Source organism: Sebastes umbrosus, chromosome 15, assembly GCF_015220745.1.
Source record: "Sebastes umbrosus isolate fSebUmb1 chromosome 15, fSebUmb1.pri, whole genome shotgun sequence".
Taxonomy (NCBI): Eukaryota; Metazoa; Chordata; class Actinopteri; order Perciformes; family Sebastidae; genus Sebastes; species Sebastes umbrosus.
In genome coordinates, this window is record NC_051283.1 from 8,680,023 (window position 1) to 8,796,181 (window position 116,159).

Below are 116,159 nucleotides of genomic sequence, written 5' to 3' on the forward strand. Positions count from 1 at the left end.
TAAATGCATGTAATATCTGTATGAAAAGGTGCTCTAGGCTCTGAGACTCTTATCAATGCACTCAGGTTTCTTTCAGGAGATCCATGTGCTTTAATGAATTGAACAAAGTCAATGTTGTGAAAAGGAAGTGAGGTCTTTACTTTGGATTACTCTGTCTCTTTTTGCCAAAAGAGGTCTTGATCTCAGTGAGACTTCCTGGATAAATAAAGTTTGACTAAGTGAAACCACATCAAGAGAGCGGCGGCGGCAGCCTTTGAAAACGTAGCCGGTGCCACATTTAGACTGGTTTGTTTTTACGGATGCTATTTTGCCTCGCCATTGAGGACTACAATGGAAAAAAATGTTTCAAAACTTTATTATGCCGTCTCCTGGGGATGTTTTGCGCCTCCCAAATTAACATTGGTTCACTAGAAGCACGTCAGACATGCGTAGCAACCTCTCCGACTGATTGCTCTTAAAAGTGAATGGAGCTTCTGCCACAAATTCAATTCAGAGACAATATTCACTGCGATGAAATGAGAACTCTCTACGCTATCTGTATGTATCAAACAGACTGTTCATATTCTCCACTCTACTGTGAATATATATGTAAATATCAACATGTGTGATCCAGGCACAAAGACAGGAATGCAACATCGGGGTGAGATGTCAATCAATGCACGGATGGAAAACATGGCTGTGCATTCAATAAGCAGCGTTCTTCACAGAGCTGTGTGTGTGTGTGTGTGTTGCATCCATGTGTAAATATCAAAAAGCATCAGCAGAACACACCGCATGTCATTTCTTAGACGCATCAAATTGTCTCGGTGCAGATGAAGTGCGAGCCAAATGAAAAAAATTCAGGACTTTATTTACTGCCGCCTCGACCACGTACGAGGCCAATCATAAATAAATCCACAGCAAACGTCTTACGAAGATTTAATGTACATTTATTCTTAACACGTGGAACATATAGTATAAAGATTTCATACTGAATAAATGATATTCATTAAGCCAAAAAAAGGAAAAAAAGAGGAATTTACATCAAGTTTTTAGCTACATCATCTGAAATACAAATATGCAGAATCCGCATCACTGGAAAAAAAAACAAAAAAATAAACAAAATAAACAAAATTAAAATGGTTTTCTTCATCAAAGGTCTAGTTTGTCATTTTATGAAGGAGCTCAAATGGAACCGCAGACATGATTTTTGTTATATTCTCTACACCCAGACCGGAGACAAACTGAAACTTGAAGTTGTGTTTGTTGGGGGTGGCGTTGGACAGCAGCTAAACACCCCCAGGAGCGCGATACGAGCAGGGTGAGGCGCCTAAGTAACGGAGAGGGTAAAGGGAGGGTGGGTAGGGGGGGGCGTCAAGTAATCACATGGCGTACTTGATGCGGGGCGGGGGAGGGGGGGGGGGGACTTGTAATCGTCAAAGATTAAAAATGGTGAAGAGCAACAGAAGTTTGAGAAAGAGAGAGAGAAGTGTAATGTACAACATCATATATACACTGCAGCTTGGACTGCATCTAGAGTTGAGGACCAGTCCTAAAGAGGTGACTTTTTAATATAAGGGTCAAGTCATACAATCAAGGGACAAAGAGAAGAGGTCGGGGTGTTGTAGGTTCACCATACTTTGGGGGGAAAGCCGTTTTCTCTCTCGACATTAACTAAAACTGTTTTTAAAAACTACAGTTTGCTGCCAAGCCAGCGTATCTCAGTGTGAAACAGTATTATTACAGTATGTTTACAGTTTTTAAGGTGTACAGTACAGAAAAAAAGTCCTACAATCTACTGCACAGGCCTCCCATGACAGATGTCTGTTCACAGCCAATAATGTGGTTCCTGTGGGGCTGAGTATATAGCATCCAAAGTTACAGCAATTATACCACACCACAGTCCGTGAGTCTATGTAGCCTCCAAACATGAACCATAATATTGTTTAGTCCGTGCCCCTCGTCCCCCTGCCGACCCCCCCCTGGGGAGAAAGCGAGCACATGTATCCCCCAAACTCACTGTAAACGAGACAGCAACTTTGGTTACAGTTTCTTCTTTTTTTTTTCTGGAGATTTTTTTTCTTTTCATTAAAAAACAAGTCCTTTTTCCGCAGGGCGGCAGCGCACTCTGTCCTATGCCTGGGTCCCAATCTGCTCTTCTGTCAGTATCTTTCCAATTTCAGACGTTTTTAAAATCCACGGCTACTTCATGATATTCCTTCCTTTAGTGAGAAGCAGGGGTAGAAAGACAGTGGAATCCGAGGTGATTTTGCATAAATAAAAAAAAAAAAAGGACAGTCAGTTTTTGCTCTTTTTCACTCACACGCAACAGACACACGCACACAAAAAAAAAAAAGAGGGGAGGGTGACGGGGAACGGAAAGAGGCGGAGCTGAAACCTCCCCACGGCTGTCATGACTGGCCGATCAGAAAGAGTACGTCACAGATCACCTGGGACACCAGAGAGTTCATAAGTGGGGACACCGAGATGTCCAGTAGCCGCGACTCGTACAAAGTGAACTCGGAGTGGTTTTCCTCCACCTTCGCCAGGGCGTGCAGGGCGCGGGCCGCCCGCCGCATCATGTCCACGCTGGTGGGCTCAAACTGAGGTCCCCCCTGCATCTGTAGCAGGGAGCTCTGGCTCTGCTGGTACTGCGTGGCAGCTAGGCTGTCCTCCAGGAAGCCCAGCAGGTTACCCACGCTGCCTTTCTGCACGGCGATGGACCGCGCCGCTAGGCTGTCGCCCTGGGCCAAGTTGGCCAACAGGACGACCGCCATTTCTCGGCAAACGGCCACCTTGCGTTCGCCGACCAAGCGCACCAGCGAGCCGTACAGCTTCTCCAAGCGGCTGAACGGCGGCGTTGCCAGAATGAGGTCGACGTTGTTGTCCTGGATGCTGAGCTTGCTGAGGGTCTCGAGGACCAGTCTCTGGGGGGAAAGTGAGCCGTGGGGCCCCAGCGTGGGGAAAGGGTCCAGGGCCTCCGCTGACGGGCAGACGGCCCAGTGGAGCAGGCCATCCAGCAGCGGCAGGCATATACTCTCTGGATAGATAGAAAGGTCCAGCTGGCCTGAGATGTTCGCCAGAGTGACCAGGCAGTTCTCCCGTAACACCTCGAGGCAGTCCCACCACCACTCGTCTCTCTCGCAGCTCACGCCTTCGTCCTCCTCCTCCTCCTTCTCGTAGGTGACGGGGGCCTGCTTGCGTTCGGGGTGCCTGTGGTGGAGCAGCACCAGGCGGCCCAACAGCAGCAGGAGGCCCGGGTGTTTCGACATCTCCAGGTCGTTCCCGGGAACGAAGGAGAGGCTGCGCACGATGTTGGAGACGCAGATGCAGCGCCGGGCTAGCGAGTCCTGCCAGTCCGACAGAGTGCTGAGCGGCGTTTCGTCCTTGCTGTGAGGCTCGTCCTCCAGGATCTTGATGTTGCGTCTGCTCTGGAGGTCGGGGTTTATGCTGAACAGGTACTTGCCGTTCTCTTTCTGCTCTTCCGCGCCGCCGCGGACCACTTCCTCCGTGACCGACCCCGGGCGGGCGGATAGCACGTCGTCGATGGTGGCAGTGACTGGTGCGCCGATGGGAAGAGGAGGAGGGGCCTTCTCCGGCGGAGACTTCTGAGGTTCAGAGGACTGCTGCCGAGGCTTCTCCTCCCCGTTGGACTTGGATTTCTCCGAGTTTTCCGTCACAGTCTCGGTCGCCTGGACCTTCTTGCGGCTCTCGGTGGCGGTCGGCTTGCGTTTCCGCTGCTTGAGAAGGTCCATCCGGCTCTCAAAGTGGGTCTGGATGTGTTCGGTAGTGTCGCCGCCGCCGATGCTCCAGTGTGTCAGGCCGCTATCGAAGCTCTGCCGCTGACCGAGCTTGGACGAGTGGTTCAACAGGAAAGGATTCTTCTTCCTCACCACCTTGATGGGGAGTTTATCGAACTTACTAGCCTGCTTGGGCTTCTCCGAGTGGAGGTTGGGGTCCTGGGAGGACCCTGAGGTAGAGGGTTCCTTGATAGAAGACTCCCTTTCCTTCTCCTCTTCCTCGTCCTCTGAAGACGTGTGTTTGTGTGAGCCGTCCTCCTCCTGTTTCACCTGGACGAGTGGAGGGGCGTCGGGATTGGCCTTCGTCTCCTCTACCTCCTCATCCTCCTCGTCCTCTTCGTCCACGTCCATGCCCTCGCCCTCAGGCATGGGGATTTCATCCTCGATATCCTCAGCAGCGTTGGGGTCTATGAGGGTGCGCTGGCCGGGGTCTCCTACTTCGTACTCCTTTAAGATGCCAAAGATCTCGATGAGGCAGCGTCTGAAGTACTCCACCACCAGCTCCAGGAATCCAGGCAGCTGGGAAACCAAAGAAGAAAAGTCACCAAAACAATCCTGTAGACTCTGAAGTCACGTTGTTCTGTTAACGCAAATTGAACAGCTGTGTGTTTGAGGAACTCACCTGGCATAAGTTAAAAGTAGAAATGCTATTGTCGTCATACAGTAAAATGTTAATGGTGTCCAAGGCCCAGGTGCTTTCAGCTAGTAAGCCTGACTTTAGTGACATCATCACTCTCCAAGCCTCAGGGGTTCCTGTAAAAAAGACAAAAACTGAATGAATACGAGCCATCTTGATCATGATCACTATGATTATTACAGCTGTCAATGACAAAGGAAGAGGTTCTGGGGTCATTCATTTAAAGATAATGGTCAAACACAGCTCTTTTCTGCTCGGTTTATCTGCCACACTGTTCTCAATAAGCAGTTTTTTGGGTCCGTAACATTTTAAGACATCGGATGGGAGGAACTTTTTCATAGTTCCAAGAACCCCCCTTTTTATTGTATCCACACCGCAAGAATTACGAACGATTGTAGTTCTTAGAACGCCGTTTTTTTAGGGACTTTTTCATCTCTTATTTCAGAGTAGGTACTCTCCCAGCACAAGAGGAACCGTGAGTGACGTGAGTTTAACGGTGATTGGTCAAACACATGAGCCAATGCAGCACTGGCAACCCCCATTTAAAAAACAGACAACACAAGACGCAGACAACAGCTCGTAACGAAATAAATGGAGTGAAGTCCGGAAGTTAACTCGTTCATGAGCACATAGCTAGAGAAACGAGCCAAAGAACGAATGAGAACCGCAGCAGCACAAAGCACAACCACTGAGCCGAAGAACGATAGCAGATTCTAACTGAAATCGCAAACGGTACGGTTTCGTTTCGTGACGGCTATTTTGCTTGTGTGGCATGTAACAGAGCTGTTTATTTATTCTAATGTTACTAAAAAAGCCAAGAGAGCTGGTAATAGCAATATAGCCGCTTGCCGATGTGAGCATGCGGCGCCGGTCGGCATACGCCACTCTAGCGCTCTTAATGGCGGTGCGAATGCAAGCAGAAAAAAGCCCTTGTTCTCGGGGAGCTCCCCAGTGGGCAGTTCCTCTCAGTGAGTCCCCAGAGCTGTTTGGTCAAAACACTTCACGTCTTCTAGTGCATGTTATGCTGCAAACATTTTTACCACAGTTGCTAATTCCACTTTGTTCAGTGCATTTGCATGTCTTGAAAATACTGAGCGAGAGACATGGAATAAAGGTAGTGTACCAATTTCTTTCACGGTGAGCCGCCTGCGTGGCTTCAGATGGGGTTGGGAGGCCTCCACAGAGCCAGGAGGGAAGGCCACATCTCGCCTGATCATGGGTTGCTGCACAGGGGCCTGGCCAATGTGGGAGGCCGGTACCGGCGGTCCAGCTTTCTGCACCTTGATGCCCGGATGCATGTAGGGGGACTTGCTTGGCGACGTCCTGCTCTCCATGGGCCGGGCCATCGGTGTCGGGCTCGACACCTGAGGAATGTGGTTCTGGGAGGTCTGGTAGGTGGATGGCAGGGGTCTGGTCATGGGAGGTCCAGAACCGCCGGGGCCGAACGGCGGCTGCCGCTGGTTGACGTGGCCGGGCCACTGGCCCTCGTGGTTCATGCGCTGGTCCGATGGCATCATCTCCTCGGAGCGGTTCATGCCGTGGTAGCCGGGGCCCTGGCCCGGTACGGGAGGTCCCTGTCGGTTGGGATAGTTGGGGTAGCCCATCTCGTTGCGGCCCTGCCACATTGGGCCCTGGGGTCCATCGGGACCCGAAGGCATGGCGCTCGCCATCATCTGGGGAGGCATTGGAGACTGGGAGTTGGGGCCTGCAGATGGCGGTACTCGGTCCCGGCCGAAAGGGAAGGGGAACTGGTTCTGTGGGCCTGGTGGTCTTCGGTCCCCTCCGGGGTATGCATTATACTGGTTATACATGTCCTGTTGGCCCTGGGGCCCCGAGGACTGGGGTCCCGGCTGCTGCTGACCACTGTAGGGGACGTTGTACATTTCTCCCTCATGGCGCTTGGCCGGAGGGCCGTACCCTCCGTCTACCGGACGCTTGTAGTTCTGTCAGAAGACAACATTCAGCATTTGAGTATCCTTATACAATAATACAAGATTTATGGCTTGTATCTGTTCAATAGGATGCCAGCACAGATAGGTAAGTGTACATTTAACACATATATAGTAATAATTAATAAGGAAACCAAGTTGCAATAAGAGCACTGCAAGAGACGAACAAAATGTTCTCACCGGTTGCTGCTGTGGATACATTCCTGGCTGCTGATTTGGGTATGGGCCACCAGGGGGAGCTCCTTGGCCAGGGTACTGATTGGTGTAGGATTCATGCCTGAAAACAATAACAAAAGTTCCCACCATGACAGTTTTAGTATGAAACTCCCAACACTGCTAATCCTCCAGGCTTTTGAAGTGATCAAACTGGCAAAATGCCGTGAAACAACCATATTTCTTCTTTGATACGGATCAATCTGAGCTCTGGTTGGTACTGACCGTTGCTGCGGTGGAGGGCGGCTGGGCGAGTACATCCCCGTGTCGGCTCCTGAAGGCATCATGTTGGGCTGAGGAGCTCCTGGTCCCATGCTGCCGTCAGGGCCCATGCCCGGCTCCGGTCTGTAAACACAACAAACAACACTCATTGGTTAATTGGACTTAACTGCATATTCAAAAGGACAATCTTGTCAAGCTCTTTGTAACCCCTTGTATAAAACCATGCCGACCACTGGGAGAATAAAGCTGTTTGTTTACCTCCTGTCATATCCATAAGGGTACTGTTGCCTCTGGCCCATCTGCATGTTGCCCATAGGACCTGGTGGACCTCGGTTATACTGTTCTCCCATCCCGCTGTTGGGGCCCGGTTGCATGAACTGCTCTCCAGCTTCAAAAAGAAAACACAGATAGTTGTTAGTTTTAGCTCTAACAGAACTACTACAGCATCTGATTTGCTTTTTCTTTTTTGCTGTCGCTCACCTTTCCTCATGCCACCGAAGGGGTCCTGTTTGGACTCGTAGGGACCCATTCGAGCGATCATCTCCGGGCCGCCCATCCCAGGCTGGTAGCCCTGCGAGTTGGGAGTCAGGGCGTTCCTTCTGGAAAACGCTGGGTCTCCGCCGTCGGCAAAGGGGTCCTGCAGATTAACGCTACTCCTATAGGAGGACAAGAGGCTTGTTACTGAAATATATGATTTTATATTATTGTCCATAGTTGATCATGATCAATCGCAAACTAATCACACATTTTGTATCTGTTCAAAATGGACCTTTAAAGGGAGATTTGTCAAGTATTTAATACTCTTATCAACATGGGAGTGGGCAAATATGCTTGCTTTATGCAAATGTATGTATATATATGACAAATATTGTCCATAAACCCTCACAGGTACTGCATTTAGCATAACAATATGTGCTCAAATTTATTATCATGTTAACTTTGACAGCCCTAATTACAAGTTTAAGAAATGAGAGACAACAGGAGTCTCAAACCGTAGAAACTGTATTGCATTATTAATATCAGACATGACAGTATTTTCAAAGCCATCCAGAGATTTCAAGACATTCAAAACAGCGTGGGGAATATCTGCTGTATTTTATCTGCATGTTTTTTTAAAAGGACATTCATATTACTGTACTTTATATTGCATAAAGTGTTTACTGCAGTCAGTAAATTCAAACTAACCAAAGTCACAAAATGACACAAACAAACTAACCGATCGAGGCAGCGGTAGACCAGCAACTCCTGTGAGGTAAAATGTTTTCTACAATAGAGTCTGGTTGCTTTGGCGAGACAATAGACTGTATAGTTGTCTGACGGCAAAGTAAAGTGGTGAAACAATTCTAAATATAGCGTACACTTAAACTGATATTGATTTGATGAGGTGAGACTTTCTTTTAGGTGGCTAAAGCGGTAACTCCTGTCTGCTTCTCTAATCTACTGTAGATCACAGGTTGTCAAACTTTATGGAGTAAGGGATCCCTTTACAGGGAAGGACACCCTCATAATCGTAACACAGATTAAGTCTAATGCTTACTACCATTTGTACTCTTAGACGTCATTGGAACTATTTCTGTTCTTAAACTTTTCAACCTAAATACTTCAGAAAGAAACATTTCTATTTGAATCATGTGAATACCACTTGGTTTTGCCCTGATAATCTGGGTGCTTTATAATTAGATGTCGCTTTAGCTTGGCCGGTTTCATGGCTTCGCTGACGCCTGATATAACTGTTGTCATATTTTCTCAGTTTAGCTAGTTTGGTCTTAGCGTCACTTGAAGATATGGACTGACTGAAAATATTTCTCCATGCTCACCAGCTAGCTGGCTAATAAGCTAAGCTAAGCAGATACAGGAAAGCTAAGGAAAAGTTAGGAAAAGCTAACGTGGTTGGCAGTAATGGACACAATATGCTTTTTTTTATTGGTGCAACTGGTCCCCATATAGAGATATGTACTTCTTAATGATACAGCACAATTATATAATTTGTAGTAGGGCTGTCAAAGTGGCAACGTGATCATAATGCGTTAATGCAAATTCATTTTAACGCCACTAATTTTTTTAATGCAATCAATCTTCTGGAGGTTGTAGCGGGCTCAGTTTTAAAGCTAGAGTGAAGATACAGGCATCATAAGAAATAAGAAAAGTTAACGGATCTATTGGTACCAACTATGTCATACTAGCTTTCGTGAAGGAGGATAAGTAACGCTCCAAACTTACGCTATATCTTGGCAAGGAAAAAGGGTCCCTTGACCTCTGACCTCAAGATATGTGAATGAAAATGGGTTCTATGGGTACCCACGAGTCTCCTCTTTACAGACATGCCCACTTTATGATAATCACATGCTGTTTTTTGGGGCAAGTCATAGTCAAGTCAGCACACTGACACACTGACAGCTGTTGTTGCCTGTTGGGCTGCAGTTTGACATGTTATGATTTCAGCATATTTCTTATGCTAAATGCAGTACCTGTGAGGGTTTCTGGACAATATTCGTCATTGTTTTGTGTTGTTAATTTATTTCCGTTAATAAATATAAACATATATTTTTATAAAGCAGCATATTTGTCCTCTCCCATGTTGATAAGAGTATTCAATATTTGGCAAATCTCACTTTTAGGTACATTTTGAACAGATAACAAATGTGTGATTAATTTGCGAACTATGGACAATCAGGCGATTTATCACGATTAAATATTTTAATCGATTGACAGCCCTAATTCATGGCAAATAATTTCGCGGAGCCCACTTTGAGAATCACTGCTGTAGCACTGACTATGGATAAGTACCTCATACAACCCCCCACTTCAAAACGCCAAAACTATCCCTTTAACACTTGTGTACATCTTAACATCACCTACCATTACATAACTTTTTCCTGATTGTTGTTTTCTATTTTCCTGCTGCAAACGATCCAGCTCCGCCACCAATCTGATTTTTACTGTGATGACTCCTGATACTGTTAACATCATAGAAACATGATATTGTTGCTTCGTACCTGACGCCAGGCATTGGAGGCATTTGCGTGTGCGGGGTGGAGGCTGGGGTGGGGGGCTTCAGGTCTCCCCCCTCTGCCATCGAACTACTGGTGGACTGAGGGGTCTGGGGTCCTTGCAGGGATCCAGATCCAGCTGCAAAACAAGGACATACACACACACTGAGGGATTTGTACAGGACAAGTTTGAAAAATTCAGAGAATTTAAAGAACATCATCGCCCCCCTCCTCCTCCTCCTATCACTCCAGGAATAAAGGCGAGAGTTGATAGTGAGGCGGGATGGTCTTGTGGATAGGCTGAGCAATGCTGGGGGCTTTCAGGAACACATGCTGCTTTTGGCAATCCTAAATCCCATTAAGAAATTCCTGAGCGCTGCACAGAGGAACACAGTTTGTGTCAAGCTGACTGGCTTTTCAGTGCACAGCCAGCGAAAATGTTGAATCTTCCAGCTCATCACAGCATGCCAACCCCCCCCCCTCCCCCTCCACCTCCACCCCTCCACTTCCATCACCCTCCTCCTCCTCCTCCTCCTCCTCCTCAACCACCGCCGGGCTCTTCTCGGAGTCACCAGGAAGCAACGATCTAAACCCTGACAGATTACTGCCTGACCTGCACAGACAGGAAGTCGTGCACGTGTGCACCAGAGTGTTTGTTTGTGTTGTGCGCGTGTGACATAGTAGCGCTCATCCTTAAACTTCAGCTCAGGACTTCTCACTATTAGCACGCCAGTCTGATGACTCACAGGTTCCCATTCATTAAACTGGCGCACACACACACACACACACACACACACACACACACACATAACGGCGGGGTCACTGGCAGGTCACATTTATTCACATTTTCTCACATCGCCTCGCTCGCTCTCACACATACACACACACATTAACCGGCTCCCCCACCCCCTCCTCCTCCTCCTTCTCCTCCTCCCTCTGGGCAGGGATTTCCCTCTGCTAAAGATGAAGGGAGGAAAGGGGAGGAGGGGAGGGGGAGGATCTCGTGAGGATGGAAAAAAAATAGCGTGGTAGAAACAGAGGGAGAGAGAGAGAGAATTGCATGACTTTTACGCACACACATACACACACATTCAAGCCTCTTCCCCCCATTCATCATTTCTGGCTCAGCACTAATCTCCAGGGAGTGTTGCCTTGCCTCTGTAGCCCTGGGCCAGGCACCAGGCAGCGAGGACACGCCACTGACGGGGCATCACTATCGCCAAATCACCTCCCGCCCCACTCCGCCGCCTCCCCCCCCCACTCCCTCCCTCCCTCCACAGCTCTTCCTTCATACTAACTAGAGGGCTGATGCCAGCTGACAAGCACCCTGATGTCTCCTGTAACAACACCCCGGCGCTGACTCAGTGCCCCGTGTCTGACAGCGTGGGTCTCGGCCAGACTGAAGCAGCACGTGGTCGCTCCTGGTGTGGCTGCTCCTGGCAGCTAAAACCGGAGTCCCTCCAAAACAAACAGCTTCCAGGCGACACGTCGTCCCGTGACCTCCCCCCCCCCCACCGCCCCCCTTAACCTCTGACTGACTGCCAGTTCACACACTGACTTTTACCCAGCACTCAGAGTTCATTGACAGATTTGGCATGCTGGTGGAATCGCTGCTCTCGCACAAAAAAAACAACGAAAGGCTGTCGTCATGTCCTGTGCAAATGCCAACGAGTATTCCCCAAAGAGATGTGTTCAAACTGTCCAGAGGCTGCGGCGCACTTCTGTGACTTGCAGCTACACCGCCGGCATTTACAACTCCTCCAATACACGCCAAAATAGCAGTGATTTATGGGGGATGGCAGCCCCGTACAGAAGATGACAAACGACGGTCTAAGATCGGCTTTTAACAATTAATAGAATACGATAAAATACAATAGTTTATAGGGCAGATGATGGGAGGCAAATAGAGCAATAAAGGATGTGATGAATAGTGTGGAAACCACAGGGAGAGAGAGAGCGAGAGAAATATTAAAATAAGCTTTCATTCCAGTGTTCATTTCGTTAACGAAAACTATGACGAAATATGTTCGTCAAAGACGTTTATTTCCCAAGACTAAGACGAGACGAGACGCACCGACAGTGACGATATCAAACATGCAATATCATTGACGAAAAAAGACTAAAATTCAGTTTAAAAAATAAAATCTCTTTATTTTTGAACACACACACACATGTCGCGCTGTGGCGGTGACGCTCATTTCGCTCGCTCTGTCCTTCCTGTCTCAAGACTTCAGTCCTGACAATTGTGCTACTATAATACAAAAAGTTGGCGGTTTGCGGGTCGGGTCGGGTCCGGGGGGTGGATTAACGTATATTTTTGCATGTTGGGCAGGCGGGTTGGGTCTCATAACGGACGGTGTGGGTGCGACTGACCCGCGCATCAATGATGAGCGCAGTCGGGAAGACTCGAACTAACTGCGGAGCTGCAGTCTTAATCATTCAACCTGTGTTTTTCATCAAATCTTATGTGAAATAAGTTTGACTAAAATGATTTGTTTGGCTAGACTAGAGTGATTGAAATATTCATTCATTCATTCGTGTGATTTAACTCAAGAGGGCGGGGGGGACAAACAGTGACAGTGGTGTAGAAGGACGCTCACCTGGGCTGGGAGGCTGGATCTTCGGCTGGTTCTTTTTGGTGTCCGTGTTGAAGAAGTCCGGGGGCGGGTCCTCGCCGCGCTCGATCTTGCACTCGAAGGCGTACAAACACTGGATGTACTGTTTCTTGAGCGAACTGGCCGCGCTGCTCGACGTGCCCACGTTCAGGTTGGTGGCCAGCTCCCTCCACTTCTTGTTCTTGTTCACCTGGTGGGCGACAGAGGAAGGAGTAGGCTCAGAAAGCTGCACACACACACACAGCCTCATAGGAACCACAACGCTGTCTGCTGTAATCTGTGATTACCTGGGTAAGGCCACCGATCTCTTTGACGGACACGTAGAGCCTGAAGAGATCGAGAGGCTTGCGTCCCACTGCGGGCAGGTTGTTCATGCCCATGGCCTTCTCCTCAGCGAAGGCCAGGAATCGATCCACCCACATCTTCCTCTCTGGCTCCGGGCCCAGCTCGTACAGACGAGTGATCTTCTCGTTAGTGATGGTGGAAGAGCTCGACTTCTACAGGACACATGATGGGAGGAAATTGTGAGATCGGGGGGGGAAAAAAAGCTCTTATGAGCAACAAGATTTTCTTTCGTGGGGATTTAGAGCTTCTACCTTTTTGGATTCAGGCTTGGGAGTCCCCTCCACTTTGTTGTTTATCTTCTGGGTGGGGTTCATTTTTTCCATGCCAAACTCCGTGGTGGGAGCCATTCCTGTGTTCAGGGGTAACAAGAGGAGGGGGAAAATGAAAGATTACCAATCTGTACCAGCCTTCTACGGACACAGTAGTACCAACAAAGAGTATAGAAGCAAAGAGATGAAACTCTGGGGCATTTTTGACAACAGCAGCTAGACGGCGCTGCGGTAGCACTAACGTAGTGCTGCTGCCATCTTGGACTGAAAACGCCAGTGAGTCTGCAGCTGTGGATTTATAAAGAGACGTCTATAAATCAGAGGATCATTTTTTTTTAGGTAAATCAACTTCCCAGTACGAACACTTAAATAGCCCTCATTTAAATCGTTATGTCCTAAAAGTTGTAAAATTAACTAATCACTGAATCCAGAGTTATTTTCCTCGGCATAATAAACGTGCATCAGACCCACGGGACTGCAACGCCCAGCACGCTTATATGAGACATCAGGTTCTGCCGGCTTCCTGCTAGCTGTATGCGGCTGTAATAATGGATATATTGGCTGTAATTCATCACTTTTATTATCTTATAATACACCCATGGGCTGTATATTGTAAGCCTGTACCGTGGTGGATGTATTAACGCGTCTGTTCCCAAACAACCGGCTATCAGCCAGTAGCTAGTAGCGCTAGTAGCAAAGAATTTACACTGATTGTAGGCTATTTACTAATACATCCATGGTCTGGGGTCTATTGTACATCTATTTTGGAGGTCTTTGACATGAAAAAGTTTGAGATTGCTCTCAAAATATGTCCATCGCTCACTTTATGCTCCTCTGGGAAGCAGCCGGGAAAGAAGTTTATTAAATAAATAAATAAGTAACTAAATAGTTATAATAGTATGCATATTTATAATAGATTTATTGTTCAACACAGGTCATTTCGGTAGAGACATTCAAATTATGACAATAGAATAATAATAATTTTGTTTTACTTTTGCACAGCACTTTGTAGGTGGACGTTTTACTGGCATCTGATAGTCGCTTTCAGTCCAAAATGGCGGAAGCGTAGCTTGAGCGCTGATGTTGCAATGGAACAACCAATTGACTTTCACTTCTTATCAATAGATGTTCTTTGGTACCAATACCACTTGATGATTCATTGCAGCTTTTACTCACCAGGAGTGTTGTTGGCAATGTTGGCTGCCATTGGGTACGGCCCCGGCCCCGGCCCTCCCTGGTTCATCATACCGTGCATGCTGTTCATGCCAGGGCCGTATGGAGAGCCAGTTCCCATCATGCCCTGGGACATGTTAGGGTAGCCAGGTGGCCTAGAGAGAAGAGAACGCTCGTTTAGAAGAGAATGCTGACCCAAAGAAATATCACAATAATCATCCTTTCATGCCATTTCTGTTTGATTCTGTAACAAATCTCCTCATCTTGTTTGCTGCGTTTAGCTTATTCTCTAGGAAACATCAATTTACGTCATATGACTCTGGTAACTGCCAAACCCACGAGTGCGTCTCTGTAGGCTGAGCTGGCATCCTTGCTGGGGAAAGATGTGATTCACTGATCTCTCTCGGAGACCATCTCCTGCTTTCTCACTTTCTCCTCTTTCTCCCTTCTTTCTCTCATAGATAAGTATCTGGTCTACTGCCATCTACTCTGCGGCACCAAAACACACAACAGACCGGCTTGCACGTGGGAAGAACCAATCATTTTTCATGGTCACACAACCGGCATATACAAGGAAAGGACACACGCATTCAGCTACAAGATGGAAAAAAAGAAAATCTTCAGGCACGAGAGCCAATGCGTCATAATGACCCTTGACAGTTAAAGTAGGGTTGGGAATAGGGGGGAAGGAGGGGATCTATATTTTGTGCGGCAATATTGTATCGATACACGGACGTCAAGTAACATAAACTATTAACCTCTTAACAATCAGACGGCCAAGGAATCATCATGTTGGCTTGTCGGGAAGAACGCTAAATAACGCTCCAAAGTTACGCTAAATTTTGGCGCAGGATAAACTGGCATGGCCATTTTCAAAGGGGTCCCTTGACCTCTGACCTCAAGATATGTGAAGGAACACTCTGACATGAACAGAGTGACAACTGTATTTTATTAGATAAAACAGATGTTGACAAACTGCATAATTTGCAGTTGAAAAAAGGTAATAAATCGCAATATAACTTATTGCAATATTCCGCATATCGCAAAATGTTTAAAATCGTATCGTGGGGCCTCTGGTGATTCCCACCCCTAGTTGGGAATGTTGAGGAACTAGCAAGAGTACGCTAGATTCTAAAAATGATCCCACCTAAAAACCCGGCCCAGTGTGCCAACTCTTTTCCAATGAAAGTAGCTAGCAGCACTAGCTCCAAAAGTCGCTAAATCGAGCGAGAAAGTCGCCAAGTCGGCAACACTGATAGTCCGTCCCTTCAGGCCTCCCTCCAAAGCAACCTCAACCTGGATCCTATTTCGCCATATTTTTGTGTCTAACTGACTAAAAGGGACAACTATTTTTGAAATGTGTCCAGTACTGAGGGATACCGCTTTAACCAGCAGCAGCGAAATGAGCTGCGAGGGCAAGTAAGCAGCGTCAATGTAACGTAACGTTCACTAAAAGTGCTTGTTTTTTTCACTGACAGGCTCAGATTGTTATTATAAGTGTGTGAAAACATTATGAAAGGACCCTACAGAGAAATATACAATTCTTTCTTTACTTTACGCTTGGTCCATTCTGTTTTTTTATTGTGTCCAAGTCCCGCTCAAGGAGAAGTCTCGTTGTGAAATCTGAATATCCGTATACTCTGGCTCAAATAAATACGGGAGGCTATGGAATTCAAAGACCTCGTCCACATTGTTGAAATCATCTAAATATTCAGCCATGACATTGAAAATCGTTTAGATAACACTAAGCTACGCTTTCTGTACTCCAACACAACAAACACTCTCGTTTCCACCGTGGATGTATTCCACCAATCCTCCGTTGTCTTCCGGCAACACGTCACCTCGCCAGATGTCAGAATGAGACTTTTCCTTGAGCGACACTCTTTCCATAACGTTGTCAGACTCTTATAAGAACAATCAGAGCCTCTCATGGCAAAAATAAGCACTTTTAGTGGACGTAAATGACGGTGCCAGCTTGCCCCAATAGGATTACATTGCAGCCCGTGAGCAGCTGTCGTCTACAGTGCTCTCCCTCGATACTGGACCAGTTTCAGAAATTGTTGTCCCTACTAGTCAATTAGACACAAAAACATGGGAAAATAAGTTTCAGGTTGAAAAATACTGAGGTTACCCTTTAACTTCACCCCTGTCTCACTGAGACACTAGCTGTGAGCACCCACCTGTTGTGTACGGAGTTTGTGGGTCCATGGTGCATGGCGGGGACGCCGTCCTTCCTGGTCATGACTGGAGGGGGACACATCCCGGACGCCACCTGAGGAGGCATGCCGGCCATGTTCGCGGCGACCATCGCAGGACCAAAGGGCCGTGCACCCATCTGCCCCGGGCCTATCCTGCCGGGCGGGATGTTTCCATACGGAGCCCCGCTGCCCTGACCGGGCATGGGGTTCATGGAGCCGCTCATGCCGGGACCTGTGGGGTAGTTGGCATTGGGCATCCCTGTGTAGCCAGGCTGCCGGGGGTAACCTGGAAGGGTCACAGGAAAGTAGATTTTAGCAAGGTATCTCTCCATGCCGTCCTGCTGTGTTTATGAGCTGTGAGGACTTCTACTCATCTCCCCCTGACGAGATAAAGAGTTTCAGCGGTCCAGCTCTAAATTTACCTCTGTGCTGCGTGCTCTGACAAGCAGCCTGATGAAGCGGGCTTTATCTGGCCCTCGCTGTTCGCCGCTATGACTCATAGCAGAACTTCTTCAAAGCCCACAGAAACCATCCCAGACTTCAAAGTGAAAGTGATATAATTTCATAAATATATGAAGCGAGAGGAAACTTCAAAGTCTTTTTTTAAAAAATCTGGGCTATCTACGAAACCGTGATGGTCGCAGGACGACAACTGTAAACTCATTCATAATATTTTTCAGGGTTTGAAAAACGTCAGTGAAGAGGGCCTTTTAAATGAACACAATTCTTCTCTTCTGCCTCGAGGCCTCACCTTGTGGACCGTACTGGGCCCCCTGAGGCCCGTAGTTCCCCATCGAGTTGTTCTGGGGATATGGTCCCATCCCAGTATGCATCTGGCCTCCCGAAGACTGGCGTGGAGATAAGGCGGAGCCAGGTTGTCCAGGGGACCCGTAAGGAATCTGAGGGTTACGCATGTACACTGGAGAGGATTGGGACATCGTTAGGTCTCAGAAATATGTCTTTACATATACAGTACCAGATATATGGCTGGAGAACTGTGTAGGAATTAGGGATGCAAACCCTAACCATAAAAAAACGAACCGTTCAATGACGTTCAATCCGAACCGTGGGCTTGTTGATGCTATGGCGTCATATAATATAGAATTATAATTCATTACCATCAATCAATCTTTCTATTTTGGAGTTCAAACCCATTGGAAATGTGTTTTTTTTTTCTTCTCCCCAATGTGCAAAACAAACTGAACTGAAACCGTGACCCAAAAAACGCAATACAAACCAAACCGTGGGCTTATTGAACCGCTGCACCACTAGTAGTAATGGCCACAATGTTTAATGCTTTATTGTCGTGCTACTTTAGAGAAGCAATTGCGGCATCCCCTGGAATGTCAAGTCTGTTTAATTTCTCTCAGGAGAGTTGACAGAAATTCATTTTTATCAGTTGTAATATATTATAGCTAAAAAAAAACTAAACCTAAAATCAATTTACGCTCATTTTCTTTACGCTTTTTATTATTATTTTTTTAACCAGGCAATATCGTTTCAGTTTTTCTTTAAAGGATAACATTTTTTATTTAGTTTCAGTTTATGACAAAATATTTTTCACTGCTTATTTTCCTTTTAGTTTACTGTAGTAACCCTGGCTCAAACACACGGTTACATAACACATCATGTCCCCGTGTGAAGAACTAGCTCTTCGCTTCCTCACAGACACACAGAGGTACAGTACTGAGTGTGTCTGTCTGTTCTTCCCCTCATCTGACCTGGCAAGTAGACGACAAGCACATTCTCATTTAAAGATGCAGCCTGGGGGAGTGTTTACAGGAGGACAGAACGCATACGAATGCAAACAAACAATCACACCGACAAGCTGCCGAGGACGTGGCACACATTCTTGCACTGTTGATTCCCTGAGCAGAGGAGGGCTTAGGTACATTTTTTTTTTAAAACGGGCTTGTTCAAAAACCTCTCGGACCGTGTCTCAACACTCACCCCTGTCCTGGCCCATGGCTGACTGGTTCATGGAAGAGTGCATGATGGTATCTGACTGGACGCTGGGCGGCCGGGGAGGCATCTGATTACCTGCAGGACGGCAACAAGACGAGAGCTCAGAAAACTCCAAAAAATAACTTCTTTGTTATCTTCAGTCTTTGCCTTAAACTTTGAAATATTGTCCATCAAAAGGACCATAAGCCAATCAAATACACTAAAACAAAAACAAAAAGGAAGATGACAGTTGACATGTTGGCCGCCTGTTAAATTGCTCTCCACAATGAGTAGTTGGTAGCATCGTAACTTCTGTTTCTCTGCCGTCTGGATGGTTTACTAGCATCATGTTAGGAGAAAATGTTCCCATCTGGCAAGCCGCTTCATGAATTACAAATGGGATCCGCTGTATCTGTGAGTGAGCAAGTGTTGAATTAAAACTCTAAATCTGTCTGCTGTTGGTTCGCTGGATGCTCCACACGGCAGCCAACTCTCTATATGAACAATGTGTTTTAATATTTATTTTTACGTTTAGCACCCTTTAACAGGTGAAACAATATTATTGTTATTATTATGCAGTTATTTCAGACTGCATGTTGCTTACTTTTGGTATATTCAATTGTGGTTGGTTGTGTTCATTTTTTTTTTCTTAGTGGTTAGATTTAATTTAATCTGATTAGATTAAATAATCTCAGTATGATACATGTTTGTGTTTGAAAAGTCATCTTTTGGTTCTGCATGAATATAATAATAATAATAATAATAATAATAATAATAAACTTTATTTCTATAGCACCTTTCAAAACCAGAGTTACAAGGTATTTTACAGAAAAGAAAATTATATACACAGAAAATGCAATAAAAACAGGGATTTTAAGAAGTCGTCAAACATAGAGAGATAAAAAAATATATAAAAGAACGACAATAAAAACATTTTTAAATTCCAGTCTGTATATAAGACTGTCCTTCCTCCATGTTAGTTATATTGCATTAAGAAAGAGATTTTGAAACTTCAATGCAATTGCACATTGTACTTGTGATACTGCTGTGAAGTCCTTTAAGACATGAGTAAAAATATCATATATAAAAATGTGGATATTTCAAATACCAGCTTAGTATTTGTTCTTTACCTGGCACAGCAGCAGGGGACAGAGGGCCGGTGCGGGAGGGGGTGACGCTGGCGGGGGAACCCACAGGTGATGGCGAGGGCCCGCGTATGCCCGGCAGGTGGGGCGAAGTGTGCGGAGAGAAGGGCGACTGGGCGGGGTTGCTCTGCTCGCCCTGACTGCTGGATACCCCTGAGGTGCTGACGCCCGGGCTCAGGGCCCCCTCCGTACCGGTGGGCAGGTCGTCGATGGAGCCCGAAAGATCCTGAAACAAGAGGAGCTATACGTTAGGTTAATAATCGTCTTTACAGGAGCATGAAGTTAGTCTCATCTTTGGACACAGTTTGGGTTTCTATCAGAGGACTTCAAAAAAGAAAAATGGAAGTGATATTATTTGATTTCCTATGTATTTTAAAGAAGGTGGAACAAAGCTTTGTAAATCTATTTTGGCTGATAAACGGCATGATAAATAGCAAGAAAACGGGCTTAGTTCAAGTTCCAATCTGTTGTTTATTCAGAACAACAGATTGGACACTCTTACTTTCTGATAACATCTCTATTTCTTCTTTGTGTAAAACCATGAAATAAGGCAAACATTAGCTGAAGCCAAGGACTTTCCATTTGTTTTATGGATTATGTTTTCAAGCGAGTGAATTAAATGAATAAAATGCAACTAATGGCAACTAATTAAAATGTTATTTTATGCACCATTTCAACAGTTTCTAATGGGATGGGTTAGATGGGATCGTTTATAAGAAATAAATGTTTCCGAGACAAAAACTGTCAATCAAACAAATCAATCCTCTGCAGCTTTGAGGAAACTGAGATTATGATGGAGTAGTAAGAGACATTAGTGGGAAAGCCGATGCACAGTATCAGAGACGTGCGCGTCAGTGTGTGTAAGCAGAGATGTAAATAAAGCCCAGTTTGACTCTTAAAGGTCTTATTGATAAAATATTTTTATTAGGGCTGTCAATCGATTAAAATATTTAATTGCGATTAATCTCATGATTGTCCATGTGATAAACAGAAAATTAATCGCACATTTTTTATCTGTTCAAAATGGACCGTAAAGGGAGATTTGTCAAGTATTTAATACTCTTATCAACATGGGAGTGGGCAAATATGCTGCTTTATGAAAACGTATGTATAGATTTACTACTGGAAATCAACTAACAACACAAAACAATGACAAATATTGTCCAGAAACCCTCACAGGTACTGCATTTAGCATAAAAATATGCTCAAATCATAACTGGAAAACAAAATGTTTTCTAGTTTCATATGATGATGATGAAGTATCTTCACTCTAGTTTTAAAACTGAGCCCACTACAACATCCGAAAAAATCAATTGCGTTAATGCGTTACAGAAATTAGCGGCGTTAAAACAAATTTGCGTTTACCCAAAAAAATGATTATGATTGTGAATTAATTACTTAAAAAATGTTGGTGGTTCCAAAATTAATTTTTAGTTTATCTCTGTGGAAGATAGCTGACGCTTTGTTCCCACTTCTAACAAGACTTGTGAGCCAATAGTAAAACAACGTTGGTATCACGTGGTATCTCCGGGTCGTCAGTTAGTGTGGAAAAACAGATTAACGGCTGAGATTGACACTAAGTGCCTGGTAACAACTTGTTGTGAAGTGAATGCGATGGAACGGGGGAGGGAAAATGCAACATCTAGCGGTTGAATGTTATCAATAGCGCCTTTAAAGCTGGAGAAGAAAACTGCTGCATTTGGGGGAATCAGTGACTCATATTCAGGTTTTTTTTCCTGCACATACTTGAATGACGATGGTGAGAGCGTTTTATTTCAGAGTCATGTCAAAGTCAAAGTCAAGTGAAGTCAAATCAAGTGAGTGGAAATCCAAATGCCCACTGATGCATTACAGCAATCTTTGCCTTCACTAGGGTGTGCGTCTGTTATTCTCTCATACTCTCAAGACTGCCAGCGCTATTATGGTGCAAACACACAATCAGGTACAATGACTCCTTTCTCCAACCTCTTTAAAAATACTCCACATCACTCCCATAATGCTGATAATGATCCATCTTGGCAAGGAGAACTCTGTTTGTGTGGCTTGCAAAGAGAAAGTGGGGGGAGAAAAAAAAAATTTATATTTGAAGCAAGTCATCTCGGGAGGCAGTTGAAATAATTGGTGCTGGGCACCGGCTCTGGTGCCATGTGGTGTTGTTATTGAGCCTCGCTGGCTGTGACACAAAGACAGCCAGGCAGGAAAGAAGGTAGGAAGGCAGCCGGCGATGATTATGTTTGTGGGAAGGTGAATGTTTACACACTGGCCACTCACGTGGAGCCCATGTGCTCGCTCAGAAATGCAAGCTCATCTGCCAGTCACATCGGAGGAGGGAAAAAAAATGGGAGGGAGGAGGAGGAGGAGGAGGAGGGAGGGAAAAAAAGCACTCTTTGGAAGGTGGCCAACTATTCCCATAGAAATCTCACACTCGCAGGCTGGCTGCAGCCCCGAAGCCGGCGGTTTTGCACTTGAAACGGCGCCCGTTGCTATTTTTGGGACGTGACCTGATGGAGGAACCCCAGAGGGAGTGACAGGAGGAGAACGCTGATTCAGAATCCACCTCCCCCCCCTTCAATCCACCCCCACCCTGTTCCCTCTGCCCTCCCTCCATCTCTTCGGTGACTGCACAAACCCAGGCCTTTCTGACCTGCATAGGAGACGCAGCAGCTACAAAACCATGCGAAGCTCAGCATGAGAATCACACTCCAAGTGTTTCATTTGGCTGATACCCAATTAATGCTCGCACATGTAAAAACAGGTCAGAAGGAGGCAGAGAGACGCTGTGTGAAAGCAGTGAAATCTGAATGCTCTGGAGTAGAGAGCAGAGATCAAACAGCATGACATTCCTTGCTTAAACAACCATGGCGGGATGCTTTTCCCAGCAGCCAGCATCGTCAGATGACCTACATCCCCCCTCCCCCTAACCCTCTTCCCAACCAGCACCACCCCACATCCACTCAGACATCACAAGATCGGTCATCTGACAAGAGGGCTCAGTGTGCCAGCCGCCACGATGACCACCGCCATACTCAAAGCTTCAAGAGATCGCTGCACAGAGTCGCATCTCTGTGACAAAAAAAACCCTCCAACACCAACCGCTCCCTGACCTGACCCAGACCACAGGGCAACAAAGGTCAGGGGTCAGTTCCTGGGGTTGTGCCCGGGAGTCGCACCTCGGCAGGAGGTCACGGCGGACGGCTGCACCAGACACACACTTCAGTCTCACACACGCTTCAGTCACGAGACAGAAAGAGGGACCAAGAAAGTCTTTAAAGGCGGGAAAACAACGGCCTTTAAAAGTGGGATTCAGGGTACTACGGGGGTCCTTGGGGCTTTTAGGCAGAATATATATTGTATACGCTGTACATACGGTATATAGTCATCTTGTAATCATCTATTACATACTGCACATAATCATCCAGTCCATATATATCCATCCAGTATTGATTTCTTTGCACTATTTTGTATTGTTTACAACTTAAAGACCACTTGACTTGTGTGATGGAATAATTGATATACAAGTTATCTTTGGAAGGAAGAGGTCCGGAGCTGATGATGTCTTACAAAAGAAGGTTTATTGAAGCTTGGCCAAGGAGAATTGACAGGTCTCCACAATAGATGCTCTCTGCGTGAAGGCCTCACAACTCTGCCCTTCCTCCCCGGTGCTCAGTGTCTTACCCCTTATCATGTTATGACTTACTTCATTCCTCTGGCATCTCTGACCCTGGTTGCCCTAGCGACTGGCTCTACGGTCTCCACTACAGGCACAGCTGTACAGATAACGGTGGCTCCTCTAGACAGGACTCCAACCCAAGAATGTCAACAGAGGGACACTCTGACAAACACTTTGACCTTTCTACCAACAAGAGAGGAATTGATGGAAAATTCCATCACAACTTGTATATAGCGATAATTTCTTATTTTATTGTTGGTCATTGATGCTTTTTATATGTATTTATATATGCACCTAGTTTTTTCACATACCTGTGTACCTAACAGTCCTGTCTAACCTTTACCTTTATTGTCCTGCTGTGTTGCCCTTGTTCCCAGCTGTTATTTCTATTTTTCTGTAAGTACATTGAGAGAGATGCAAAAGTTAAATTCCCCGCATGTGCACACATAACTGGCAAATAAATCAGCAAAAATCTACCAGAAATGAGAAAAAGTGGAGAAGCAACAGTCTTCACACCTCCACTATTACCTCATATAGTGTAGACTGTGGCTGGGCAAAGTTTTTTTGGCACCAAGGTCAACTGTCAAGCATCACAAACTGTCGAATGCTGAAGACTGGCATTCAACACTTCCCCCAAATTTGTAATCATGTTTTACTTATTCTTTGTCGACACAGCTTCTGATTTGAATCAGTTGTGAACTGTATTGATTTACATTGAGGACAAGTTTTTATATCCATCATATGTTTTAAATCAACACACCTGTCTACAACAGCGGGGTGGCGTCTTGTGTGTTACTCAAGAGTCCCTAAAAATATTCGATGAGGGATTCGAAAGGATTTAGATTTGATAAGTGGATTCAGAATCAATTGACAGTTTAGTAAAGTGCCTGTTCATATAACGTTTGAGAAGTATGGCTTATTTTATAGCTGCAAAGATTAATTGATTATTCGATTAGTTTTCAACTATTAAATTAATCGCCAACTATTTTGATAATCGATAAATCGGTTTAAAAGTAAAAATTAAATGTGAATATTTTATGATTCCTTTACTCCTCTATGATAGTAAACTGAATATCTCTGAGTTGTGGACAAAACAAGACATTTGAGAACGTCATCTTGGGATTTTGGGAAACGCTGATCGACATTTTTCACCATATTCTGACATTTCATAGACCAAATAACTATAATTAATCGATTAATCGAGAAAAATAATCGACAGATTGATCCACAATAAAAATAATCGGTAATTTAAGTGAAGATTCTAAAGTATTTGGATTGGATAAACGGATTCGGAACTGGATTCAGAATCAATTGACAGCATAATTAAGTGCCTGTTCATATAATGTTATTTTACTCTTTAACATTTGGGAAGTCTGGCCTATAAAAATGTTGCATGTTCATATCCCTCAAAGTATTTAAAAAAAAAAAAAAAAGTATGGTTTTGGCATCATTGGCACTATAAACTGTAGACAGTTGTACAATTCAACATTAAACCAACAATAACAAAAATATTCCTGAATGACAAAAACTCATCAAACGTTTATTGCAGCTAATGCAAATGCTCTAAAACATTCACGTATACACCTGCCGTGCAGTATAGAGGGAGAGCTCTTTACCATTCTGTAAATATCTGACAACTGACAGCTCTGATCCCTCAGCCTGCATGTACACACACACACACACACACACACACACACACACTCGCTCCTACCTACTCCCACTCTGCAGTCATTGATTTTTCCCGGCTCAATACTGCACAGCACCAGCCTGTTCTGCTGACTGCACAAGCCGGACAGCGAGAGCAGAGAGGAGAGGAAGGAGGAGGAGGAGGAGGAGGGGGAGGTTGGTGATACTGATGCTGTGTGGCTCTGCTATTCAACACGCTCATTATTAGAAGGCAAATGATGAAGAGGACAAGGATCAGGCATGAGGAGGAGTTGAGGGACGGGTGGGTTGTCTAAGTTGGAGTGTGATGTTTTTAAGAGCATCGGAGGAAGATCGCAGCAGTTATCATCCATGATGGTTTAGAATAACACGAGATATATAAAAAGATATTTTTTATATATGCAATAAACAAAAGGGGGGATAGATATGTGAGCTGTGTTGTGGTAGAGAAGGGAGAGAGCTGCAGCTTTCTGTGGAGCTTCTAGCTCCTCTCTATGGCAGCCATTTTGTGTTTTTCCCAGCACTGCCTAACATGGAACTTCAGAGCTGCAGAACAGTGTTCGCAATGTTTGAGGGCTGAAGAGAGGCAAAAAAGACAGATAAATACAAAGTGGAGGGATGAAAATGCAATAAAAAAATCCTAAAAAATGCACAGAACATTCCTCCTGATGTGATTATTGTTGTATTATTGTTCATGAATGTGGAAAACGTCTCTTTACTATTGCCATTATTCTCATATTCTCCACTGCTCCTCTTTGCCTGTGCTGTCTGAGTCATCTGCTCTGCTCTTCTCTCCTCTCCTCTCCGCCGTCCTAATGTATTCCATTTGCAGATTACTTCACTGAATCAATCAAGCCCAACCAGAGCCATTAGTCTGCCAAGCCAGCCGATTTCTTCTTCTCTTTTTCTTTTTTTTTTTTTTTGTAGGTTATGAGAAACAGAAAGTGGAGAGAGAGAGAGAAGGGAGGTTGCGTAGCGGCTCTGAGATAATGAAACGGATCTGGAATGTGTGACCCTGGCCAGTAGTGTAACTGGATCTGGTGGTGGTGGTGGTGGTGAGGAGGGAGAGGAGGTGTGGGTGAGTTCATCCCTCAGTCACACACTCTCCCTGACCCACTCTCCTCTCTGTCATTCTCAGACCTCAACCGCCTGGCTGGCAGGCTTCCTGATTCTCAGGCCTCCAGATGCTAAACACAATATACAAAAAAAGAAAAAAGAAAAAGCTCCAGACTGGGCTCGCTCACACATCCTCTGTGGCGAGGTGATAGCTGAGGAAGAGAGAGTAAGAAGGGGGTGGAGGTGGCGGGGGGAAGGGATGGGGAGGGGAGATAGAGGAAGGGGAAAAAAAAAAAATGGCTGCATCTCGAGGGCTGCCATGGTTACTGTGATCCACGTGGTTGACACATTAGAGCCGACACAGTCCCTCCCCCCTGTTGCTGCTGCTGCCATCCCTCTGTCTGTCTCTCTCTCTCTCTCTCGGCGGCCTCCCTGCGTGCCTGGCAGGGTCACGGTGCAGTCAGCTACTACAAAAGAAGCAGCCCGTCATTGTTACAGGAAACGCAGACGCACCAAAGCCGTGTTCCTCCCTCCCTCCTTCCCCCCTCTGCTCCTGCTCCACCACCGCTTTAATTACACACTCAGCCTCCAGGCCGTATGCACTGAGGAGCACACGGAGAGAGAGAGTGGACAAACAGCAAAATCTTGAACTTCTTTTTGCCGTCGTTTCCTGATGTTTGTGTTTACATGCTGACGGCCCCTCGTCGGCCGAGACCGCTCCGGCGCAGCATATTCGCCGCTCGTTCGGGGCTTTTGATACACACTGAACAGGGTCGTGGGAAAAGTTAGCTCTTCCCTTTTTAAAGCGTTAAGATCAAGTGAAATTTTCTCCGCACAGTTTCTAAAAGGGGGTTTTTCTCTCTTCTCTTTCTCCCAGCTCAGCCTCTGAACGTGCTGACTTGACTTAACTGTACTATCAGAGCGCTTCTATCTGCACACACACAGGTGACAGAAAAAAGACTGCGGGCGCTCAGACAAAATAACATTTCAGGGGCCGTCAAAACCACCTGTAATGACTCCACTGCTGCAGCACCGTGAGGATGACAGCAGGAAATGTGGAACGAGAAGACGGACAGGTGGCGGAGGGTCCCACCTGCGTCCAGGGGGGCCGCGCAGAGCCGCGAGGAGCTTCTGGGAAGTCCACCGGTGGCTCGGAGAGAGGCAGCTCCGGCCCCAGCTCCAGGTTTGCAGGGCTGAGCTCAACCATAAGGGGGCACTCCCATCCCACTATGAGGGAAGAACTGGAGAAAGGAGGAGAAGCAAGGCAGGCCCCTGCCTCATACAGCAGCAGCAGCAGCCATTACAGGGCTTCACATAGAGCACAGGCTGACGAGAAACTCTCCATACACAGTTATAGGTGCGCCATGCTACTCTGACCCGATCCACACGATGATAAAGATGTGAGCCGTTGAGCCAAAACTACTCAGTTGGATGAAATGAAAACATCTGAGTTGTGTTATCTCATTTCTCCAAGATGTAGGCAAACAACAAACGTGGATAGTGAACAGTAGGGTGACACGAGCCTGGGAGCACCCTGCTGGGGTTACATATCTCATCTGGAGTATCAGTGCCACAGACACAATGTCTCCTACCTCCACAGCCGAGCTCCCCAGAGATCACCATTACACTGCTACTTCATCACCAGCAGCCACGTGGGAAGGATAATAACAGAGACCCAAAAAAAAAAAGTACAAGATGAAAGAGTGAAACAGCATAATTCAGAAAAAGAGTCTCGTACCGCTACGGCATTAAAAAAAAAAAAAAAGCAATTCATTTGACACTGATCAATACTGTTCTGCTTTCTGTGTGATGCAGGCTTGCAGTCAAAAAAAAAAAGAAAATAAAGGCCAACTATGAATCTTAATCAATACGTAGGGAGTTCTTTTTTAAACGCTCCACATTTGCCTAATTGAGCTTCTCTGTGGGGGTAACAAAAAAAAAAGGGGGGGTAGTGCAAGGCACACAAACACTGCAGCAGCCTGTGTGTAGCTAACACAGAGTAGATGAAGGGGAGGGGGAGGGGGAGGGCGGTCTGATTGCTGTGAATAATGGGGGAGATGGTGTGTGCGTGGGGGGCCTTTTGTAGAGATCACAATAGTAGCGGGGAGTCCCAGGGCAGCGCACAGATGCCCAAGTGAGGCAGGCAGCTGCCCAGCCCGAGGTGAGGGGTGCTGGGATACGGAGGGCGAGGGGGCTGGGTGAGGTGGGGGGTTGTGGTGAGGAGTCTCCAGACCCCTACAGCCAGTCTGCTTGCTTTCCAGAGCAGCAACGCCCCTCCTACTGTCACACATAGCGCGTCTAGGGGGCGCTACCAAAGCAACCACTAGTGAATTAACTGGGGAGAGAGGTGGGGGTGGGGGGGGAGAGAGGTGGGGGTGGGTGGGGAGAAAAAATAATATAGAGGTTATTTCATAGAGTGAGAGTTAATTTCATTGTGAGGCCGGTTTCCATCCATCCAGGCTCAGCAGCTCGTTCCAGCGAGAGCGGGAGAAAAGCAGAGGACAGACAGTGCTGCAGTCAGCCACAGTCTTTGTGCTGCAAAACTAGCTCAGCCCAGCAGAAATGGAGGCAGAGGGGAGGGGCGATGGGAGAGTGCGAGAGTGTGTGAGTGAGCAGAGAGAGCAAAAAAGGGAGAGGGAGAGTGTTCGGCGTGCGAGTGTGTGTGCGTGCGAGCTCACAAGAGCAAAACAGGCTGAGAAACAATTCACTGAAGCAAATGCAAAACAACACACTTTGTCAGCAGATTGAATTTTCTCAAGTACATTAATTAAAAATCACATAGAGGAAAGAAAAGGGGGTGAGAGCAAGGGGAGAGAAACAGACGAGATGGGAGGAGGGAGGGGAGTGAGAGCGAGTGAGAGGCGCCCTGGAATCTGAATAAGACATGCGCGCACAGGAAGCAAGGGCCCCAGAATAGCAACAGGAAACTGGCCCCGGACTCTGAATGCTGTCAGCGTCAGAGCCTCGCAAAACAAGGCTGCGCTGCACAGCGTTATGAAAGCTGATTTACTGAGAGAAGAGAGAGAACGAGGAAGGGAAGAGGAGGAGGAGGAGGTGGAGGAGGAGGAGGGGAGGAGGGTGCAGGCGAGGGAAAACGAGAATATAGACAGAAAGAGGAACGAGAGAGAGGCAGAGAGTGAAATATATAAATATAAAAACAGAAAGAAAGAGAGAAATGCAGCAAAAAAACAGAGTGTAATATTGAGAAAGGCACGGAGGGGGTTGGGCTGGGTAGGAGAGGAAAAAAAGTGGGCCGGCCTTGTCAGGCTGATTGCTCCAGAGCTATGTCGCAAAAACAAGCTTAGCTGCAGCAGGAGAGCAGAGCTGGGCTGGGCTGAGCAGGGAACGGGGATTGCAGGAGGAGGAGGAGGAGGAGGGTGTGTGTGTGTGTGTGTGTGTGGGGTAGGGAGGGGGGTGGGGGGGGGGACTCAGAGTTGATCAGCACCGAGACTGGAAGATCCCTCGGTTCCAGATCAGGAGGCTTGGCACATAACATTAAAGGTCATTAAGGAGGGGGGGCTGTTGTTGTGATGTGGGTGGTCCCTGAGCTTCACAAATGCACTGGATTAGACCGAATACATGCGAGGGTGGGGTCCTGATGGGCACAGATGTAGTGAGAAATGTAAAAGGTGAGAAAATAGGACCTCCAGATGTTAAAGCAAGACTACCACCAAATTAAGAAAACAAAAGTCAACTCATAGAAAAGCAAGAATGTATGTCGTTCATCTAGGGCTGCCTACTCGTAGTCAATTTGTCGACTAAAAATCGGTCGTTTTGGTGTTAGTCCACTAAGATTTTTTTAGTTGATAAGTCGTTTTTTTATGCTTTTTCATTCTGAATGACTGGTGTTTTTGTGTGATTCTTTGTGGAAAAACTCACAGATCTGTCGATTAAATCAACTAATTGATTAGTCTACAACAGTGTCCATTTCGTTAACGAAAACTATGATGAAATATGTTCGTCAACGGCCTTTTTTTCCACAACTTTTTTCCGATAACGAGACAGCACCGACGTCATTAAACACTAACAGTGACGATATCAAACATGCAATATTGTTGACGAAAAAAGACGAGACTAAAATGTAGTTTAAAAACATAAAAACTTTACCAAAATCTCTCTTTATTTTTGTCACCTTGTCTCACACCTCAATCCTGACAATTGTGCTACTGTAAAGCATAAAGTTGGCAATTTGCGGGTTAGGTTCGGGTGGTTGAGTAACGTATATTTTTACATGCTGGGCGGGCAGACTGGCTCTCGTAACGGACCGGTGGGTGCGACTGAACTGCACATCATTAATGACTAAAATGTGACTAAAACTAAATGAGCATTTTCGTCTTAAGACTAAGACTAAATATAAAATAGCGGCAAAAATTAACACTGGTCTATAAAATCGTATGAGTTTTAGTAGACTAAGAATTTCTTTTGTCGAAGACAGCCCTACTTTCATCATTAAAAATACTCAACATAGAGGCCTCTTTTCTACCAAATACTATACTTGAGTTATTAATTTAAAGTGCTTAAAGGCAAATATACATCCGTGACAAACCAGTGGCCCTTCCTCAAAAGATAAAACCTCTCCAGATGAAGCCTCTTATTCAGAAAGGCGAGATGAACAGGAGGATATAGGACAGAAAAACAAACTCCGGCAGCGTGAGTGTGTGACCAACATGTGACCTTCCTCTCAAGTCTGGAGCACATTCAGACACATCAGAAAAGAGGAGCATCACAACCGGTGGGCGGTTCTGAGTGGGATTAGCCCCACAGTGGTGAAAGGGTGTACAAAAGACCTGGGAAAGGGATTTTTTTTTTTTTTTTTAAAGAGAGAAGGGGAAAGGTGGGAGGGAGGGAAGTTGGTGGTGGTCTGGTAGTTATTCCCATTGACGTGGAGAGGAAGTGTCACTTCCAGGGAGTGTGAAAGCAGGACGGTGACAGCAAAGACTCAGGCCTGCTGGAGCCACGATGTAGGAGGTAAGTTGTGTTAGCTGCATGGAGCTTTTATGCAATAAAGAATATTATAATTCTCTTTCCTGAATAAAAGTCACTGGATATCAATTTGTAGACTGGGCCATAAAGCATTGGTGCACTGAATGTGAATAGCTAGTTTGGTCATTAAAGGGTTACTCAAGCGATTTAGTATTGCACTTCCATAAAGTTGTGTGACTTGTGAGGGACAGTTTAAAAAAAGAATGGTGAAAATTGAAGCAACGGGGGCTCAGATACTCTGACAATGGCCCCCCTCATTCTAAAAGCTACAGCGAAGATACTGGTTATCATGAAAATATGAAACATCAAGAATTGATTAGTACTGTGTCATGTTAGCTTGTCGGGAAGAACGCAAAATAACGCTCCAAAGTTAAGCAAAATATTGGCGCATAAAAAACTGGCATGGCCATTTTCAAAGGGGTCCCTTGAACTCTCGGCTCAAGATATGTGAATGAAAACTCTGAAATGAGAAGAGTGAAAACTGTATCTTTTTAGATAAAACAGATGACAGTTGACAAACTGCATAATTTGCAGTTGAAAAAAGGTAATAAATTGTAATATATCTCATCACAAAACTCAGCAAAATGTTTCAAATAGGATCCCGGTTTGGGCCTCTGCCTGCGCAATTCTATTCAAACCTTTTATTGAAAAAGTGTTGCAACTGTCACAAATTTGCATTGCAGCCGGTATGAATAGTTATGATGTAAAATATTCGCAGGTGAGTTAGTATGCATTTTTTGTGACGTTTATTCGTCACGCCCCCGGTGTGTAAAGACCTCAACGCAGGCTTTATCCTAAAAATCTCAAATTTCAAACTGAGATTACTCTGATGACATCATCGAGGTTTTTTCCAAACCTCTGAAAGCTCTCTCCAGAGTCACAGACAACACTATATATTCGCTTTCACAAGCTGTGTAGTACTCCTCGTGAAGGGTAAAATAGTTAATGTGCCCCTTTAATCAGCAACTATGGTTATTCATTATAGACTAAGTCAATAATGTGACGACTTTGATAGAGAAAAGTATTAAAAAAGTCTCTTTCTTTCCTTCCTCTTTGCTCTTAATTTATTTCCATTCCTAGAAATGACACTATTAGTCATTATTTTAAGAACACACAAACTTTCCAGTTGTATTGCATCAGCTACATGACTACTATGGAAAGGTGGTTTCCATGAAGACAACAGCAGCTCCGGGGAACAGTCTGTGTGGTAAATACTCAACAGTTAAACTGTGCATTTGTGTCCTGGAGCCAGGAACCAGCTCAACCTGCTCAGCTAGTTCCACTATGGCTGCCTGTTGCTCCACCCTCCCTCCTCCTCCTCCTCCTCCAACCTATTATCCACAGCCCTTTTCTCAAGCTGACTGTTGCTTTCCTACCTGCGCCTTCCAGCAGGCGCTGAGCCTCCTGTACTCCCTTTATTCCCACCTCAACGGCGGCCTAACAGACGCTGGGTTTTTAGCACCTGGCTCAAACAGACCCATCTGTGCTCTGGATGAGGTGATGTCTGGCTGGCTCTGTGCGAAAGCTACTAAAGTAGCTAAATGGCGCTTACCTCCCAGCCGCTGTTGGATTGGGATTCAAACGTGTTCGGAGGCAGATTAAAACAAATGCATCTGAATAAATCGCTGCAGGTGTTACAAAAACAAACACCTTTTTCTCCATCAAATCAAACCTGGAGATTTGTCTCACACATCCTGTCATGTGTACATTCAAATTTGGAAAACATACTTCTTTGATTAACAAAGTTAGTTGATTTAAGATTAGACTACCCAACACTTCCTTTATAAGCAGAGGTGCACAAATACGTGAGTACTGATTAACTGTTCTGAATCAATCACAGCAATAACTGCATCTATTGTGTTTATCAATCTACCAATGAATGAAAAATAAAGTAATATACAAAATATGATACCTAATGGCAGTCTTTATTATCACATCTAAAAGGTTTATACTATCACTTTACACCCATAGCAATCCGTTGCAATCTGTTCATATTAACTTTGATTATATATTTTGATTGTGATTATTTAATGCTTACTAATGTCCAGAGTAAGGAATCAACAGAGGACTTATCTAGCTATGAATGACGAGTAAACGCAAGAAAAAAAAGGTCCTTTCTGTGGCTCCTCTCCGAAGCCAATTTTTTTAATATTTTTTTGTAAGCCTGCTAAAGCAATAACAAAATCCACCTGTTCTCTAGTAGCTGATGAGCTGCTACAATAGTTGGCTAGCTACCTTCAATGTGCATGAAAAATGCTCCCTTTTCCATTTTGGCGACCGTGTCGGTTAATCTCGCGCTGGTCCGGTTTGCTGCGCTCCGTGTCCGGTGTGAGATGCCAGGTGAAAACAAACAAATATGACGACGGGACCGTTTGGTTTTTCAAATGTTAAACGATTTTTGGTTTACATGAGTGATTGTGTAGATGAAACACCAGCAGATTATGTTGAAAAATCTGGCATTTCTTTCAAGGAGTATATTCAAATTCATGAATATTCCTCACCTTGAAAACACAACGGTTCAAATCAAACTTTCAAGACTTTGTAGGAACTCTGTGATAGGATAGACACTGAGGTTGATTGTTTTGTGATGCACTTGTTTGCTAATGACACAATGAGCTTGCTGGGGAGCTAAAATCTGATAATCAGGGCTGGGTACCATTTGATTTGTTTTTTTAAATACCAGTGCCAAAACAATATCTGAGTGTACCAATAGCAATGTGACGCCCTAGTTTGAATTATATAGCATTTTCTATTTAACTTTATTCAACAAAATAAGCAAAACTTCTCAAATGCATGAGTTTAATTTTGCTTTAAAACAAAAATGTCCTGCACAATCTTTGCCAAATAAAAATATAAAATGATTGATTTATTTATACTTAACAAGACTAAAGGAAGCAGATTGACAAATGTGACATTCCACGTTTACTTCATGACATGTGACTTGCCAGTTTTGCACTACATCCCCTCATAGTGAAGCGAAGTCAGAGTCAAGTGTGTCTTGAATGGAAAGATGCCTCAGTAGCGCCTTAGCACCGACGATGTCTTGCGTTTGTGTTTTACGATTTATATTTATAAAAGTTTTCATAGTTTTTAACACAGTACAGGAACAATTGAGGTATGGCATTGAGGAGTTTGGCGTTTTGCCGGTAACACTCGTTGACTTCTTGCTTCTTCACAGAATATTTTTATTTGTACGCCCTCTTTGGCGTTTTGGAGAATACCGCAACGAACAAGGCGTGCTCGTGACTCGCGTGCCATCTGTAGAGACCTGCGCCACGGTGCCTCGCGCGAATGTAAACAAAACTTTAGGCTTAAATGAAGCTTTCAAAGCCATGGATCCTCTTCTCATCTATACCTTTCTATGAATTATCTACGCAAATAGCAACTCAGTCTATCAGCAACTTTTTTCTCTGCAGAGTTTGTGTCGTGCAAGTGTGGTTATCAAAATAGCTTATTTTCCAGGCACAACAGATGCTACTGGTGCGTGTCTACTCATAACACCTGTAGGAGTCAGCTGTTTTGACACAGGCTGTCAGGGTTATACTCGCAGCCAGCACAATCTAATGTGTCATGTGCACTCCAGCAGGGAGGGAAGAAGGGGAAGAGGAGGAGGAGATCAGTTCATCGCTACCTTAGCCAGATTAATGACTCTCGCAGCCAATCACAAAGCACCAATAGGGAATCCCCGAGAAGTCGGCGGGAAATAAATAAAAATAGCCCCGGCCTGGCCTGCTCGGCCAATGGCTGAGCCCACAGAGAGATGTATAAATAAATAAGAGAAATAAATAAAAGAGGAGGGAAACACATCCTGAGGGCATCCCCTGCTGGCATAGACAGCGCTGCCTCTCATCACACCCTCCCTCCCTCCCTCGCAGCATCTCCCACTCCAACCAATCACTCACACTATTTGAAGTTATTTGCTTGCACTCCCTCAATCCAGCAACCCCCCCCCCCCCGCAGTCCCCCTCCACCCTTCGCCGCCGACTCCGCTCTCTCACTTTCATTCTCTCTCATTAATGATCTCATTTCTCACTCTCCTTCCCTGAGGCCCAGAATGAGGTTAGCTCCGCAGTCTGACCTATAAACACTGCCATGGAAACTGCAACGTGTTACAGCGAGACACCTCTTTAACAGGGAGGATGGGGGGGTGGGGACGACGGGGGTTCTCTCACCTTTATCTTAGCCAGAGGGCTATCAGACGCCAGATTTACTTCACTTTCAACAATCCTTTTCCTGGCAGAAATGGGGTTTTTTTTCCCACGTCAGAATTTTTTTCCCTATCAAGTCAGTAGAAACCTGCACCGCTTGAACATGCTTTACTCACTCTTGGCTTGTTGTTGTGTGCACGTTGGAGTCAACATTTAAAAGATCCACTCACACACACACAAAATTAAGTCATTAATATCCAGATACCGGGTCAAAAACGTTGCTATATGCCAAACTGAGGAAAAAATATTTATCTTAGGATAATTTGGAATTTTATGCAGTGAGTCCCAGCATGTCAGTGATTTAGCAAGGCATGTCAACAGAAACAGTAAACAATGCTGGGAATCCACCAGCGTACACAGTCCAAATTACTGACCCTTCTCTAGTAAAGCATGCAATCCCCACAGTCGTTATGGCTCTTAAAAAGCATCAAATGTCCATCACATTGCTCTGAATAGGTGCTGCAGCTGAATTCAACTGTTTGGTAGTCAATCGACTGCACATTTGGCCCAGAACTCCAATATTTACCCCATATTTCTACATATTTTCTTCTCTCTGGTCACACTAGAAAATGTTGTGACTGTGCCTACTACTATGGCGTAACTCTTACTGATGTAGGGTGATAATTGCGGCATTATAGTACAAAGCCAGGTGATGTTGGTTACACAGCAACAACAGTTGTGAGAAATTAACAATTTATTCTTTTTTTTTTTTTAAAGCCAGCTACGTTTACTAGTTTGGGAGACGGGTGAAAAACATTGATTCACACAAACGCTGGCTGGACACGGCACCTGTAAGAGGACAACAGGTGCCGTGCTGTTCAGCTCTATGTCTCACATCTGGGATGAGACGAGAAATAGACTGAGCTGCAACATATGCTTATCTTTATAAAGAAAAACATGCATCTTACTAAGAACTAGGCTCTTCTTTTTATCATTAATATTTGGAAGACACGGCCCACTGTAGGTGAAGGCTCTTCCTAAGAGGACAATTTTTGCTTTGAAAAGAGGTGCATGCTCCAGCCTACTGTAAGTTTGTGCTTAATTGAAAAACACAAGAACGTTGTAATATGTAAAAACCAAATAGTGAACTAACTGGCTAACTGTAGCCCAAAAGGCTCATGTATGGCTGCAGCTAATTCAAGTTCATGTTTATCATTACAGGCCCACAAGTTTACAAAGAAAACAGACGGCAGTTCACATAGAGTTGCCGCTACACAACGGCATCAGGATCACAATGATGATTGGGATGATGTTTGAAATGAATGACTAGTACTCGTACACGTTACCTTATGAAGCGCTTGCATATGCCTGAGCTCGTCTGGTGGGAAGGGCTTAGGACAGAGAGGCGAGCGCTGCGGGATGAGGGATGTATTTTCAAATTCTGGCATTCTTTTTATGCCTATCACAGCTTAAAGTCCCTTGTTCACTTTCAATAAAGAAGCTGCATGCAGTGCAACATTACTGTCTTTTGCCATGGCTGAAGGAGAGCATGATTAGCAACTTATCAAGATTAAAAGATTTCTCATTGTAGATTTTCGTGGGAATTTTTTTGCATTGTCTGAAGGCTATAAAATACACATTAACAGGGCACCCTGTGGGGACCAGTGGATGAAAATCCATCTACAATGAGTCAGAAGTTAAGATAGATGAAGAGATGGAGAACTCACCGGCAGACTGGACGGCCGGGTCTGCATGCTGTCTTCTTGACTGCTCTTGTTGGAAGTCATGGGCTGGTTGGAAGGAGGAGCGCTGGACTGGGAGCTGAAGGAATCCTGGGAGAGTTCCTGATTAAGGGGACAAGAAGAAGATAACGCAATGGATTCCACACACGGAGAAAACACTGTTTACTGCTTACTGGCTCTTTGCAACGTACAGCAACATAACAGATCTCCACTGGGCTGGATAGATGTGTGTGTGTGTGTGTCGTGCCATGACCAACTATGATTTGAATACTTCCTGTTGGCATGTCTGTGTCGCCATAGGAGAGACGGGGAAAAGTCACCGCTTACTTTACAGCTACTTGCCTGAGCAAGCTCACTTGTGGCTTCATCCTCATTTTATTTGAGTGTTTTTCACCACTGTGAACTAATGTGTAACGAACTGAACTGAACTGCTTGGAAGAAATGTGCCAATAAAAAGGTATGTGTCAGCTCAGGTATCTCTTGCTACAAAAAGGTAAATGGAAAGACGGAGGGGCCCGCCACATCACGCTATAGCTAAAGCATGCTAACGGAGTTGTGTGCGGTGTTATTACCTGTGGAGGAGGTGGGAACCTCTGATATGGTGACTGTTGCTGTTGTTGGGGCGGTTGCTGCAAGGGGGGCGTCTGGGAGTAAGGTGATGGCTGACCCTGCTGGCCATGACCTGGAGGCTGCTGGGCTTGAGGAGATGGTCCTCCTGGTTGTTGCTGTTGTTGCTGCTGCTGCTGCTGCTGTTGTTGTTGTTGTTGTTGTTGTTGTTGCTGTTGTTGTTGTTGTTGCTGCTGCTGTTGTTGTTGCTGCTGCTGCTGCTGTTGCTGCTGCTGTTGTTGTTGTTGTTGCTGTTGTTGTTGTTGTTGCAGTTGTTGTTGTTGTTGTTGTGGTGTTTGTTGTTGTTGTGGGGGCCCTTGCTGCTGCTGCGGCGGGGTTTGCTGCTGCAGTGGCTGCCCTTGTCCGGGGGGTTGTTGGTAGCCAGGCTGGCCCTGAGGGCCCTGCTGACTTTGGGGACCTGGTCCCTGCTGCTGTTGAGGCTGCTGCTGGGGAGAGACGTAGGGTGGCTGTCCTGGCTGGGACTGCGGGGGCTGGCTATATGGGGGCTGACCTGCAGGAGGGCCGTGGGGACCTTGGGATTGTTGGTAGGGGGCTCCAGGCTGCCCGTGTTGGCCGGAAGGCTGCGAAGGGTGGCCCTGCTGGGGGTAGGGAGCTCCAGAGCTGCCCTGGGGTTGACCAGCGTACGGAGGCTGCTGCTGCTGCTGGCCAGCGTGAGGGGGGGTGCCGTGCTGACCGTAATAGCCCTGGCTCTGCTGGCTGTAGCCACCAGGCCCCTGTTGGCCATACGCTGTCATCTAGACGTGAAAACAGAAAGATCAGGATCAACAACAGCTCACCTTAAAAAGGGGAAGAACAGATATGTGGGTAAATATAACCCAGCACAGATTTTACTACAGGTTTACTATCCTGAGCCTCTCTGTGGAATATCAATCACTACCTGAAAACAGTCGGCACACTGACAGGATCCTTTTCTAAAGCTGTAAAAAAATATATAAAAATAACCCCCTATCCAAGTCACCTCTTTGATTTTGTTACCATTCATTCTCAGCGGAGCAATCACAGCGTCTCTTCATCTCACTCACAGATTAAAAAGGGAGAGACAAGCGAGTGTGTTCCTCGCTGTAAACTGATCAGTCGGAGTGCGTAAGGAAAAACCATCCAAGTGTTGGAATTCATCCGTGTATCGCTTTAAATTACAGCTGTGAAAAATAAAAATTGAGTTTTGACTTCATCTCCTTGAACTTCAATATGAGGCTTTTCATATTCCACCCGATCCTGCGCGCGGAAAGCCTTTCAATACAGCGATTTTGTTTCATTACCCTCAAGGAGCGTGGAAGGAGAAAGCGCTGACCTTGTGGAGGAAACACGGTAATAAAAAAAAGAAGAGGGAAAGAAAAGCCACGTGTTATTTTGGGAGGGTTCTCAGCTACTCAAGAATTCAAAGGGGAAGACGAGATAGTAAAGAATTGCCACACATTTTAAAACAACGTGAAGTGGCTGTATTGTATCTGTCTGACAAAGGGAGGGGAGCCGTTTTCTTCTCTGCAGGGCACTTATCGAGTCCACGGTCAGACACCAGGCAGGCCGGTATGAGATAATCACACCACACAATGGGCACAAGACCACAGACAGCGAACGTGGAAGAAAAGGCTTCACTCTACGGGATTCCCTGCATGCATTTGTCTGTTAAGACGGACTGCCTGGCTGAGAGAGTTCAAGAAGGGTCTTATTCCTCGCTATGAGAAAGTAGCTACAGCAAACTGGATGTTTGCTGTTTTCAATTGGACGACGCTGTCGGAAAGTGCTGTCCACTGTGCCCGAACACGCAACATGAATTTTTCCACAACTTTTGCTTTCGAGCATGAAAATAAAACCAGACAGAGAAAAATTGATGGCTTGCTCTCTTCGAGTCTGTTCCTCTAAGAGCTTTTCTTCAGTTGTTTTTTTTGGTTCCAGGTGAGAAAGATGCTACATTTTGGTTTTGTTGGGCTCTCGTTTGGATCATTTTCTCATCTGACTCTTGGCAAGAAATTAATAAGTGTGTTTCCCAAAATGTCTACTGTTATGGCTTAAGGGCAAATCAGACCTGCGATCGCTTATAACTCGACATGTTGTAAAATGTATTTTGTCTTTTCTACTTGTGTGTATTGTATGTTTGTATCTGTATATTGTTACCTGCCTAGGGACCGGATGGATTGAAAGGATGAAAATTAGCATTCCTTCTAACCGCATGTTTACATCCTGCATTTTATACTGATGTTCATTAACGTGCTGTCCCTATCAATTACACAAATAAATAAATGAAATGAACTGCTTCAAGTACAGCTCCATCCATCAGCTCCACCTCTAGCTAAAAGCCTTAATGTGCCTTTATAGAACCAACCCTACCTTTTCACACTGGACTGATTACACCTCAACATATCCGGATCATGACTACTCACTATGAACAAGTACCTGTTCATCAATGAGTCCGCTCAATACAGTCACTTTATCTACTGAATGCTACCGTTTATTTCCACCAGTCAAGTCACAGACCAAACAAACGCTCTGCTGCCTCAACCAACAGGAATGCAAAAATACTTATTAACTTGTGGTCCGGACTTCAAACCATGCCCTGCATCATGACTAAGTACCACAGACGCTCAACAGAATGGCTCTGTTAAATGTCCTCTCCTACGGCAGGAGGTCTTTAATCCTTAATAACTTATTGGTTTCACCTGGTTTAGACTTTTTTTTTAACCAACAGAAATGTGGCTTAGGTCTGGTGATACAAGTGCATCATTTCCTCAGCTCACCCAGCAGCACCACATGTTGACGAATCCCAATTTTCAAAATATGCTTCCCTTAGAGATGTTCCTATACCATTTTTTCCTTCCCGAAACCGATTCCGATACCTGAACTTGGAATATGGGCAGATATCGAGTACGGATCTGATACTAGCGTGATAAAAAAAATATATATAGTTATTATTATTATTATTATTATTATTATTATTATTAAACAGCTTGTTGGATTTACCACCTTAAAATATTGCCAAATGCCTGTCATTTTCCTCGCTCTGACTACCGTTACCCTCTCCACTAGCACCGCACTGTTGTTGTTTGCTATCGTCAAGTGACAAACTACCTGCAATCAGTTCTTCTTCGCTGCTCTAAAACAGTAGTTGCCAGTAGGCAGCCATGATACATCGAGGGCGACAGCACAGTGAAGGCTACTGTTTTGGAGAAGCGAAGAAGAATTGATATCCAGTTAAACAAGTAGATTCCTTTCTGGGTTAATAAATAATGGTATCAGATCGGTGCATAGACTGGCGTACTCGCCGATACCGAATTTTGGGCGGTATCGGACTCATTTCCGATAGTTGTCAACTATTAAATATATCGGCAACTAATTCGATAATCAATTAATCAGTTTGAATACTTTTTTTTTTAAATAAAAAAGAGTAAATTCTCTGATTGCAGCTTCTTAAATGTGAATATTTTCTGGTTTCTTTACTCCTCTATGACAGTAAACTGAATATCTTTGAGCTGTGGGCAAAACAAGACATTTGAGGACGTCATCTTGGGCTTTGGGAAACACTGATCAACATTTTTCTGACATTTTATAGACCAAACAACTAAACGATTAATCGAGAAAAATCATCGACAGATTAATCGACAATGAAAATAACTGTCGCAGCCCTGACCATATATCGTCCAGCAAAAGTAGTCTTTGTAACAGGCCTATTGGTCCAAGACATAACCTTTTAACTTTCATTTTACTCCATTTTGCTGTCATTATAAATGCATTGTCCTAAATATTGATTCTATTTAAGGTGGAACAAAGACTGGAGGAAATCACTGGGTCTTCAATCAAACCCTTTTAAGGTCAATCTGTAAGCGTAAAGAGAGGTTGTTTAAGGTTCATATGACAATGCAGGGAAGGTTATTTAAATCAATAATTACTGACCTGCTGTCCATACTGTATGCCGCCCATAGCGCCAGGTGTTCGGTTCTGCATCCCCATCGGATACCTCTGAGGGCCCGGAGGTCCGTAGCCCTGCCCTGGGTAAGAGCCTCCCTGCTGGGGTCCAGGCCCTGTTGGAGGGCCTTGCTGCGGCTGGGTGTAGGGGTTGGGTCCTCCATATGGCTGGCCACGCATCTTCCCCACCTGGTCCATTGGGCTTGGAGGCTGGAGGACACACGAGAGAGAATTTGTTTCAATGAGCTAAAACAGTGGATGGATGGACTGTCTTTAAAACTACATGGAAAAGGTTTAGAGGTAATTGTCACTGGTTTTGAGGTTGATGGTTATGGTGTCTATAACCTTTATTAGACTGTGCAGTCACACACCCAAACAAAGCTATAACAAGCTCTATAATGATGCAATGCATTATTGTTCAGAATCCAGTGATGTGACAAGCAAAACATGAGTTATTTTGGATCCTTTTTGTAGTGGGTTTTCTTGAAAAAGCATTACTCAGCAACGAACACAAACGATGACTCCACAATTGCAATGCGTCGCGCACGCATCATCTCATAAACCAGTCAGTATAATCAAGCAAATATGGAACAAAAAGCAAGAAGGGGGAGGGAGAAAAAACAGTGTAGTGGATTTACTTTCCTACTAGAAAGGGAAAAAATTGGCCATGAATGAATGAATGAGCCCACTATATCCGCCAGGAGCGTTTCCCTGCCCAGGAGATCATTGTGCCAGTGGGTGGATACTGTTACGGCGGAGACGTCGGGGAGGGTTTCTGCAAAAATAAGCTTAAGGAAGTGGAAGTGTCTGCGGTGGCTGGAGCTGGCCCACCCCCTCAGCTGGAGCCACGTCAGGACGGAGGCCGGGGTTGGCGGCGGGGGCTGACCTTGGCCCGACTTGGACTCGGGGAGATCCACATGGCAATGTTACTGGGCCAGACAGCATTTCTGGCTGGAGAGCCGGGGAGGGAAACAGAGGAAGAGAAGCAGGGGTGGTGTTCGTAATGAGGTAGCCTCGCCTGTCAACAGCTGGAGCCAAGGTCATAAAGTGTCTGATGCTGTGTGTGTGTACATAAGAGATGAGCTTGGTGGAATCCCCCCCAAACAAAACACTCCTCCAGTGTAACAAAAAATAAATATAATAAATTAACAAACTGGTCATCCCCTGGAAATATAAAAAAAAGAAAAAGAAAAATTCAAGCCAGGGATGTGTGTCTGCCTGGTTGGCGCAATGTGATGCCATCAACTCATCACACCGCTGGCAGCCTATGTGTTCCCATCAAACCCGCCGCAGCGGCGTCTGAAAGTACGAGCCACAATGGGGGCTTTGAAGTAGCAACACCTCCTGGCCTGCTGACCTCGGGCAGCAGACACAAAGCTTTCATTGCTTCCCACGGTTATTAATCTGTGTGTGTGTGTGTGTGTGTGTTTTTTTCCTCCCCCAAAAACCTCTTTTCCTTGGTTAAGGGAGACAACCACCAGGGCTATTTATAGCCAGCGAGACGGAGAGGGCAGTCTGCCGAAAATGTAACAGGTCCCAGCTGCACTGCTGTTTGAACCTGGGCCAGGCCTTGCTCTTCCTGGGCTTTAATAAAGCAGCAGGCTTTGGCACTCTATGAATGACAGTGCTGCAATGAGAGAGAGAGAGATAGAGAGAGAGAGAGGAGGTCGGGTGGGGGGTGGCTCAGCAGGAGAGTGGTGTGTGTGAAAATATATATGTGTGTGTGTGTTGGGGGGGGAGACTGTAGGTGTTGGAGGTGGGGGTGGATCAACAGGCTGTCAGGGCGGTCAACCAGCATCATCCAAGATAACATATTCCACTCCAGGTTTTCCCTCTAGCCTCCCCCAGGCCACACTCTCCTGAGCTCCTCCAGGTTCAGGCGTGTGTGTGTTACGTTGTGTGTGTGTGTGCGGAGGAAAGGAGGGGGTGTTACTACGCTCCCAAGGGTCATTACCGACCGCACCGTGGGGGGAAGAGGTAACAGGCCCCGGTAGGCACTCTCCTGTGACCTCTATTGCACTTTTAACCCCAGTCGGAAGGACACCCTACCTACCTCCCTCCCCCCCCCCCCACCCAACCTGACGTCACGTCATGATGGGCGTCCGCACAACACACAGCTCAGCCTATAAAGGCCCAGACACACCAAACCGACATCGAAGAACTAGCAGCGACTAAGGCAGACCGTGTCAAAAAGTTGCACTCGAACACAACGTGACGACTACAGCCAAACGGTTCGCTCACTGATGGAACAGGAAACCGTCCGACGGCCGACCGTCGGCTTGGCGTGTCGAGGCCTTAAGTGGTGAGTGAGAGTGTTGTGAAAATGGCAGCTTTGTTTCATGTACGTATCATTAATAACGGCTTGTATATCCTCTGTCTTCGGTCTTCCCGTTTCCCCTTTTGAATGGCGAATACAGACTACCGTGACCTGCTGATATGAAGAGTTATTTCCTCTCACGCAGGTGCACAACGTACGTGCTAACTGGCCGTCGATTGTAGTCTTTGCGGTGTGTTCGAGTGCAACTTTTTGGCCAAGACAAAGGCGGTGTGCTGAATCGGCCGAAAACCCTCCAACACGGGTTGAAGTCAGGGCTTCAAAGATGACTGGTGAAGCAGACACTGCTGGATTTCAATCCATTTTAACCAGGTGTAATTGTCTAATTGTGGCAAACAACAAAATATATTCACATTCCCACAAACAAAAGCTGGAGCAGCTTCTCTCACTGGATAGAGACGCGCTATAGCTCTTTCCTAATGAGCTGCTTAAGCAGTTAGACGGAGCCTCCTGTGTCATCCGTAAAGTGTGCCATTGAGGCCTGAATCGCCTGCTAACGTCCTCCAATCCACATGAAAAATGACTCGCATGCTAACAAACTACAGAACAGCAACACTAAAGGTAAAATCTATTTCTCATTTAGACAAAATCTCCCAGCGATGACCGGGCCCATAAAACAATCAACCTTTTTCCTCGCCAATTTCGGTCGATATTTCGCCGGCGGTGAGAATATTTCTACACCGGCCTGTGCGCACCTCGCTTTTCCATTAAGGAGCCTGACAGCTCAGGCCTCGGCCCAGCGGGGAGAGACTTGGAAAGTACAGCTCGACTACAATCAGGGTTTCCAGCTCCCCGAGCCACATGGAGAATCAGTGCTGACGTTCCCAAAACAAACTACTCGTCTCTTCTCATGTCTCACTTCACAACCACTCTACAGATGGAGATTGTGGTCATTTGATCAGGTGATTAGGTGGGGGAAAAACTGAATTTAGACACTACTATTCAAAATAATAACACTCCTTTTCATGGGTTAACAGATCCGTGAAGGATAGTTCCAGTTTATGAAAACATATTTTGTAAGCATGATTGTCCATAGTTAATTGCGATTAATCGCAAATGAATCGCACATTTTTCATTTGTTCAAAATGTACCTTAAAGGGAGAGTTGGCAAGTATTTAATACTCTTATCAACATGGGAGTGGACAAATATGCTGCTTTATGCAAATGTAGGTATTTATTTATTATTGGAAATCAATTAACAACACAAAAAAATTACAAATATTGTCCAGAAACCCTCACAGGTACTGCATTTAGCATAAAAAAATATGCTCAAATCATAACGTGGTAAACTGCAGCCCAACAGGCAACAACAGCTGTCAGTGTGTCAGTGTGCTGACTTGACTATGACTTGCCGCCAAACTGCATGTGATTATCATAAAGTGGGCATGTCTGTAAAGGGGAGACTCGTGGGTACCCATAGAACCCATTTTCATTCACATATCTTGAGGTCAGAGGTCAAGGGACCCCTTTGAAAATGGCTATGACAAGTTTTCCTCGCCAAAATTTAGCGTAAGTTTGGAGCGTTATTTAGCCTCCTTTTCTACAAGCTAGTATGACATGTAGGTATCAATGGATTCCTTAGCTTTACTAGTTTCATATGATACCAGTATCTTCACCATAGCTTTAAAACTGAGCCTGCTACAACCTAAAAAACGCAAGTTGCGTTAACGTCTTATTGCGTTAACTTTGACAGCCCTAATATTTTCATATAGAGCAGCAACAATTTGCCAATAAATAAATAAAATAATGATCATACAGCATCCGTAACATTTCCCAATGGCTATATGGTCTGCAGCCCAGTATAACTACTGGGAATCCAGGACGTTAAACCTGCTCGAGTGGTCTTGTTTTTTACTCCCCGACCTCGTTCGTTCATGTTAACACATCTGTGTGCTGCAGGCTGGGATATAGCTGTGGCAGGACTACTGCTCAGGCCTTCATTGATCTGTTTACCAGCATTTTCCTCCCATTGCTTAAGTTGTTCACATCTGACACACCATTACACATCCTTCAAGATCCCAGGGAGCTTTGGCTGAGACGGTTTGTGAGTACGAGTGTGTGTGTGTGAGTGTCTACAGCACATTGTGTGTTGAGGTCAGGGTCTGCTATAGAAGGCTCTGTTCCTCTTTCTCTTAGTTGTAGAACGAGTGGCTCTTTAGAAGTGCGACGCCAAGGCTGGAGCGCTGGTGCTGCTGAGTGAAGACCTTGAGCATCTGAATGTATTTTCCCACGTTCCACGAGTCTGAGCTTAAGAGTTTAATCATAACCAATACAACTATGATAAAAGCAGTATTCCTTTAAAGTTACTACGGAGGAACTTTTAACTGGTTATGAAACAGTTTCACTCTAATACTGATGCCTCTATATGACCTACATAAAGCAAATGACACCATCAGCGAGAAGATTGGCAATTGAGATTTATTACTCGGCTTTTTTCGATTCTCATTGGTCAATCATGGCGTTCTACGGTCTGTTATTTCTTTAAAACAGACCATGGCTATGTATAACAGACTGTTGCTATGGATAGTTCTGATGTCCGACTCTGGCGGACCGTTTTCGTGTCGGGATAATGTAGAGCTAGCGGGTCATTGTTGTGAAATAAACCCGTTAAGGGCGATGTGGAACCCCAACAGGGTTTATTTCACAACAATGACCAGCTATCTGTACATTATCCCTTACACAGTTATTCTTATTGCTTGTCATCGGTGCCACCGGGTCCGATTCTGGCGAAATCAGACAAAGTCATGCTGGTTCACCAGAAACTCCTTCAGCTCAGACTCCAGCGGGTGCCTCCGACAGCGACCAGCCCGCCGCGCCAGACCCAGATCCGGCTTCGCTACTGCCTTCGACTTGTAGTCGAAGCCCGGCAGCAGCAGCAGCTCCTCCTTCGGCCAGGAGCAGCGCTTCGCCTCGCTACTCCGCTGGTCACCGCTAGGAGCCAACACCGATACCACGCTGCTGGAGGCCCAGGCTGTATCGCTGGGCCCACTGAGGGAAGGCAGGCACTGGAGAACCAGAACCAGGACTGCACGGGGCAGACTGTCAGTCCTCGCTGCGGTAAAATGACAGGTTTTCTAAAGGGACGCTGGTGTTCAGAAACACTACCGCTTTTGTCCACAGGGGCCGCCAAAATCAACACAAAATGAAAGTTCCTCATAGTAGCTTTAAATATAAAGATTCATTAAGTCAAAGTTGTTATTTGTTGCTTTGGAAATCAGTGCGGTTGTTAATTTTTCAGAGTCTAGCACAGAAGGCGGTTTGTTTCTGATGTATCAGAGGAAAATGTCAGGGGCTGGATGGAGGTGGTTAGGGCAAGATGGACACAGTGGAAAGATGATAAGGCATGAAACACTACTGAGTCCTTGTGCTTTGAAACACAAATGACTACAATCAAGGTCTGGCACCATGACCTGCCAACTGCAACTTGCTGCCAGCAGCAACACTTGAATTACAAGTAAAGGTTTTCTATCTTATGGTAGATGTCAAATTATTTTCTTATAACTCATCCTTTCACTCATTCTTCAACCAGAACAATAAATCATGTCAGCATCATGTATGTAGTCACAGTTCAAAACATGCAATGTGTTATGCCAATGTAGGCCCACCCTGGTACATTATGTTAACTATTTTACTTCTTAACAGTTGACAAACACTAGCAAAGTTAGATTTTCATGACTTAAGTTGGAGAACGTCTGTCTGATTAATAAAACGAGCAATTCAGCCTATTAATAACTTAGTAGTTACTGGTAGTTACAATCATTCTAGGGCTGCAACTAAAGATTATTTTCATTGTCAATTAATCTGATGATTATTTTCTCCATTAATCGATTAGTTGTCTGGTCTCTAAAATGTCAGAAATTGTTGAAAATTAATTTCCCAAAGCCCAAGATGACGTTAGCAAATGTCTTGTTTGGTCCACAACTCAAACATATTCAGTTTACTGTCACAGAGGAGTAAAGAAAACAGAAAATATTCAGATTTAAGAAACTGGAATCAGAGAATTTAGACTTTTTTTTTTCTTAAATTATACTCAAAATGATTAATCGATTATCAAGTAATTAATAATTAATTTAATAGTTGACAACTTATCGATTATTTGGTTGCAGCTATAAATCATTCCCAGAGCAACACATTAAAGCGACACTGTGTAACTTCTATGGAACAAACACGTACTCTTATTTCTTTCTTTTCTTCCAAATAAAACCTACGTAAATCAAAAAGCGACCCTTTTTGTTCAATGTATATTAGAAAAAATTAAAAAAATTGCAGTATTATCTGTTCGTCAGCCCTAAATAAAAATATAAATATTTCCAGAATATGAATATGATTTGTTTTGTCTATCATTATAAAAATGCATGTGCTTAAAAAAAGCCTGCAGTTATGATGTGTAGGGAGAGTCCCTGACAAACACAGATCAAAGGGCACGTGACAAAAACATTTGCATGAACCCACTCGTTTAGTTTCTCAAACCGTCTCCGATAATTTTCGTTCCAAAAGGTTAACGGTGTGTTTTGATAGATATGAGATAGAAAATTCATCCGGGTTAGAAAATGTTCATAACATTTTCACCTGACGATGATCTGAGCAGAACTGAAACATAGTCAGTTAAAATATTGTGGCATGGAGGAGTGTGCGGGCGTTAACTTTTTCTTTACTGATGCTGCTCTGTTAGCCTTGCACCTACGTGATGTGTGTATAATTAATCTTCAGCAAAATGATGGTAACTCGTGGCAAATTAAGATTAAAAATATTATCATGTCACATTGCTCAGCCCTAATTTCAGACATAGATGATCTAAAACTCTCATTTAGACCAAGGATAGCACTATGAACACACTCATCAACAACAGCTTTTAACACGAGAATCAATTCAGGGGAAAACTTTTCCTTTTGCTAAAATCGGATTTTTACTAAAAAAGGCCAAAATATTCCCGACGCGTCGTCGCTCCCTACTCGACGCAGCTTAAACAGATTTACGACAAACTTTCCACATGCAGCAAACAAAGACTCAGATATGCACGCTGGCTGGCAACTCACTGCACTGTCTCTTTTTTTCTGCTGAGTCATCTAATCAATTTCTGGAGAAGACTCTTCCCCTCCCTTTTTTTCTTTCTCTCTCTCTCTCTCTCTCTCTCTCTCTCTCCCCATAAAAAAATAAATAAATAACCACAATTAGCACATGGCTAATCTGCATAGAGGAAAGCCAGAGCACTCTTGGCAGAAGAGGTTGCACTGAGTATATTGTGTCATGACTGGGCTGCTGGTGGATATTGCAACTATTCAGAACTGTGTGTGACATGGGGATAGGGATTTGTAAGGGGTTGGGGAGGGTGGGATAGGGGTGGGGGTGGGGGTGGGAGGGTCTGGAGCGGTGCCTGAGAGCAGAGCTGGAGTCTACGGGGCCGAGCGGAGCAGATGGACCAGGGAGGGGGGGGGGGGGGGGGGACAGACGATAAACAACTGCTGCTAATTTAATCCGCCACACGGCCACATGGCCTCGGCTCGGCGCACACACCATTGTTCTGCGTTAAAGCCCTTCGACACGCAACACGCCGGCGCTAACACACGCCGGTTAAGGCCGCCCTCATATGGTGGCGGAGTCACACACATCACATATCAAAAGGAGGGACAGGATATCCTACCCTTAAACCACCAATGTCAACTTCAGGGGGGGAGATTTGTGTCCTAAGAGCAAGTGAATCTGGGCACTTTATTATCTACAATCACAGTGGGAACTGCCCAGTGTGACCAGTCTTTCACTGGTTAAGACCCGAACACTTCCACTGCAGAAGTTAAGTACTTTGCTCCAAGTCAAGCGACAGCGTTCCTCAAACACTTTCTCCGCTCACATTTCCCCAGCTGTACGAGGAGGGGGTCATGCTGACAACACATCGCAAGACTTAAAAGTAGACAAACTGAAAATCACTTGTTGACCAATGTTGTGCATCCTGGGTATTTATCCAGGTGATTTTATCACTAAGAAGAGTCACCGTGCACTAATAGACTTGTGTCTCTTACAAGCTAAGAGAGCAATAGCTATAGAATGGAGAAAGGTGAACAAACCAAGGTCCAAATCAAAACTAACTTTAAACTGATGTAGCGGTAGATAGTCTTCAGAGATAGCAAGCACTAGGGCTGATATTAACCCTCAATGTCTGGTGATATTTTAACATTTTAGAGCAAGACATACTAATTATTTGTCAACAGTCCAAAAACCTGAAAATATTCAGTTCACAATAATTTAAGACAAGAAAAAGCTTATTTAAATTCTCACAATTGAGGAGCTGGAACTGTCAAACGTGTGAAATTTTTTTAAATTTTTTGTAATTTTATGTTGTCAACTGCTCTAGTACTGTTCTCTACGTATTCTTTGATCAGATTCGATTATTTCCATTATCTATTAATCTGACGATTATTTTCTAGATTTATCATTTGGTTTATAAAATGTCAGAAAATAGTGAAAAAATGTCCATCCCCGAGTCTTCAAAGTCCGAGTTGATGTCTTTAAATGTCTTGTTTTGGAAGTCCAAACCCCAAAGACATTCACTTTTATATGATATAAAACAGAGAACAGCAAGAAATCTCCATATTTGAGAGCATTTTCGAAAAAATTACTTTAACGATTAATCGATTATCAAAATAGTTGCCGATAATTTTTTTGTCAATCAACTAATCGATAAGTCGACTAATCGTTGCAGCTCTAGATCAGATAGTTCCTGATTTCAACCAACATGTTGCCAATTGTGGACTGTATATTATTAGGCAAAGTTCTTGCACAGTTGTTTGGGTGGAACAGAATTTTTAAATCAAATTGATCATTTCAGTGTTTAGCCAACATTTAACATTTGAGAACTTTGGCTTTTTTGAAAAAAGGTACAAAAACATTTATATTCCTCAAAGTGAAGTATCAAAAAAGTATTGATTTCATACCAGAACTCAGGTAACATAGCAGCACTAGTATGGAATTATTTTTTAAAACTATAACCAGCAAAAGGTATCGACTGCCACCCTTGAATGTTACACTTCAGCACAGACTGGCCTTCTTAACCAACTTCTACATAACTAACACCAGACCACACTGCAACTTTATTAAACATTTACTCGAACAATTCATATCATAGGAGTAGCACATTGAGTGAGTATTTCCCCTTTTTCATAAATAATAACCACACTACAACACACACAGCTTTTACTCTCTCTTACTGTTCAAAGCTTTAAAACAATCTACACTACTTGATAAAATGAGCTTTTAAGATCCAGCTGTAAGTAGCCAACTGGTGTAGCCGGGGAAAGATCTGTACCTGAAAGCTAGAGTATACAAGACGCCAAGAAACTAAGTTGGAAAAACAAACAAAAAGGACATGTTCTCAATTAAGCAATTAGTCTGCCTTCCCACTGAATCAACTTGAGAAGTTCCAACTCTGAGCTGACCGCTGCATGACTCTGGATAAAACCGAGGAGGATCTGGGGCCGGGTGGAGGGGGGTGGCAGCCTGCGCCTGCCTGCTGGTGCTATCACCCACACCGAGCAGAGGCAGCAGCACCCTACTCACCCAGATGTTCGCCCAGCTGTTCCAAGGAATTCAAAAGATGTTCAGGGAGGAGAGGAAGAAGGCAACTCACACACTTCTTGGATGACAAAATTCTCTGAGAGACGAGGGAAAAACCGAGGCTATCTGAGGTTAATAAGAACAGAAACAACAACAAGACGAGAGTTAAAAACTCTGCATCTGCGTGACTTAAGGGTGGAAAACACTGCTGCGGCATCTCTGAGCACCTTATTCCCAAAGACAAGATGCCAAATGGCGGTTGGCACATATATTAGACATGTTCCTAGATCTGTCTGAATTTAGTTTCATAGCAGAGGAATAAAAAAAAAAAACATTTTTTAAAAAACTTCTATGTCATTCCAGCAATCATACGGGCAGAAATAAACGGTAGAGCGACACAGACGCCAACGTTTAACTCAATTAACAAGGAAGACTGAGATATGGTTGAAAGTTCTAAAAAACACATTAATAAGTGGACCTAGAGTTAAGATTTTTGCCAAACAGTTTCCCAGGTGAAGAATGAACATTCATGCTCACACCATGTAGAAATTTGACCAACACCAGGGGTCCAATGTCGCTGCTTTGAATTTGACCGTTTATGGAGGTCCGATGCTAAATCGCTAGACTATCCCTTTAACTTAAAAGTAAAGTCCTGACTACTGATCCGATATGTGTAAGGCAACATCAGGCTGGACTTAAACATTGTTTTCCTAACTTTGTAAAACAAAATATAACAAATAAACACAGATATAAATTTACTGGATTGTTAATTATCATTAAAATAATAAATCATGCACCAGCAAATTGGTAAAAATCTTCAAAATTAACAGGAATTACAATTAATTACATCCATCTGTCTTCTATGTCACTTTGTATTATATTTTGTCACGTTATTTCACCAATAAAAAAAAACAACAAAAAATGGTGCTTGATTAAGTTGGTTTGCTCCAGCTATCCCTCGAAACATTGGCTTTGCAGATGTTGTAAATAACCGAAGAACTTGTTGGCGTAGCGAGCGTGAAATACGTCCTAACAGCTGAGATGTTTGTTGCTCCCTCAGCTGTGCGCTCTACTGGCGTGATGCTGACGCATGACGTAGTACGGGCACGTGTAATCAGACGTAAACACACAACTGAATTGTCAACGGTACCCGATCCAGCTATTTGAGTCAGTATCTGCCCGATATCCGATCAGTGCATCCCATTATCTACAGGTTGCAGAAAATTTTATAACATATTTTGCTACTCAAGAATTCAACATGAAAATAAAAGAATTTTGTTCACATTTGTACATTAATTTCTGAATGGACGTGCAGTTACATGCCATTAAAAGATGAAGGGATTATTCAATACCATAAAACCTCAGAAACATTCCTTCCTTAAGAAGGAACTCAATTGATTAGTACTTATTTGACAGTGGTGATTAGCACATGAGCAACATAGCTGCAATGTGTTAACTGGTTCCCAGCACTGAACTGACAGGCCCAGTGTGCTCTGTGAAATAAATCTCCCGTTGGGTACATCAGAGCAGCCAGCTGAGAGCGTCCAGTTATTGCCTGATAAAAAAAAAAATTTTAAAAAGAGGAGGGCTGCCTGCTGCTGCCTGGCCTGTCAGTGTGATGTTCAGGTTGGACGTACAAGAGAGTGAACATCCGCCCTGACTGCCGCCTGTCAACCTGTCAGGCCAAACTTATATTTCCAGGTGACAGTGGCTGATCCCCGGGAGTGAGACGAGGCGAGGGGTGTTTGGACGGGGAAGTTCAGACAGGGCTGAGAGCAGGGCCAGAGGGTAGTATGGTGAGGCACATTATAGTGAGAAATGGTAGAAAACAAACCAGGTGTTCATATTTAAACAGTGGAATAACGGTAAACTCTGAGTGATGTATACGGCACCTCCAGAGAGGAAAGTTTCATCTTCAAAACTGTTGGTTAAGAAGGTGATAAACGTTTAAAATCTAGCAACAAATAATCATAACCATTTTGTAGAATAACTATGGTTTGTTTATAAGATTGTTCCAGACTTATAGACGGAAAAGTTCTTTGTTTAGACAACATTTAAGGTTTACTTTGTTATCTAATGAAAAGAAAGGTTTTGTGAAAAAAAAGTTTAGATTTCTCAAATAATGTATCAAAAAAGCATTGTTTCAGTACCAGCACCAAAACTCATGTGTAATACTGTAACATTTCAAACGACACCCAGCCCTATGAATGACTTCCTCTTCATTGTAAGTTATATACAAATCATTTCATCAACTATAAAACCTATTAAACATTTTGAAGTGGATCTAAATATCCAGTTACGCCGTAATGCTTAAACAGATCGTTGTTAAAATGCATCACCTTTGCGAAGAGTGTTTACAGTTACGGTCGACTGACATCCCACAATAAACAGCTTATTTAAGGCCACAATGTGAGTCCGGTGCAAGAATGCCAGCGGCGCTCAGGTTACATGAGCACTTCACCAGGGGAAGAAAAAGCGGCGTCCACTCCGAGTCAGAGATAAGCCACTTGATGTGTTGGCGGGCAGCGACTCCTCCGTCCGGCATTGGAGGCAAGACAGTGATCGGTTACATCACGTTGCCGAGGCTCGGCTCGCGCTGCCGAGAAGGATGCTTATTCAGGCTGACCATTGGCACCCTGGACGACCCATTACGATAAGTGTGTCACTCACTACTATGCCAAAAATACCCTGGCTACTGAATGAGGCGGAGGCACTTAAGGACCTGGCTGGGTCACTGCCTGCCTCATGGTTGGAGTCACAACTCTGACACCGACGTCAGACACACACACACACACACACACATATACACACACGGCCAGAGGAAAACATGCTCGGTCATAATCTGAACCACAGACTAGTAATTTAAATGAAATATTGAGTTTGTCCACTTAATTCCAACTACAGCATGGAGGTGCATGTGTTTACCAGCATGTTTCAGGCCTTGCTTTAAACCAAATGAGCGACAGACTGAAGTGGACTGGAGAGACCGTTGGGATTGTTAATTTGCACTCTCTCTTTCAGGCACGGCCATGCAAATCTTTAGGTCTAGAGAGGAGCATGCCAAAAACAGTTACTGCTTTTTTCTACAGCCCACACTTTCAAGTATCACAACAAGAGTCCAAAGTTAGCATCAACCAGGCAGCAAAATACTGCTCAAATGTGTCTTTGGTGCACAAATCACCTGCCACACAAGCCAGAAACAATGGCACTAAATAGCTTTTTTGCTGTCGCTTTTGTCTGTGTAACTTTGTCCCTGCTGACCACTGGCTGCTCCTTTTTTTTTTTTTTTTTAAACCATGAGCCGACCAAATCAAAACAAAACAATGGCTTCATATCAAACAACTGGCCGCCTGGTACACTGCTGTACAGAAAGGAGGCATTTAAACTTATGTAAACATTGGCCTAATTCTATGAAAAATGTACATTTGTTATTTAGGCTAGTTAAAAATAAGCACTGGCATGTATACTTCTTTAAAGAGCCAATTTTGGACTGTACATTTTAGAGTCCAAGTCAGACTCCAGCATTGAAAATGAGTCAGAAGAGCTCTTCTTATAGTCTTGTGTTGTAGAATACTATGTGAAGTTATTGTTAGGGCTGCAACTAATCATTACAAACCATCATTGTCAAACCAGATTTTTTTAAAAGGTCTTATTGATAACATTTGTTTGTAGACGAATATTTTAAAAAAACAAAAAAACATCTACAGAGGTTGCCAAATAAAAGTATGGCTTTTCCTGAAACAAATTATTATGAAAATTGAAATTAAAAAAAAAGTTTTTTGGCGGGTCCAAAATTTATGTTTTGCTTATATCTGTGGAAGATATGGCTGAGGTTGACGTTAAGTACCCGGCAATGACTTGTTGTGAAGTAAATGCAATGGAACGACGGAGGGAGAATGCTATGTTATCAATAGCACCTTTAATCATTTAAAACATTTTGGCGGGTCCAAAATTAATGTTTTGTTTATCTCTGTGGAAGATATCTGACGTTTGGTTCCCAATTCTAACAAGGCTTGTGTGCCAATAGTATAACGACGTTGGTATTTTGTGGTATCTCTGGGTCGTCAGTTAGGAAAAAATTACCAAATAGATTAATTTTAATTCATTTTCTGTCAAATCTGTCAAATTATTTTCTCAATTCATAGATCAGTCCATAAAGTGTTATAAAACAGTCAAAAAAGAAGGAAAAAAGTAGAACCAGTGAATTTGTCATTTTTGTTGAAATAATTAGATTTTTAGATTTATTTGTTCGCACAATAAAACAAAGAAGCAAAATACAACAACAAAAGAAAGGAAGTTGTGCAGGTGAGAGTAAAAATCCCGAAGGGGCTTATAGAAGGAATCTCAGCTCAATAAGCATTAGAAAGCAAATACAAAAGTCATACAATCAACAAAAGTAAACAAAAAAACACAAAATACAAAAGCAAACGTAAAGTAAGCAACATAAATCAAGCAATAATGACTAAAACAAATGAGCAATTAACAAAATAGTTGCCAATTACTTCTCTGTCAATCGACTAATTGACTAATCGTTTCAGCTCTGATTCAATTTACAATAATATAAAACTAGTCAATGCACCAAATCCTCACATTAAGGGATCTTGAACGAGCAAATATGTTGCATTTTTGGATCACAAAACTTTAACAATTCTCAACATTGTTATGCATTTATTTACTGTTTATCAACGACCATTTCAGCACTAGTTACTGCCTTCCTATTCTGCTGGTATAAACATCTAGCACATGAGGCGTGCACTGGATTCAAGATTTGGGTATTGATCCATCATTGCTTTGCTGAGATGACTTCAGTCTGCACAGACTTTTTACCAGCTCCTGCTTGCCCTAAATGCACTCCACAGCTTTGGTTTTATTAGCCTTAAAAAACATTAGGCAAAACAGAAAGCAAGGCCGTGACTAGAGGGCACAATCCACAACAACACACGTCATGATTGAGTTCCACAAAAGGCGTAAAGAGAGAAAAGCAACTGTTCCTCTTTTCCACTTTATATATGAGCCCATGGCCAAAGGTGAGAGCCGTATGCAAGCTGGGAGGAAGCATCATTCTCTACCTTCTAGTATCAACAACTGCACCAATTTAAAGGTTAACCACTTTATTCCATAAAACACACACACACATACACACACACACACACACCATACGTCATGTAAATGAAGTCTGTAGTCTCACACAGGCTCGGAGAAGGATATTACTATGCTAATCTGGAGCATTTTAGAAGGTAAATGTCAAAAGAAATGAATTACCTTTACATTCCAGTGTGCCCTGATGCAATAGCCCAACTTTGACATTTGTCCGTGGAGGAACTTGTTTTTCCTCGGTGGATTTCCAATGTGCAACACTGGGCATACAATTATTCAGATTCATAATATTCACTGTAAATTAACGAAACCAAAGATGTCAACAGTATCGCCTAATATTGGCTGGATACAGTCACTTGCTATAGTTTGTGGAAGTCAATAAACCTGGAGGCGTTCAGTCAAATATATAAGCGCATGCATGGCGGCCTGGTTGTTGTTCTGTTGTTCAGTCATTTTCTTCTGATGTGCTCTGTATCAAAAATTCATAGAAATAATTAAAGGGTCGTATGGATGATGCTATAAAACAACAGTTAACTCTAGAAAAAGACTGAGTTGGAAAATGCAACACTGGCTACGTTTACATGCACAAAATATATAGAAAATATTCATACTAAGCTGTTTACATGGCTAATGACAACTAATATTCCCGTCTACACTAGAGCTGCAACGATTAACTGATTAGTCAACTATTAAATGAATCGCAAACAATTTTGATAATCGATTAATTGGTTTAAGTATTCTTTAAGAAAAAACTAGTCCAAAGTTGCGGACAAAACAAGACATCTGAGGACGTCATCTTGGGCTTTGGGAAACACTGATGAACATTTTTCACCATTTTATGACATTTTATAGACCACACAAGTAATCAGTTAATCGAGAAAACAATCGACAGATTAATCGACAATGAAAATAATCGTTAATTGCAGCCCTACAAAAATGTCAACAGAAAATAATCAACAGATTTAATTAATCATTAGTTGCAGCAGTGCATACGCCGATTAACGTAAAACTTCCCCATGAAGGACGTCCTATGGCTACGCCCTTTAAATAACTTAAATTTCACTCCTTTTCCAACTGCAGTCATGTTGCTCCCGTGGTCGTGTACCTGGTATCACTGTTCTGCAAGTTCTGCAAAATTCTTCAAGCTATTCTTTTTAAAAGCTAAGCATGAGAACAGACTCCAATGCATACAACTTATGCAACTTATGACCGTAAACAGGTAAGAGGCCGCCCAATTTGGATATTCTGAATTAGGCCTTATTCGGAATGGAGAGATGTGGGATATACCGATATTATTCCGGTTTTAGGAGCATTCTTTGGACACGTATGTAGCGCATTCAGAATATGCATCTCAATTTGGGGTTTTTACGGCAGTTTGCAACGCAAGGCCTCTTGCCTGTTGACGTCCAGCTCTGTGCGTTGTGCACAAACCAACTAACCAATAGTTTGCAGGGATGCATGCCCAGAAGAAGACATTTCTGGTTAGAAGGAGAAACACACCTACTTTTAAACATTATGAAAGACTTGGATATCAACAGGTTTTTGGATATGCGCAAATATCGTAACGCCGACCTTTTCAAGAAGGTGGTTGAAGAGTGAGGCTGTGTTCGGACCGGTTACATTAATCGGAGTATGCACGGCAGCGTGTAAACAGGAATATTAGTGGAATATTCATTTTCATTAGACGTGTAAACAGCTTAATAGGAATATTGTCTTTTTTGGGAAAAGGGCACAAAAAACGCACTATTGTGTACATGTAAACATAGTCAGTGTCTGTCAGCGGGATGAAAAGGGGCGATGTTACCACAGAAAGACGGATGGCTGGTGACACGTGGAGTAAGAGCAGGTCAGAGAGGCTCCTGAGGCAGCGGCGCACGCACGCATGCGCGCGCGCGCGCGCGCGCGCACACACACACACACACACACACACACACACACACACACACACACACACACACACACACACACACACACACACACACACACACACACACACACACACACACACACACACACACACACACACACACACACACACACACACACACACACACACACACACACACACACACACACACACACACACACTCAATGACCACCAAGTAACTGCCGCACTTCATACACAAATACACACAGCTGTCAGGGGCAGACGAAGATCATTCACAAAACACCCAACCCCCCTCCCCTGGGTATCACTGACACCGTTTCTCCCTCACACACACACACACAATCCAGTCTCACACACACACAAAGTTGCCGGGAGGCAGCATGCTGTCCATGTGGCCTGTGGAGAATCATTACTCAGCAGTGCAGACTAAAGAGCCGAGAGTGAACTTCCTTTTTGAATGCTCGGGCTTCCTCTTCTCCACGCTGCCACCAACCCCCACAGAACAACAGTCTCAACAACAGTAGCTGCAGGTTGTTCTCTATGTTTTCTTAGAAACTTGTGTTGTGTTTACTGAATAGGGGCAAGTCAGAGAGCGTACAGCCAGCTATCAACAAACAGTATATCACTTTGTATACAGGTTGATACTTGGTGTACTGTCGAGTAACTCAAGCCTTATCCATCATAAAATTATAGTTAAAAAGAAGGATTATTTATGAACAGGGCTGTCAATCAATGAACATATTTAATTAATCGTATGATTGCCGATATTAATCACGATTAATCACAAATTAATCTAATTATATACATTTCTATCAGTCCAAAATGTATTAAAAGGAGATTTGTCAAGTATTTAATACTCTTATCAACATGGGAGTGGGCAAATATGCTGCTTTATGCAAACATGTATATATTTATTCTTGTAAAACAATTAACAACACAAAACAATGACAAATATTGTCCAGAAACCCTCACAGGGACTGCAATTAGCATAAAAAATATGCTCCAATCATAACATGTCAAACTTGAGCCCAAAAGGCAACAACAGCTGTCAGTGTGTCAGTGTGCTGACTTGACTATGACTTGCCCCAAACTGCATGTGATTATCATAAAATGGGCATGTCTGTAAAGGGGAGACTCGTGGGCACCCATAGGACCCGTTTTCATTCACATATCTGGAGGTCAGAGGTCAAGGGACCCCGTTAAAATGAATTTGCATTAACGCGTTATTATTGTGTTATTTATAAATATAGACAGAGATGCAACCAGCAATTATTTCCTCACATTGGATAAGATGCAACTAGAAAATATTTGGCATGTTTGCTTCAACAATGACTCAAAAATTAATTAAACAATAAATCTATTATCCAAAATCCAGATTGATTTTCTGCAGATCGACTAATCATTGCAACTCTCATTACAAGTTCTCACACTCAAAGGTGACATCTTAAATGTCTTATTTTGTCTGATCACAAGGTCACAACCTGAAGATATTATGATCATATGTGACAAGGAAAAGCATAACATCTACATATTTGAGAAGCTAAAACAATCAGTGCTGAAATGATTACTTGGTTAATTGATTTGTCAACCGACAGAAAAACATTTGAAGTTATTTTTCAAGCAAAAAATACCAAAAATTCTTTAGTTTCAGCTTCTCAAATGTGGTAATTATCTTCTTTTATTCAGCGTGTGTAATAGTAAAGTAAATATCTGTTGTTTGGACAACACAAGACATTTTTAAATACTTCACGCTGGTGTTTTTAGGAAATTGTGATTGCGAGAAAGTGTGATTTTATTCAGTGCTTTCGGGCATTTATAGACCAAATGACTCATCAATTAATTGTGAAAATAATCAGCAGATTAATCGATCATGAAAATAATCACTGTTTGCAGCCCCTTGTTGGCAATTTCTGTTGATATTGGAAAAACTTTTTCTTCTACAAATGTAATGATTTTTTAAATCCTATCTTAGTGTGAAGGACTTGGCTTCTAGTATACTCTATTTCCTGTAAGATCTCAAATACGATTTCCAGTACATCCTCAAACAAATGACACACTTAGCACGGCTCTAGTGTGCTAAATAAGAGCATACTTTAATTAGTTTGACTTTTCAATAACAATGCAGAGACAGGCAAGATGTTTGCTCCGTTAAATATTAAATATATTCCATCTTCATTACTTGTGAGAGTTTTTGACACAGTGAAGCCGTCATGAAACTGTTTATTATTTGTTTGCTACTTTCCAATTTGCGGCGGGGCTTCCCTTGTACATCAGCAGCAGTGGAGCTGTGCGTCTATTAGCAGCAGTCACTTTAACACCCTCGGTTTGGTGTTTTTCATTATGTTTTCAACTGTGGGACTTTCTCCAAGAAATATTTCCAAAGTGTCTTCGATTATGATTTAATTCAAACTCAATTTGGGGAGTCAGCCTTGCAGAGCTGACGGGGCATCCCTGATGGCTCACTCCCATGTGTGCTAGGCGGAGGGAAACACCTGGCGTTATAGTATCCAAAACAAGCCCACTACAACCCACTTCAGAGTATTTGTTTGTGTGCAAGGTATAATAAAAAACCCATAATATTAGCCCTCGCCCACCACTCAATTAACACATTAATTCATCTTCAGCAGGTGGCCCAAGGCAGGTGAATGGCTCCATAAAAATCACCCATCCAATCATTACCGGAGATATATCCGCCAATTAAAAGGCCAATCGGGCTGCTGTTAATGAATGGAGAGCTGAAGCATTTAATAATCTCTGCTAAAACACAGCCAACAACACTAATCATGGACAGCTCTTCTGCAGAAGATAGTCTGTGAAAAACTCTCTAATCTTTGCAGTCAAACGTCAAACCGATAACAAGTTCTCTGACTGACTTTCCGTCCATTTGACCTGTGTGAGAGGTCCTGTCCTCCAGGTACCATGTCGGGGATTACGTCCATATAAAGTAGGGCTGGGACGATACACCTCTCTCCCGATTCGACACTATCACGATAATTGGGTGCCAATTTATTATACAAGTATTGCGATTCTATGAAGATTTGCGATTCGATATTATGATTTATTACACTAGAACATGGGAAAAAGTTGAATCTTACACTTCTGGGGACTTTTACTTTGGACAATATCTAAATTAATACAGTAAAAATGTTTTTCAAATTTTCAACAACCCAAACATTTCCCTCACAAATTAGTGATATTTTTAATTTAAAAAGGGACATATAATGTTTTATACTTCTGGTGAATATAATCCCATCAATCTTATTTCCACATATGTATTTTGTATATACAGCACTGTTTGTTAACACCTTATTTTGAAAACCGGACGTAGTCACACATGTATACTTCCGCTAACTTCATCAAGTCCGCCTCGAGCTCTCCCGTCAGCTCCGTTCTCTTTATACATCCATGGTCAGCTCCATCGGGCCGTTTGAATGCATTTAACATAAACATCAGGATATAGGTGCTCTACAGTTGTAGAGTCGGCTGATTTGACCACGGAGATGAGAGTGACGGCTGGCTTGATTGCACGTAACCACAATAACGTTAACGTTTCCTGTCCACGACAGAGTTAGCATGCAGCTTTAGCCGTGATGTCTAGCTCTGCTTATCCGGGCAATGTGTGAAATCCAAAGTGTTTCCATACTTTACTGGATGTGTAGTGTTTACCACTTTGGATTTAACATGTGAGGGTGGAGGTCGTATCCACGTAGACCCTCCGCTGTTTTCCACTTTTTCGTTTCGTTTTGGCTCACTGCGGCCGACTGCGGTTTGTTTTGGTTGACAGATACGGAACGGATATGACGTCACGTTACTCAGACTACAACAATAAAAGCGGTAACTTCCTTCTACCTCCGTCTAGACTCAAATGAAGTAAATATATAGATTCTGGCATTAAAAAAATCAATTTCAAAATCAAAAAAAAAAATTGCGATACATAGGTGAATCAATTCTTTTTCCCACCCCTAATTTAAAGTAATGTGTTCTCTTGACGTGCACCACTGACACCAACACAAAACTCTTGCGAAAGCTCCAATCTCTAATTCTTCCCAATTCAGTGACACTAATTAGATTTTGACACAGCCCTTTTTGCCTGCTGCAAAAATACAGTTTCTGCTACCTTTAAGTGTGCTTAACAACCAAAATGTTCAATTACCTTCCCAGACACTCTTCTTCCACTTGCACAATAAGAATGAGCCTGGGCCTCTTCAGCAAAGAGCTGCTCTGAAAGCACACTTCTAGCCCCATATGAAAAAGCTGCATGGATGGCAATCTAGTCATGAAAAGGTGTTGGGATATCAGTGTTTTGCTTAAGAAATTGAGAGGATATGATTTTAAGCAAATGAGCACAAAGCTTACTACAAACTGTCACAATACCGTTTTCACCTTAACTTATATATGTGTGCTTTAATGGCAATACAGTGCTGTCAGTCACTACCATTATCGGTCACCTGCAGCGAGCACTGTACCCATAAATCCAAGAAAAGTGGCAGCAGCGTTCTCTGCGTGCTGCTCTCTGAGGCATTTAGATGTTACAGCAAAGAATGAGATGCTTATTCCAAGTTCATAACTCTAATTTGACACCTTAACTACAAAGAAAATGTTGTTTTGTCCACAACAAAACTGAAATAAAGATTAAAACTACACAAAGCTGATGCACTTATTCAATGAGATGTTACTGAGGCTGGTCCACATCCAGAGCTGACAGTTAACACACTATATGTGCAATTTAGAAACACTGTCACAATCGATTAAAATATTTAATCGTGATTAATCGCACATTTTTTATCTGTTCAAAATGTATCTTAATAGGGAGATTTGTCAAGTATTTAATACTGTTATCAACATAGGAGTGGACAAATATGCTTGCTTTTATGCAAACATATGTATATATGTATTTATTATTGGAAATCAATTAACAACACAAAACATAGACAAATATTGTCGAGAAACACAAATCACAAGTACTGCATTTAGCATAAAAAATATGCTCAAATCATAACAGGAAAACTCATGCCCAACAGACAACAACAGCTGCAGGGACCCTTTTAAAAATGGCCATGCCAGTTTTTCCTCGCCAAAATTTTCGATACGTTTGGAGTGTTATTTAACATTTCCAACAGCTAATATGACATGGATAATAACCAATTGATTCGTTAGGTTTTCTAGTTTCATACGATGCCAGCATCTTCACTCTAGCTTTAAAACTGAACCCATTACAACTTAAAAATCACAAGTTAAGTTAAAGAAATTAGTGGCGTTAAAACAAATTTGTGTTAACTTTGACAACCCAAATAAAAATGTTTCTCAAAATGAAAAGTTTAAAATAAATCATTATAGAATATGCTTTTCACTAAATATGCAATGTCAATAAATAAGAATTTAACCCATGTGTTCGTCTCAATCGTCTCACTATGGCCTCAAAGAAGTGCATGATGGTTCATATTGACTGAAAAAAAAGTCCACTCCACAGCATGAAAATACACGTTTAAAGCTTGACTGTAAAAAATGTGCCTGTCTTGATGGCCAAAAAGGGCTACAACTGAGAAAAGCGCTCCATCTGCACCAACTAAGATGCTGTCAGCTTACCCTGTTTACCTAAATTAAAGCTGGGTCCGGACCCTGCTCTGCACACAGGAAGTGACAAACTGAAATGAAAAAGGGAAATCCAACTTTCCTCTAAACAGCGGTGAGCAACACTACAGAAAAAGACAGACTCATCAGCTTGAAATGTCTTATCCCTTTTGGTAACTTTGTATAAAGAATCACAGATAATCCTGCTTCAAGAGACTAGAGAATATCTGGACATTTGGGTTAAAACATTTGGAACCAACATTTAGAAAGATCTATGAATGCACTGTGCAGCTGTAAGTGCCCGCAGGTTGTTTTGTTGTGATGCAGCAGAGTGGCAATCAACATGTGTGAATAGATTGCGCCGTAAAGTTTACAGCAACATGTGGTGGCGTCACTTCTCTAGATCAACAGTTTGTCCTTGATGACCTCTTTATTGCTGGAATTAAAGTAGCAAAACACCGTGCATCTACCTTCTTGCAGGATTAAACCAATATATCGACACATACAGCAGCATGACCTTTGTCATGACAGTTTGATCATCTTTGATGAGTAGATGCCTCAAGCAAAGTTTACCAAAACTTCTCTATCTCATGCTTTCCATGTTTTACCAAAGAGCGTACAGTATATTGCCAAGAAGTGAAAGTCAATTGTGACATCAGCGCCCAGCAACAAAGCTACGTTTCTGCTATTTTGGACTGAAAGCAACCACCGGACGCCAGTAAAATGTTTGCCTAAACAGTGCCATACAAAAGTAAAACAAAATCATTTCTATTCTCTTGTCATATTCTACTAAAATGGCCTGTGTTGAACAATAAAATATTCTAAATATAATAAGCGTTTTCAGTCCAAAAAAGAAGAAAAAAAACACCACAGTTTCGTCTCTTTGCTTCTATACTCTTCGGTTTTACTGTAAAGCACATCGAGTTTAACTGTGTATGTAATGTGCAATACAAATAAAATTGATTATCAATTAGTTCATTTAATCGACAGAGCTGTAAAACTGAGTTTCTCCATAAAGAATCACACAAAAGCACCAGAGACATTACGGTTGGAATAAAATATCAATACACATCAGTATCACGATATTATGTTTTGCGATACTGAATTGATTCTCCAAAACACTGTATTGATCTTTAATTAACCTCTTCGAAATCCGACAGCCCGCCGGTGAGCCCGGCCGCTATTCGATCTTTCAGAGGATGTAGCGGGCTCAGTTTTATATATATATGCCATGGCGTGCTAGCTTGTTGTGAAGGAGGCTAAGTAACGCTCCAAAGTTACGCTAAATATTGGCGTGGAAAGAAATGTTTTTCCAAATGGGTCCCTTGACCTCTGACCTCAAGATATGTGAGTGAAAATGGGTTCTATGGGTACCCACGAGTCTCCCCTTAACAGACATGCCCACTTCATGACAACACAAATGTGTTATTTTTGCCTACTCTAAAATGTTGTATTTCTGGTGTGTTCTTCATACTATACAGTTTTCCTAAACTAGATTTTGAAAATATAGGAATATATATCGCAATATATCGCCTTGCTTATAGTACTGCAATATATTGAATCGCTACCCCTGTAGCATGATGCATATCGTGCTCAAAAATTTCAAGTTTCTTGCAAATAAGTCACTGATCATGTAAAAGCATAAAAAACGACTAATCGACTAAAGAAATCTCAGTCGACTAAAAGCAAAACAACCGATTAGTGGACTAATCGACTAACAGGGAGGCAGCCTTAAAACATGCAATGCCCAAATTAGTTGAGAGAATGCATATGAAATATAGTATGTTATAAAGAGAAGTAAATAAAATCTCCTTCTTTTGGGTCAAAGTGAAATGGAAAAAACACATTTCTTTCCCAAAAGGAATCACATGCCCTATTTGTGACAATGCTCTCTACATCATCCTTCACATATCTAGATGACAAAAAATAGTAATTTCCTGTAAAGGTAGTAGCGCTACACTCTCCACATATGACAGTTAATTCTAGAGTAACAACACAACACATGTGGCTGTTATCACTGGAGAGAGAGAGAGAGAGAGAGAGAGAGAGAAAGAGAGAGAGAGAGAGAGAGAGAGAGAGATGTGTGGGTAAGCTCTGTTGACATGGTTACACTCTCTGCCTGTGGAAGCAAATTAGGCGATTGTAACCTGCTGAAAAAAAGGCGCCGTGACACTCTGCTGACACCTTGGCTGCTTGTAAACACAACTGCAGCCAGTCCAACCCTCTCACGTGGCCCACAAGACAAGTCTCCTCAACTCCTGATCTGGAAACAGTGGAGAACACAGTTGTACAACGGGGCTACATGACCACACCTACTCTATCTGCTGTACCAGAGTCAGCCAACTTGAACGAGCCGTGCACACGGTGCACCCAACAGCAACCCAACAAAAAAAAAAACTTCAGGGAGCTGAGGTCAACAGCTAAAAAAATGACAGTAATAGGGGATGTGATTCAACACCAGAGAGAGCTGAAGGTTCAACTCAAAATAAATAATAACAATGGACTCCACATGAGTACAGTCATCATGCAAATTACTGCAGTGGGAGGAAGAAGTGAGCAAAAATGTGTTCTCAAAAAATGCTTAGATGCAACTAAGGAGTTAATATAGTGGAATTAATAGTGTGGTTTCTGGTGTTGATATGGGACATTTATATATATATATATATATATATATATATATATATATATATATATACACACAAAAATATTCTAAGGGCACACAAATGTTCAAAATTAATAAAAAAAACCACAGAGGGACTATGTTATCTTGATGTGGTGGAAGAACACATAACTGTGCAGAGAGGGGAGGCTGTTTGTCTGCAGCCTTTTCCATTAGATGCAATTATAAATGGCCGAGAGCAGAGCAGAGGGATGTGGGGAGCCAATCAGATCTCGGCTCGCATGTCAACCTAAGACCAACTGTCTCCTGGCTCTGACAGCAGGATTTTTACCTCCATAATTCAAATCCCAAAGCAAAGGCAATCTGCACTTTGCCAACTCTATAAACCAAGCAGCGGGGCCGTGTGTGTTTACAAGCCGGCACATGGAGCTGAGAGGACGGGGGGGGAAACCGAGCCGAGCCGAACCGAGCCACACAATGAATGAAAACACCCTGGAGATGAATCAACCGATGTCACAATCACACTTTTGATCAGAGTAAACACTTTGCAACTGGACTGAGAAGCTCCACTTTTCTAACCCCACAGAGGAGGGTCGTTTATGATTATGCAAATGATACTTAACGGCTGTCATTTGCATCTTGTTTATCACCTTGACAACCAACTTTGCTAGCACCAGTGGGCACCTAAAAGGGAGCTTATTTAGCCTCTGATTTCTCACAGAAACAACAACAACAACCACGAAGACATGTCGTCTTATCTACCTCCCTGCACACACACTTTCTCCTCACTAAACTCTTCTCTCTACTTAGTCAAACTCTTGCCCTGTACCCAGCAGAGGGACACACACTCACCAAGACACCCCACAACTCAGGAAGTAGTTTTTAACAGAGTAAGAGGCTTGTTTCTGTGTCTAAACACTGGTTGCAAGGAGGGAGGTATTGGGAGAAAGAAGAGAGACAGGCAGCCATTTTAGAGCTCTTGCTACATAGACAATGGCTGGTCCAATGCAATATGCAACTCTTAACAGGAGCTTCTCCTGCTCTGCTGTGGGACTTTAACTCAGTTAAAGTGTGTCTGTGCAGTCAGTGGAGTTTACCTGATTCCTGTTGGGAGGCTGTCCAGTGTTTCCCGGGCTCATGGGAGGCGGATGGTGGGTCCTTTGTTGCTGCCAACCCGGATGGACCCCACCATACTGACTGCTGCTGCCCATGTCTCCTGGCAACTTGCTGCTGGGCCCTTCCTGATTGTTATAGTCTCCTTGTTGTTGGGGGTAGTTCGGGTAGCTCCTGGCCGAGCTGGGGGATGTCAAAAGCTGATTTAAAGTTGGCGTAGACGTAGGCTGTTGGTTCCCCATGTTATACCTCTGATTATTGTACGAGGCAGCAGCAGCAGCCATGGCTGTGGTTCCTCCTGCTGGCTGTTGCTTGCCTGGCTGCCCCCCAGCCGCCGGAGGCTGCTGCTGCTGCTGCTGCTGCTGGTTGTTGTTACGCGGGCTATTCATGGCCCCGTATCCGCCTTGGCCCTGATAAGAAGTCCTGTTCTGGAAAGGGCTGTAGTTGTTGTAATGGTTCGGGTAGCCGTGTTCGTGTGAGTTAGCCGGGTACGGGTCCATCATGCCCGGCCCCGATGCAGCTGCTGCTGCCATGCCAGGGCTTTGTTGTCCGCCATGTTGATGAAAAGGGGCCCGGCTGTAGTGCTGGTTGTAGCCGTAAGGAGGTGGAGGAAAGGGGCCCGGGTGGTGGTGTCCCATCCCGGGATGGTTATTCCCCTCGGGCCCGCCGGAATCATTCTGGTTATTATTATTTACCCGGGGCAGATTCCCGTTGCCGTTCTTCATGTCCGGATCCCCTCCTCCTCCTCCTCCTCCTCCTCCTGCTCCTCCACCTCCACCAGTACCAGCATCGCTCCCGTCCTGCTGCTGCAGCTCCTTCTGCCCAGGAGATCCGCCGTCAGGTCCCGGTTCCTTATTTTCATGCTGTTTCTCTCCCGGTACCGACGGCTCCTCCTGTGGGTCCCGATCCGGCTTTTTGAGTTCGGATGGCGGGCTAGTGTTGAGAGTGTTGGCGCTGGCGACCTGAGCGGCCATGATAATAATATCCCTCTCCTCTCTCTCTCCTTCTCTCTCTCCTCCTCTCTCGGTCTCCTCTCTCAGCACGGCGACTCACTCACAGACTATACGAATAACCATTGAATATATAAATACGGTTATATTTATATAACAACGTACCCGTCGTCCCGGTTCATTCCCCCCCTCTTGTGTTGCCCCTCCTCCAGCCACCGGACCGACCCGGTATCCGGTAAAATCCACCGCGACTCCGGTTAAAGTTAAAACAGAGAGGGGAAAGTTTGTGGAAAGGATATATAAATACAGAGCCAGGGAGAATGGTTTTCACCGACACTAGTGAGTGACTCTGTGTGTGTGTATGTGTGTGTGTGTGTGTGTTGGAGGGGGGGGGGCTTCTGTTACAGAACGAGAGCTCGAGCTAGAAAATCAACCCAAACCAGCACGAGGCTCCGCGAGACACACAGCCATCTTACCGAGCTGGCGGGAGAGAATGAAAACCCGGAGTGGAGTCTTGAAGAAACTGGATCCGGATCTGGACTGATGCCCCCTATCTTAATAACAACATTGTTTATACCCCATAAAGAAGAGCCGTTATTATTGTTGTAGGTCTAATGCGCTTTAAACTGAGCTCATGCATAAAAATGTCGACGTGTTGGAAAAAGCCCTGTTTGTTAGCATAAAGTAGTGGTCATTCTGAGACTAATTAAGTGTTACATAGAGGGGGAAAAGCTGCTGCTAATGAAGATTCACAGTACAGCAATGGGCTGTCTGTAAGAATTAGATTTTATATATATATATATATATATATATATATACTAAATAGAAAATACAGATATGGATATATTTTTTCTAAATAAAAAATACATGTATGTATATGTATATATGTGTATTTTCAAATATATATTTATATTCTAAATATATATTTAATAATAAATAAACATATAAAATGAAAATATATATATACTAAAGAAAAAAATACACATATATTTATTTATTTATTTTCTAAAATATACTAATATATATATATATATATATATATATATACACTACACACTACTATATATACTACTACTACTATACTATATATACTACTAGACACTACTACACTAAAGAAAAATACATAGACATATATTTATATGTCTATGTATTTTTTATAATATATATATTCTAAACAAAAAAAATACATATATATATTCTAAACCCAAAAAATACATATATATATATATATATATACTAAATAAAAAATACACATATATGTATACATTTTTTCTAATAAATATTCTAAATAAAAAATAAAAAATACGTATATTTGTATGGATATATGTGTATTTTCAAATGTATATTTATATTCTAAATATATATTAAATAAATATATAAAATGAAAAATATATATATACTAAAAAAAAAAATACACATATATTTAGTTTTATTTTTTTCTAAAATATGCTAATATATATATATATATATATATACTAAATAAAAAAATAAAAAATACAAATATGTATGTTTATATACACATATATGTATATATACACATACATATATGTGTATATATACATACATATATTCTAAATAAAAAAATAAAATATATATATTTTTTAACAACATGTATTTAATTTGGAGGACACATATATACATGGCTATTTCCTATTGTATAAACCTAGAATGTTCCATAGCTAAATAGCTATGTATGTCTATAGAAGTTAACATAATTTCAGGGAGTCTTACATATTCAACTTCAGCTCAAATATGCTTTAAAGAGCCACATGCTTTCATATACATGGCTGCTATACACTGCTAAATACCACAGACTTTGTGTGTGTACAGTTTTATGGCATTAAACAATTAAAATGTCCCTTCCTTTACACTCTGCCTTGAAGTCAGACACAACTATTCAACCATTCTGATTACAAAAATTGCTTCATGCATGAGCTGTGTGTGTGTGTTCCTCTGCGTTGCATTCATCTGTGCACTTTGTCTTATTAGCTCGTTAAAGGAGGAGTGGAACAAAATAGGCTACAATGTCATCTTCTGTTAAGAGTGGGGCTAATGGGTGGAAGTGACTGCTTCCATGTGTCGACAACAAGCAAATGAGAGGAGCGGAGGAAAAGTAGAGGAAAGCATGAAATCACAACCTGTGCATGTCTGTGTGCAGTATGTGTGTGTGTGTGTAGAGAGAGAGAGAGAGAGAGAGAGGATAGAAAAGAAGAAGGATGGGGGATGGACTGAGCCAGTCACAGAGCAGGAAGTGAAGATACAAAAAGAGAAACAGTGGTGGAAAAGTGACAGTAGTGTATGGGGCCACTGAAATGCAACACATCATGTGTTATCTGTTAAAAGTGAAATCTCACGCCAACACACAAGAGCAAGAAGAGATTTGGGGAGAAAAGCATAAAGTCTCCCCTATACAATTAATAGGAGTAGACACCCTATGTCTCTCCACCACTCTCTCGCTCTCTCTCTCTCTCCCCACCCCCTTTCTTCGTGCTCTCTGCCTGCCTGCCTCGCGCTCTCCTAGCAGCAGCAGCAGCAGCAGCAGCAGCCTTCATGCTGCCTTCAAGTGCTGTCGGTATTTTCGGAATCACGCCCCTGAGTCAGAAACGAATGGCTCATACAGTGTAAAAACTAAAACACTAAATGTCAAAGGAAAGTGTGAAATTGTCTTACCACAGTCTATCTAAGTTGCAAGTATGATATTTTAGAGTTGTTGCAGTGTGTGAAAGCTCTGTGATATAGGTTCAGGTTGCTTTATTTGTACCCATAGGTAAATTTCAGTAAAAAAAAAAAATAAACATCGTGACACACATTTTAGAGACACAGACAATAGACAAACATGATTAAAAAAAAAAAAAGCTCAAGGCTCCAGTGATCACAAAAAACACTAAAATACAATGAATAAATAAATAAACAAATAAATAAATATTGCTTCTATAGCATCTGTACAGTGTTGCTACAACTATATAACTATAACTATATACACCAAACACATGACTGACACCAGACACAGTGATGTAGGGTAAAACAGTAAGCTCCACTAAATTCATAGACACATAATCTACTTCAGCAGCAAAGACAACAATGGAATAATTAAGATGATAAAGAATGTAGATTATAATATAAACATGTGTAATCATCCAGTCCATGTATATATTTCTTTGCACTATTTGTATTGTTTACAACTTCCAGAACACTTGACTTATATATAGACATTTTATTTTATTATTTTATTGTTTATTTGTGTTTTTTATACATATTTATATACTATTTATATATTCACCTATTTTGGCACTGCTGTATTCCTCACCTTTATCTGTCCAGCTTTGTTGTCATTGTTGCTAGCTGTGTATTCTGTGTAAGCACATTAAGAGAGCTGCATAAAACCAGAGTCAAATTCCTTGTATGTGTGTACCAGGCAACATAAATGTGGATTATTGTAGAATTTAGTACTGACATGTACAACACAAGATCATGTGAATATATAGGCTAAGGAAAATAAACAAGTATTTTCTGTGTTAATACATCAACAGCATATGCATCCAGTTCTTGACAAATGTGAGGACATGGAAATATATACTCTCATATGTGCTATTTAGCTGCATGACCTGTAAAAACATTATTGTGTCAGCTTTTCTATGAAAATATATTAGACATATTTCCTGCTTTTAATTTTGTAAAGTAGCTCTGAGATACACAAAGAAAAATAAGCAACAAAGCTGAGAAAACAAACAGCATAAAGTGTATTTCTTTCCAACCAGAAAGCACTGAGAGTGCTGCGACATTGTGCGTTACCGAGCCTCGGTTGGAGCCCGTGAACGCAGCATCACCGCTTGCAAAAGCAGCAGAACTTTGCTATGTGAATGTGGGGGATGGGAAGCAGCAGCTCTCTGCTCTGCTCAGCCCTTTCTCTCTACAATGCGGGGCTTTCTGCTCACATATTGCTCACTCTGTACTCTGTGCGTGGAAAAGAGATCCTCTTTTACTTTAAGTTTCACTTTAGAAACCAACAAAAATATCCACATGTATTTTAAAGCTGGCAAAGGCAGCTTTTTGTATGTTTAATAAAGGAGAGTATGCAGGGTGGAGGGGGTCAGCTCAGCTGCTGTCTGCTTATATAGGCTAAGGGAGGTGTGCGTGTGTGTGTGTGTGTGTGTGTGTGTGTGTTAGCAGAAAGCGCAGAGACTAGGCTGTAAGGGAGGAGGGGGTAGGGAGCTTCTTTTTCTTTTTAGCATAAACTTGCTGTTTATTATCAAGGGGTGCAGTCTCTCTTCTTCCCTCTTTCATATTTCTTTTAAAAAAGAGCTCTACAATCTGCTTTCTATGCTCTGTTTTTGCTCTGGTCTTATTTTAGACTTTGGGCTTCAAAAATGTGCTGTATTTTCAGCGCTCACCTTGAAAAATATTTATGTGTTGTTCAGCCGTCTGTGCAGCCGCAAAGTGACTTAAAAGCACCAAGATCATATGGTATGTTAAATCACGGTGGGGGAGCAACAACATGATGCTAAAGACCTCCTGTGCAGCAAAAGAGTGTCATGCATTTATTTATGTGTGATTCTTGTTTTACAAGGATATAGTGTTCTCTAAAACGTTCAGACAAGCTCGACAACAAGCATGAGGACCTCCTTAACACAGAATTAATAGGGACGCTATGATTGTCGTAATTGATACGACTTGGAAAAGCAAAAGTCTTTTAATCTGAAATGCTGGAGCTGAATCAGAAAAAGGGCACCTACAGAAGTTTACGGTCGATATAGAGAGGCGAAGTCCCGCCCCTTCTGTCGGACAACCAAGGGACCTTATTTCGGAGAAAAATTAACGGTAGTCAGCGGCAAGAGACAACGAATCACACATATGATGTTTGTCAATTGAAAACATAATTTTGCAAGTCAATTTTGCTGTCCACAGGCTCTCGCACAGTTGAAGCAGAACCACGAGCCGATTCCTCAACGTCAGTGCCTCTTTTCCAGCTAGCTTAGCTCCAATTTTCTCTTCAAAATGGACAAGCCCATACTGTCCATGTCTTCCTAGCCACCTGCGAGTCCATATACACCTGTGCTTCTATTTAGACGTTTCAGCAGACAGGATGGCATAGATGATCAAGGCAGCACATTTCTGCCTTGTTAGTTAGCATCGTGACCCGTACAGACCTCTGCTAGAAAAACCTTTACCTGCCTCCGAGCTTTGAAACCAATCTTTATTGACAATTGTCAACAGCCAGAATTGCCCTCAGGTGCCGACGAGCCGTGTTTTTTTTCTATTTGACATGTACAGTGTGAGCACATAAATCGTGAGATTTGGCTTTACATAGCAAATGATCTACTTGTACAGTAGGAATTATACAACATTTCTAAAATCGTACAGTGTATGCCCAGTTTAAATGATACTACGACAAACTGAGATTTTCTTGACTTGCAAAATGATGTCAAACATCGTATGTGTGATTCATGGTGCAATTCAAACGGGATCAAAAAAATATTTGTCTCTCGCCGTTGACTACTGTACATATTTTTTCCGAAATAAGGTCCCATGGGGCCCACCAGACAGGGCGGGACTTCGCCTCTCTATTACAATTGTTGCTCATGTGTCGTCACTGTACTATAACTGTTACCACCCACCAGTCACCCGATGACTTGATGAAAAAAAAGTGTTACCATGAAAACCTCTCACTGTAATTCTCTGTCATAATCTTGTCTGGCTCATGTAGCATAAGATTCACACTTCCCACATGGCCTCGTAGTATTGTGCCCCATGTCTGTCTTTTGTCTAACTGAGAATCATTCAAACAAAAGAAGATATTTTCAGATTTGTTGCACAAATGCAGCCTGGGTCACATTTGGCTCTTTGCTCTGACAGTTGATAGTGTGTGTTGAGGGAGAGGGAGGGGAGGGGGGGGATCATGTGACACCCCCCATCTGTCCCAGGATGATGATTTAAGAGTGTTTACTTGTGCCCCACCGCCGCCTCCCTGCGAGAATGACCATGATGCATCACCTTCGGCCCGACGCCGGCCGCGGCTTCCCCCGGCTATCACCAAGGCAGCAGCTTGGACTTCATCCAGAAGAGCTTTTCTCTTGTAATCATTATTAAATATATGATATCAGGGGTTGATTAGAGGGAAGAAGAAAGAAATGGTGAAAAAAAAACTGTATTAAGAAGATGCAAAGAGTTAGAGGGAGTTCATTATTCATGTCATCAAATCTAGTTACGAATGCAAAACATAAATTTCAGTGGACAGGCGAGGGCCATAAATATTTCACTAACTTAACGAAGCCAAAAATATTCTATTTCTGTTAATTTATGTAAGCCTTTGATATTCTTAAATATGCATTTTTAACGTAGCAACTTTCTTCAATTAATCTGGGCTTTGAACAGTAAAAGTGTCACTCTTGTTGAGCGTGTTAACTGATGACTGATCATTCAGGACTTTTTTCTTTTATTTTAATCCCTTGGGGATCCAGTCTGGGAATGAAGCCATACAATCACCAAGACAACCCAATAATGTGGCGTGGAATTTCCTAACAAGAGTGGAGTTCAGACACACACACACACATGGAGGATGGATGCGTGGTACACACACCCACGTGTGCAATAGCCAGCTCATACCTGACAATAATGAGAATTTATGGCCGCAAAGAGTCGCGTCATTAACGCATACTTGCGCCAAAACATCAGTGGCAATCCCACAGTGATGTTGTCCTGGCACACACACACACACATACACACACAATCACAACAGTTGGGTCCCGTCCAGATGGTTGCCAGGCAGCAGTTCAACGCATAGTCTGGAGTGTGTAGAGGAAGGAAGTGCCACTTTGCGAAGTGCAATGGGCATCCGGCTCGTTCCCAGACGCCGTGTGTGTGCGTGTGTGTGTGTGTGTGTTTGTGTGTGTGTGTGTGTGTGTGTGTGTGTGTGTGTGTGTGTGTGAAACATGCCGTTTAAACTTACACCTGACAAACACACACCCACTACTTTGTAAACAGAGCAGGGATAAGGAATGTGCAATAAAAAGCCCCACATGGTTTCCTCCGGGGTTCCTCAATAAAATGTGGACAATCAGTTTCATATAAAAAAAAAACACAGTGAGGGCCGCGGTGTACGTTTAATCCAAACATACAGCGCTGATAGATGAGAGGATATTAAAAAGCACTTGTGGAATTATTCCGCTGCCTTATAAGGTCACATTTCAGATTAATCTTTCAGCCATTGTTCTTACCTGATTTGATCAAATGGGATCAAACTTTTTAAGAGCCACAGCTCACCCTGCACTGCTTAGCAGACATTCAATCAGTTGCTCCTCTCTCCTTGTATTATTCTCTCTCTGGCAGAGAAATCTTCTCTGCTCCTTAGGTGAAAATACACTGGGGGACCCCGATGCCCTCAAAACAGGCTTTCAAATCAAAGCTGATAGGACATATTCAGGTTACACTGGAGCACTTTTATCTACCTTTTTTGTGTGTGTGTAGGGTGATAATTTACAAGCGGTCAATTTTTTTGAAAATCTCTGAAAGTCCACACAGGCACCGGCGCTGAATGTCTAAACACTATTTTCTCCCCGTGTGTTCAAGTGAAGTGAATATCGGACCCCCCCCCCCCTGATCTCAACAAAGCCAGGCAAGGTTAAGAGCAGTCAAAATGACGGTGTCCACCATGCAAGGACAGAGAAGACTCTCTTTTCAGTGGGGATGAAAAGAAACCGTGAGGGGGAATCATTTCTGTAGTAAGGGAACTCATCACTGCGAGCATACTGGGAACTGCTCCATTGTGGGTCACAGAGCCCAGTATGTGAGCTCCTCCTCGACGGACAAACAGTCCCATCCCTGCAAATCACACAGAGCATCTTGTCAGCGTTTCAGCTGCGAGGTAGGGGCCAAAATAAAGAGGAGAGAAAGACCGCTCGGTGGTCTTACAGTGGAAAACATAACCAGGGCCCCTCGAAAATCAAATGTTGTCTTCAGCTTCACAAATAGAAATCTTAGATGTCTGTGCTACACATCTTTAAGTATATTCTTATCATTCCTGTACAAGTCTTTCGGGCCAGTCACACCAGGGAAGTCTTGCGTACATCTTTGCAAAACAGGTGGCACTAGCTGGCAAGCTAACAGCTATAACGCTAGCAAGCTGGGTACATGCTAGCACGAGTCAGTCACCACAGCCATACCTCTTCCTCTTTGTGCCCCCTGCTATTTTGTACTCTGGATTGTATATCATTTCATTCGATAAAGAGATATTGAAGAGAGGGGAAAAAGCTCTTTGAGATAGCTAGCTTGCTAACTGTCAGCTAGCTAACTCGGATGCTAGTGAGACAGTCCACTGTGCGCTACATACCCAATATGCGTACTATCGTTCAACATGCTTTTGTGTGAATAAACAGTAGTATGCATCTTTTCGGACGCACTGAGCGGTAATTTATGTCGTCATTTCCTGAGAGCCTCCTTGCCGGTTGGAGACGTGTAACCATGGTAACCCGTACCAACCTCATGACCAAAAACAACGATTTGTGAGAATCAAAGTCTGAATTAATTTAAAATATGTTACGCCTACCAAAGTGAAATCTTATAATCAAATTGAAGCGTTACTGATTATACAGAGCTGTCCGTCAACATCCGTTATGAATGTTCTCATCACTACCGCATTGCATTGTGGGATATTAATGCCGTCATAGCGTCCGGCGTTGTATACTGCAATATTTCACCGGAAATAGTATGCAATTCACGTACTATTGTTTTCATTCTATATACGGTTTCAGACATGCTAAAAAATCTCAGTTTTAGCGTGCTAAATAGCACGCTAGTGTGGAATTTCGGACGCAACCAAGTAAGTTTGGAATTGAATTGATTTTGAATGTTATTTTATCCTCATCTTTTTGCAAAATGTCCCTTTTCCAAAGTTTGTTATCATTTCAAAACTACCTTTTCTCAATGTTTATTTCATGATGCCACTTTTCATCGCAAAGTCTTTGTCTGTCAATCAAGACATCTCAGAACTGGCTGCGATATTACGAATCCTACTATAGCGAAGGCATGACCCGCCTTACTCTGCCTCTGATTGGCTTACCATGATATTCTTACCCTAACCCTGACCAATCTCACTCCTCATGCCTAAACCTAACCAACCCAACCAACGAAGGCAGCAAATACTAGCCAATCAAAGGCAGAGTAGGGCGGGCCATGCCTTCGCTAAAGCAGGAGTCGTAAGTTAGCTAACTGGCCCTGCCCTTGTTTGTCTTGATTGACAAAAACTTCTAGATAATTACACTAAATACAATAAAACATCAGGAAAATTGGGACGATAAAATAAAAACATTGGAATGAGGGCATTGGTGGAATGTATTTTTTTTTTTTTAATATATTGGATTATTTTCAAAACTTGGTGGAAGTTATATTATATTTTATCAGTATTTATTCAAGTGATTATTCATTTTATGTTCAACACTTTATATCTCCATAAACTTTGTCTAGTGTTCACAAACAATGCAAATGAGAAGCATTTTACAGCTTTGAAATGCTTTAAAAAAATAGCTTTTTTTGGCTGCACATCACTAGTCATTAGAGAAGACATTCATAGTTTTCAGAAGGTGAAAATAAAAGACAACGCTGTATTTTGATGTTTGTGGTTCTGCCCTCCGTGTGTGGATGATAAATTGGGCCTTTAGATTCTGCTCATGCAGTACATTCAAGATAGAAAGATAGACTAGGCTATGAATATTTAAAACCATAATTGAGCCAAATATGCGTGTTTGAATTAGTGATTCAGAAGCCATATAGTTTGCAATCAATGGCGGCAGTCAGGGGACCGGCGTTTGTTTTGAGGTGAAATAGCTAACTGTAATGCAGACATGATGAACAGCAGAGTGGGCTGGCAGAGAGATGGACAAAATTGACATGTTGAAGACGGAGTGATTAAGTTACCTGTTACAGAACAGCCCCTGAGCATATATCAATATGAACTGTGGCAGGCTGAGAAGATGAATTGGACGCGAATGAATGAATGTGAAAAAAAAGAATAGCAAGCAGCTGTACTTATCCGGCAAGGAAAATAGAGTAGAAACCAAAGGAGCATTTTATGGAGAAACCATTTTCACTGTGTAATATCAGTATGTTGATACAGGGCATTATATAGAAAAACGGCTGGTGTAATTCTCTCCCTGGGCCCCTGTGATGCTCAAGAGACCAATCTCCTCATATATTGAAATTGGATGTACTATTTCAGCTGTTACCATCTGAATCATTTTCTTGTCCCACTCTTTTAGCCTATTGTTTACAGATGCGCCTTTTGTTGTGCCTGAACTCCTCCCTCTTATGGAGGCTGATGTTTGTGCTGTTTCAAGCATGAGTGCCTTAACTTACAAAAGGGCAACGATGAAGAGAAATAGGAATACATTAGCATGGCAGTTTGATGTGAGATAGGTGGTGGAGTTGATGTTGAAACAGCAAGAGAGTTCTGTTTGAGGGAGGATAAACTTATAAATCAATCTGTGCAAGGTGACAGCATCAGAGAATAACGGCTTTGATTGGATGGCAGTTATACGGGCAGACAGGGGCTGCAGTCAAATAGTCTTTTTTTGCTTAGGAAGGTTCCTAACTGAGTGAAATGACCCAGAAGTTTTAAGTGGCAGCCATGATAAGAGCTGGCCGAATTCTCTACTAAGGAAAGGTGCTTCAATGCTTCCTTTCTTATCTTTTTTAGCATAGGATACAGTCATGGATGTATAAAGAGAACTGGATACAGCGTTGTAGGTGGGCTCCCATTCATTCCTATGAAAGTTTCTCAGTAGTGCATGAAGCCAAAATGGCTCGACTGTTGAGCGATAAAGTACCCGTATCTTCCGGCAAGCTTCTACATCCATTGGGCCCATAGAGCAGGCGCAGTAGCGTTTCCTTTAACTCTGCCTCCCAGCCCTCGCTCCAGCTGCGGTCTGGGTCTCATTCACATGACCGGCAGCACGAAAATAACTCTGGATTTGGCTTTTAATGCATTTTACAACTTAGGACTTAATGATTTAAATAAGGGCTTATTTACAAACGTCTCTTTCCCAATGTAAGTCTATGGGGAAAAGTATTTTTGGGCCCAATGTCATCACGCAACGGACACAGAAATTGGGATTCCACCGTTTGGGGCTTCCTGAGGGCTTGGGTACACTGGACCATCCTTTACAAAAGGAAAGGAGATAATACGACGCACCATTCGGCCGTTAATAACATCCACCATCTCTGTTTAATTGTACACTATATAGATAAATTGAAAACATCCTTCTTAGGAGGTGTGATTCTGCTTTGGACAGGAATACTTACTTGAATTGTACAGCATTGAGTTTGCCACTCCAACCTACTCATTTTCTATGTGTTATGAATAAAGTTACTAAAAAAAATATGTATAATAAGACCTGGATGCGGTGCTCAGCCTTGCTTCCAATTTTTTCCAGGGGCCCCACTTTTTTATTCCCCACAGACCACCATTGTAAAAGAGACGTCTATAAAACTGTTGACAGGATACCTTGAACTGCAAACAAGGTCAAATATGTCTCTTTCTATTATGATTTTTTTTTCCATGGACGTTTTATATTTGTAAAACTTTCCTCGAGCCGAGAAAATCTGTGACGTCATCACAATGTAAGTCTATGGGCCAGTGGGAGAAACACTGCTGCGCATATTCAGTAGGCCGCATACCCTGGAGGTAAAACCCGGAAGCTAGAAAACTTTTTTGGCGTTTGCACCAGGTGATTTCTCATTGGAATGAAGGTGCCATCTTGGGGCACATTAGCACATAATACATTGATGCTGCAGTTATATTACATGCATCATATACATACAGGTACATACATGAAATTTGACCTCTGTATTTAACCCATCCAAAGCATTTTTAGGAGCAGTGAGCTGCTGTGAAGCACCCGGGGAGCAACTTGGGGTTCAGTGTCTTGCTCAAAGACACTTTGATATTCGGACAGTGGGATCCTGGGATCGAACCGCCAACCTTGGTTAGAGAACGACCCCCTCCACCCACTGATCTACAGCCACCTCTTTCCTTGACCTCATGACGTTTTCCATCGAGGTCAAGGAAAAGTGGTTAGGGAAAGACATTAAGATGTATTTTATTTTTACTAGCTGCAGCAAGGGCCTCTAATTGAAGGCACCTATATGGCCATGATAACAACCCAAGGGTCCCTCCATTGTGATGGGGGGCCACACTTCAGGAATGACCTTTTGCATCTATGCTAGGACAGCAGGTGAAGGGGGGGTGAAGGGGGTCCAGCTCCACCCACCAGTCAACTGTGAAAACAACTTTATCTTGACTCTGCGGGGAGGCTGCCAGATAGGGGACTACAAGGCTGTTTCAGGGCAGAAACTATTGTTTGGGGCTGATTATTGGCCTGAGGGCAAGGTTGAAGATAGGGGTGGCTCTGGCTCGGGTGACTGGGATTTCAAACCTTTGCATTGAAATGCTGATGAAAGAGAGGACATTCAGCTGTAATTGCTCTTTTGCTGCGATTATGGGTGACACACCTCCGAGCTGAATACCAAGAAAACAAACCATGAACGCTGATGTGCTGCAGCTGCCACCGTCTTTTTCTCCTCGCACGGGGAGGCAGGAGGACGCCGAGATTAACGAACAAAATCTACTATAATGTGTGACAATAAAGCAAAACGAGGCTGTGCATATGACTTTCCAGTTTTTCTCCATCTGTTGCCAGTCGAGTTGATAAAACATAATCCACGGTTTCCTCTGAATATGATATGAGAGCTTACAATTTGGAACGCATCATTTGGATCGTTTAGGATTTGGATCAGGTTCACATTTGAAGAGGGTGTTTGAACCAGAACCTTAAGAGACACTGCTGGGCACAGCTCTTGCCAAATAGGGCATTTATAAAAGGTTGGCACAGGCCCTACAGAGTGAAGGCTGGCAAAGGCATGATGCCCACATCATAGTGCCAACCAAGGGTTTTGTTTGGCATGTGTCTCTGTAGTATGGCTTGTCTCCTCCAGACAACTGGCCCAAACACAACTTAGCATTAGGTTACAGAAGCATTACAAACTGAAAGTGATTCATTAAAAAGCTCTCAGTCTCCGCGAGAGATGAGAAGCGCAAGAATGAGAATCAATTAAAAACATACTGAAAAGGTGTAAAACATCGTGGACGTATTCCATAAATATGTTGTAGCCCCCATTTATCCTCAGCTGCCTGTATGAACTGGATTTTGATAAGAAAAAGCCTGAAAGTCCTGTGTTTGTTGAACCTTCCCACCATAAGCGGTCTTTCTCTTTCTCTTTTTAATCTACGTCACTAGCTCTGACCGTTGCATTTACGCGGTCAGTACAGGTACAGACTACATGGCGTACAAATGACATGCCAAAAGCAAGAAAGGCATTCTTATTGCACGCTAAATGCCTTGTGTATTATCGCGACATTCATACGCTTTTTCCTGCGAATGGGCTGATTAAAGGAGCATTGTGTAGGATCTGGTGGTATCTAGCGTTGAGGTTGCAGATTGCAATCAACTGAAGCCTCTCCCGTGTGTCAAGCGTGTAGGAGAGGTTACGGTGGCCCAACCCGGTCTTACAGGAAGGCGTATAAATACCACTACATTACACGGACATTCATGAGAATGAGTGTCATGAGTACGCATTTTGCTGTGTCATTTGTACGCCAACCTTTTTAGGTTTAGGTAAGAAAACCCCTTAGTTAGGATAACGTCATGGTTGGGCTTAAAATAAGTAAGTAAACTAAGTAAAACACGTACGGAAACAACTACGGAAAACACGCCACAAACGTCAACAAGTGATGTTATCGACTCCACCACAAGCAGGAAAAGTTAACCGTTTGGTTTGTCCGTTCTGGGCTACTGTAGAAACATGGCGCTGCAACATGGCGGACTCCGTGAAGAAGACCCGCTCCCTATTGTAGATATAAACGGCTCCTTCTGCTAACGAAAGCGCAACGATTCTTATTTTCAGGTGATTATACACTAAAGAAAACGTACTTAGAATGATATTCCTTTAATTGTTACACACTGGTCCTTGAAATGCACAACATCTCCTCAATTATTAACCCAGTGTGACAGTGTCTTTACTATGAACCTTCTCACTGAGAGATTTGGCTGAATGCCTCTCCAACAGATTTTCATATCCCTCGTTTGATAGCAGCAGGCGCCACATACGCAATCCTCACTGAGGCTGTTACAATAAAAGGGGCTCTAGGAACACAGTCAGGGACAACAGCAATGTTTAATTTCAGGCACCGAGGAGAGCAATTTCTGTCCTGCAACTGTACAAATCAAGGAAAGAAGGGCAAAATATAGCTAAAGTAATTTATTCTGCCTCATTTTAACCTGCCAGAGAGGCCTATTTTAAGAGAAAATAAAAAAAGGAGGGAGGAGGTGCTGAAAACAATGCATTTTAAAAGAGGCTCTTCCCCCAGTGTGCCTTTATCTGTCAGTCAAACCCGGCAACGTAAACACACATTAGGGGGGGAGACGGAGGGGTTTCCATAGCCACAGCTTTAAATGGCACTGTTACACAGTAACCCCCCCCCCTCTTTTAGCAATGCTGTTTATTTGCTGTTGTGTTGGAGGAATTCAGGTTGTGCAGAAAGCGCTGATAGTGAGGCTTGCGCTGTTTCCACTGCTGCAAGAGAAAGAGAGACAGGGCCCAGCAGACTGAGAGAAAAAACATACAAGGCCGGTTATGCAGAAACACAGATTTAATGTAAGGCTTGGCTCTCTGTTATAAGCGGCGGAGAGAGGAAAAAGCTGGTCTGGAGTGACAGGAAGAGGAGGTAGATAGAGGAGGAGGAGGAAGCATTAAGCGGCCTAAAAAGAGACGCCTGTCAACCCGCAGATGGAGCACTCAGAGGAGCTTTTGAAGAGACTCAGTCCAGCAGAAATCACCGGCCCCCCCGTCGAGCGGACCCTCTCTCTGGGAAAACGGTACCCCTACTGAAGCAGCCCCCTCTTTGGATAAACAGCGCTATAATGCACTGAATTAACAACACGAGCCCTGGGGAAATCAGGTCTCTCTCTACAATAAATTGGCAACCCCCTCCCACCCTTACACCCCCCACCCACTATCCATGATTTTTATGGTTTCAAGCTCAATAACGCATTTATTATGAAATCATGTTTACTGGAATCACGTGCATGTCCTTGTCTTGGCTGTATAACTGTTGGGTGGTGATTTCAAATGTGCCTTTTTTCCCCCTTTTGGGTGAATTCATTACATTACATGATATTTCATAAGCAGTTATTGATTGTAGCTGTGGGCTACAGAAAACTCCGCACAGCCTTTGGTTTCTGAATCAGTGCAGAGGAATGCTTTGAAATCCATGTAAAAATAGCATTGCGGTTAATGCCATTTGTTCAAATATTTCACTTCTAGTGTGCTCAGTTCATCAGCCGCCCATGCAGCTCCCTTGGAGGTCTTTGCTTAGGCAATACATAAAACATCAAGCAAGAAACACTGTTCACCAACACAATGTGCTATGTGAAAAGGGGATATGATTCTCGCCGAGCCACATTAAAGCGCTCTCCAAAAACCTCTGATTCTGTTTGCTCTGTCGTCTCTGCTGGAGACCAGGTAGGAACCCCTTAACTGTGGCTTCTCACCCGCCGCTTAATCTTAGCCACAATCACATTCAGTGACAGGCGCACAAAGCCGTCCGGCGAGCCCAACAAGGCTCTGCTATTATGTAACCACTGACAGCTGGGCTTTCAAGGGATGGGTGAACCCCCCATCCGTGTGGCAGCACTTTGTGTCAACCAGACGTGACAGTCAAGAAAAGGGCCTGGGTAGAGAAAGGGTATTATCAGGCCAGGCGGAGGCATACAGTCCCAATAATAAACGCACTGAGTGATGGAGTCCAAATCAAAACAGCAGCACAGCCATGACACTAACTCCAGATCCTTTATCAAATGTCGCGTAACATGCTGTAACTGTGTGAGACTCGATAACAAGTGCTGGCCCATCAACGCGATCTAGAGAAACAAAAATACATACATTTTCTTGGCTATGCCATCGCATTCATCCCAAGGGTGACATAAATTATGACTCTCTATGATGCAGAAAATGGATGAGAGGATTTTATCTCTTTTAAGTGCACCCAAATATGTTCTTGGTTGCATTTCAACACCTCGACGCAGATCGATGTGTCTTAAAAAAAGGCCCATGTGCATATATGTTTGAAGTCTCCTCGCTCCAAAGGGGGTGATTTCTCCCCATGGTTTTTCTTAATGTGTCATGTCTTTGAAAGAGGTGGCACATGACACTGAACACAGAGGCACCCCGAATGTTTGATTAAACTGTGCATCGCCTCCCTTTAGGCCGACATCTCCGACAGGCCTTTGATGCTCCGAAAAACACAGTGGAGCCAAAGGACCCAGAATAGCAGGGGGATAATCGACAGACGGTGTGTTGATTTTGCCACCCTTTCCAAATAATTCCCTGTTGTTCCAGAGAAGAATCGCTGTCAGTGGCGGCATTCCAGGGCAGGCAGACTGGAGAGATTGTACAGGACGAGGGCTGCCGTCTAGATACGGTAGATCTAAACATGTCTGTGGTCACGCAGACCTGGCCTTCAACGTGCTCTTTCGCCAAACTGGCTCTGGTTTTGTTATATGGCTGCCCGAGCAGCTCGGCATGCATATAAACTTGCATGCAAAATGAAAGACTTACACTTCTGTTTGTCCATAAAAATCCTTGATATGAAAGACGCACAATGGAGCAAAAACGAATATAATTCAAATGAAGGCCAAAGGTGGATATTGAAACACACAAATTACAGTAACAAAAGGGGGAAGACAAAGTAAAAAAAAAAAGACATTCAAATACAATATAAGTTGGCAGAAATGGAATATGATATTAATAAGTATGTTTTCTTTAGTGTATATCACTTGAAAATAAGAATCGTTGTGTTTTCGTTACCTTAGAATGAGCCATTTATAGGGAGCGAGTCCTCTTCACGGAGTCCGACATGTTGCACCGCCATGTTACGAACTCTGTTAACTTGTCCTGCTTGGGCCAAAGTCGATAACGTTACTTGCTCCCGTCGCCGCTGCCCTCTATCTCTCTTGCTTCACCACTCACTTCCCACGTGCACACACACTTTACGCACTGGCTCTGCTCCAAATGGCTCGAGAGAGAGAGACATTCACGTTTTCAGGTCACTGTAGCTCTTCAACACGCTTGGCACATGAGAGAGGCTTCAGTCAGTTTCAATCTCCTCACCTTCACCACTAGACAGTGCCAGATCCTACACACTAGACCTTTAACAGAAATAAAATAGGGTATTTTATCAGTAGGAATATAACTACATATCATATGTCAAGGACCATACCAATGTTTTTTGAAAAGTCTTCACCCATTTATTGTAAAGAAAATTAAGTGTACTTTAAATTCAGTCTTTTTTCAATGCAGTTTGGTATATGGAACAAAGCGCCACATGAATTTAGAGAAATGCATGTAGGCTATCTTTATTATGATCAGCTAACATATCTGTTGTTTGGACTATTTCACTTCGTCATATGTGTTTATAGCAAAACAACCAACTTTTCCACCACATTACAGCATGTCTACCCTGGTGCAGAGGCTTCAGAGGTGTATTTAATGGTTAATTCACACTCATTTTTATTTGTGTGGGACATTTTGAGGACTGGAAACTGACCTTCAAGGCTATTCTTGACACAGGGATGTCCAGCACCAGTAAAACCAGTTCCTCTCTCTCTGTGTTAGCTGGTATCTGGACTCTCACAGTTGAGCCAGAGATTGTCAAGTCTAGATAGAGGTCATAGTACAGCAACCGCTCCCTCCACTACACAGGCACTTCATTAGCACAAACAGAGGCTAAAAACTGTACAATTGTACTGAAATATGAGCTATTTTAGAGTCATAAGTTGGCATAACATATTTATCAAGCGGAGTAAATCACTATTACACTTTCCTCTCTTATTTTTCCACTTTTAAAACGCATTTTTGCTTCAGATTAACATCAAACTCCAGTCCGGGTTTTCCAGGAAGCCGGAGCCTCAATTTACTGTGTGTGCTTTCAGCGCCGCAGCACTCACTGGCAACCTTAAGGATCCCTCCGCGGCTTCACTTTGTGTGTGCGTGTATGTGAGTCTTGTTTTACAGCATAAAAAAAACGACACGTAACGCAACACGTAACGTCACGAAAAAATAAACCGTAATAGTTAATTTTGACTGTCCTTTCGCGGGTTTGTTATTATAACGCGTTTCAACGTCAGGAGGTGAGGTTTTGGGAACTTGCTGCACTATTTCGCCCCAGCTGTCCTGTCTTTCTAACGCATACAATACATTCCTGTGTTGCTCCGCGCGGTGACAAGGCCCCTGCCTGCCTGCTGTTCCTGTAAACTCCCGCCTTGACTCAATGAGAGAGAGAGGTAGAGAGACACAGAGGCAGAGTGGAGAGAGAGAGAGAGTGGAAAAGCCCTATAAAACAAGCAGGCCCACAAACACACAGCACCCACACTGGAGTTCATATTCCATTTCAGAGCAAGTTTGCTGGACATAATGAACACAGTAATCACATAATAAAATAATGACTCACACATATCGGAGTGGAGGAATATCAATTTACTCAACAAAACTGCCTGCATTACAAATTATTCAGCACTGATTGTCCACTACATTAACCGACTGAGTCCACTGCACATTGAAGCATAAATATTAACAGGGATATGCAACTTTTCATAGCGTATAAGGATAAGATATATTGTAATATAGTGGAAATCGAATAGAATATAATTTTAATTCCCATTTTTGTGTCCTTCAACTGACATTTAAACCTAAACTGTAGCTATTTGGTGTTTAAATCCTTTAATTTCTGATTATTTTTGATTAATATAGCAGGTAAGCTATCTAAAATAAGGCTCTCCAATAAAAAGGCACTCCATAATATTCCTGTAGGGCCTTTAAAGTATATCTGTGACACTCAAATGTGTTTCATATTTTATCACCTATATACTGTAAAAAAAAAGAAGTGTAAAAATAGGAAAATTTTCCCGCAAATGTCTGTTGAAAAATGGAAAAGCACTGTTAGAAAAAGAATATAAATAAAGTGTAAAAAAAACAACAGTTATTATCTTCACCATAATGAGCCTTTATTACAGTGATTTTACAAGAAATATTTTACTTTTAACAGATATTAACAAAAATATGCAACTTTTCATAGCCATATATGGATAATATATAATGTAATATAGTGGAAATTTTATTTTAATTCCCATTTTCATGTCCTTCAACTGATATTTAAACCTAAACTGGTGCTATTTGGTGTTTAAATCCTTTAATTTCTGATTATTTCTGGTGAATATAGTATCTAAAATAAGGCTCTCCAATAAAAAGACACTCCATTATATTCCTGTAGGGCCTTTAAAGTACATCTGTGCCACTCAAATGTGTCTCATATTTTATCACCTATGTCACTAAAATATTCCCATAACGTGGGGTTTATAGCGACTTTTGCTGCACTCCGGATTTGTTATAGCTTTTTTGTTTTTTTTCTGAGCAGCTCCTTATCGGCTTTCGCATCTTAACCCTCAATTAATTTGTGCCCAGGTTGTGAGTGGCGTGATGCGGTCGTATGAAGATGACCGATATGCTTTTGCAGTCAGATTGCGTGCAAAACCAGATTCCACTGCCCCTAAGTGACAGTTTATGGTCTTTGATTTGGTTTGGCTGGAGATTGCCAGGCAACAAAACTACCCTGAGTCCTGAATGAAACAGCCATCTGTTCCATAGCCCGGTAAAACTGAATTAATTTGACACAGGGGCTAATCCTGGAATTCAGCTGTAGATTGATTTTTTAGACCAGATGACTAAAAACAAGTAGGTTACATCAGTGAGACTTTATATGAATGCATGGTCACATCTTCACATATGTTGCATAAAAACACACACTTCGACAAAAGGGGGGATGCATGAAACTTTGAGATGATGGATGAAAAACAAAGGAGAAGCTATTGTTTGTGCTGTAAAGCAGGTCATAGCATACTAATCCCCTTGTCTGGGCTGAATGCTGGCCATTCCTTGCTCTTCATTTAAACATGCAGACCCAGAAGACTCTATAAAACTGAGATGGATTGCAACACACTCAAAGGAATTCGACTAATTAGAGCTCTCGTAGCTCCAAGTTGATTCAGGTGAGTGGGCTTCAGTCAGCTCCTGTCTACTAACCCAGTCGCACAGCAGTTCGTGAAATAGTCACGAAATTTAATGTATTCAATCGTGTATACATATTTTTTTTCGTGATTTTTTTCAGCATGAAATCAATTCGTATGTAATCCACATAATAATTCCGTAATAGTGAACTAGGAATAATATAGAGTTGCAAACATCGCGCAGGAAGGAGGTCGAGTTGGATTGGTGGGTCAAATAACAATAGACATTCGCCCAGGTGACCGGCGTTCGTGTCTCACGTGAAACCAGAAGTCACGTTGATTTATTTGTTCCGTAACTTTTGTATTAAAGCTACGGCACTTCCGATGTTATTTCAACCCAAACCGCGATCTTTTCCTTGAAGTTTTTGTCACGTAAAGTCCGTACTTAGGTTACGCCACTTCCAATGTTATTTTAACCCAAACCATTTTTTCCTAAACTAACTAAGCAGTTTTGTTGCCTAAGCCTAACCAAGTCAATTTTTTACCAAGTTGATCTTTTCCTAAACCCTTGAACTAACTTAAACTAAGTACTTTTTGTCATGTAACTTTCCGTACTTAAGTTACAGCACTTCCGGTGTTATTTTAACTCAAACCGCCATCTTTTCCTAAACCTAACTAAGTAGTTTTTGTGCCTAAGCCTAACAGTGTTGATTTATTCTTAAACCTAACTAAGAAGTTTTGTTGCCTAAACCTAACCAAGTGAATCTTTTCCTAAACCTAACTAATTAGTTTCTTGCCTAAGCCAAGTCGATCTTTTCCTAAACCTAACTAAGAAGTTTCATTTTGAAAAGACTGGAGCGGAAATTGACACGTGCATCACGTTTTGCTGGACATTCGTAGTAAGAAATACGAAAAAAATACGTTGTTGAGTGTCGTGAAAAAAAAGGAAATTCGTGTCTATGTACACAAATCAAATAGATTACATTTCGTGAGTATTTCACGACCTGCCGTGAGACTGTGTCGCAGCCTGTGTCTACATGTCAGTGACCTTCCCCCCCCTCAGATTACCCTACTGCCCTTGACCCCGCGGCACACTGAGGGCAAGGCCCTTTGGCTCGGACGACAGCCTCTCCTTCCCAGCTTTATCCGTCCCGCTTCATGCCTGTTAAACCTATACGGATTGTTTTACCCTCCGATCCACGGGGCCCACACAATGCCCATTGAGAGGGAGAGGTCAGAGGCTCGCCACTGCAACCCGAACGCGGGGGGCTTTTGTATGGAGCCGTGCTTGTATCCCATTCTCCACCCCGGCTCAAATCATGTAGCCGAGCACAAGACACACTTCTGGGCTCACACTAAATCAGCTTCATAAAAGGGCGCAGCGACAATGGAAACAGATCTGGCCGCTGTTGTTTCCCTTCCCACACAGTTGTAGGGTTAACTTGGAAGGATCACACTTTTTTTCCCCTCCCCTCTCCATGATATTAAACCCATGCTGAGGGAGCAGGGCTGACACTGACAAATCTACCAATACTGCCACGGTGTCAGACACACTTCCAGGCTATCTCTCTGTCACAGCTGGTGAAAGTGTCTGATAACCTACATGCTCCCTTTCGTCTCAGATGTTGTTTATAGTGCTCACGCAGGTCAGAAGGTGCCGCGGCAGCAGACAACGCTGCCTGCTGGTTATGACACCTTTGGTTTACCTGCAAAATTAATAACTTAGGTTAGACGGTGTCTTTCTCTCGGAGTGGAGACTGAGAGCTGTTGTATTCAAATGGGAAAACCAGCAAAGATACGTTTGATTTTCTTTCATTCTTCATAATAAGATCACTTTGAAGGAAAAGATAATTGGCAAAGAAGATCAGGAGGAGAGGGGCAGCTGCTATTTTCAGTGTTGCTCCATTTTTAAATGATTTTTACCCGGGCTATTCTTTATTTGGAAACGGCTTTGACAGCAAAACAAGAGTGTCTATCTCAATCAGAGGCATGATGATGGTCTATGAGGAGCGAACAGAACAAACAGGCTCCCTCTTTCATGCCAGTAATTAAACCAGCAGTGGGTGGAGGAGGAGGAGTGTGGGAACGAAGCAGAGCGGGTGGAAGAGGGCTGGTTCAGGATTGCCACCTAGTGGGGTGACGAGCATGATGCAGGGTGAGACATGCAAGGGTGGTTCTGCAACTACGGTCAACCTCTATGAATTTTAATTATAATCATTAGAGTATGTAATACATAGCTGTTAAAATAGTTTGTTTAGATCTGTAACTTGCTCATTTCTTAATGGTTTTCATCACTTGTTCTTACTGAATGTCCTTACCGCAACATTACAACAACGTTCATTTTATACATCTTACTTTTTTAACTTCTATAATATTTTTTTAATATTCATCAAGCTTTGTGCATCATTGTAAATATTGATTAGGGCTGTCAATCGATTAAAATATTTAATAGCGATTAATGGCACATTTTCTATCTGTTCAAAATGTATGTTAAAGGGAGATTTTTCAAGTATTTAATATTCTTATCAACATGGGAGTGGACAAATATGCTGCTTTATGCAAATGTATGTATATATTTATTATTGGAAATGAATTAACAATACAAAACAATGACAAATATTGTCCAGAAACCCTCACAGGTACTGTATTTAGCATAAAAATATGCTCAAATCATAACATGTCAAACTCAAGCCCAACAGGCAACAACAGCTGTCAGTGTGTCAGTGTGCTGACTTGACTATGACTTGCCCCAAACTGCACGTGATTATCATAAAGTGGGCATGTCTGTAAAGGGGAGACTTGTGGGTACCCATAGAACCCATTTTCATTCACATATCTTGAGGTCAGAGGTCAAGGGACCCCTTCGAAAATGGCCATGACAGTTTTTCCTCGCCAAAATTTAGCATAAATTTGGAGCGTTATTTAGCCTTCTTCTCAACAAGCTAACATGACATGGTTGGTATCAATGGATTCCTTCGTTTTTTTTAGTTTCATATGATATCAGTATCTTCACTCAGCTTTAAAACTGAGCCCGCTACAACCTAAAAATTACGCAAGTTACGTTAATGCGTTAAAGAAATTAGTGGAGTTAAAACAAATTTGCGTTCACGCGTTATTATCACGTCAACTTTGACAGCCCTAATATTGATATGAAACATTTTCTGAGAATAGGGGATTTCACGACTTTCTCTACACCCTGAACAATATAGACAGTAACCGTAGATATCAGTCTTCATACACAAAAAATATAAAATATGTTGTGTTTTTTTTGGTCGTGTTTACCGTGTTCACGAGAAGAATCCATATGAACGCTCCCTTCTTGTGGTATACATGACCTTGTAGGTGGAAAGTTTCTGAAAGCTCTGAGTTCATAAGTTGTGACGTGTTTGTTGACATTGTCAGAAATGGCGGAGGCCATGGGAGTTAATTTTTCGGCACATAATAAGTGAATGTATTGTAATTTTAGTCGTCTATTGTTTTTCTTTGTAATTTTATAATATGTCTGAGGAAAATGTTGATATTCTCAACGGCCCTATCTTTTTCCTCTGTCATTATACATTTGCATTTCCTGCATTATGTTATCCACTTGTTAGCTTGCTAAATAGTTATCCTCTGTGGCTTCTAGACGCCGACAGTAACGTTAATATTGCTGTTGCTTAGCAGCGGTGTTCTCACGACTTAACCACTTGAACGCTGATCATATTGTGTACACGACTTCCCATGTTGTAAACAAGAGCTCACAAGTTTCATTTGAAGGCACCAAAGGACTCTGAAGTGTGGGACAGGCACATTTAGATGAAAAAAATCATATAAATGATTTGTAAACAAATAAATAATTTTAATATTGTGTAAAGGAAATAGTATATGAAACAATTCCATTTGAAATAATGTCATATTATAATTGAATTCGCAAATTTTTACGTATCTCAACATTGAAAACACAGTTGTGGGACATAAAGAAAAGTTTGGTTTGGATCCATAAAATGCTCCGTAACTATTAATTTAGTCATTATTTTTCATGTCAAGATGGGTAATAACACTGTGTGTAGTTCTAGTAAGCATTGCACTGCAAATCTGAACAAAATACCCAAATTTCATTCGCTTTGTTTTGTGCCTTTTTCTGTAGTTAGAGTATGCACTTGTGCACGCTTGAGTCACCTTTCCTGAACCCAGCGCTCGCTCCTCACTCGTGTGTGAAAGCGCAGACCGGCAAGGATCTCCAGGATCTATCATCTCCTTACACTATGAATGGCAAATAATAATTGAGTAGGGTGACCCGCACTTGGCAGCTGAAGTGGAGGATGGATTCTGATCCCTGTAATAAGTAGGGCTCAATAAGCGCTGCAGGAAGCCCCGGCTCGGCTCCAGCAGGAGAATGACTGGGTCAGATTAAGGTTGAGGAGTTTAATTATGAACAAGGAAATGAAGTTCTCCAAATCTTTGGCTCATGGGATAATTTTAGCCGAGAGAGACGGCAGCGGGTGTCTCGGGTCTCTCTGTCTGTAGCTGAAGCATCTTCTGCCACTTCACAATCAGAAGCCTCCTGAGGGAGGGAGGAAAAGGATGGAGGGAAGAGGGGGAGTGTAGAAGAAGGAGACAGGGATGAAGTGCCACTTAGGATATTGCTTCAAGGACTGCTCTCCTTGTTAAACTCATTGCTGTGGGCATAAATATAGCCAGGCGTCAGATGATTTATTGACACGCGCTCCCTCTCCTCCTTCTTCCTGCCTAACAAGCCTGTGGACAAATGAATTGTCGAACTGGAGGAATTTTGCCTTGATTTACACTCTGTTCCCAGTGCCTGTGGGAAATTGTAAGGGAAGGGGCTGAGTGTGTAGTTTAACTGTGTGTGTGTGTGAGAGAAAGACAGAAGCAGAATGATGGAAGTCAGGGTGTATAGATATTTTGTTCACCAGAAGCCAAAAACACAAAACTCCTAAAGTGTTCTCTTTGTAAAACTTTATTCTTTAAAAAGTCTTCGAGGAGAACGACGCCAACTTTACACATTGTCGTGGTGAGTGCTACTCAGTTGTATAATGTATGTCCTCTGTGGCTCTGGAAGATCTGAGAAAATAACTCTGATGATGTCATTATGTCGCTATCTCAAACTTTGGTTAAAGACTACAAATTCATAACAGAGAGCTCATGCAGCAAACTTCCTGCCTGGTAAATGCCAACATTTTTCAAAGCTGACACGCTCCAAGTGTCTTATGTGAGTCCCCCAACTTCTCAGTTGTTAAGTCCAATCAAACTTTATTTAATAACAACTAAGGGCTGAACAGACGCAGAATACAAATGAAAACAAATCATAAAACAATAAGAACAGAGGAAAACAATAAATATAATATACATATAATAATAGTAAAAGAATTCCAGCACAAAAGAAGATTTGTTGTTGTTAGTTAGTTGTGTCGTCATGTGAAGTGGATTCGATTCTCTAAACTGATTTCTTAAAGGTGCTAAATGCGAGATTGGGAGAATTTTGATTGCCTCTACACGGCTCTCAACATGGAGACGGCTAAACTGGCGGCTAGCAGCTAACGGTGCTAACAAGCATGAACAGTGCAAACAACGGCAACAGTGCTGACAGAGCTAACAGTGTTAACCTGGGGGGGGGGAGTGGGCACTTTACTTCCGCAATGACGCCATGGGTCGGGAATTCACACCAGGCAGTGGCGAAGTGCAGTTCACCGCAAAAATTCCATTTTGCTATGGCCAGGAGGTGTCTTCATGTGTTTCAGACGGGAAGACATTCTTTGTAACGAAGGTCAGCATGTCACAGGAGTTACAGAATCTGTTTAATGATTGGCTGCGGGTCCTCCTTGGCCGCACTACGCCACCGAATCAAACGGCTGTAGCCCGTGGCTGGCCGGCCTACGTAAACAAAGCGAAAGAGAGTGACTTCATTCTCTGCTCAGGTAGACATTACTCCTTAATGTTATGAATTTCAAGCATAGCGCCTTTAAAGCTGCACTAATTATTATCCAACTTTGAGAGTTTTAGCACATCGGTTGTTTCTGAATGTTAGTTGTACTTGTTTTATAATATTTAATATGTTTGTTATTTCCTTAATTTATGTGCAAAATAATTGTTGTTATGAGATGTAAGAACTCTGTCTCCCTCATGTCCTTGCGTGACTCATTCAAAGTGCCTTAAGAAAGCTTATTGTTTTGGTTTTCCGACTGGCAAACTGCAATCTAATCAACCCTGTTTTCTTCAGGCAGCTGTTTTCAGCTCTGATAAACCTACTCTACCTGCCCAAAATGGCAGACAGCATCGCTAATGTAACATTTAACAGCTAACGAGCCAGATAAAATGCACAATAAACAAATTAAAGATGAATTTCACCGATTTGTTTTTCAAATCTTCTTTACATATCGCGATAATATCGTTATTGTGAATTCTTTTGGCCACGATGATCGTGTGGTGAAAATCTGATATTGTGACAGGCCTAAACGTGACATAAAGTTAGAATATGCCAGATGTTATAGTTTTAACTAGTCTCAAGTGACCAAAAAAGAAATGCAGCTTTAAAGCAAACATGTTGACAATGCATGAGCACAGATAAAAAAATTTTTACTTCTGTTTTTGGTACATTATCTAAAAAACAGAAGTGAAAAAAATAGATACGCTATTAATAAACTTACAGCCAAAATGCAGGAATCAATATTATTTAACTAAATCATGTTCCAAAACCTACATTAAAGTCCTATAAGAGGAAAGCCCCTCTTTTGTTCATGTTTACATTGTATTTATAAGGTATAGGGTCGTGTTTGAGACATTCCTCTGTGAGAAACAAAGAGAGGTCTGTAAGAGAAGAGACTAATCTTAAGTAAATATTAGGGAACTGCAGTGAAAAGCCTCTTCAGGACTTCCTTAAACGTCTTCCTCTCCAGTGATGCTGTTGTGAAACTGCAGCAGGCAGCACTGACTAAACGAACACACGGGCAGATGAAGAGAAATTATTTCTTTGCCACAGCGCTGTGCTTCACCAGCTGAAGACAATAATTGTACATCTCATAAGCTGTCAGCACCATGTGCTCACATGTAATTTCTTTGTCTCTCTCCCTCACTCCTCCCTCTCTGTTTTCCTCTTCTTCTTCATCCTTCTTTCCTCTCATGTGTCAGTCGCCGCCGCGGGTTGGAAGGTGACACGTCGGGACTGATTCGCTCTGACAATGAGCTACTCGCACTAATTTACTCATTTATGCTAATATGATTGACATTTCATTTCAGGCACACTCCCCTCCCCTGCCACTGATAGGGTTGGTCGAGGCAGCCAGTAATCACTGACAGGTCCATTAAAGGGAGATTGCATGCAATTATCTCGCTAATTCAGAGGGTTCTTTTAATTTGGCAGCATAAAATTGTCAATCTTGGAAGTGTAATCGGCCCCATTGCCATTTGAGGCCAGGACTAAAAATAAATAAGAGCGGGGTATGTTTCTCTTTTCTGTGGTCTATAAAGACAAAGAGATGCAGAGAGGCAGCGGATGAGAAGGCCCTCATCTGTTGTCCATCCATGCTGACAGGAAATTAATATTGTTTTTACTGTCACGCCGCTTTTATTGCTGTGAAGCCATCGAGATGAAAGGCTTCAATTATTTCATTTTGCATTGTATGTTCACACATCCATATGCAGTAACTGACCCCTAAAATGAAACTTAATGATCGCTAAGGGGAACTGGGATGTTGCAGGATACTGCAAAGAAAAGTATCAATGAGATCATAACAGGGTTTAAAGTGTATATATATGTCCAAAAGTATGTGGACACCACAGACTGTATATTAGAAGCGGGCTTAGTCACCATGACGACACTCATTGTTTTGCCGTTTGAAGCCCCGATTTTGGCATTTTGGCCGTCATCATCTTGGTATAGGGAATGGGGATGTGACGTCACCGACAGCAAGTTGGCCATTTTTTGGAGGATAAAGGGTAAGAGTGCCCTCCGTTGGCTGTTTACTGCAGGAGTCAAAAGATCACACAAAACACTGCATAGTGAGTAAGATTCAAAAGACTAATTGTAGCATATATAGTATACAGTCTGACACAAAGGTATAGGCTAATGTTATGGGTTTCATTTTGCAAGATACTGGTAGATTAGATGTTTTGTTTGTATTCCGTTCCGCATAACATTAGCTAGCTTATCTTTGTCCGGTTGATTGTGTAGTTGGCATCTGGCTTGTAGATCTGAAGGTCACATAGGCCTACCCTATACCCGTTTGTAAATTGGACATTGGCCTGCAAAGATTTACATATTTGAACTGCTGACAGGTGCTCAATTAACATCAAAACATATCAGTGACCGTAATGGGTGGCAAACTGTTACGATCCTCCTAGTTCGTAAGGATAAATTAAATCATTAACTAACTTCAATTTTGTAATATATGACCCCTTTAACTTTGTCAGCTTCTCTTTATATGAGTATTTGTCTTTTGCACGTACTCTATACATTTCTGGTGATGATTGACAGATGAATAGACCCTAGAGTCGGAGACAGATAATGACAGTGTACCGTAGCTTCGTAAGCTACCCTCCAAAAATGGTGGCACGCCCCAGAATGCTCCGCGATTCCCATTCCCTACTTGGCCGTAAGTGTCCCTACGCCCTAAAGCATCCCCTGCTTTATGGTCTATTTGACTCTAAATGGGACCATCATTTACTAAATGAACATCATGCTGTATTGAAGAAGACTTGAAACTAGCGATTGAGGCCATAAACTCATATTTACAATGTTTACTGAGGTAATAAATCAAGTGAGAAGTAGGCTCATTTTCTCATAGACTTCTATACAATCAGACTTTTTTTGCAACCAGAGGAGTCGCCCCCTGCTGGCTGTTAGAAAGAATGCAAGTTTAAGGCACTTCAGCATTGGCTTCACTTTTCAGAACCAGAGTTGCCCACTGATGGACACCTGAACATTACACCCTCCAAAACCATGACTCTGCTGCTGTAACAGGCCTCTAGGCTGCAGGTCTGGATCACAGTCGGTGATCCAGCTCATCCCAAAGGTGTTGGATGAGGTTCAGATCAGGGACCATATTTTTGAAACTGCAGCTAAAAGTGAAATTTTGGACATAAATTAAAAGATGAAAGTACCAATTCTCAAATCCTTAAAGGAACAGTGTGTAACATTTTGGGGGATCTATTAACAGAAATGGAATATAATATTCATAACTATATTTTCGTTAGTGTATAATCATCTGAAACTAATAATTGTTGTATTTGCATTTGCTTAGAATGAGCCTGTCACATTTGAAGTAGGCAGATGGACCCAAATGCAGAGACAGGAACTAAAGAATAAAATATTTATTCTCCATGTTTTTATTTACAAAGCTATTCTTGGTAAAATTCCTACCTACTTATCTTCTGTTTTAAATTTGAATTATAGAAATTACAATCTCCGTTTGCAGGACTTTTTACGTTTTGGCGTCCCCGGCTTCAACTCTGGTAATGACAACAACGAACTGACAAAGAACAGACAGGTACAAATACACAAGGTGCTAATCACCAGACCAGGCTCAGCTAGAGAGGGCAGGGAACTGGAAAATGAGGGAAACACTCTGATTGGGCAATGAGACAACGAGGACTGGCAACACACAGGTGGGGCTGACGAGGCTGGACACTAAACAGGTGTAACTAATCAAGGAGGAACTGAAATGACATGAGAAGTTAATCTTTCAAAATAAAACAGGAAACTATGAATACATGACAAGAAACAAAGAAAACAATAACCCTAGAGTAGAGCAGATCATGAGAGAGCCCTTCATATCTACTTAGGGAGCGGGTCCTCTTCACGGAGTCTGCCATGTTGCTCCACCATGTTTCTACGGCACGTTCTCATCTCAACTCGTCACACACTGCCGCTTTGTCAGAATCCCTTGGCGTCGTTTAGGTTTAGGCAACAACACCACTTAGTTATTTTAGGAAAAAACAACATGGTTGGGCTTAAAAGTACTACGTTTGGAAAGTGAAATTGAAACTGAATGTTGTGAACATGGGACACTAACGAACAGCTGATTGTAACATGAAAGTGAAACTTTGTCACCACAGCCACTCCCAGACCACTTTCTTTGAGCGTTGCCTTGTGCGGCAGTATCATACACCAACGGCCGTGACAAATCATCAGTATCTGGGCCGGCACAGAACAGAAAAAAACACTCTCTAGAGAGAGCCTTTTGCATTTTTACGTTACCTGAAGGTCACCGTAGTCCTCCGACACGCTTGTGAAACTGCGATAACGTGAGTGCTGAAGTAATGTTATTATGGTAAGGATAGCCTCTGAGGCAAACAACGTTACCGCGGTTTTGGAAAGGGAGGAGTGAGAGTAGGGGTACTCGGTTGTTTGCAATCTGCAACCACACCACTAGATGTCGCCAAATCCCACACACTGTCCCCTTTGAGTGTAATTCTTAGACGTTTGTGGGCCCAGGACAGTCTCTTTAACCAGTTCTTTTGGGGTCTTCTCCAAACTGTTACCACATGCTTTTGTCTCAAATATCAGTGTATGCTGTAATATAATGATTTCTCTTAATTGGAAGCAAAGGTCCCAAACCATGTAAACAGGGCCGGCACTAGCCTTTTGGTGCCCCAAGGTTAGGGTCAACCCCCCAGAACCCTAACCCTAGCCCCGTAATCCGCAACACACATCAGACATCACATATCACATCGCTGATATTGTTGGCTTCAAAGTGTTTGATCAGTTTCACCACAGTTTACGCTTTTATTAACAAATAAGTGCGGCCGGGCAGATGAAAAAGTGTGGGAAAGAGAGTTACAGGTGTGAAAAGTGTATTTCTTTCTTCCTTTCTTTCTTTATTTGTTCATTTGTTACCTCAGTGCAGAAAATGAGGACGGGCGCCCACCATCATTTTATTTAAACTATATATACTGTATATATATAATTCTATCTTATTATTATTTTTTTTTTAGAGGATGACCAGTGCCTCACAGAAGGTGGCGCCTATAGGCGACTGCCTATGTGGCCTATGCCTTAAGCCAGCCCTGCATGAAAAACTGTTTCAGCTTGAAAATATGTAGGTGTGCATGTCCACATACTTCTGGCCATATAATACACCATGTGAATATCTGTCATTTCAACACAAAACATGTTGAATAAAATGTATGGGACAATCACTATGAGAGTGTTATGCTATGAGGCAAAGACAAAGGGTACAAAACATGCAAATAAGCAAAAAATATGAAATGTTGCGACAAACATTAAGTGGGAAAATGATTTGAATGTATCAAAAATGTCATACAGAAAACACATTACTTGCAGGGAATCCTATATACAAAGTGTGTCATATTTGCATTAACGGGGAATACAAATGTCCACGGTGCCTGGCTGTGTGTAGCGGCTCATCAGTACAATCAGTTTGCACATGCAGATACCGTATGTCATCTCACCGCTGTCCCAATGCATTTCTCACCCCCGCTTTTGTACAGCAATAGTTCATCTTGTTCCACATTCCCACAGACTGTTATTCGCCCCCCCTCCTGCCCCCTCTTCCGTGACTGTTCTCAGGATTTTCCAGATGAAGGAGTGATTGGTCATTTCCCCATAAGAGCGAGGGCCCCCGAACGCAACCCCATTCAACAGCCATCAACCGGTCCGTAGAAACAGTGGAGTGGATGGGAGTAGGCTGCGAGAAGTGGACTCTACATGAATGAGAGAGAGCAAACCCTTGGCATTCAGTGCTTGAAAATGGCTTTTCATGCCACACTCTCAGAGAAGCCAATTGGGCTGTAATGCGTAGCACGTCCCCTCTCTGCTCCCCCCCCGCTCACTGCAGGCGATTCAATTACCTCCCATGCAAATTGGCCGGGGCTTTCATTTTCTAGGAGGCAACCCTGGTAACTCATAAGGCATCTCATTGGTAATCTCAGCAATTAGGGAGCTAATGCGTCTGTTTGTCATGGTTTGGAGAGAGTGAAAGACACTGGGTGCAAATGAAAGCGTCCAATTCAAAGAGGAAAAGAGGTCCAACATGAATGCAAACTCACTTATATAAACTCCATAAAGCCTGATGAGATGTGTTAAAAAATGTTTCTCTCTGAAGTCCAAATCTTCAAAGCAGCAGAGAGGCCCGTCGCTGCTGACATCCAAATTCAAATTATTCAGACTAAATTCATATATTTTCACGCGATAACACTGAGAATGAACGATTATACAACAATCTAATGTGTTTGCTATTCTCATCTATGAATCTATTGTTCAGCCGAGATTTTTTTATTGTTTGTTTAACCCCTCATGAATAAAACATCCCAGTATAGTCTTTTTTTTTTTTTTTTTTTTACTGCATGCTGTTGCATTATATCAATCATTCACAAAAGCCTGTGCCTGTAATTTGATTCTCAGTGTAATATTCACGGCAACAAAAGCAGCCCTGCAAAAGTGGAAACTGTGCATTTTTGTCACCTCTCTATGTGATTTGTGGCTTATTCATCATCAGTCGTGTGCGATGCTGTTGAAAGAAACAGTACATTGTTTGAGGTTCACATTCAGAGACGATTAAATTATTGTATCCACAGTATTATGGAAGGCTGGTGAGAATACACCCACTACCAGTGGTAACTATTGTGGCCACCAGAGGGTGACCATGCATTATTTAAAGACTGGCCGATGTGTATGGGAAAGCAAAAACTCAATAGGAAGTCCAATTGCAAATTAGCATTATGTCACAGTAAGCAGCAGCCACCAGAGCAACGTATGACCAGACATCTCATTCAAAACTCCCTTTAGATTTATACACATTTTTCCCTGGCTCTTTATCTGAGCTCTGAGCAGCCTTTTCCAATCCAAACCCTTCATTTGTACAGATGTTTCCCTCTCCGTCCTCCTCTGTAATAAACACCAGGGGGCCATTTAGCCAGAGATCACTGCCGGGATCAATGAAAATGTCACCAAACGTCGAAAGAGTGTCGGCAGCTGTGTGTCTTTAAAGCAGCAGAGGAGTGACAGGGGAGTTAGGAGAGGCCGTGTTCACATTTTATAAAGGCTGCGGTGATCAATATTAATCAGCTGGTTCATCTGAATGCTGTCATTTCTCTTGTGGTGAAGGTCTGTAGAGGGTTTGTATATCTTTGACATGTTCACAGTTAAAAGACCAGTGTGTAACATTTAGGGGGAAAATGGAATATAATATAAATACGTATGTTTTCTTTAGTGTATAATCACCTTGATAATACGAATCGTTGAGTTTTTGTTAGCTTAGAATGAGCCGTTTATATCTACATAGCGAGCGGGTCCTCTTCACAGAGTCCGCCATGTCGCACCGCCATGTTTCTACAGTAGCACATAACAGACAAACCAAACTCTGTTAACTTTTCCTGCTTGGGCCGGAGTCGATAATGTTACTTGCTCCCGTTGCCGCCGCTCTCTCTCTCTCTCTCTCTCTCTTGCTTCACCACTCACTTCCCACCTATACACACACACACACACACTCTACATACTGGCTCTGCTCCAGCTGGCTGTAGAGAGGGCCATTTGCATTTTCGCGTCGGCCACCTTAGCTCTCCAACACGCTTGCGATCTCCTCACCACACCGATCCTACACACTGGACCTTTAAAATGTGGCTTTTTGGAATTCAACCAAGTCCACATCTAAAGTATTTCAATTTGATATAATGCTGCAGTCATATAGGAAACATGGCATTTAGAATTTTGAATATTTCGTTCAGCGTAAACATCACAAAGCTCCAATTCAGTGTTGGAAAATAGTAGATACACAATATATAAAACATGTATCCAACTTTAAAGCCACTTTAGGAGGAGACCAGAGCTTAAAGGCCAGCAACTAATATTTTTTTTTATTTTTAATTAATCTGTTGATAATAATTCCTTTTAGATAATTGATTTATTAGGCATGAAACTTCATTCTTGCCCTTGAAAATAATAGTTTGGAAAAAAAAATCCTCAGTGTGCACTTTGCTTTTTCTGGAGCTTTCAACTCCAGAAAAAGTGGAGGTTGCACCTGGATGGAGGTTGCAAAGTTGTCATGGAGACGCCTCAGATGCTTTCACGTGACCTGGTGTGGAACTTTGATCATGTGTCGTGTTTAATTAAGCGGTCTTTGGTTGGTAATTACTTTATTTTTATGGGCGTGAATGGGTGAATGCTGACTTGTGTTGTAAAGCGCTTTGGGTGGTGGCTAAGACTGGGAAAGCACTATATAAATAATGTATTCAATAGTATTTCTTGGTAAAAGTGTAATTATTTTAATTGATTAATTCCAAGGTCAAGAATGAATTTATGCAATATAATTTATATCAGTACTGACAATAACCGTAAAAAACAAAATATTGATATCACTACCTACACTCGTATTTTTTTAGTGTGATTAATTTGTTGCCAAAAAAGATACAAAATGCACAATAAACAAAGTTAAAGGGAAGTTATTATTATTATTATTATTATTATTATTATTATTATTATTATTATTATTATTATTATCATTATTATTGTTATTATTATTATTATTATTATTATTATTATTTTAAAATCTTCTGTAGATATTGTGATAATATCGTTATCGTGAATTCTTTTGGCCACGATAAACGTGAAAATCTGATATCATAACAGCCCTATTTCAGACTATTAGAAAATTATATCTATAATATATATTTAGAGCATATTTACATTTAGCTTAGTATATTTGCAGTATATTTACATATTTATAACCATCAGCTATGTTGAAGTCAAGTTTTTCAGGTGAAGACTCAGACAACAACTTTTAGATTATTAATAACAACTGATAAGCAATCAAAGTGTATCCAATCAAAACAATAATAAATAAATAAATAATAAACATTATTATTCTAAACATCTTGGGGTTATGTCAACATAATGTATGCTGCCGGAATATAGACTGTAAAAAAATGAATTACATCTGAATACACATTGCTCATAAATGTCATTAGCTTGCTCCATTATGCATAGATTACATAACAAGACATTATAGCTGTAATCTTTCTGTATGTGAAGGGATGACTGTGAGGTGTGTGTGTGTGTGTGTGTGTGTGTGTGTGTGTGTGTGTCTCCCACAGCGGCTCAGCTGACAGCCGTTACCGGCTCGACTGGTTAAAAAACGATTACGGTGCAATACATCATCCCGGGAAGCTGCTACCTTCACTGTCACCTGGGATAAAACAATCTCCAAAGCAAATAAACAGGAGGCCTGCTGAGGCGAGGGGAGCAGCGACTGAGCCTTGCGGCCCACTCCCAGCCTCGCTGGCTCCCCCCGCAACAAAAGAGCAGACGGTGATTCCGACCTGGCTCTTTTGTCGGGGTCCACATGGGGCCCTGATTAAAACAGTTCAACTCACCGAGGGGGTCCGGGGGGGCCCTCCCCTTCCTCTGACAGCAGCACTACCTGCAGCCTTCCCATGGAGGGCCTCAGGAAACTCAGCAGACAGGAAAGTTTCTGCCTGAACTTTCTTCTTATCAGAGTGGAAGAGCATCAAAAACCATTGACAGACACACAAAATGACATAGAAATCAATGTATAACCCACTGCTTTTCACCTGTGGATGTGTCAGTGTGGGCTCCTATACCAAGTGAGCGTGTGAACCAACATGTTTGACTTTGGTTGTTTGCATGTATATCCACGCTGGATTACTGACACACGGAGGCTGTTGATCGTTCTCTCCGCATAGATTAGTTCTGTTGTCGCTGCATTTACCTCTTGTTGTCACCTCTGGAAGTTCAAAGTGAGGCGAAGAAGAAGGGCTGTGATGGGCTCAGTGGGAACGTGTGAGAGAGTGTGTATCCTCTCAGGCCCTCTGTTTCCCAAAGTGTTGATTCCAGGGCATTTGTTTTATTCTTATTCAAATAGTCTACTTTTGCTGCAGTGATCCAGTTTCCCCCACTGGAACCATTAATCATATTTTACTGGATGGATTTACAGACGGATAATAATGAATCAATGCACTCAGCACCCATCTATACTGCCGGGTTTTTCTCAAAATCAATCTTTTTCAGCCAATCCCTTGGAATAATTTGACATATCCTATTTTTTTACACTTCTATACTCTTAATTATGTGAAAGAACAATATGACAGAAATGTATTAGAAAGATATTAGACATGTATTAGATATATTTGCGGATTCTAAGATTATAGATTTGTCAGATTAGAACATAATGTATGAACAAAGGATGAAAAACAAATGAAAGGCATGGTCACACATGCATGAATGCAGGCGAGTGACCATCGCCTGCCGAGGCGATATTCGCCTGAAAGTTCACCAGAGTTGAACTCCACGGGAATCTGAAGATGTGAATTTGCTTCGCAACCGGAATGTTTTTTCACCCCTTAGCTCATAATAGAATGGAAGTGAATGGGAAGTGCATGTTCATTTCTGCACATGGTGACTGTGCCTTTATACTGTGGATTTACAAATCTAAATATTATTCGTTGAACTATGAAGCCTTAAGTGCTCCTTTATGGTTTGAGAAAATCTCAAATACAGCAAATAAAGTTATTTCCACCAGCACATAGAATGTATTAAGTAGCAGTATATAATACATGTAAAGATGGGCTCAGTCAAACATGCATAAATGGCATCAGTGGATGGCAGTAATGTGTATAAAAGTGTGCTAAAATAACAGCTATAAATTACAGAAAGCACACGACGAATGCAGAATGTGTAAAATATAAAAACACACAAAAATATTAACTATAGCCGGCATGAAATTGTACGCATAAAAAAAGGGAGACAGTAATTCTCTGCATTGATCAGTGAGCAGACATGTCCTCCATCTAAGGTCAGGTCAAAGGTCAGGAGAGTCTCAGGACCTCCAGTATACCCTGCTCGGATGCTTTGGGCCTTTAAGGTACTTTTGGAAGGTAGAAAGACACTGAAAATTAAATTATTGAATATAGAAATGACTAGTTTTCTTCTATTTAATTGTGCATAGTGCATATAAAAAAGTGGATTGTATAAAGAAAACAAGAGTTTGGCGTCTACACTCTGAGATAATCTACAAACAATCCCTACTTGTAAGTTATAAAGTGTATCAGATGTATTTTCCAGCCTGTTTGCGCGGACTTCTCATAGATAGAGAGGGATCGAGCGAGAGAAGAAGGAAGGGGGGGGCAAGAAAAAAAAAAGGAGAAACACTCCAAGATGAAGGGGCAGCAGAAGAAAAGGGGCAATTACTGTTCCTTTCTTATGGAAATGGTAATGAAGTGGGACATGGGGCTCGGGACAATAGAGGGCCACAGGCAGGTTGAGCGTCACCGTGTAAACTGCTTCCTGTTAGGGAGCCATTTAGCCCTCACTTTTACTGACTAACAAGCCATCTCCAGGCCAACTACAAAGAGGCTTCCCCATCAAAGCTGGAGGCTGCTGCTGTCTGTGGACTCCAGATAGGCTTTTCCCAGGCCGGCTCACATCTAACGGCGCAGCGCCGGCCTTTAGGGTGCTGCTGCCTTTAAAATGTGTGTGTGTGTTGTTTTCCTTTAGCCAGGATGACGTCTTCCTGCGTTTAAGAAAGAAAGAAATGCGTGCACTAGTAATCCCTAGTGACTTTAGGGACCCAATTTCCGAGCCAAAGCGTGCATCAGAGACGCTCAGTGATGTAGCTGATATGAGGATGGAGAAGTGTAAGGCAGATATACTAGTGTAACTGTAACTGTCATTTTTGAAGTTATTTTCCTATAATGATCACTGACTGCTCAGAGAGAAATTATAATAATGACTTTATTACATAGGTGTTAACTTTCAACTGCACATCTGTCCTGCCTCTGCATTGACAGCTGGGAGTGATACTCAGCTTATATATAAGGGGGATATTGTGATAATTAAAAATCAAATGAAAGGATAGAGCTGTTCCTTTTAATTCAATTTATTTTAATTAAGCGTCAAATCATAACAGAAGTTATCCCAAGACACTTTTGGTGAAGTTGAACTTCATTATTTCGCACATTGGTAGCTGTGTTGTAATTCTGATTGAACAATAGACTCTCTTGATCACATTCACTCTCCTTTTAAACTGCTGTGTAGACAACATCTGTCCTGGAAAAGTTGGAAAGGTTAAGAGTAAAACTATTAATACCTCACAGTAAAAGACCTGCATACAACGTTTTACTTTAAGAGTGAAAGAGGTATCATCAACACAATGAACTTAAATGTACTTAACACCTGTTCAAGGTGGAGCTTTCAATTCTAATATGATGCCGGATAGTTCAATGAATAATAATGCTTCATATTTTAATTGTTATATTTTGTGAGTGAAATCTGAATCTGCAACGTAACCAGTAACATCTCTCTGTCAGGTAAATGTAGTACTACAATGTTTTCCTCTGAAGTAGAAGTACACAGTAAGTAGTATACAGTTGCATTGCATATTAAGTGCTTTGGGGGGCTTTTTGTAAGTTATTTTGGGGTACAGTGAGTTAGAATAGTAACATAATTCAATATTTTTCACATCTATCTAAACATCATAACCAAACACCAAGGCAAAATCCTTGTATGTGAATAACGTACTTGGAAAAAAACCCTGATTCTGATTCTGAACTTATTTGTTAGACATGAACCTTTAATAACAGGTCACAAATATATACTTTCTTTAAAAAAAAAAAAAAAGTTGAGAAAATTCTCAACAATATCTGGGCTTTGTAGTTTTTAGCAAACGTTACTCAAACAGGAGGAAATTGTACATTCGTTGGGGGCTATTTTCACCAGCGGATTAATACACATTTGATGTTCTAGTGAGTATTTACAGCAGCATGACAGTGTGTGTGGGATCGAGTCAAAATGAATAATCTTTATTGTCATTATACAATGTAAAATGAAATTTCGAAATAATAATAATAATATTTAATAAAAATAAACTACTCATTGATGTGATTTTGAGAGGAATAACATATATCAGGCTTTAGAAACAATTCTAAAATATCACCAGATTGATCCTTTAAGGTATATAGTAGTGGAAACAGGCATTTTAGCTAACAAGTGCTATGACCTTGTCCCGTTGTAAATGGATTGGGATGTTGATGTGTTCATGAGATGAATTTGATTATTAAAACATCAGCACAACACACTTAATCAGACCCAAACCTTTAGAAATAAATAACTTTCAGAAATAAATAAGCTGTCTTTTCTTTTGCAGTGACATTTATTTAACACACCAATGTTCCGGACAAAATGATGAAATAATTAATTATTAAAATAATAATATTATCCAGTCTGTTCTTGCCATAAAGAGCCTGGAGCCTGGAGGAAACGGTGATCCTTCCCTCTCATCACCTCGCTGGGCAGAAGGGGGCAGTGTGCTGGTCTCAGTGCAGCTGGAGGAGGGCTGTGTGTGTTGTGGTAAAAGCCCTGGTGGCAGGACTTGGATTGGGGCGGGGGGATGAGGAGGAGGGCAGCATCTATTGTCTTTTAATGAGAGCCTTTGATGTGTCCCCACTGTTTGCTGTTTGTACACCTGGGTCACTGCGCCTGCATTCAGATTGGCTGTCTGCTGGTGGCGGGGGCGACTAGGCATATTCCAGGTAACACTTTCCAGTCAGCTGCTGCTGCTGCCTGGCGTGGGAAGGCAGTAAAAGCTGCCCGGCCCCCTTTGTTTACCCCCCTCCAGTTTACGGTGCAGCGGGGCTCCCCCCCCATCCATCCTATAGTCCTGCCTGGCCTCCAGACTCTGCAGGCAGACGCCGCTGGCTGCCTCTCTGGGGCCCCTGGACACCCGTAGAGGTAGAGCGGCATGCAACGATACGTCCTTCCAGCTAGAACAGGAAATGAGTAAATGCTGGTAAACACAGGGCCGGAAGAAATATTTTTGTGTTTTGGGTGAACTGGTCCTTTAAAAAGCATAGCTTCTGATAAAAGTATTAAGACAGCTGGATATTTACATCCAATCTTTTTGGCTTGAGACCCCTTTAAAAGAGACAACATCCATTTGCAACCCTTCATCACTGTTGCATATGGCTTTTTATATATTTATTCAACCCCTGACTTAATCAGATGATCAAGAGTTCTTTTTTAAAGAGGACCTGCACACATCAGTCAACATATACAGTATATGCATGGCGGGGGGACCCCGGTAGCTCACCTGGTAAAGTAGGCGTTCCATCTACTAAAGGCTGAGTTCTTGCCGCAGCGGCCCAGGTTTCAAATCCGACCCTCGGCCCTTTGCTGCATGTCTTCCCCTCTTTCTCATTTAGCGTGCAATAAGAACGCTGTTCTTGCTTTTGGCGTGTCATTTGCATGCCATGTAGTTTGTATTGACTGCAATGTAAACGCATCCGCATAAATATGCTACGCTCAGAGCTAGTAACGTAGAATGAAATGTGAGAAAGACTCCTATACGATATCAGTACTTTGTGTCAAAGTTTAACAAGGACATTTGTTTTGAAATAATTTCAATTTTTTTAGTTAAAATGTCCTGTGGCACGGACATCGTAATTGTTTAAAAAAGGTTACTATATTTTCTTTTATTTGAATTTGAAATTTTTGAGGCGTGAAGATGTTAAATTAGGCCGTAATTAAATAGATAGATAGATAGATAGACTTTATTGATCCCCAAAGGGAAATTGCGGTGTTACAGCAGCCATTTACATAGATCACAAGAAACGTGCATCACACAAAACAGACACGAGGTCGATACGAAAAACTATCAACATTCAAATTAACAAGAAAAAAAGCTAAAATAAAAAACAAACACAATTTTGGGACCAACATTTATTTTTTTTTTCCCCAGTCATATCGTGTTAATCATCTCATGACCCCGCAGATTTATCTTGTGACTCTTGCGAGGGGCCCCAACCCTTAGGTTGACAACCACATATATAGAAAGGTTGTGGATTGTGGCTGTAGTGACAGCACAAAGTGCATCTAACATCTAACAGTGGCACCTGTAGTAAACAACCTTTAGTTATTTAGCAGTTTATTTCCAGCTTTCCCACATACTGTATATTAGATGCTGTTATTATTGTTAGTCATTGGTATTATTGCTAAGTAACGTGAAAACAAGCCAGTAAGATGCTGAGAGCTCATTGGTCATGCATGTGAAGGTGACACGGTGTTGTGTGAACATCTCATTTTAATTGTGCATTTATAGAGAGAGGAAGTGCCGCCAGAGGAAGAAGGTGATGAGCTCTGAAGTCACACGTCCTCTGACTCTGGGTAAATAATGTTCCTGGCTGCACCTATCATTAATCCTCTGTCTTTAACACTTACTGTTTGTCAGTGGAAACTGGCCTCACTCCTTTTGATCTCCCCCCCCCCCTCCACCCTCCTGCCCATTCAACCCTCCTACTAAAGCCTCACCCACCAGGTCAGAGAGAGAGAGAGAGAGAGAGAGAGAGAGTCCTATAGCTGCAGACTGGTTATAAAAAGTCTCCCTGAGCAGACAGCAATGATCCACCCAAACGTCATGATTAATATCTGCTAATATTTGCTAATGTCTTTCTCAGCTTCCCAGAAGTCGATCCCTCTTCACGTCAGAGGGAGATAGGCTGAAGTGTGATCTCACTCAACGAGGTCTACTGTTGATATGTGTGTGTGTGTGTGTGTGTGTGTGTGTGTGTGTGTGTCGGTGCATGTGCACACAGCTGGAGGCTGCAGCACGGAGATTTAACTGTGTTTTCTCACACACTGGTGTCTGCTGACCTCAGCTGCTCATATTTACATCAGGCAGCAACACCGATCGCTGTGGAGGAGAAACAAAAAAAGAGGCAAAAACAAACCAGCAAGGAAGAAAATGTGTGTGAACAACTTCACTATCTACGGTGGAAAACCATCAGTTAATGTTTATGTCCGTATATAGTATAGAATTGATGATATGAATCAAAATTAGGGCTGCGTATTAGCAAGAATCTGGCGATACATATCACGATACAAGGGTTACGATTCAATATATTGCGATACTGTAAGTAAGGCGATATATCACGATTTTTAAAAATCTAATTTTAGGAAAACTGTATAGAGTATAAAGAACACACCACCATATGAAATCTGAGTAAAAGAAAGTTTACTTTTTTTACGCAATCAGAACAGTGGGATCGGTATTTGCATTTATCACAGTCCCTAAAATTCAACATCATAGCACAGCTTTGAGAGGGCACATATGTTTGCAGATGAAATAAACATAAACATAATATCACGATATTCTATATTTTCATTATTTTCTTATACCCCTAATCAAAATGTATAAAAATTGATGATAATTAATAAAAATGTATAAGAAAAATCAAGAAAATTAATATATATTACTTTAATTATAAAACCAGAACACATAAGAGGATTTAAAATATTATTTGTTAAATATAAATCAATAAATCAGCTGATTATTTCAGCCTACTATCACCTTCAGAATATATCAACTCTCACTCCTTTTAAATCAAGACTGAAGACTTTTCTGTTTGCCTTTTATTAAAGGCATTCATTAAATCCAATAATTACTTACTTATTACACTGCACTGTAACTTTTATTCTTATATTTTATACTTGTCTTATTGTATTTTGTTGCTGAAATGTGATATGTAAATAAACTTGCTTTGCCTTAAAGGTTCAGTGTGTACGGTCTAGTGGTATCTAGCAGTGAGGTTGCAGATTGCAACCAACTGAAGCCTCTCCCGTGTGCTAAGCGTGCTGGAGAGCTACGGTGGCCGACACGAAAACATGAATGTCCATCTCTAGAGCCATCTGGAGCAGAGCCAGCGTGTGAAGTGTGTGTGTGTACGTGGGAAGTGAGTGGTGAAGCAAGAGAGAGAGAGTGAGCGGCGGCGACGACGGGAGCAAGTAACGTTATCAACTCCGGCCCAAGCCATTCTGGGCTACTGTAGAAACATGGCGGACTTCGTGGAGAGGATTCGCACCCTATGTAGATATAAACGGCTCATTCTTAGCAAACAAAAACACAATTCTTATTTTCAGATGATTATACACTGAAGAAAACATACTTATTATATTATATTAAATTTCTGCCAGTTGCTCCCCCGAAATGTTAAACACTGGTCCTTTAAGACTCAGTTATCACAGATGTCATCACAAACAGTGCAAATACTAAATTATTAAATAACTCATACGCACAGAGCGTATGTATCTCTCACTCTGCTGCTGTGAAATAAAAGATTTCCCGTTAACTTTCATCTAATCTGTTTTAATCTGATCAAATGTGACTTCATCCAAGATGAATCAAGACAAGCTGTCTATGTTTTCTTTACATGGAAAGAGATATAAATAAGTTTTAGACATTTTAGAGAGTTTTAATGGGGATATTTTCAAAGAATTTCTCATTTAACATCATTTTAAAAATGTTTTAAAGGTGGCTTTACAATCCTGACATGTTTCAACCTTTATTCATTTATATCAGAGATGCCTTGCTTCATATTTCCAGTTAACGAGCTGCATTTTTATGTCTACAGTTCATTTTCTGAAATGACACATCTTGATGCCGACCTACAGTATGTCGTCTGCTCAGCAGCTCTGAGCTGGCTCGGTCCCCGTAGTGTCAAAGCTGAGCCTCCTATCATTAGCATGCCAAAGGTCCCAAGGTCTACTGTAGGGCACCTAGATGAGGGCTGGGGGGGCCGAGGGGGGTTGAGGTGGGCCGAGGGGGGGCAATTACTGTCCCCACTAATTCTTTTTATCCCTTTCAAAGGGACGGGTGATTAGAAGAGGAAAGTTTAGATTTCCTGAACTTGAAGTGGAAACGCAAAAGTGACAGACGAAGCTCAGGGCTCAATCCACATCAGGGAGGGCTGTGTGTGTGTGTGTGTGTGTGTGTGTGTGTTTACTGGTAGGCTTACTACGGGATGTGAGGACGTGTTGGCTCGTGGTTGTTTCACTTGCTGCTCTTTCTTTCTGTCTTTAAGTGCTACAGTTGAAATAACAGAGTGACAGGAAATACCAAACAGAGTGGAATTTTCTCTTCATTAAATATCTGTAGGTCAAAGGTCAGAGACACAACACCCTGAAATGTACTGCACTTGTACTTTACTTTAATAAAAAACAAAAAACTGCAACAAATTTGCACATTTTGCTAATATATATATATTGTATGTTATTTTATGTTTATATTTAAATTGTAGTAGTGTAGTGTATTTCTATAGTGTATTGTAATATATTATTTTTATATTTACTGTGTATTTACTGTTCCTGCACTGCCTGGATAACCTGCTGCTGTAACACAATAATTTCCCAATTTGGGATCAATTAATTACGTCTATTAATCTATTTATATCTATCTTGTACTTTACTTGAATATTTCAAGTTTATTCTACTTTCTACTTTCTACTAAACGACATTTCAGAGGGAGATATTGTACTTTTTACTCTACACTACATGTATCTGACGGCTGTAGTTCTTTATATATTAGCATTTCCATGAAAAACACATGATATTTAAATAGAATATAATACATTGTTATAGATGAAACTGCCTACAAGTATGTACTAGCTCCACTATCCAATAATATATCAGTATATTTAATAACAAGCTGTTCTGCATAATGAGAACTTTTACTTTTTTACTTTTATTTTAATACTTATGTGCCTAATAAATGAAGGACTACGTAACTTTATAAAAGAAAAAAAATGACACAATCTTCTTCTTACAAATGAAAAGCTTAAGTCATATGCAGTGTTAAATACATGGAGGAGTTTTGCTGCTACAGCACCTTGTAGTCTGGTGTGACCAGTAGCTCGTGGTGGCTAATGTTATCTAACTCTTAGATAGTGCAGATGTTGCTGCTGTGCGACCGTTATTTCTGGATCAGGCTGCTGGACTTTATTCTCTATTTGTGCTACTGTTACACAAAATGTTAGCTCAGTCTGGTCGCCTCATGACGTCGTCTTTAAAGCAGATGACCTGGAAATATTTGCCTCTCGTGGTTACTCAAAGTGGGGTCTATTAAGTGTGTTAAATATAAACGCAAGAACGGTATAAATAAGATTTAAATAAGAATATCTCTTGAAATGTACAGCATAAATGCGGTATTAATGACAGAGTATTGCCACAAGATCGGAATTAAACAAAAGTGTGATTAAAAATATCAATCAGAATCATATCAGAGATTGTTTGTCTTCCCATATATCACACTTTATATATATGATCCATCACTGAGCTGTATAATCTTTAATATCAGACGCATTACTAGATGTATTATATCACTTTAAACTGTTTAAATCTCTGAGATTTTCTTATTTTTGGTCCTTATCAGTTATATTCCAGCTTGAGTTACTGTGTTGTTTTGTCCCGTAACCATCATTATGTCATAATTCATGAAAAAAAAAAAAGACTTGTGTGTTTGTACGTGTGTTTTTTCTTCCCAGGGCTGACTCACCCGCCTACTTGTGTTTACTTATTTAGGCCGGCGAAGTCCTCTGGAAAATATGCATCGTTATAACTGTCCCTTTGTGAAGCACCAGACCTCTGTAATATTTCTCACCTAGGTGAGTGTGTGCCGATGCCAGAGCGAGGCCTGCGTCGCTTAACCCTCAGCTCGCCGGGCCGGCAGCAGCAGCAGCAGCAGCAACTGAGGAAAGGAGCTGTGGGAAACCTCAGCTGGCTTTTCAAGTAAACTTCATATTCTAGAGCAGACATTCGCTCACCGCTTGGGATTGAGATGCTCAGTTTGGCCCCGTCAGTCACAATGTGAGGATGTTTTGTGATGTTTTGGGCTTTAATAAATCTCACCGGGCAACAACCACAACACACAGGTTCAGTGTTTTGTTGTTGCAGCTACAGACGACTCATCTCTGCATGGTTTATCGAAAGGGCACGATGAGTGAATTAAATCTTAATGTGGAGTTATGAGGCAGCTTCCTGTGAGTGTCGCTGTCTGTTGAGGGTCCAGCAGAGCCGATAGAGGCCTGGTCTGCTTGGTCTGCGGGGGTCATGTCCTGTATGTAGCCGCTCTTTTAACACTCTCTGTGTCCTTCAAAATTAAAAACACACACACACACACACACAGAGAGAGAGAGAGGGGAAAAGGAAGAGGCTGCTGAATGATGCGGGATGGAAAGGTGTGAGAGAACCCCTTTACATTTATGGCCTCTGTAGAAGTGGAGGAAGTGGTGTAGTAAAGTGGAGTCGCGCTCCAAAGCCCTCACTCAATTCCAAGTACATCACAGACAGACAGACAGACAGACAGACAGACAGACAGACAGACAGAGGAATCAGAGGCAAAGGGAAGAAAGATCTGAAACATAAAAACCTTTCTCAGGATCAGTAGGGAGCGTTATAATGAACACTGTAAAGTCAGGTGACGGTTTGTAGCTGGGAGCCCAGTATTAATACACAGTGGCCTGCAGTGATGGAGGAACAAACGCATCACCTCTATGTAGAAATACTCCATTACAACATTGTGTTTTTATCGTCCCTGTCCAGTGAAGGCCACATACCTCTAGGGGTGTAAGAAAATATTGATACACATGAGTATCGCGATATTATGTTTTGGGATACTTTATTGATTCTCAAAAACACTATTCATTTTTAATTAATAGTTAACATGCAAAGATTTGTGGCTCTGATCGCACAAAAAGTAGTACTATGATGTTGGATGTTGCAGGGACTGTGACAGATGCAGATCCCACTGTGATTGCATTAAAAAGTTGACTTTTTTTTAACTCAGATTTTATGCATATGGTGATGAGAGTTTTCCTAAAATTAGATTTTAAAAAATCATGATATATCGCCTTGCTTACAGTATCGCAATATATTGAATCATAACCCCCGTATCATGATACGTATCGTATCACCAGATTCTTGCCAATACACAGCCCTACGTATCTCCAAGTTTGGTGATTTTTAATTTTTCAGGTAATCTTTATAAATTAATTCTTTCATTATGTGTTGAGAAAATTATCCTGTTTCTGAAACTACACCCATTGGATTATCTGAAAATGCATTGTAACAAAGTTATTCTTACAATTTGGAGATGCATGGCCTTTCACACACATTATTGTATTGTTAATCAATAACGCATCAGATTTTCTAAAATCCTCATTGGTTTTGTTTATAATGTGATAATCTGAAAAGTATAGTAACTATGGCTGTCAATTAAAAATATCGTAGTTGAAAACGCTGAAATGCAGTGGAGTTGCAAAATAAAGTAGCAGATCTAATATTCAGACATTTTACTTAGCACTTTCCCGTGGAGGCAGATGGGTTAGTTCTGCCTCAATACAGGTATACATAGACATAAAAAGGTGCATAAAAGGAAATAATACATGATGTGGTATAGTAAAACAATAAAAGAAATGTAAAAATGAAATGAGAAGTTAAAAGAAATAGAATAAAAACTATTAAAAAGCAGTCAGAGGACGTTAGGAATAAGTTAGGAGGGGACTTGACAAAAGCCATTCGGCCTCTTCAGACTGAACCAAACGCAAGCAAAAAAAGGTGGGCCTTTAAATTTGATTTAAAAATAACTTTATATGAGATGGGAGGCTATTCCAGAGCAACAGAAAAAGCTCGGTCCCCTCTCGTTTTGAGGATGTAAATTGTTAAACATTGCTCTCATTAAAAGTGCTAAAAGTACAATATTTCCCTCTGACATGTGAGTAGAAGTATAAAGAAGCATAAGATGCAACTACTGAAAATAAGTAAAATGTTTGTACTTATAGACAGTAAAAGACAGCAGGATTCTGTTAAAAAAGTCGTGTTTATTGCAGCATTCAGTGCCGATGTTCCCGTCACACTGAAGTTC

At 42.3% G+C, this 116,159-nt stretch overlaps 1 protein-coding gene across 3 annotated transcripts; it reads right to left on the reverse strand.

The window, feature by feature from the left end:
• Window positions 1-829: 829 nt before the first annotated feature.
• On the reverse strand, window positions 830-68,862 carry arid1ab (AT rich interactive domain 1Ab (SWI-like)). 3 transcript variants are annotated; one of them, XM_037794030.1, is made up of 21 exons: window positions 67,427-68,862; window positions 41,259-41,480; window positions 37,316-38,104; window positions 36,729-36,845; window positions 36,348-36,413; window positions 19,465-19,705; window positions 18,341-18,430; window positions 17,142-17,309; window positions 16,373-16,676; window positions 14,196-14,347; window positions 13,002-13,099; window positions 12,693-12,902; window positions 12,391-12,595; window positions 9,797-9,929; window positions 7,281-7,456; window positions 7,059-7,188; window positions 6,804-6,923; window positions 6,546-6,642; window positions 5,540-6,359; window positions 4,402-4,532; window positions 830-4,298 (listed from the first exon to the last, which is right to left on the reverse strand). In XM_037794030.1, the coding sequence occupies exons 1-21, from the start codon at window positions 68,414-68,416 to the stop codon at window positions 2,391-2,393; spliced, it is 7,167 nt and encodes a 2,388-aa protein (XP_037649958.1). In that variant the 5' UTR covers window positions 68,417-68,862; the 3' UTR covers window positions 830-2,390. The 3 variants fall into 3 exon arrangements, with proteins under 3 accessions (XP_037649958.1, XP_037649959.1, XP_037649960.1); XM_037794031.1 differs by lacking the exon at window positions 36,348-36,413 and having other exon boundaries at window positions 2,391-4,298; XM_037794032.1 differs by lacking the exon at window positions 17,142-17,309 and having other exon boundaries at window positions 2,391-4,298.
• Between the last annotated feature and the right edge of the window lie 47,297 nt (window positions 68,863-116,159).

Coding starts and splice junctions, on each gene's coding strand:
- arid1ab (XM_037794030.1), bottom strand. CDS start 68,416: ATGGCCGCTCAGGTCGCCAGCGCCAACACTCTCAACACTAGCCCGCCA. Junction 13,100..14,195: donor CATTGCCAACAACACTCCTG/GTGAGTAAAAGC, acceptor CCCTGAACACAG/GAATGGCTCCCACCACGGAG. Junction 12,903..13,001: donor CCAAGCCTGAATCCAAAAAG/GTAGAAGCTCTA, acceptor TGTGTCCTGTAG/AAGTCGAGCTCTTCCACCAT.